Source organism: Cervus elaphus, chromosome 19 (assembly GCF_910594005.1).
Source record: "Cervus elaphus chromosome 19, mCerEla1.1, whole genome shotgun sequence".
NCBI lineage: Eukaryota > Metazoa > Chordata > Mammalia > Artiodactyla > Cervidae > Cervus > Cervus elaphus.
Window position 1 is genome coordinate 4,455,615 of NC_057833.1, and position 141,462 is coordinate 4,597,076.

At 39.9% G+C, this 141,462-nt stretch overlaps 3 protein-coding genes and 1 non-coding gene across 6 annotated transcripts; 3 read left to right on the plus strand and 1 right to left on the minus strand.

Moving 5' to 3' along the window:
- Nucleotides 1-31,198: 31,198 nt before the first annotated feature.
- Nucleotides 31,199-35,759, minus strand: SERP1 (stress associated endoplasmic reticulum protein 1). Its single transcript, XM_043873855.1, has 3 exons — nucleotides 35,283-35,759; nucleotides 34,931-35,006; nucleotides 31,199-33,740 (listed from the first exon to the last, which is right to left on the minus strand). The coding sequence occupies exons 1-3, from the start codon at nucleotides 35,364-35,366 to the stop codon at nucleotides 33,700-33,702; spliced, it is 201 nt and encodes a 66-aa protein (XP_043729790.1). The 5' UTR covers nucleotides 35,367-35,759; the 3' UTR covers nucleotides 31,199-33,699.
- Nucleotides 35,760-35,959: 200 nt separating this feature from the next.
- Nucleotides 35,960-73,272, plus strand: EIF2A (eukaryotic translation initiation factor 2A). 3 transcript variants are annotated; one of them, XM_043873852.1, is made up of 14 exons: nucleotides 35,960-36,098; nucleotides 46,169-46,238; nucleotides 49,085-49,159; nucleotides 51,693-51,811; nucleotides 52,860-52,959; nucleotides 53,204-53,286; nucleotides 56,398-56,471; nucleotides 56,614-56,758; nucleotides 56,962-57,078; nucleotides 59,873-60,444; nucleotides 64,405-64,518; nucleotides 69,885-70,013; nucleotides 70,707-70,772; nucleotides 72,867-73,272. In XM_043873852.1, the coding sequence occupies exons 1-14, from the start codon at nucleotides 36,071-36,073 to the stop codon at nucleotides 72,930-72,932; spliced, it is 1,758 nt and encodes a 585-aa protein (XP_043729787.1). In that variant the 5' UTR covers nucleotides 35,960-36,070; the 3' UTR covers nucleotides 72,933-73,272. The 3 variants fall into 3 exon arrangements, with proteins under 3 accessions (XP_043729787.1, XP_043729788.1, XP_043729789.1); XM_043873853.1 differs by lacking the exon at nucleotides 35,960-36,098 and adding an exon at nucleotides 36,217-36,801; XM_043873854.1 differs by lacking the exon at nucleotides 35,960-36,098 and having other exon boundaries at nucleotides 46,197-46,238; nucleotides 49,085-49,163.
- Nucleotides 42,900-43,027, plus strand: LOC122676260. Its single transcript, XR_006335530.1, has one exon. It is a non-coding gene; the product is annotated as a small nucleolar RNA SNORA42/SNORA80 family (small nucleolar RNA).
- Nucleotides 73,273-88,903: 15,631 nt separating the features above from the next.
- Nucleotides 88,904-118,200, plus strand: SELENOT (selenoprotein T). Its single transcript, XM_043874559.1, has 6 exons — nucleotides 88,904-89,152; nucleotides 109,403-109,513; nucleotides 110,149-110,275; nucleotides 112,981-113,068; nucleotides 115,151-115,304; nucleotides 115,858-118,200. The coding sequence occupies exons 1-5, from the start codon at nucleotides 89,016-89,018 to the stop codon at nucleotides 115,273-115,275; spliced, it is 588 nt and encodes a 195-aa protein (XP_043730494.1). The 5' UTR covers nucleotides 88,904-89,015; the 3' UTR covers nucleotides 115,276-115,304; nucleotides 115,858-118,200.
- The last annotated feature ends 23,262 nt before the right edge of the window (nucleotides 118,201-141,462 follow it).

Consider the following 141,462-nt stretch of genomic DNA (forward strand, 5'->3'; position numbering starts at 1 on the left):
AGTCCCTAGACCACAAGCACTGGCATCAGCTGAGAATATGTCAGAAATGCAAATTCTGAGCCCCACGCACACCTCCTCAATCCGGGGCGTGACTGGGAGTCATGCCCGCAATGGTTTGTTTCAACACGCCCTCCAGGTGACCTGACGCGGTCTGCAGTTTGCAGACACCCGCCCTTTGGAAACGGTGATCTAAAGTTAGGGCTCCTGACTCTTTAGCTATTATGAAAAGAGCCCCTGGGAGTACCAAGTTAATGTGCAATCTTGTGCAGACCCACTCTGAAGGCTTCTAACACTGTACTTGAATTGGAGCAAGCCATTGATTGAAGAGCAGGTCGTGGTAGGCATCAGACTACACAAAGAAGAGAAGCCAAATGAACAGGAAAGCAAAGTCCCAGACAAGATACCCAAAGCACAGCTAGAGGAACAGCTTGGATACAGGACATCTGCTGCAGTGAACAATCAGGAACGAGGAGGCAAAACAAGGCAAAGAGGAAACGGCCGGAGATGGCAGGGTGGCCAAGGTGCAAAACACCGCACTTCATCCGGGTACAGTGAGACCCTGGGAGCCACTGTGAATTCTGTTCAGTTGCTCTTTGGGGACAGGTGCCTTTAAAAACCTGGATCACTTAGACTTCCCTGGTGGGTGGTCCAGGGGTTGAGCACCTGCCTGCCAACGCAGGGAACGCAGGTTCCATCCCAGGTCCGGGAAGATTCCACACGCCGAGGGGCATCTCAGCCTCTGAGCCACAGCTACTGAGCCTGCGCTCTAGAGCCCCACGCTCCTGGACGAGAGAGACTGCCACAGTGCGAAGCCCACGTGCCGCAGCAGAGCGTGGACACACCTCCCTGCAGCTGGAGAAGGCCCACGCGCCGGAACAGAGCCTGGACGCACCTCCCCGCAGCTGGAGAAAGCCCACGCGCTGCGACAGAGCGTGGACACACCTCCCCGCAGCTGGAGAAGGCCCACATGCCGCGACAGAGCGTGGACATACCTCCCCGCATCTGGAGAGAGCCCAGGCGCCGCGACAGAGCGTGGACGCACCTCCCGCAGCTGGAGAAGGCCCACGCGCGGCGACAGAGAGCCAGCACAGCCAGAGAGAAAGTAAATCAATGAAGGAATTTAAAAGCTCTAGGTTACTGACCGTCAAGATATTGACAAGGCCTGTGGCTAACCACTAAGTCTGCTGTTTGTTACCTGACAGATTCCCCTCCTGGATATTTGGAGCTACTTTTCCTGGCCGTTTGACCAGGGATCCTTAGGCCTTGGCTGCTGCTATTCTTTTGATGCATCTGATTTTTATTTGCTTCTCTTACTGAACTTTAGACATAACGGAGGAGTAGACTTGCCAGTGAGGAGATGCAGTTTCAATCCCTGGGTTGGGAAGATCCCCTGGAGAAGAAAATAGCAACCCACTCCAATATTATTGCCTGGGAAATCTCATGGACAGAGGAGTCTGGAGGGCTGCAGTCCATGGGGTCACAAAAGTGTCACATACGATTTAGCGACTGAAAACAACAAGGAGTAGATTGGAAACTCAAAGTCACGTGTCCAAATACTGCTTTTTCATTTTTTGTAGTCTTAGAGAAAATTTTGCTTTGTAGCATGTCAGTTTCCACTAAAAGGAACTGAAAAGTTATATGCTGCACTTCTTGCTCAGGGCTTCCCAGGTGTTACTAGTGTTGAAAAAAAAAATCTGCCTGCCAGTGCAGGAGACACAAGACACAAGAATTTTGATCACTGGGAAGATCCCTTGGAGTAGGACATGGCAACCTGTTCCACTATTCTTGCCTGAAAAATTCCATGGACAGAAGAGCCTGGTGGACTATGGTCCATGGGGATGCAAAGAATTGGACACAACTAAGCAACTGAGTGCACTTCTTGCTTATTCTTAAGGATTTCCCTGTTACTACACAAGCTTTATTAAATTAATATTTAGGAACCACATAAAGCTGATTAAAATATGCCTAAATTCTTCAACCTAATAATCCCACTCCTCAAAATTTTATTTAATACAAATGACCAGAGCAAACTTAACAGGTTTTTTCCTTGTCAATTTTTTTCATTCCTCACTGCCTCACCTTTAAAATCATAGAATGCTTACACATTTTACTCTATCCCTTTAATCTCTCCTACATGAAACAGCAACTACTTCAGTCAAGTGCCTGAAGGACACTGTTGTTGCCTCACAAAGACATAAAATCAGTGTCAACAGAGCCAGCTGTTCCCCGTTGCTGGAGGAAGAGATGATCTTACCTGCCTTTTATCCTGATAGAAGCATGCCCCGGGACGGGCATGCATGGCTGTCCCCGGAGTGCCTCCAGTCCTCTGATAATACCTGGGCAAAATCTGCTAATCTTCCTTCCCAGAAACAAAAGTAAGAAGGTACAACCCTGAAACGTAAAGGAAAATCCTGAATGATCTTCATCTTTCAAACTCCTGTAGTGGTTTTAAAAATATGCTTCAGAGGGAGTGGTTAGGAGTGTAGATGGATGGAGAATGGATTTCCTGTCCCAGGAATTGAAAGCATTTACGCCCTGTGCATCTTTCAGAAATCAATGCCCTCTGCCCCACTAACCAATCACCTACTCTCCCATCAGATCAAACAAAGAATCTGACAGACTAAGATCCTGTGCAGGACTTGGACCAACTATGCATTTATGGTCCCTTATATTTTCTCAAAGCTTAAGGAGGAAATGGGAGAAATGATACTAAAGATTCCTTTTCTTTCTTTATTCCCTGCTCACACCCTCAAATTAGGCTCCATCAACTGAGCAAAAGATAGAAGAGAAAGCGATAGGTTTTTGACATTATGAAGATAAAGAAATTAGTAGATCAAATTGCCAACATCTGTTGAATCATCAAAAAAGCAAGAGAGTGCCAGAAAAACATTTACTTCTGTTTTATTGAGTATGCCAAAGCCTTTGACTGTGTGAACCACAACAAACTGTGGAAAATTCTTCAAGAGAAGGGAATACCAGACCACCTGACCTGCCTCTTGAGAAATCTGCATGCAGGTCAAGAAGCAACAGTTAAAACTGGACATGGAAAAACAGACTGACTCCAAATAAGGAAAGTAGTACATCAAGGCTGTATATTGTCACCCTGTTTATTTAACTTATATGCAGAGTACATCATGTGAAGTGCCAGGCTGGATGAAGCACAAGCTGGAATCAAGATTGCCAGGAGAAATATCAATAGCCTCAGATATGCAAATGGCATCACCCTTATGGCAGAAAGTGAAGAAGAACTAAAGAGCCTCTTGATGAAAGTGAAAGAGGAAAGTGAAAAAGTTGGCTTAAAACTCAACATTCAGAGAACTAAGATCATGGCATCCGGTCCTATCACTTCATGGCAAGTAGATGGGGAAACAATGGAAACAGTGACAGACTTTATTTTTTGGGCTCCAAAATCACTGCAGATGGTGACTACAGCCATGAAATTAAAAGACGCTTGCTCCTTGAAAGAAAAGTTATGACCAACCTAGACAGCATACTAAAAAGCAGAGACATTACTTTGCCAACAAAGGTCCATCTAGTCAAGGCTATGATTTTTCCAGTGGTCATGTATGGATGTGAGAGTTGGACTATAAAGAAAGCTGAGCATTGAAGAATTGATGCTTTTGAACTGTGGTGATGGAGAAGACTCTTGAGAGTCCCTTGGACTGCAAGGAGATCCAATCAGTCCATCCTAAAGGAGATCAGTCCTGGGTGTTCATTGGAAGGACTGATGCTGAAGCTGAAACTCCAATACTTTGGCCACCTGATGCAAAGAGCTGACTCATTGGAAAAGACCCTGATGCTGGGAAAGATTGAAGGTGGGAGGAGAAGGGGACGACAGAGGATGAGATGGTTGGATGGCATCACCGACTCAATGGACATGAGTTTGAGTAAACTCCAGGAGTTGGTGATGGACAGGGAGGCCTGGCGTGCTGCAGTCCATGGGGTTGCAATGCATCGGACATGACTGAGCGACTGAACTGAACTGATTAATGAGAGTAGTCCTCTTTGAAAAAATACTAAAAAATCTAAGGTTGTGGTTTTAACAAATTTTACACATGACGCTAGTGAAAGAATGGTAAAGCAGACTTCAAAGCTATATCTACATGTGTACGGATCTCTGCAATGGGGTTTTGCAGCAGGAGAGTGAGATAGGGTTCAACTTCAAATGCAATAAGGAAAAGTGGGAATTTGAAGCCAAGGAACAGGGTGGGGATCAGTGAATAGGAAATGACTAAGAGGGAACATCAGCAGCAAGGGGGACTCTGACTAAACTGCACTGGCCCGGTTCTTGCGGAAGGCAAGTCAGGGTGATCAGATATCATCTGGAGGCTGGTGGAGGAAAAGCAACCTGATCAGATACTGAGGATGGAGGAGTATGGCTAAAGTAACTTGGCAGGATTCCTGCTGAAATTCAACAATGAAATAGCAAACACAGAAGCCCAAAAGTCAGGGCAGTTGATAAGTTTGAGCTGCTACAACAATATAGACTAGGAACCTTAAACAAGACCTTTATTTCCCATGGTTCTAAAACATAACAAATCCAAGATCAAGGTGCTGACAGATTTGACATCTGGTGAGGGCCCACTCACCACATCTGGTGGGGGCCACTTGTAAGAAGCTCCAGCAAGATGGTAGGTGCTGGAGTGGCGGCTGTGTGGCGGTGGAGTGACTTTGAGAAGACTACCCGCATCCGAGGGCAAAGAAGAAGCCCCAACAAGATGGCAGGAGGGGCGAAATCACATTTAGAATCAAACCCCGTCGCCGCCAGAGACTTCAGAGGGCTCAAACAAACCTTGTGTGCACCAGGAACCAGAGACCGCGCAGAGACGGAGACAGAGCTGTGTGTGAGCGTCTCCTGTGGAGGTCTGGGTCAGCAGTGGGCTGCCGCAGGGCCAGGGGCTCTGCATGCAGCAGACCTGGGGGTGGCATAAGCCCTCTTGGAGGAGGTCACCATTAACCTCACCATAGAGCAGCCAGAACTCACACAAGACTGGGGAAACAGACTTCTGGAGGGCACAAACAAACTCATGTGTGCACCAGGACCCAGGAGAAAGGAGCAGTGACCCCACAAAAGACTGACCCCGACTTGCCCGTGTCTTCAGGAGTCTCCGGCAGAGGCTTGGGTTGGCAGTGGCCTGCTGCAGGGTCGGGGGCAGAGGGCAGCAGTGCATGCCTGGGACCTATTGAAGGAGGTCGCCATTATCTTCATTACCTTCACCAAAGTTTGGCCTCAGGTCAAATAACTGGGAGGGAACACAGTCCCACCCATCAACAGAAAATTGGATTAAAGATTTACTGAGCATAGCCCCATTCCAGTCCATCTTAGTTTGATGATTCCTAGAATGTCGACATTCACTCTTGCCATCTCCTGTTTGGCCACTTCCAATTTGCCTTGATTCATGGACCTAACATTCCAGGTTCCTATTCAATATTGCTCTTTACAGCATTGGACCTTGCTTCTATCACCAGTCACTTCCACAACTGGGTATTGTTTTTGCTTTGGCTCCATCCCTTCATTCTTTCTGGAGTTATTTCTCCACTGATCTCCAGTAGCATATTGGGCACCTACAGCCCTGGGGAGTTCATCTTTCAGTGTCCTACCATTTTGCCTTTTCATACTGTTCACGGGGTTCTCAAGGCAAGAATACTGAAGTGGTTTGCCATTCCCTTCTCCAGTGGACCACATTCTGTCAGACCTCTCCACCATGACCCATCTGTCTTGGGTGGCCTCACATGGCATAGCTTAGTTTCATTGAGTTAGACGAGGCTGTGGTCCATGTGATCAGATTGGCTGGAATGGGTGAATTTAACTCACATGGCCATTATATCTACTACTGTGGGCAGGAATCCCTTAGAAGAAATGGAGTAGCCATCATAGTCAACAAAAGACTCCAAAATGCAGTACTTGGGTGCAATCTCAAAAATGACTAATGATCTCTGTTCATTTCCAAGGCAAACCATTCAACATCACAGTAATCCAAGCCTATGCCTCAACCAGTAACACTGAAGAAGCTGAAGTTGACTGGTTCTATGAAGACCTACAAAACCTTTTAGAACTAACACCCAAAAAAGATGTCCTTTTCATTATAGGGGACTGGAATGCAAAAGTAGGAAGTCAAGAAATACCTGGAGTAACAGACACATTTGGCCTTGGAGTACGGAATGAAGCAGGGCAAAGGCTAATAGAGTTTTGCCAAGAGAATGCACTGGTCATAGCAAACACCCTCTTCCAACAACACAACATAAGACTCTACACATGGATATCACCAGATGGTCAACACCGAAATCAGACTAATTATATTCTTTGCAGCCAAAGATGGAGAAGCTCTATATAGTCAGCAAAAACAAGACTGGGAGCTGACTGTGGTTCAAATCATGAACTCCTTATTGCCAAATTCAGACTTAAATTGAAGAAAGTAGGGAAAACCACTAGACCATTCAGGTATGACCTAAATCAAATCCCTTATGACTATACAGTGGAAGTGACAAATAGATTTAAGGGACTAGATCTGAGAGACAGAGAGCCTGATGAACTATGGATGGAGGTTCATGACATTGTACAGGAGACAGGGATCAAGACCATCCACATGGAAAAGAAATGTAAAAAGGCAAAATGGTTGTCTGAGGAGGCCTTACAAATAGCTGTGAAAAGAAGAGAAGCAAAAAGCAAAGGAGAAAAGGAAAGATATTCCCATTTGAATGCAGAGTTCTAAAGAATAGCAAGGAGAGATATGAAAGCCTTCCTCAGTGATCAATGCAAAGAAATAGAGGAAAACACAGAATGGGAAAGACTAGAGATCTCTTTAAGAAAATTAGAGATACCAAGGGAACATTTCATGCAAAGAAGGGCTCAATTAAGAACAGAAACGGTATGGACCTAACAGAAGCAGAAGATATTAAGAGGTGTCAAGGATACACAGAATAACTATACAAAAAAGATCTTCATGTCCCAGATAATCACGATGGTGTGATCACTCACCTAGAGCCAGACATCCTGGAATGTGAAGTCAAGTGGGCCTTAGGAAGCATCACTACAAACAAAGCTAGTGGAGATGATGGAATTCCAGTTGAGCTATTTCAAATCCTCAAAGATGATGCTGTTAAAGTGCTGCACTTAATATGACAGGAAATTTGGAAAACTCAGCAGTGTCCACAGGACTGGAAAAGGTCAGTTTTCATTCCAATCCCAAAGAAAGGCAATGCCAAAGAATGCTCAAACTACTGCACAATTGCACTCATCTCACACGCTAGTAAAGTAATGCTCAAAATTCTCCAAGCCAGGCTTCAGCAATCCGTGAACCATGAACTTCCAGATATTCAAGCTGGATTTAGAAAAGGCAGAGGAACCAGAGATCAAGTTGCCAACATCCGCTGGATCATCAAAAAAGCAAGAGAGTTCCAGAAAAATCTCTATTTCTGCTTTATTGACTATGCCAAAGCCTTTGACTGTGTGGATCACAATAAACTGTGGAAAATTCTGAAAGAGATGGGAATACCAGACCACCTGACCTGCCTCTTAAGAAGCCCGTATGCAGGTCAAGAAACAACAGTTAGAACTGGACATGGAACAACAGACTGATTCCAAATAGGAAAAGGAGTACTAAGGGTATATATTGTCACCCTGCTTATTTAACTTATATGCAGAAAACATCATGAGACATGCTGGACTGATTCCACAAGCTGGAATCAAGATTGCCAAGAGAAATATCAATAACCTCAGATATGCATATGACACCACACTTAAGGCAGAAAGCAAAGAAGAGCTAAAGAGTCTCTTGATGAAAGCAAATGAGGAGAGTGAAAAAGTTGGCTTAAAGCTCAACATTCAGAAAACTAAGATCATGGCATCTGGTCCCATCACTTCATGGCAAATAGATGGGGAAACAGTGGAAACAATGGCTGACTTTATTTTTTTGGGCTCCAAAATCACTGCAGATAGTCACAGCAACCATGAAATTAAAAGACACTTGCTCCTTGGAATAAAAGTTATGACCATCCTCGATAGCATATTAAAAAGCAGAGACATTACTTTGCCAACAAAGGTCCATCTAGTCAAGGCTGTGGTTTTTCCAGTGGTCATGTATGGATGTGAGAGTTGGACTGTGAAGAAAGCTGAGCACTGAAGAATTGATGCTTTTGAACTGTGGTGATGGAGAAGACTCTTGAGAGTCCCTTGGACTGCAAGGAGATCCAACCAGTCCATCCTGAAGGAGATCAGTCTTGACTATTCATTGGAAGGACTGATGCTGAAGCTGAAACTCCAGTACTTTGGCCACCTCATGCGAAGAAGTGACTCATTGGAAAAGACCCTGATGCTTAGAAAGACTGAAGGTGGAAGGAGAAGGGGAGGACAGAGGATGAGATGGCTGGATTGCCATCCATCACTGCCATGTGATGCCATCCATCACTGACTCGATGGACATGAGTTTGAGTAAACTCCGGGTGTTGGTGATGGACAGGGAAGGCTGGCATGCTGCAGTCCATGGGGTTGCAAGGAGTCAGACACAACTGAGCGACTGAACTGAACCAAACTGAGGGCCCTCTTCTTCATTCATAGAAGACTATCTTCTCACTGTGTCCTCATGGTGGTGAAAGGTGAGGGAGCTCTCTGGGGCCTCTTTTAAAGGGCACTAATCCCATTTCCAAGAGTTCCACTCTCATGTCCTAATGACCTCCCAAAGACCCACACCTCCTAATACCATCATGTTGGGGATAAGAATCTCAACACAGAAATTTGGAGGAGACACAAACATCTAGTCCACAAGAGAGTTCAGAGGGGTCTCATTAAAGTTTGGTTAAAGAAAGACTCTTAATCAGTTGAAGCATATTTGGAAATAGGAAGAAATATTATTGGTGGAGTTCCATGATGGTCCAGTGGTTAAGAACCCACCTGCCAGTGCAAAGGACATGAGTTCAGTCTGTGGTCTAGGGAGATTCCACATGCCATGGGGCGACTGGGCCCACTCACTGCAGCTCCTGAGCCCATGCTCCCGAGAGCCCACGCTCCCTAGAGCCCGTGCCTGCAACGAGAGAATCTCCTGCAGTGAAAAGCTGGTACACCGCAACTCGAGAGTAGTCCCCACTTGCTGCAACTAGAGAAAGCCCATGTACACCAATGAAGACCCAGTGCAGCCAAAAATAAAATAAAGAAGATTATTGGGAGTCTCCAATGAAAAGCTGGCATATTTAGAGCCTACCTTTTCAGGTTACCTGATTCTAGCCATTCATTGCTTTTTTACCTATTTTACAACTCTGTCAATGATGGGTAAATGATAGAAATGCAAGGAAAGTCTTGTCTAGAGACATAAGTATATTCCGTTGATGGGTGTTTAGCTGACTTCTCCCCACAGAAAAGTCAGTTCCCCTATTCATGTAAATTCATTTCAACATTCCTTTATTCCATTTAAGTTTGTGTTTCTTGACTTCCTGTTTGAATTGGTTAGCATCTTACATGCCTCTTCATTAATAACAGATTAAATAAATCTTAAATTTATATTCTATCTAAATAAGAGTTATGATCTTAGACTTTTTTGAAAATTGTACTTTAACAATGTCAAACTTCCCAATTCCAATAAGAGTACTAGGAAAATCTAGCCTTCCATCAAAGAACTGCTAAGTAAAATATAACAATATTCTCCCTCAGCAAGTGGCTAAACTCGCAGATTATAACGGAGAATTCCTAAGCGCCAATATGAAGAAGGAATGGAAAACAAAGGTAGTAAACACAGGAAATAATTCTGTGGCTGTTCTAGGAGTGACAGAGGGACTACAGACAAACCTTTGTTTCTCGAGGACTAAGGGATGAATGTCCTAAATGAGTGGAGCCCTTTGAAGGTCTATGCCCTCAGTGACACGGTGGATCAGAATGAAATGTGTCCACCAAGTCAGCAAGATGTCAAGAAGGCTTGTCTGTCCCTGCTCTAGACTCTGGTTAAAAACACATGTGGGAAACTCCCTGGTGGTCCAGTGGTTAAGACGCAGAGCGTCCACTGCAAGGTGCGTGGGTTTGATCCCTGGTCAGGGAACTAAGACCCTGCCTAACATGCAGCACAGTCAAAAAAAGAGAAAAGATTTTTTTAAAAGTTTGGATTTTTATTTATTTTTGTTTGTTTGTTTGTATAGAATTTTAAAACCCTGGGCTTAATACCTCATTCAGTTTTGATGTAAGAATTTAATGATTCAAGAACTCAATGCCCAATGCCACCCCAACTGAAAAATTAATATAAAATACTGTGAGATTAATGATATCTCCCAGCTCTGTGAAACATCCAATGCTCTTCTCTGGAATAATGTTTTTATACCGCAGGCCACTATTTTCACAGAAAACACAACCCCCACTAAAGATGTGAAAGGGAAAGTCACTCAGTTGTGTCTGACTCTTTGTGACCCCATGGCCTCCATGGAATTCTCTAGGCCAGAACACTGGAGTGGGTAGCTCTTTCCTTCTCCAGGGGTTCGAACCCAGGTCTCCCAAATTGCAGGCAGATTCTTTACCAGCTGAGCCACAAGGGAAGCCGAAGAATACTGCTGTGGGTAGCCTATCACTTCTCCAGGGGATCTTCCTGACCCAGGAATTGAACTGGGGTCTCCTGCATTGCTGGCAGATTCTTCACCAGCTAAGCTATCTGACTCAGCTGGTAAAGAATCCGCCTGTAATTTAGGAGACCTGGATTTGATCCCTGGGTTGGGAAGATCCCCTAGAGAAGGAAATAGCTACCCACTCCAGTATTCAGGCCTAGAGAATTCCATGGAGTCCATGGGGTCACAAAGAGTCAGACAGGACTGAGTGACTTTCACTTTCAAGCTATCAGGGAAGCCCCCAATAAAGATGAGCTAAATCTAAAAACTTTGTTAAAGCATAAGGAAATATTCCACCATAAGTGATTCTGTGAATACAAGGACCAGAACTGGCTGTAATTAAAAAGATAAACTAGGGACTTCCCTGGTGGTCCAGTGGTTAAGAATCTGTCTTCCAATGCAGGGGACACGGGTTTGATCCCTAGTCAGGGAACTAAGATCCCACAGGCCGCAGGGCAACTGAGCCTGCGTGCCACAACTACGCAGCCTGTCCGAGAGTCCGAAACGACTGCCCCTCGAGCTGCCACGACTGGAGCCCTTGCATCCCAGAGCCCTGTGCTCCCCAACAAGAGAAGCCACTGCAAGGAGAAGCCCTCACACTGCAAGGAGGAGCCCTCACGCTGCAAGGAGGAGCCCTCACGCTGCAAGGAGGAGCCCTCACGCTGCAAGGAGGAGCCCTCACACTGCAAGGAGAAGCCCTCACGCTGCAACCAGAGGAAGCCCACGCACAGCAACAAAGGCCCAGCACAGCCATGAGTAAATAAGAAACATTTAAAAGTAAAATTATTTTTAAATACATTTTACGCCCTGTGATTATCACAGATTGTATATAAATCCCTAGTTTTGATTAGTCTGTGCACTGATCATTAGCTTTTTGTATGTTCCAGTTACTTTGATTCCCTCTCAAAGATTTTGATAAAATTCCAGAGAGGCAGAAATCTGCATTTTATCTCACAATGCATGGCTATTTTTTTCATATTTAATAGATTTGTTTTACTAATTTTGATCAGGTACATTATTTTTATAGTTTTATGGTACCAGCATAAAGAAATCAACAAAAAGCCATTTCCAAATACAGTTATGAACAGTTGGGTTTAAATTTGTAAGATTAGCAGTTGCAGAAATTGAACACTGGATGGCACCCAATCATCATCAACAATATAACTTTAGTCGCCTTTTTTTTATTTAATGTGTGGAAATTTTCACACACAAAGAAATTTTCTGTTCAATATTTTGCTGAACATAAAGTTTCATCATTTTTTCCTTTGGAAATAATTTCAAAGTTATAAAGTCTTGCAAATATAAAAATAGTGCTGAAACAGTCATGTCGTCTTTACAGACTTCCCTGGTGTGAACATTTTACATCATTCACTTGCGTCATTCTCTCTCTCTCACTCTAATAATTCTTTCTTGTTGTTCCTATTGTTAGTCACTAAGTCTTGCGATACCATGGACTGTAGCCCACCAGGCTCCTCTGTCCCTGGAATTCTCCAGGCACGAATACTGGAGTGAGTTGCCATTTCCTTCTCCAGGGGATCCTCCCAACCCAGGAATGGAACCCATGTCTATGCATTGCAAGAGGATTCTTTACCGCTAAGCCTCCTGGGAAGCCCTAATAATTTTTTCTATCTAACTATAATTATATTCCTAAACTATTTGCAGAAAAGTTACATACATAAGGAGTCTTTACCCTTGAATATTTTAGTGTGTATTTCCTGATAATAGGGATATTCAAAAGAGCTTCTCTTTTGATGGTATTTAGAAAAGTTTTTATAGTACAAAAGATTAAGGTAAAAATTTTTCCCAAAATCTTCACACATTGTAGGTTTTGTGTGCTTTATGTGTACTGAAATTATAGTTTAGAAATAAATATAATTTTATACTAACTTCTACAAAATAAGCCCTTCTCAAGTATATCCCTAAACTGGGAGGAAATGAAGAAACTAAACATAATGGAAAGATGGTCTCCAATTTCTGAAGAAAAAAATGACATAGGGAAAAATTATAGCAAAGAAAATGTCATGCTGCTGAGATTAATTTTATTCATAAAAAAGCCCAGAAATTCCAAATCCCAACAATCCATTAGAAGGCAGGAATAGAAGTTAAATATAAGCAAAATAAAGTAATTTTTAAGTGACTAAAGTTAAAATACATGGTAAAGAGAAAACAATAAATATGATAGTAGAGATAAATTGTAAAATGTCACCACTAATAATAATAAGTGTAAATCAACAAAACAGGTTTTTTAAAGAACTACATAAAAACATATTCAAATTTTAGGTACATGCTATTTAAAATAGATACTTAAAACAGAATAACATAGAAAGACTGAAAGAGAGAAATAGACCCCTCATAAACAGCACCTAAAAGGAAAGTGAATATATATGTGAATATATGTATTAAATATATATGTGCGTGCATGCATACCAAGTCACCTCACTCGTGTCTGACTCTCTGCGACACCTGGGGCTGCAGCCTGCCAGGCTCCTCTGTCCCCGGGGTTCCCCAGGCAAGAGTGCTGGAGTGGGGTGCTCTGCCCTTCCTCCAGGGCATCTTCCCAACCCAGCAATCCAACCAGTGTCTCTCACGCCTACTTGCATCAGCAGATGTGTTCTTTAGCGAGAGTGCCACCTGGGAAGACCCATTAAATACACATATATATGTACATATATGCATATATATAAATAACACACATATATATATCCCACATGAAATATAGTAAATTAAGCCAGAAAGCATGATTAGGGATTAGAAAAGACATTATATAGTGAAAAAAATTGTTATCGAAAAGGTGTAATCTGGGCACATCCCGGTGGTCCAGCCATTAAAACTGGGTCTCCACAGCAGGAGCAGTGGGTTTGATCCCTGGTTGGGGAAGTAAAATCCCACGTGCCACGCAGCGTTTTTTTACAAGAAAAAAAAAAAGTATACTTTGAATACACCTAACATAGTCTCCAAGCCAGGCTGCAGCAATACGTGAACCGTGAACTTCCAGATGTTCAAGCTGGTTTTAGAAAAGGCAGAGGAACCAGAGATCAAGTTGGCAACATCCGCTGGATCATCGAAAAAGCAAGAGAGTTCCAGGAAAACACCTATTTCTGCTTTATTGACTAGGCCAAAGCCTTTGACTGTGTGTATCACAATAAACTGTGGAAAATTCTGAAAGAGATGGGAATACCAGACCATCCGACTTGTTTCTTGAGAAACCTGTATGCAGGTCAGGAAGCAACAGTTAGAACTGGACATGGAACAATAGACTGGTTCCAAACAGGAAAAGGAGTACATCAGGTTGTATATTGTCACCCTGCATATTTAACTTATATGCAGAGTACATCATGAGAAACGCTGGGCTGGATGAAGCACAAGCTGGAATCAAGATTGCTGGGAGAAACATCAATAACCTCAGATATGCAGATGACACCACCCTTATGACAGAGAGTGAAGAGGAACTAAAAAGCCTCTTGATGAAAGTGAAGGAGGAGAGTGAAAAAGTTGGCTTAAAGCTCAACATTCAGAAAACTAAGATCATGGCATCTGGTCCCATCACTTCATGGCAAATAGATGGGGAAAGAGAGGAAACAGTGTCAGACTTTATTTTGGGGGGCTCCAAAATCACTGCAGATGGTGATTGCAGCCATGAAATTAAAAGACACTTACTCCTTGGAAGGAAAGTTATGACCAACCTAGATAGCATATTAAAGAGAAAAGACATTACTTTGCCAACAAAGGTCCATCTAGTCAAGGCTGTGGTTTTTCCAGTGGTCATGTGTGGATGTGAGAGTTGGCCTATAAAGAAAGCTGAACACTGAAGAATTGATGCTTTTGAACTGTGGTGTTGGAGAAGACTCTTGAGAGTCCCTTGGACTGCAAGAAGATCCAACCAGTCCATCCTAAAGGAGATCAGCCCTGGGTGTTCATTGGAAGGACTGATGTTGAAGCTGAAACTCCAGTACTTTGGCCACCTCATGTGAAGAGTTGACTCATTGGAAAAGACCCTAATGCTGGGAAGGATTGGGGGCAGGAGGAGGAAGGGACAACAGAGGATGAGATGGTTGGATGGCATCACCAACTCGATGGACATGGGTTTGGGTGGACTCTTGGAGTTGGTGATGGATAGGGAGGCCTGGGGTGCTGCGGTTCATGGGGTTGCAAAGAGTCGGACACGACTGAGCAACTGAACTGAACTGAACTGAACATAGTCTCAAAATATTTAAAGCAAAAATATGGAGAAATATTAGAAGAAACTTACAAACCCAAACATTTCTATCGAGAAGTTTACAAATTAATAAGAATCTAGATTTAAACAACATAATTAACAATCTGATCAAGGTTACAAATGCAGAACTGGCACCACAAACTAGATAATACACATTATGTAAAAATAACCACATAGGGATACTGGCTGGGAATATAAAGTAGAGATACCTCAAGGGAAAGGAATTTGAGAACACTGCATTTATCCTTTGACCCAGAAATCTCAGTTCCGAGAGTTTAACCGCAAAAACACGAGTGAAAGTATGAAAAGATAAGGAATTCCCTGGCAGGGGGAAGTGAGATCCTGCAAGCCCCATGGTGCAGTGAAAAAAGTTTTTCTAAATGTGAAAAGATATATACACAAGGCAATTTATTCCAGTTCGATTTGTAACAGTGAGAGACTGATAAACAACCCACACATCCATGAATAGGTTACTGGTTGAATAAACATGTGGCTCAGATCATGAACTCCTTATTGCAAAATTCAGACTTAAATTGAAGAAAGTAGGGAAAACCACTAGACAACTCAGGTATGACCTAAATCAAATCCCTTATGAATATACAGTGGAAGTGACAAATCAAGGGATTAGATCTGATAAGTAGAGGGCCTGAAGAACTATGGTTGGAGGTTTCGAACTTTTGTACAGAAGGCAGTGATCAAAACCATCACCAAGAAGAAATGCAAAAAGGAAAAGTGGTTTTCTGAGGAGTCCTTACAAATAGCTGAGAAAAGAAAAGAAGCTAAAGGCAAAGAAAAGGAAAGATATATCCATCTGAATGCAGAGTTCCAAAGAATAGCAAGGAGAGATAAGAAAGCCTTCCGGTGATCAATGTAAAGAAATAGAGGAAAACAATAGAATGGGATGACTAGAGATCTCTTCAAGAAAATCAGAGATACCAAGGGAACATTCACGCAAAGATGGGCTCAATTAAGAACAGAAACAGTACGGACCTAACAGAAGCAGAACATGTTAAGAAGAGCTGTCAAGGATACACAGAATAACTATACAAAAAAGATCTTCCTGACCCAGATAACCACGATGGTGTGGTCACTCACCTAGAGCCAGACATCCTGGAATGCAAAGTCAAGGGGGTCTTAGAAAGCATCACTACAAACAAAGCTAGTGGAGGTGATGGAATTCCAGTTGAGCTATTTCAAATCCTCAAAGATGATGCTGTGAAAGTGCTGCACTCAATATGCCAGCAAACTTGGAAAACTCAGCAGTGGCCACAGGACTGGAAAAGGTCAGTTTTCATTCCAATCCCAAAGAAAGGCAATGCCAAAGAATGCTCAAACTACCGCACAATTGCACTCATCTCACATGCTAGCAAAGTAATGCTCAAAATTCTCCAAGCCAGACTTCAACAGTACATGAACTGAGAACTTCCAGATGTTCAAGCTGGATTTAGAAAAGCCAGAGGAGCCAGAGATCAAACTGCCAGCATCCACTGGATCATAGAAGAAGCAAGTGAGTTCCAAAAAAAATCTACTTCTGCTTCATTGACTACACTAAAGCTCTTAATTGTGTGGATCACAACAAATTGTGGAAAATTCTTCAAGAGAAGAGAATACCAGACTACCTTACCTCCCTCCTGAGAAATCTGTATGCAGCTCAAGAAGGAATGGTTAGAACCCGACATGGAACAACAGACTGGTTCCAAATTTGTAAAGGAGTACATCAAGGCTATATATTGTAACCTTGGTTATTTAACTTCTATGCAGAGTACATCATGCAAAATGCCAGACTGGATGAAGTACAAGCTGGAATCGAGATTTCCAGGAGAAATATCAATAACTTCAGATATGCAGATGACACCACCCTTATGGCAGAAAGTGAAGAGGAACTAAAGAGCCTCTTGATGAAAGTGAAAGAAGAGAGTGAAAAAGCTGGCTTAAAGCTCAACATTCAGAAAATTAAGATAATGGCATCTGGCTCCATGACTTTATGGCAAATAGATGGGGAAACAATGGAAACCGTGATAGTCTTTATTTTCTTGGGCTCCAAAATCACTGCAGATGGTGACTGCAGCCATGAAATTAAAAGGCGCTTGCTTGTTGGAAAAAAAAACTATGACCATCCTACTCAGCCTATTAAAAAGCAGAGACATTACTTTGTAGACAAAGGTCTGTTTAGTCAAAGCTATGGTTTTTCCAGTAGTCATGTATGGATGTGAGAGTTGGAATATAAAGAAAACTGAGCACAGAAGAATTGATGCTTTTGAACTGTGGTGTTGGAGAAGACTCTTAAGAGTCCCTTGGATTGCAAGGAGATCAAACCAGTCAATCCTAAAGGAAATTGGTCCTGAATATTCACTGGAAGGACTGATGATAAAGCTGAAGCTCCATTACTTTGCCCACCTGATGCGAAGAACTGACTCACTGGAAAAGACCCTGATGCTGGGAAAGATCGAAGGCAGGAGGAGAAAGGGACGACAGACGACGAGATAGTTGGATGGCATCACCAATTTAATGGACATGAGTTTGAGCAAGCTCTGGGAGTTGGTGATGGACAGGACAGCCTGGCGTGCTGCAGTCCATGGGGTTGCAAAAAGTCGAATACAACTGAGTGACTGAACTGAACTGAATAAACATGGCACATCCTGATTATGCATAAAAAGAAGTGAGGAATATCTGCATACTGATATGGACTGATGCCCAGCATACAAAATTTTTATTTTGTTTTGCAGGGTACATTTTAAGGGGAAAAAAGCAAAAAGAAGAAAAAATATATGTGCAGTGTTACCATTTGGCTAAGAAAATGATGATATCTGCATAATATTAATATTCATATCTCTACTCTGTCTTGGAAGAACAAAACAAAAACTTTTTTAAAAAGGTTATCTATTATGTAACCCAGCAATTCCTCTTAGACATACCCCAAAGAAAAGAAAACACGTATGTTCACACAGAAACTTCAACATGAATATTCACGGCAGCACTATTCATAACAGTCAAAAAATTGAAACAACCCAAAACTCATTCATCAGATGAATGAGTAAGTGAATTGTTATATCCAAATAACAGAATATTATTCAGTTATAAAAGAATAACATATTGATTAATACAACAAATAAATGAGTCTTGAATACATTGTGCTAAGTCAAAGAAGACAGTCACAAAAGGCCACAGATTAAATTATGCCATCAATAAAAAAAGTCCCGAGTAGGCAAACCCAGAGAGAAAGAAAATAAATTAGTATTTTCCAGGGTTAGGGGGAAGGTGAATGGAGAATAGGGAGTGGCATTTTTTTTTTTTTTGAGAAGATAAAATATTCTTCTCAAAATTAGATAGTGATGATAGTCGTCAACTTTGTAAATATACTAAAAATGATAAATTATACATTTTAAAGGGTGAGTGTTATGGTATACTAATTATATTTAAATATTTTAAATGCTTTAACCTTATCAATAGGAAGAAGAAACAGAATAGAAAAGATAGGGAAAGAAACTGGATTTCTCTGAATATGTTTACATTGTTTAATAGATTCGACTTTAGAAACATGTAAATATGCCACATATAAATAAAATCAAATTGAAAAGCAGGAATTCCCAGCAGTCCGCTGGCTAAGACTCCACCTTCCAATGCAGGGGGCACAGTTGCAATCCCTGGTCAGGAAACCAAGACCACACAAGCCTGTGGTACAGCCAAAAAAATAAATAAATTCCTGAAATTCCTCTCTGGGATTATGCCACTAATTTGTTACACTGTTAGATCCATTTGTTCCATTTGATTTTTATTTTCAGGCTTTTCTTTCTTTCTTTTTTACTAACAGCTTTACTAATATATAATTCACATACCATATAAATCACTGATTTTATTAAAGTGAAAAATTAAGTGGATTTTAGGATATTCAGAGTCGTACAATCCATCATCACAGTCACATTTCTAGCACCTCAAAAAGAAACCGAGTACCCTTTAGCAATTACCACTCAATTATTGACCCACACTTCATAGCCTAAAGCAATCTCTAAGTTACATTCTCTTTCTATATATTTGCCTATTATGGATATTTCATATAAATGGAATCATTTGATATGTGGTATGTTGTGACTGGCTTTATCCATGCTGTAACCTGTATAAACACTTCATTCCTTTTTATGGCTGAATAATATTCTATTAAATAGATAGACCATATTTTGTGAATCCACTCATGAACTGATGGAGATTTGGGTTGTTTTTACTTTTGACTATTGTGAACGATGCAGCTATAAACACTTGTGTACACGTTTTTGTGTGAACATATGTTTCCATTCTCTAGCAGTAGAATTGCGTAAGTCCTTAACTGTTTTGAGGAGTGTGCCAGATTGTTCTCTGGAGCGGCTGCACCACTTCACACCCCACCAGTGTATGAGGGGTCCCGTTTCTCTACATCCTTGTCAATGTTTGTTATTATTGTCTTTTTGATTCCAGCCATCCTAGTGGGAGTGAAGTGGCATCTCATTGTGGTTTTAATTTGCATTTCCCTGATGGCAAATGATTTTCATATGCTTATTGGCTGGGTGTGTATCTTCTTTGGTGAGATACTTCTGCAAACCCTGTGCTTATTTATATTTTATTTTAGTAAGAACATTTTAAAATTGAGGTATAATTGACATAAAAAATTATATTAGTTTCAGGTGTGCAACATAATGATTCAATATTTGTATACATCAATATGTTGCAAGATGACCACCACAATAATTGAGACTTCCCTAACAGTCCAGTGATTAAGACTTCACCTAATGCAGGGGGGTGCAGGTTTGATTCCTGCTCTGGGAGTTAAGATCCCACATTTTGACATGGACCATTGTGGCCAAAAAAACAAAACATGAAACAGAGGCAATATGGTAACAAACTCAATAAAGACTTTAAAAATGGTCCACATAAAAAAATCATTAAGAAAAAAAAGCAAAACGATGTACTCTTAGCAGCTTTCAAATACTCAGTACAGTATTAGTAATTCCAGTCATCCTGCCCTACATTACATGCCATGACTAATTTATTTAAGTGGAAGTTTGTACCTTTTGACTCCTTTTCACCTACCCACCCCCAGCCCCTGACTCTGGTAACCATCAGTCAAAGAAAGAACGCTTATATGAGATCTCTTTTGCCCAATAAAAAAGTTGTTTATTTCTTAGTATTGATTTGTAAGAGATCTTGATATAATTCTAAACAGAAGTTCTTTATCGGATATATGATTTGCAAGTTTTTTCTTCCAGTTTATGGGTTGTCTTTTCAACTTTCTTGAAAATGTCTTTTGAAGCAAAAAAGCTTTAAATTTTGATGGAAGTCCAATTAATCTACTCTTTTTGTTGTTCGTGCTTTTAGTGTCATACTAAGGATTCACTGCCAAATCGAAGGTCATAAAGACTTATGCTCATATTTTCTTCTTGACTTTTCTTTTCTTTGGCTCTTACATTTAGGTCTTTATCAATTTTGAGTTCATTTTTATATATGATATAAAGCAAGGGTCCAATTTTATTCTTTTGCTTGTGGATATTGTTGTCCCAGCATCATTTGTTGAAAAGACTATTTTTTTCCTACTGAATTGTCTTGGCATCCTTGTTGAAAACTCCACTGACTAAATATATGAGTATATAAAACATATTGACTCTATCTTCCTCATGAAACACTGCCAAGGACAAAGAGAACAGCAAAGCAATTTGTTTTTCTTTTAAACACTTTTTTCTTAATTTTTTTTTTGCAAAGAAAAAATTTAAAATACTGTTTTTAGTAGTCATAAATGTTAATAAAATCATTACTGTATTTTGAAGCTACTGTACACTTAGTAGGATAAAAATAACTAAATAATTACATTAATGTTCTTGGGAGCTAAGGTTTTCAATTTAAGAAAAAAGGATATAAACACAAAATTCAAGAAATATGCGAAAGCCTATATAATCTTACATCTGAACTGGAATTGTCAATATAAAATCATGTAAATTCATTTATCTTTAAAGTACATATTGTGTATCTTTGTTCACCAAAAGTCTTAGCAGCAGCGAGAACATGGGGGGCAATGAACACCCATAGAATTCAGGGTGTGATTTCTAAATACCATATCTTCATACGAAGCACCAGGGGCTCTGAGAAAATGGCCGCATGCATATTTGGGTGGCAGAAATCTCAGGTGCCTCTGGGGTAACTCGTTATGCCAGTCTCTTCTGTCTGCTTCACACGTGTTGGGCTGCACCCGACAAAAGGCCTGTGCTTACCCAGCTTCAAGGCTGAAGAAAAAGTCCCCAGTCAGCCGCAGAGACGTCACTGGTTTAATGGATAGCGGGGAGCTGATGCGTCTGAAGCGAGGTCCTGGAGTGACCCCCCACCGCGTGCAGTGGGCAGGGCTGCGGGCAGTCTCCCCTCCTGGGGCGCAGCAGCGGGCCAATACCAGTTACAGGGGAACTGACCTCCGGTGGGCTCACCCGGGAAACCAGTAGAGGGCCATGCCGCTCTTTGATAAGCGATCGCTCAGAATTCCCTGGTGGTTCAGCGGTTAAAACTCTGATAAGCTGTCACTAGCTGGGGCCTGGGGCAAGCACTTAGGAAGATCAGTCTTGCGAGCAGGGTGTGCATGAAGCAGGCACTAGCTGGGCCCGGGAAGTAGAGAGGGCACGAGACAGCCATCTTGAGTGGCCTGGACTACGACATGCATCAGTTCATTTAATTTCATGTTATAATTGACAAAACTGAGACTTCAATAGATTGCCCAAGGTTACACAGAAACAAAGTGATACAAACCCAGGCTTCACCGCCAGCATTTGAAAACTTGGTCAACCTTGTTAAGAATCAGAGAAAAGCATTTTATTGATAAAATAACATTGAGACACTTTATTTTCTTATTAGAACTGCAAAAGTTAACGTTGAATAAAATGACATTTTAGTGAGCACTTGAGGATATAACAAATCTTACACATTGTTTAATCTTTCGAGCCTTTTTTGGCTAATGATTTCACCACTCTTAATACATTTGAAGAGGCACATACCTCACACTCAGAAGTTCCACTTCTAGACTAGGGAAATTCTACAATATTATATCTGTACAAGAAAGCAATGTATAAATATCCACATTTTTTACAGCCCCACAAGCTTTGAGAAAAAGAAAGCTGGTGACTTCCTGCCAAGTTAAATATGGAGCCTGCTTTCCTTTTTTGTTTTCAATGAGGAAGGCCCCTCACCCTATCAGAGATCTTTTCATTTTTGTGGTTCATGAAGTAGCGGAATGTTATTTGCATAGAGTATTTTTAACTTTTTGAAGTGCTTTTACCATCATTAGGTTTCATAACAGTTGCCTGTGACAGGAGAGTGTTTCCTTTTCCTTAGGCTAAGAAGCTTAAGGGATTTAAGGTCAAAGATCTAGAATTCAGTTCAGTTGCTCAGTCGTGTCCGGCTCTTTGCCACCCCATGGACTGCAGCACACCAGCTTCCCTGTCCATCAGCAACTCATGGAGCTTGCTCAAGCTCATGTCCATCGAGTCGGTGATACCATCCAACCATCTCACCCTCTGTTGTCCCCTTCTCCTGCCTTCAATCTTTCCCAGCATCAGGGTCTTCTCCAATGAGTCAGTTCTTTGCATTAGGTGGCCAAAGTATTGGAGTTTCAGCTTGAGAATCTGTCCTTCCAATGAATATTCAGGACTGATTTCCTTTAGAACATCTACTTCTAGAACTCAGAGCCCCCTTCAGAAAGTCTCAAAATTTAATTTGCGTACAAATCACCTGGGGATCCAGTGAGAATGCAAATTGTGCTTCAGTGGGCCTTGGGTGAGGCCTGAGATGCTGCATTGCTAACAGGCTTCCTGGTTATTGCTGGTCCCCAGGCCACACTCTGAGTGGTGGGAGGTTAGGCCTTTGACTCGGGCTAGGTATTAAACTTCACTGGTCTGCTTTCCCCGTGTGTACTTGGCACTGCAAATGCTGACAGCCAAATCAGGGGCTGTCACCTTGAAAAAATCCTGACCTTGTTCTTAAGCAAGCAGATATGACTTAAGCAAGCAGATACGATTTTGTGTTTTCATTCTCTGTGGCCGCCTTCCTTCTTTGTATGTGCAATTAACACATGGGCCGTGCATGGATAGCCAAGACTGGAGTCAGGAGGAAATATGCTTGGGTACGTCCAGTGTTTATGATTTGGGCTTTGTCAAAAATTAGTCTGTAGCAATGCTGGTTGCATGTGCACCTTACAATCTACAGTTGTTTATCAGCAGTGCATCTACTAAAACAAGCCCGCAGCGCCTTTGTGGTTCACCTGCTCCCCAGCACCTCTGGGTGACAGGAGCCTGCAGCAGGAGAAGGCCTCTGGCAGCCTCCTCTGCCTCAGGCATGAGCCCTGGTTTGGTAACCACACCACATCCCATTAATAGATGCTAACAATGGGCTGTGGCCTTGCTGTAGGGAATTCCTGTGAGGAGAAGCAGCTATTCTCCCAGGGACTGGACCTGGTTTGGGGGGTGGGGGTGGGCAGAAACAGAGCCATTCTGGGTTCCCAGTCTGGGGTGCAGAAGGACGCCCCAGTGTGGCATCCTTGCCCCTTCCTGCGCAGGTTGGGGCTGAGAGGGCAGCTGACAGTCCACAGGCACCTGTTCTAAACAGCAAGTGTGCTGGTTTGGCTCTTCCCTTATAACTGGACAGACTGGTATAGCGAGGTGTCAGCTTTCTTTGTGAAGCAGATTTTGGTCTTCTCAATTACAATTATGAACAGTTCTCAAATGTGACTGAAGGGCAAATACAGCTGCTGAAATATTTTCAAATATCAAGCCTATCTTGAGAGAAGCTATGTCTAACTAAGGTAGTCTGAATTCTAACACTGAGTCCAGCCATTAAGCAGAGGTGGCCAGGATTGGAAGTAGTTGGGACATGTGTTATTCTGGGGATAGATGATCTTACAAGACATGTTCTTACTTTAAACGTGATTCTGATATAATAGCTCTCACTGCTCTTTCACTTTATCATGCAACTGAAATGTCAACCTCCCCCTGTGAGTGCAAAGTTTCACACCAGCCTTTGTGGTGGTGAGAGTAAATGAAAAAAGATTGAAAACGAAAGATATGAGAAATAAATAACAAAAAAGAAAGATATGGCATTTGTTCTTAAATATTTTCATACACTAGCCGAGAAATTAAGAAACAAAATTATGAATCATGGTAACATAATAAGTGCTGATTGGTCCGGGTCATCAGTTCCAAAGAGAGTACTTCTGATTCCAATAGGAAGGGGAAACTTCTCAGAGGAGGTGAAATTTAAACTAGATTTTGAAGGCTATGTAGTATGATAATATAGGAAAATGAAGAAAAATAGTACAGGTTATCTAGAGAACAAACAGGTGGTTCCCAGAGGAGAGGAGTGGCAGGGGGAGAAGAGAGAAATAGGTGAGGGAGATTAGGAGGTACAAAATTTCACTTGCAAAATAAATGAGTCACAGAGACAAGATGTACATTGTAGGGAATACAGTCTATAGTTAGGTAATGTCTTTGTGTGGTGACAGATCATAACCAGACTTACCAGGATGATCATTCTGAAATGTATAGACATACTGAAGCACCATACTGGGTACCAGGAACTACCACAGTGATGGTGTCAAATACGTTTCAAAAACCAGCTAACTCATAGGAAAAAAGAGATCAGATTTGAGGCAGTGGTGGGGTTGGGGAAAGGGGGAATTGGATGAAGGCAATCAAAAGGTACAACTTCCAGTTATAAGATAAATACGAGGGATGACATGTGCAACATGATAAATATAATTAACACTACTGCATATTATATATGAAAGTTGTTAAGAGTAAATCCTGAGTCCTCATCCCAAGGGAAAAAAATTTCTTGTTTAATTTTGTACTGTATGAGATGGTGGATGTTCAGTAAACTTATTGTGGTAATCATTTCATGATGTATGTAGGTCAAATCACTATGCTCTACATCTTTTTTGGCTGTGCCATGCGGCTTATAGGATCTTAGTTCTCCAACCAGGGATCGAATCTGGGCCGTCGGCAGTGAAAGCACAGAGCCCCCGTCGCTGGGCTGCCAGGGAACTACCCAGGCTCTAGATCTGAAACTTGTTCAGTTCTCAGTCGTGTCCTCCTCTTTGCAATCTCATGGACTGCAGCCCACCGGACTTCTCTGTCCTTCACTGTCTTAGAGAGTTTGCTCAAACCCTTGTCCATTGAGTCTGTGATGCCGTGCAACCATCTCATCCTCTGTCACCCCCTTCTCCTCTGTCCTCAATCTCTCCCAGCATCAGGGTCTTTCCCAATGAGTCAGCTCTTCGCATCAGTTGGCCAAAGTATTGGAGCTTCAGCATCCTCCCTTCCAATGAATATTCAGGATTGATTTCCTTAAGGATTGACTGGTTTGATCTCCTTCCTATTCCAGAGTCTGCTTCAAGCACCAAAGTTCAAATGCATCGATTCTTTGGTGCTCAGCCTTCTTTATGGTCCAATTCTCACATCCATAAATGACTACCGGAAAGCCATAGCTTTGACTATATGGACCTTTGTTGGCAAAGTGATGCCTCTGCTTAATACGCTATCTAGGTTTGTCATAGCTTTCCTTCCAAGGAGTAAGCATCTTTTAATTTCATGGCTGCAGTCACCATCAGCAGTGATTCTGGAGCCCAAGAAAATAAAATCTGTCACTGTTTCCACGTCTTCCCTTCTATTTGCCATGAAGTGATGGGACTAGACACCATGTTCTTACTTTTTTGAATGCTGAGTGTTGAGTTTTAAGTCAGCTTTTTCTCTTTCCTCTTTCTCACCCTCATCAAGCAAGCTCTTTAGTTCCTCTTCCTTTTCTGCCATTACAGTGGTATCATCTGCATACCTAAGGTTGCCGATATTTCTCTTAGCAATCTTGATTCTAGCTTATGATTCATCCAGCCCAGCATTTCACATGATATACTCTGCATATAAGTTAAATAAGCAAGGTGACAATATACAGCCTTGACATACTCCTTTCCCAATTTGGAACCAGTTCATTGTTCCATGTCTGGTTCTAACTGTTGCTTCTTGGCCTGCATGCAGGTATCTCAGGATACAGGTAAGGTGGTCTGGTATTCCCATCTCTTTAAGAATTTTCCAAGGTTTTTTTTGTGATACACACAGTTTAAGGCTTTAGCATAGTCAATGAAACAGAAATAGATATTTTTCTGGAATTCTCTTGCTTTCTCTATGATCCAATGAATGTTGGCCATTTGATCTCTGGTTCCTCTGTCTTTTCTAAATCCAGCTTGTACTTCTGGAAGTTCTGGGTTCATGTACTGCTGAAGCCTAACCTGAGGAATTTTGAGCATTACCTTGCCAGCATGTGAAATGAGTGCAATTTTATGGTAGACTGACCATTCTTTGCCATTGCCTTTCTTAGGGACTGGAATGAAAACTGACCTTTTCCGGTCCTGTGGTCACTGCTGAGTTTTCCAAATTTGCTGACATATTGAATGCAGCACTTTAACAGCATCATCTTTAGGATTTTAAATAGCTCACCTGGAATCCCATCACCTACACTAGCTTAGTGTATAGTAATGTTTCCTAAGGCCCGCTTGACATCACACTCCAAGAGGTCTGGCTCTAGGTAACTGATCACACCATCATGGTAATGTGGGTCATTAAGAGCTTTTTTTGTGTGTAGTTCTTGCATGTGTTCTTGCCACCTCTTTTTAATCTATTCTGTTAGGTCCTTATCATTTCTGTCCTTTATTGTGCCCATCCTTGCATGAAATGTTCTCTCGATATCTCCAATTTTTCTTGAGATATCTCTAGTGTTTCCCATCCTATTGTTTTCCTCTACTTTTTTGTATTGTTCACTTAAGACGACTTTCTTATCTCTCCTTGCTATTCTCTGGAACTCTGCATTCAGTTGGGTGTACTTCCCTTTCTCCCTTGCTTTTGCTTCTCTTTTTTTTCTCAGCTAATTGTAAAGCATCCTCAGGCAACCACTTTGCTTTCTTGCACTTCTTTTTTTGGGATGGTTTTGGTTACTCCCTTCTGTACAAAGTTCCAAACCTCCGTCCATAGTTCTTCAGGCACTCTGTCTACCAGATCTAATCCCTCACATCTATTCATCACCTCCCCTGTATACTCATAAGGGATTTGATTTAGGTCATACCTAAATGGACTAGTGGTTTTCCCACCAGGTAAATTTTCCACTGCTGCTACTGCTAAGTCACTTCAGTCGTGTCCGACTCTGTGCGACTCCATAGACGGCAGCCCACCAGACTCCCCTGTTCCTGGGATTCTCCAGGCAAGAACACTGGAGTGGGTTGCCATTTCCTTCTCCAATGCATCAAAGTGAAAAATGAAAGTGAAGTCGTTCAGTCATGTCCTACTCTTAGCAACCCCATGGACTGCAGCCTACCAGGCTCCTCTGTCCATGGGATTTTCCAGGCAAGAGTACTGGAGTGGGGTGCCATTGCCTTCTCCCAATTTCCCACTAGGAAATTAAATTTTCAATTTAAGCCTGCATTTTGCAATAAGAAGCTCACGATCTGAACCATAGTGAGCTCCTGTTCTTGTTTTTGCTGACAGTATAGAGCTTCTCCATTTCAGCTGCAAAGAATAAAATCAATCCGATCTCTGTATTGATCATCTGGTGATGTCCATAGGTAGTCATCTCCTTTGTTGTTGGAAAAGGGTGCTTGCTATGACCAGTGTGTTCTCTTGACAAAACTGTTAGCCTTTGCCCTGCTTCACTTTGTACTTCAAAGTCAAAACTGCCTGTTACTTCAGGTCTCTCTTGACTTCCTACTTTTACAGTCCAACCTCCTATGATGAAAAGGATGTATTTGATGTTAGTTCTAGAAGGTCTTATAGGTCTTCATAGAACCAGTCATCTTCAGCTTCTTCAGCATTAGTGGTTGAGGCACAGACGGATTACTGTGATGTTGAATGGTTTGGTCTTGGAAATGAACCAAGGTCATTCCATTGTTTACGCAAGCCTCTTCACCATAACGAGGCTGTGATCCATGAAAGTGAGTGAAGTCACTCAGTCGTGTCCGACTCTTCCTGACCCCATGGACTGTAGCCTACAAGGCTCCTCTGTCCATGGGATTTTTCCAGGCAAGAGTACTGGAGTGGGTTGCCATTTCTTAAACCAAACTAACACAATGCTGTATGCCAATTATATTTTGATAAGACTGGAAGAAAAGTTATTTAGTAAAGTGAGCAAATGCTGTTGGAAAATGGTGCTTATAGTCAACACAGGTTGCTTCAACCTTTATTTAAAAATGCAGTATCTGGAGGAAGGACAATAGAGTAGAAAAAATATCTAGGCAGATAGTGCTTTTTTTAAAACTAATTGAGGGTTTGTTGACAACCCTGCATTGTCAGATGATAGCATTTTTCAGCAATATTTTTTAAATTAAGGTATATTCATTGTTTTTCAGACATAATACTACTTTACCCAATAGACTATCAGTTCAGTTCAGTTGCTCAGTCGTGTCCGACTCTGCGACCCCGTGAATGGCAGTACGCCAGGCCTCCCTGTCCATCACCAACTCCCGCAGTCTACCCAAACCCATGCCCACTGAGTTGGTGATAGTGTAGTATAAACATAACTTTTATATGCACTGGGAAATCAAAAAGTTCCTGTGACTTGCTTTATTGCAATATTCTTTATTGTGGTGGTCAGGAAGTGTACCACAGTATCTCTGAGGTATGTCTATATACAGGGATTAGTTTTCTCTCAGAGTTCATCCTTCTTTCTAGAAGAAAAGAATGATTTTAATCCAATTCCCCCAGTTGAAATAAAAGTCATACTCATGTATGTAGACTTTTACATACATACTTTTACATATACATACTCATATGTAGTCTACTTACATATGACATGTAAGTAGAACTCATGTACATTGAAACTGGATAATATAGTGAGCCTTACATGTACATACAATCTTCACAGGACTCCAGGGAGAAGACAGTACTCAAAATGATAAAAATTTTGAGCCAAAAACCAGGAGTTAAAGAATACTTTTTGTTTTTGCTTTTGTAACCTCCCTCAGGTCAGAGTGTATAGGCAAATGGCCATTGTATATCTGTATCTAACATCAATTCTGTTTATTCTTTTTCCACCCAAAGGAAAATAATTCATTGCCATGTCTGGAATGTTGAATCTGAAAAACTGTGGTATAAGAATCTTAATGAATTATACAAATAAAGGAAGGAAGCATTAAAAAAAAAATAGCACAAGATAGCTGAAAAATGAAAGTAGACTCCTGGGGCAAGAACAGGTCTCTGAAAGCAAAGTATGCAGCACAAGGCTGAAAAGGAAGGTTGGGTCATGTTATGAACTGGCCTAAAAATCATAGTTAGAAGAGTTAGTTCATTCCAATGGCAGTAGGAAGCCATTGAAGTTTAGTTAATCCTCAGATCTTACCTTTATCAAACACTCAAAGGGGTTCATGAAATTAATATACAATCTTCTAAGGTAAAAGGAGATTCCTAAAGAATGATAAATCCTTGGCATTCAGCATAACAAAGAGCCAGTGTGGTCGCCCCACGTCCACTTTTCTAATCCTCGCTCTGCTACTGGTTCGTTGATGATGGGAGAGATAACTTCTCTAGGTCATAATTTCCTCAAGTGTAAATAAAGGGGGATAATCAAGATCATTTGAAGAGTTCCTTTTAGCTCCAAAATAAATTATTCTCATTCTCCTGTTTGACTTTCTCCCTAAGTAAGAAAAAAAGAAAAACCTGTTACTAACCCATTTGAGGATACTGGAATCATAGCTTTAATTATTAAAATGTGCAGATTAGTTCTATCTTCACCCCAAAGTGGAAATTTGTACACAGGAAAGTCAGTCACACATGCATTATTCACTGAACCTTGTATCTGTGGAAAGCACATTATCTGTCTTTTTGACTACTGGGCTAACAAAAAATACTTTTCAACATCACAGGTTAAAAATTTTAAATGAAGTGTTAGCAAAACTACATTTAAAAAATGCACCCTTAAATATGTTATAGTGAATAACATTACTGATTTGATCTTTGTTAATTTCATGCTGTACAGGAAACACCAATAGTAAATTTGTCACAAATTCATTTTCAAAAGAAGTTGCATCCATAAAAGGACAAATTCTCTTTTTCTTTCAATTGGCAAGAGGGAAAAAAAAAAAATTTAGGGGCTTCCCAGATGACTCAGTGGTAAAGAATCTGCCTGCCCAGTGCAGGAGACACAGGTTCAATCCCTAATCTGGGAAGATCCTACACGCCATGGAGCAACTAAGGCCATGCACAACTAACTGAGCCTGCGCTCTGAGGCCAGGAGCTGCAACTACTGAAGCCCGGGTGCCCTACAGCCTGTGCTCCACAAGAGAAGCCACGGCAACGAGAAGCCCAACAGCAACTGCAGAGTAGCCTCTGCTTCCCACAGCTAGAAAAAAGCATGCATGGCAACGACGACCCAGCACAGCCAAAAAAAAAAAAAAAATTTGAGCTTTTCTAAAAGCAGAAGCAAAGAGTTCATGAAAACATGTTTCCTGTGTGGATGTATTGCAGTCAGTCCTACAGTTTCTAGATGGTTTAGTGAGCCAGGAAACCTTGGCTCTAGTTTCTATTCTACCTCAACTGGCCCCGTGAGGGCAAAGACTCCATTTATCTGGTTTTACTTTTCTTTTGAAATACCTATCACAATTACAGTTGTTTTCATTGCATTTTTTTTTTCCCTTACTACTGGCTTCCCTGGTGGCTGAGATAGTCAATCTACCTGCAATGCGAGCAACCCAGGTTCAATCCCTGAGTCAGGAAGATCCCCTGGAGAACGAAATGGCAACCCACTCCAATATTTTTGCCTGGAAAATCCCATGGACGGCTACAGTTTATGGGGTCACAACTGAGTGACTAACACACTTGACTGGAAGTGCTGGGACTCTGTATTCACAGCTCTATTTCCAGAGCTGGCACCTAAGTTACCTTTGAATAAATGAATTTTCTTATCTGTAAATTGAGGCAGTTGTGCTAAATTTCCTATGTCATTTCTATCTTTTAAGATTCTGTGATATACGTGAATTTACTTTGAATTATTTAAGTTCAGACAGTTGAATTTTTCCCCTCAAGTTAATTTCTAGCCTTTTATTGCTCATTAGAACTCTTTTCAAATTCAGACATTTTTGTTCTAACTCAACTTGAAGATATGGTACTGTTCAGACAGGAAAGGATTCTCTGAGGGAGTGTCGTAAAATTTGCTACTAACTGAACTCCTACCTCTTAAGGTTGTGGTTTGCATCTAAAATGACAAGTAAAAAACTAAAAAGGTGGGTAAAGTTATAGCAAACTTCAAGACAATTTCTAAGTGGAAAATTTAATGATATCCTAAATTTTAGAGATGTTAAAGCATAATAAAATTTTGTTGTGCAATCTCCCATGTGCCAAAACTCCAGGAACCTCAGTGAGAAGAGCCACGGCCTTGCAGTTGAATATATACACTTCTTTAATGTAAATCAAAGTCTATTACAATGCATCCTGTTACAATGAAAATCTTCACTTATTTTGGAAACCCGCTTAATTACTTTGAGCAACATTATATACAACCCAACAGATAAAATGAAGTCACTGACAACTCCTTGAAATGTTATAGCTAAATTACAAAAGAGTAATTGGATAATGTAGACCACCCCAATAAAGTATTTATTCTCTACATTGTACTCAACATTAGATGACATATAAAATTCAACTGGGAAAGGGAGATCAAAAAAACTGTGCTTTTTCCTTGTACCAGACTCAAATGAGATGAGGGTAAATTCCATATGAGAAAGTATTTAACTCATTGTGCTCTTATATATTTTTCTTAGTACCTATTCCCAGTTATAAACCTTAAAATTTGTGCCTCTGGGTACTATTTCTTCTAACTCAAGTACAACATACCAGGCGTTCCTTAAAATCATCTTCTATTAACTATAAAACATATACTCGGATTAAGAACTCTACAAAATCATTTCATTTTAGAAAACATCAACTATTCAGGGATCTTTATTTTTAAAGGGTAAATCAAATAAGACATAGCTTTCATTGACCCAAACATGCATAATCCATCCTTAATATAAAATGCACCCAATTGGTAATTACATATGAAATACAAAGGGAATGCAATTTTACGTATGTAAAACGACTGCTCACTATGGCAATTTAACAATCAAATTAATAGACATTGTTAAAAAAAAATTTCAATGTTTTAAAGCCAACTACCTACAGTAAACCAAGGGAAATTCTGATATGGAGAAAAGGAATAGTTTGACTCAAAAGCAAAGACTAAGGCACCTGCTATGAATTTAGAACAATAAATTTCATTTTTAAAGGTACAATGAAATAGAATTAGTTAACCAAAAGGGAAACAAACACAGGGGTTGATTTCCTGGGTGAGAAAGGCAGGTTAACAATGCAGATAAAAACGTGCTCGACCAAGGTCAACAGATTCCTTTCCTATTCCAGAGTAGTCAAGAACCATCCTAACCACTCCTCTCACTCACTCTCCCCCATACTTAGGGCTATCAGAAGCTTTGAGGTTCATACTGTATAGACTAGGTAGTAGATTTCCCTTCTGCTCCTCTTAAAACAGCTTATTTTAAAGAGAGATCCTGAGGCAATCAACAAAGCAAACAAGCAGCTTTCTCTGCAATTCATTAATACGCAGACACCTCTCAGGCTTTTTTCATCAACCTTATGGCTAAGTATTTAAATAGCCAATACTTGAAATTTTCAACAGTACCAGTAAACCTCAAACCTGCCTTATCACTCACCCTTACCATTAGTAAAAAGAAAGTCTGATCAATCATAACCTGTAAAATCATACAACAAAGGGAAGACTAGGGACTCATTCTTATCAGTAAATCCATTTAATTCCCCTGACACTTTAGTCTGATATATCTAGGATCCTAACAGAATTTTAACCATTTATCAAGAAAAGCATTTCCAAACTAAGTGTAACTTTTCAGTTGATGTGCCTTTTTGGTATTAAAAGTGCTATCAACATGCTAAGATGTCTTACGGCACACTGGACTCAATAGTGTGTCCTGGTGAGGCATCCATTCTTAGTAGTATTGTCCCCCTAAAATGTTGTTCACCATAACAGACCCCTTCGATATATTAAAGTAATTCTGGTGAAATCAATGGTGATATTAAAAATCCTTCCCTGACTTAACTCCACCATGGCTACTTTTAGTGAAACTGAAGTGACTAAGTTATAAAATGCTCAACCAAGTTGTTTTCTTATGGCATCCTTGGTTAGTATACTCACTCATGCACAATCCAAGGTAGTATAATAGAAATAATCATGTTAAAATAGACATTGTGGATGTAAGCATCTCCCTTTATATCGGGCATTTAGAAGCTTTTTAAAAAATTTTAGGTGCTAAAAGATTGTGGGAAAACTAGGCTAGCCGTGTAGTTGTTCCATTTATAAGTACCTTATTACAGGACAGTTACACGACCCTTTGTGGGAGTGTGCTTTCAATTCAAGAAACTGTAATAAAGTGCCTAGCTATATAAAAACTGTAGGATTCCAAATTTTAAGCTAACTGCATTTACACATTTGGGGTAACAAAATCTAGACCCTGTCTACATAGATTTAATCTAATTTCCTATTCTTTATCTTGTTCTAATAACCACATTTTAAAAAAAAAACCAAAAACTTACTCTTTACTGACTGAATAAGTAGGGTCCACTACTGTAGCTTAACAATCAAATTTTATTGCTTTATTCATGTGGTGCTTTTGCAAGGCACTGTGGTATGGACTAGAAAACTTGGAATGACTTGTGAAGAAACCTTGGAATGACACATGAAGGATGATATGAACAGTCATTCTGAGGCAGGATGCTTTACTGAATTGTTTTTAACCAGGATACCAAACATCAGGAATGAGTTCAAGTTAAAATTCACAGGAGAATGGAAACATCTTAAGGTCAGTCACTTCACATGCCCATCCTGATACTTTGAATAATCTGGAAAATTGCTGTAAAAAGAAAGAGCAAAAATTAAAACATGCTTTGAATAAAACAGGCCTGGCAACCAACAAGTATTAAAGTAGTTCAAGAATCCAAGAACACCCTGCAAGTATACTTGCAAATACTATGTAACTTCAAGTAGTATGAAGACAGGCCTACTGTGATAATGCAATTATTTTTCTATGCCTTAGCTTTCCTGAATTTTATGGCTAAATGTCTAAGAGTTATCAAATAAGGAGTGATTTTTAAGAAAGAAATTAAAGTACCAAAGTGAACAGGGTTTTCTAGCATACAAGTATTTTGGTTTAACCCTAAGTATCAGGTGTACTTGGCCTATAATATATGCGTATTTCCTCATTCTCAGGAAGCTGAAATTCAATTATCTTTAGGTTACATAAACTGCTTGGCTCTTGGCCATTTATCAGGAAAGCTACTCCAACATTCAGGAGACAGACACAAGGGAAATGGTTAAAAGAAACCTCCAGTGACTTTAAAACGTCAGGACAAGGAAAGCAGAAGCATGTTATTTCCATATTAACAGCTTGCATATTAAAATAATAAATGAAAAGAGGAAAGACATTCTGTAATTCATTCGCAGAGACAAGAGTCTACCTACCACTCGAACCGCAGTCTGCCTTGATAATTAATTCTTCCTACCATATGTCAAACATTTCTTTCATTAAACTAAAAACATTTGTCTCACACATTAAATTGCCAATCAGGTACAAATTCCTCTACAATGGATTAATTCCTTGCACTAGCTTTACAAAACATAACCACTTTTGACTTAAAGACATTAGATTTTGGAACACGTTAGATTAAGTTCGAATAATTCCATGAACGTGAAATTCATAAGCTTCTCTTTCGAAAAGGTTGCTAAACATTCTAAATTCTCATTCTGGAAGGTGTTTTTTTTTTGTTGTTTTGGTCTAATGTTTTTCAACTCGATGATTACTGAGGACCTGACCTCCTTTTCTGTTCTCCTGTGAGCGCAAATCAAACGGGGAGAAGTTTCTAGAGCACCACCCTCTGTACATATGTGGGACAAGTAATTTGGTTCGGAGGAAAGAAAATTAGAGGATCTCCCGGCAGGTGGGTTGAGAACTGCGCGGGTAGGACTCACCACTCATGGGTCACCACGTCATCCCCAAACCCGTCATCCAACACCCAACCCGACGGTCGACCCCAAAACACTTACCAGAACCACAAACAACAAAAATGAAGAGAGCCAATAACCAGGGTCCTACAGACGCCTTCTCTTCAGGAGCATTTCTCTGCAAAATGGAAAATCCGCGGTTTGCAATGTAAAAAACGCGCCCTCGCCCGGGCTCTCTCCGCCCGCACCCCGGGCCAGGCGGCCGGGTCCCCGCACGTCACAGGTCTCTCCCGCGTTCCCGAGTCGACCAGCTCCCGCACCCATCTGTTAAGCTCCCAGCTGAGGTCCAGCTCGCGGCCTCGGGCCCGAGTCTGGGGAAGAGAGCTCGACGCGGCCCTGGAGCCCGGGCCTCAGAGCCGGCTGCGGGGCGGAGAGGCGCCCGCTCTTCCCTTACCGAGGTCTTGGCGACGTTGCCGCGCTGCGTGATGTTTTTGCTGTGCTTCTCGTTGGCCATACGGATCCGCTGCTTGGCGACCATCTTCGCGGCGCCACCACCTGCCCCGGCCACCCCTCGATCTCGCTCGCTCGCTTCTTCTCGGGCCGCTGCGACCGACGCTCCGCTCCCGGTGGTCGCGCCGCCAGAGCGAGGAGGCTCTCAGGCGGGGCGCTAACTCCGACCGCTGGGCCTGGGCGAGGAGGGCTCCGGGGTCTGAACCCTAGCGGGGCGCGGGCCGACTGACGACGCCGGACTGTCCGGCCGAGCGAGGCGGGCGCGCCGGAGGTGGAGAGCAGGCCGCCAGGATAGTCTCGCGCTGCCGCTCTGGCCGCCGCCGGGAGCGTGGAGTGTAAGAGGAAGGAAACGAACACAACGCAACAAGGAGACAGTGCAGCCCGTCGCCTCAAACTGCTTCGGGATCGGCTGCCAACGTCAGCACTGGACTGGCCCCGCCCCGCGGAAGTGCAGGCTCCGCCTGCTGAGGAAGACTGAGAGGGAGGGTGAAGGCCGGCGCACCGACCCTAGCCCCGCCCCTCCACGCTCCGTAAAGCGCGGCCCCAAAGCTGCGCGTGCGCGCGTTCAAGGTCTTCTCAGTGTCTCGCTCCGACCGGAAGTGAATTGGCCCCGAGGCTCATGACCCAGGAAACACAAGTTCGCCGTCTCCACGCCGGAGGAGACGTGTTGGGGCCGGGTTCGGCCCTCGTGAACTCTGACCCAAGTGTCTGAGTTTCTCTTTCCGGGACAAGATGGCGCCGTCCACGCCACTTCTGACAGGTGAGTTCTGAACGAGCGAGCGACTGTTTCTTTAGAGCAGAGTTTTTTCTTTGACCTTGGGCACCACACGAGAAGCCTTGGGGTCAGATCCGCCTTTTTTTGTGGATTGCAATAGAGCCGGAGGGCCTTTTGGATTTCTTGATGTAGCGTGGCAATCGGAAGTTAGGCCCTAGCATCGGGGCTCCAGCATCCCGCCCCCGGCTTTTGCCCATCCATCATTCTTTCCTAACACTTCAAGTTCTGCGGGAATAGCGAAAGGGGCGTAAGAACAGAGTGCTACTGCCATTTGTTAACCTGGGTTTGCAATACCTGTGGTACTCTAACGCTTACCAGGTCACGGGCCTTGTTGACGGTGTGAAGTCATTTAGCTCTGTAAAAGGAAAGTCTATTGATACTAGGGTGACCACGCACATTAAATACACCGAAATTTAACTGATGACAAGTCCTATTTTCTTTGCTTTAATGCAGTTTGTGGGACTGAGTGGAGCTGTGCTAATGTAAGTTTTAAGTAGATGAGTGTGGTCTTAGGGTAGTAACAATGAGCGTTATAAAGTAGCAACGTTAGAACATTATGGGATTCCAGAGGTTTTGAAGCCGAGGCAGAGTTTATGATGTTGGAGAAGATCATCTAACTTACTCTTAGATAATATCGGCGATGACTCTGGATTGGAGTAGTCGCTGGAGTCTCATATATGAGCTTCAGGTAAGTGGAGGGGAATTGGGAGAGAAAAGAAGGCTTAAGTTACCAATAACTTTATAACAGGTAGAGGGAAAAAAACCATCGAGGAAAGGGGCAACTTACCCCTGAGACTTGAAAGGAACCTTAAAAAACTTTTGCACCTTTTGCCATTCTGCATTTGGAGATCTTTGTTGTCAGTGTTAAGCGCACCAGGCTCATTCATATGCAGTGTGGCTACCACAGTTCTTTCATCAAACATGTGTCAAATACTGACTGATTTGTTAGATACCTTGCCAGGCAGGTACTGCCTAAAAGCGTAATTACCTAACTAAGTGAATTTATTTTTCTAACTTCACAAAGGTAGCTTGTGTGTTACTTACAATTTAGGAATACTGAACTTTTAAAAATTGATTTAAATTTTTAAAAATTAATACATTTTTTAATGTAATCATTTTATCTTTTGCCCTTTAAAATCCTTACAGTAACTGCTTACAGGGTAAATTCTTTCCTGTTTAGCACAGCATGTGGAACCCTTTATAATCTTTTGAATTGCTCTTGTCATTCATTTTACACCTTGCAACCTCATCCTATTTTGTTCTTCATCAATATTGAACTTCTTTAAAACCCTTGAGCTACGTATTTCCTTAGTCTAACACTATGCTCTTTCTCTTGATTTGGCTGATGACTTTTTATCTTTTTAATTTTATTTTAGACATCATTACTTTATGAAGGCTTTCCTTAATCTTCCCAGATAGTCAGTCTTTCCTCAGGCTGTTTTTGTACCTCGTATATAGTTTTTTTTTCCTTCTCACTTATCACATAGGATAATTATCTACTTGTTTAGATGCTTTTCTCCCCTGGTAGACTGTGAACTTCTTAATGGCAGGGATAAAGTCTTGTTCATCCCTGTCTTCTCAATACCAAGTACAATGCCTTGTATACAAGAGACACTAAATATTTAATGGAAGAATAAATTAATGAAAGATAACCCCTTTATTTGTAGTCAGACTAACCAAGAATGACAGTTTTCTTACAATGCTTAAAATCAAGGACTTAAGTTGAAATCAGGAGCTTAAGAGATATCCAGTCAGTCTTCTCATTATATTCTCACATTTATAGCAGCTCAGAGGAATTAAGTAGTGAGATTCATATCACAATTTGGCGAAGTTAGGATTATATTCAATCATTCAACCCCAACCCCGTGTTTCATTTTTCTTTCACTGAAACTCTTTCACTGGAACACACTGATTAATCTTTTAAACATTCTGAGTATAGGTATTTCAGTCAACAATGGATCCTTTTACTTCTAAAGTGTTTTTTAAATTTATAGGATTTTGGTTGTTAATGATTTTAAGATTACCTAGTAAATTGTATTAGTTATTATTTTTCATTGGAAATGACAGAAAGCTAAAACAAGTGAAAGGGTTAAAAAAAAAAAAAGTCTCATGTACCTTAAAGCTTTTACTGTTACATTCAGGTATTCTCATGACTCCAAAAATCTGTTTTTCTTCATCCCTAAGCTCTTGCTTTCTTTCAGGTTAAATTTATTCTCAGGATAATGTTTTAATTGGGATCTCCAAGTTTACATTCAGCCAGCTCAGCAGCCCCTAAGGAAAGTGCACATCTGTGCCAGTGTTAAGGTTGGCTGTCTTTGAGTTGGCTTGGGTCCTGTTCACGATTTAATTAGTCAGATTTATTTATTTATTTAAGAGTCTTTTTCTTCTCCTATGTATTTATTTATTTTTGGATGCGCTGGGTCGTGGCTTTTCACAGGCTTTCTCTAGTTGTGGTGGCTTCTCTTGTTGCAGAAAGGCTCTAGGTGCCTGGGCTTCAGTAGTTGTGGCACACAGGCTTAGTTGCTCCAGGACATGTGGAATCTTCCCTGAACCAGGGATCGAACCCATGTCCCATGCATTGGTAGGTGGATTCTTTTTGTTGTTCTCCCAGTTTTATTGAGATATAATTTACATACAGCACTGTATAAGGTTAAGGTGTATAGCATAATGATATGACTTCTATCACAAAATGATTATCACAGTAAGTTTCTCATATACAATTTAAGGAAATGAAAATTTTCTTGTGATGAGAACTCTCAGGATTTACTTTTTTTTTTTTTTCTGTTTGGTCTTTTAATTAACTAATTTTTAATTGAAGGATGATTGCTTTATAATATTGTGTTGGTTTCTGCCATACGTCAGCATGAATCAGCCGTAGGTGTACACATGTCGCCTTCCTCCTGGCCTCCCTCCCGTCTCCCACCCCATCCCACCCGTCTGGTTTGTCACAGAGCCCTGGTTTGAGTTCCCTGAGTCACACTGCAAAGTCCCACCGGCTGTCTATTTTACATATGGTGCCTGTATGTTTCCATGCTACCCTCTCCATTGGTCCCACCCGACCCGCGCCCGTGACAACACATCTCTTCTCTGTCTCCATGGCTGCTGACAGCTGGATTCTTATTCACTGTGCCGCCAGGGAAGTCCTATATTAGTCAGTTTTTAATCAGATCACCAGAACCAAATTATTCTCACCCCTGGATATTTCCCAAAGGAAAACTAAGGTCTCCTGTAAAGGGGGTCCAGGATGCTTAGCCATAAAAGAACAATAACGCTTATGTGAAGCTCATGTTGTTTAATCAGCTTGCCTACTTGAGGCCATTGAGATAATCAAGATTGAGTCATTTTCATAAATTGATATATACTTCAGTGGGTGTAAGGATTGGAAATAGTATGATATAATCACTGTATCCCAGAGCTAGGGCCATTGTTTGTTAAAGCCTCATAGTTTTCTCATATTAACTCAGGCCTAGAGCAATGAGTGGTATCTATCTAGAAAGGCTAGTAAGTTTTAAAAATATACTATATAGGCACAGTATTTAATGTAATTATTGTTTTTAAACAGTAATTCTTTGTGGAACTTTGTTGTTTATTTGTTGCTTAAATGAAAAGAATCATTTGTATTCTTGATTTTTCTTTTTTTATAGAACATGTTGATCCTTTTTTGATTAAAGGGGAAAATCATTAAAAATAAGGAATCATGTCATGTCAATACACTACATTAAGCTATCCCCACATTTTACTCATTGCTTTACATTTAGTCACTTCCAATTAAAATGAATTCCTTATTAGAAAGTCATATGTAGAAAAAAATTGTTTCAGTTATTGAAAAGAGTTTGTTTTGAGTCCATATTTATTTTTGCTTTTGTTAATTTATAGTGCAGTTTATGTTCTGTCATGAACCTGATTTTGTGTTTCATCTGATAAACTTTGTATATCTGTGTATTCAAATTTGTGGAAGAAGTTGCTCAAACTGATAATACAGATAATACAGTAGGATATCTTAGTGGTTCCAAAATTTCTTACATCACTTTCTTATAGTTGTATTTCTGTGTAGAGAAATGTAAAATAAAATATTTGTTTCAAATAGTGGTTTACATGTATGAACAAAGCTATAATGACTCATCATGATTTTTATGATGAATATAATTGATACTTAGTTCCCCTATAATAGACATATCTACTGTAAAGCATCATGTATAAACAAGTTGTCTAATTTAATGGGAACCAACTGTGTCATCAGTGCATAAAGTAGCTTTAATACGTACTTTTATCTTGCAGAATATGTTTTTATCTTAGTACAGAAATTCTTGGTCAATGCGATTTTTAATTTAACACTTTTGTTCAGTATTCCCAAGCAAATCCATTCTTGTGAAATGTTGGCAGACCTTTGATTGGTTTCATTTCTTGGAATATTGTGAACAAAGTATTACTGAAAAATGATGGGCTTTTAAAAAGCCTTTTTATTTTGAAGTAAATTAAGACTTACAGGAAGTTGCAAAAAGAGTCAAGAGAGTTCCCGTGTATCCCTCACCTAACTTTCCTCAATGACAGTATCTTATATAACTATAGTATATTATCAGAACCAGGAAATTGACACTGGCACGGTAGTATTTACTAAACTACCGTCCTATCTGGATTTTACTCGTTTGTGCGTGCATGTATTTTGCCACATGTGCAGATTCATGTCACCACCGCTGTCAGAATATAGAACTGCTCCATCACCACAAAGGACTACTCTGTCACCCTTTTCTAAGTGGAGCCTCCATCCACCTGTAACCCTTGGCAACCAGTGGTCTGTCCTCTATCATACTTTGTCATTTCAAGAGTGTTGTATAAACGGGATCATAGACCATTTTGGATTTTTGTTTTTAAAGTGTTCTTTATTTAGAATGAGAGCATATGCATGTTGAAAAGGAGGTGATTAATTTGACTCAGATTTTGCTTCTCCAGAATCATATTAAAACCAGTAGTTGAAAATCACGAGAGTGAGTGCTGCTTGATCAAGAAAGACATGGCACTTTTCACACTGACTTTTCTATCAGTGTTGCTTTCTGAGATTTTGGGTTAATAATCTGCGTGAAAGAGTGTGGGTTAAGTGGGAGTTTTGCTCCCTGCCTTAGTCCATTCTGGCTCCTGTAACACAAATATCATAGTCTGGGTGGTACATGCGTGCTCAGTTCCCAGTTGTATCCAGGTCCTTGTGATCCCATGGACTGCAGCTGCCAGGCTCTTCTGTCCATGGAGTTATCCAGGCAAGAATACTGGAGTGGTTAACATTTCCTACTCCAAGACTGGGTGGTAGCCAACAGAAATTTTTTTCTTACGGTTCTGGAGGCTGACAAGTCCCAGATCAAGGCACCAGCAGACTTGGTGTCTGGTGAGCACCAGCTTTCTGGTTTATAGACAGCCATTCTACACCATGTCCTCACATGGCGAAAGAGACAGGGGGGTTCTGTGGGGCTTCTTTCATGAGGGCACTAATCCCATTCATAAAGGCTCTGCCTTCTTGACCTAATTACCTCCCCAAAGCCACTCCAAATACCATTAAGGATTAAGTTTCAGCCTGTGAATTTAGGGTCGGGGTACACAGTCAGTCGATAGCAACTCTTTTGGGATCTTCTACTTGTCTCAGTTTGGAATATAAGTATGACATAGGAATGTTGTAAGAGGAAGATCTTGTACCTGTGCTGGTTGCCCTGAGTACCCTGAAAGTCCCCACTGCTGTGGCAGAGGCTTCTTGGGCTCTGAGGCACAGCTGCCACTTGAGTGTAACATACAAAACCTTTGAGTTTTCATCAAGTCAACACTGGGTTGCTAATAACAGCAGAATCAACAGACACAGAGGACCGAGGTCACTAGGTACAAATGCCATGAGAACATAAGAAGTTGAGACGAGCCGGGATGGCTCTTTTCTTCTTTGCCGGTCATTTTGGGTAGAACGTGGTTTGATTGCATTCATCATATGGCACATTTTAAGAAGTATTTGTGGCTTCACTGGGTCTGCGCTGACAATGTACCATTTTGTTTTCCTGGATGAGTGTGAGAATTCTGAAAGAGTGCTTAGTGAGTTAAAATGTCACCACAGTTTGTGGTACGGGCCTCATTAGGCTGACGGGATATTATGTAACCTAGCGATAACATGTAATCTGGTAACTGTATATGTCCTAGTTTGGGAAATCCATTTTTTATTAATCCTTCAAAAAACCATAATTGTAGTGTGAAGAATGGTGTCTTTTCTTCTAACTCAGTGTATCATACATTGTATTACAGCAGGTGATTGACTTGGTGACAGGAAAGAGCGCAACTTTGCCTGTGTAGTGAGAGCATTTTGACGGAATACTTGATTTTAGTCAAAGGCCAAGAACGGGACTTCTCTGGCTGTCCAGTGGTTAAGACTCTGCCTTCCAGTGCAGCAGGGTGCAGATTTTATCCATCCTTTGTCAGGGAGCTAAGAACCCACATGTCTCATGGTCAAAAAACCAAGACATAAAACAGAAGCAATATTGTAACAAGTTCAATAAAGATTTTTAAAATGGTCCCTGTCCAAAAATCTTAGGAAAAAAACCAAGAAACAGTTGAGAATTTCTGATGTTAAGCATTAAACTTCATAGTTTTCAAGTCATCTAAGATAACACTTTTTGGCAGAAAGTGTTTACTAAATCCTAGAGGTTTTTAGGACAGGTGTTCACCAGCGCTTCACTCACGGTGCAGCAGTGGGGCTGAGCGCGCTGGGAACCGCTGTCCTGAGTGCGGTGATGGACTCATTTCTGAGGTCCCTAGGGCAGTGCCCGGGTTAGGGACTGGCAGGCCCGTCCCCCTGGGTCTCACAGTGTCCCATGCCAGAGAAAACTGGCCCCGGACTGTTGCCCAGTCTCTGCCCGTCGGCTGCAGGCACTGAAGTGGGTTAAACTGGCCCCGGACCATTGCCCGGCCTCTGCCCGTAGGCTGCAGGCACTGAAGTGGGTTAAACTGGCCCCAGACCATTGCCCGGCCTCTGCCCATGGGCTGCAGGCACTGAAGTGGGTTGCACAGTGGGAAAAAAAAATCCCTGATGCGTAGCATGTGAAGCTGTGCAGGGACCAGATAGAGAGCCTTGTAGGCGGTCCTGTGAGGAGTTTAGGTGTTGATGTATGTAGAACACTTTGCTAGACTCCATTCTGTTCAAGGGCAGATTACCCACCACAGTTTGGCAATTCAGTTTAGTATATGAGGAAACATGGTATCCAGTTGTATACTTGTGAATGTAGACAAGAAACTTATCGTTCAGTTATGTGTTTACTCAACTTATTTCTCATCTTTCCACTAGAATGAAAGCTCCGTTGAGTACATAGATTTTTATCTTGTTTGTCACTGTTTCTTTTACTTTCTTTCTAACTTTAAAATATTTACTTTGAAAAGTAGCAATTTTCAATATCTGAAAACTGAGGTAGTTAATCTATAGGCAGAAAATCAATGTTATGAGAACTGTCCCTTGGCAAGGGAAAGGAAACAGGGATGAGTTGGAGCCCCGAGTGGGGCTCCCCAAGGGCCTTGGGTACCAGCTTTGCTGCTGAAGAGTAGAGATTTGGAAATAGCTGGTAGAAAAGGAAGCAGGTGCACTTCAGTAAAACCTTTTCTTCAGGTCTGTCCTGTTGCTGCTAGCACAAATTCTAGCTGATAGAATAGTAACTCATCACCAAGTTCTGTCAGTTTTCTCTCTTGAATATTGAACGCTGATTCTCCTCTTGCCATTTCCACTGCTTGGCCCTAGTCCAAGGTTTCTGTCTGGTTTTTGCCGTGCCGCACAGCTTGCAGGGTCATAGTTCCCTGACCAAGGATCAAACCCGGGCCCTTAGCAGTAGAAACAGGAGTCCTTAACCACTGGGCCACTGGGGAGTTGCCCAGGTCTCTGTTAGCTCTCCTCTGGGACTCCTGCAGACCACCTTGAGCAGTCTCTTCACACCCTCTCACTGCCTTCTGGTTCTCTCTCTACACTGTGTCAGGTGGACCTTTTCAAATTGCAAATCTGGTTTTAAAAATCTGCCTAAAACTTCTTTGAATTTTCCCGTGGTTCTTCGGCTCCAGTCCAGTGCTGCGTAACTCAGGCCCCAAGACCCTGTCTGGTCTGAGCCCTGTTTTCTTCTCTAGCTCTCCCTCCAGCCACACAGGCCTTCCTCCCACTCCTGCGACGCTGTCGCCTCCCTGCCCTGGGTTTTCTGTTCGTTCTGCTGCCCCGCGCGTTAACTGCTATTTTATCTTTCACATCAGCACACGAGCCACTAGTCAAGGATGCTTCTCCTGTCCTTCAGTTTTTAGATTGAAACTCCGATTGTTCACTCTAGTAGCCTCTTCTGTCTTTCCTTTGTAGCACCAAATGCAGTTATAGATTTCCATCTATTTGACTAATTATTTGATCAGTGAGGTCAGGGACAAGAGTGATTTTCCTCCCTATTGTATCTGTAGTACTCAACAGGAGAGGTAGTTTTCTTTTTTCCCCTGTAAACATTTGTTGAATGAATGGATCATTTTATTTGGTTTGGCTTTATAAGCTTCTAATTCAGCCATTTAAAACAAAGTAGAAAAGAAAAAAGGTAGAATCTATAGATGTTTTTGCTTATTTAATCTTGAACTTTGTTCCCACCTAATTTTTTAGGACATTAGTATCATTGGGGATGTCGGTGTCTCATCCTACTTATTCTCTTAGTTTAAGAAATTGTGACTATATTAACAGTGCCTTGTTGTTGTTGTTGTTTTTTTTAAAGAACTTTGCACGAATTTATACTGTATTTTCATGTTATTATTTTACATAAAGCACACAGTGTTCTAAAGTTTTCATTTTGCTGATTAGGGCACAGACTTCGAGGTAGTAATGTATCTAGGTTTCCACAGCCAGGTGGGAACTGAGGTCTGCCTTTGAGTTCATGTCCTCTGTTCCAGTACAACTACTTTTCACTGGTGACAGTACAATTTTGAGCTTTTATTTATAAAACTTACTTGAAACAGTAAGCTGATACAAAGATTTAACTTAGACTCAGCTTCTAATTCTGTTTCCAACAGCCATACATTTTGAAAATGAGGTTACAAAGTAATGTGAAAACATTATATTAGGATCACTTTTTTTCCATTTGACTGAAAGCATATAAGTATGAATGTTATATTTCAATGCACATGCATAGATTTCTTGTAAGATAGATAAGAGTGGGTTTATTGACGTTATCTCCTTAGAGACTAAATGAGTATGCTCTGCGGAAAAAAATAGAGAAGAATATTGACTGTCTTAGTCAGTTTGCATGCGTGCCCACCGAGTTGCTTCATTTGTGTCCAACTCTGTGCAGCACTATGGACTGCAGCCTGCAGGCTCCTCTGTCCATGGGATTCTCCAGGACAGGATACTAGAGGGGGTTGCCATGCCCTCCTCTAGGGGATCTTCCTGATCCAGGGGTTGAACCTGCATGTCTTATGTCTCCTGCATTGGCAGGCGGGTTCTTTACCACTAGTGCCAACTGGGAAGCCCCTTAGTCAGTTTAGGCTGTTAGAACAAAGTGCCACGCACTAGGTAACTTGTAAACAACGGAAGATAGAGTTCTAGAGGCTGGAAGTCTGAGCCCAGGGTGCCAGCGTGGTCAGGTTCTGGTAAGAACCCTCTTCTGGTTTGTTGTCTGCCAGTGTATTATAGCCTCACACATCCTCTGTGTTTTTCTTATGAGGGTACTAATCCCACTCATGAGGAATCCACTTTTGTGATCTAATAACCCTCTGAAATGCTCCTCCAAGTACCATCACATTGGAGTTAGGGTTTCAACATGAGCCTTTTGTGGAGAAACAGACACTCAAGCCTTTGCATTACCTATTTATTTCCCAGCAGTTACATGATTTTATGCAGAAGAGGAAGAAAAATGTACCCATTTAATGCTGATGTTCAATAGTTCCATGAAATGTTTGGTGATTTTATTAGTATTTTGATTGGAAGCTTTTCACTTTTTTATTTTTTTTTGCTTTTCACTTTTTTAAACATTTGTGATGACTGAGTATTTATTAACGAAGTAATGGTAATTCTTTCCCTTTTCTTCCTTTAGTCCGAGGATCAGAAGGGCTGTACATGGTAAATGGACCACCACATTTTACAGAAAGCACAGTGTTCCCAAGGTATGGTTTTATTTTGTTGAGTGATGTTATAGAGAACAAAAAAAGAAAGAACAGATAAGCTAGTTTCTTGGGACGTATCATATAATATTAACAGAAGATGGGAAGAATGCATATCCTCTATCCAAAAAAATGACCTTTAGATTTGAAAACAACAGCCTGAGTGCACTTACAGGTCCAGACACAGCACTGCGGCTTAGTTTATGCTGAGGCCTAGCGGGGTGAGGAGAGCTCGTGAGCGCGGCAGTCACACCACGCCCGTCACCCTCATTGAATTTCAGCCCAAGGGGACTCTGGTAAACCACGATAGGAGTCAGCCTGGAAGAGTTCATGCCAACCTTAGGGAGAACAATTTGAGGATTAAGGAGAATAATGACCAAAAGTTAAGGCATGTCAAGTATATAAATATTCCCTCCAAAATCTTTCTCCTTCCAAATATTATTGGTCAGTATTAGACATCGATGGGATCCTGTTCATTACTTTGAAAACTGATAAAGAAAAAAGTCAGGCATTTATGTTACCTTTCCTATACAAACTTTTTCAGAGAAACCAAACTATTGGTGATGAAAACTTATCTATAAAGCAGTAGTAAACCCAGAAGGAAAGTTGGGCTTAGATAATCACCGTTTCTTTATCCCGTGGTTCTCAGGCTTTCACATGCCTCAGAATCATCGGAAGAGCTTGTTAAAAACACAAACACACAGAGGATACTGTTGCCTCTTCAGGTTTTCTGATTCAGTAGATCTGGGTCAGGCCTCAAAGAATAAGAATTTTTAAGTTCCCAGTTAATGCTGATGCTTCAAGTGTAGAGACCACACTTTGAGAACAACTGATCTAGGCAAATGATCATCGAAAGATGCTGAAACTGTTAGATGAACTGTTGATAGGGAGCTTTATAATCAGACGGCCATCGGCTGACTCTATTGATGATTTTTTTATTAGATCCAGTTCTCTAGAACCTTGTTACAGAAAATATGGGCCCAAGGTCAACTATATGAGCAACACCTCGAGTCAGTGCAGAAATATAACATCTCAGGCCCTACTCAGTTTACTGAATCAAAATCTGTAGTTTAACCAGGTCCTCAGTGATTTGTATGCACATTAATATTTGAAAAGTACCACTTTAGAAAATGAGTCTGTATTAAAGCTGTTGTGCTGCGCTTCATTGGGGTGTGCAGTCCCAAGGCAGCAGAATTGAGGGAGAGAGGGAAATGAGAAAAGGAGGTGAAAGGAACACACAATAGGGTGCACTGAGCTTCCTCCGTCCACAAAACCCAGCCGCGCTGCTTGGTCATGCAGAATCTCTCCAGTGAGGTTGTGTAAAACCACTGTGCCTTAGAACAGCCTATGATTAAGAGGGTGGGTACAGAACTGATTGCAGCCAGAGTCTCTTTTGATCTCTTTGGGCTGAATCTGAGTGCCAGTGCCCCTCTTCCTGCTGCTGCAGTAGGTGTAATGGAAGCCGTGCTGAAATGTGGCCCTCATTCCTGAAGAGTCTGAGACAACCAGTGGTGGTGAGGAGATGAGGTGGCCACATCTCTTCCTTGAATGGCTGGCGCCTGGGAGCAGGAAGGATTCGCTGGATCTGAGGAGGTGCATAATGAGTCCAGTACAATCTCAGCGTCGCTAAGAGTAGAACAAGGAGACATTACGTGTCTCTTGGTGAGTTGCAATAGGAACAGTGTAGTATTTACCTTCTATGAAGATTTTTAAAAACCTGCCTCTGATCAGGCTTTTAGATCTGGGCATTATTGTGTGATTGCAGAAACACAGATGTCATCTTCAGATGAGTTAATGCAAAGATAGTGCCCTGTTTAGAAGGAGTGTACTGGTGAGTTCTCAGTGTGTTGTTATCTGGCAGTTCAAATATTTATTAGCTACAAAATTCTGATCTGATGTTGTGACTACATGTATGGACATTACTGAACACACACACACACATTTCTTTATGGGTCTTCATTATCTCTGGGAGTTGTACTCACAGTGGCCATCTCCATTTGAGAGATACAGTGCTTAAAGTTTTGATCATTTGATAGAAGATTGCCAAGAAGTCCAAGTTCCACAGGTTAGTTTTTGTACACAATACTGCATCCATATTTATTTAATGTGAATATCCTCTTCTGGTTGTTAATACTTTCTGTGTCTGCACAGGAGAAATTGATGGAAGATCTTTGTCTTTCAAATCCAGGGGCACTTGTTGGCTACTTGAGGATATTGTATCCACCATTGTTTTGTTACTCTGGTAGTTTGGGAAATTCTTTACAAAGCTGTGTTGAAATCCTTCAGCTGTCTCAGGAAAAGAACTGACAGCTGGTAACTTCCACGTTGTTGTTTGTTTTTAGTTGCTAAATCCTGTCGGACTCTTTTGTGACTCCATGGTAATAGCCCCACCAGGCTCCTCTGTCCATGGGATTTCCCAGGCAAGGATACTGGAGTGGGTTGCCATTTCCTTCTCCAGGGGATCTTCCTGACCCAGGGGTCAGACCTAGGTTTCCTGCATTGCAGACAGATTCTTTACCACTGAACCACCTGGGAACTCCTAGTTTCCACATACACCTACTTTTTTGAGTTTTCAGACAAACTAGTTATTCACCCCAAAGGGCTCCATTACTTACTTAAGATTGATCTGTTGGTATAAAAATCGATTTCCAGCTTACTTTACAGTGGTAGTCAATGCTACATTTAAGAGAGAAAGTATTTTGGACAAACTAAAGCATGTTGGAATTATTTTCTAAAACTTATGTAAGTTCTCAGTCACTAAATTAGTAAGATTGTGGATTTTTGATTAGGTTTTTTTTAAAGTATTAATGTTTATTAATTTAAGCTTTTTTTTTCTTGTCATTTTTCAGAGAATCTGGGAAAAATTGCAAAGCCTATACCTTTAGTAAAGATGGGACCTTGTTTGCCTGGGGCAATGGAGAAAAGTTAGTGTTTATTTATATAACTTTTTTTTTTAATATGTCATGAATATAAAACATAATTGTTTTATTTGAATAACATGTATTTGGATGTCATTTATAAAGTCCATCTTTATAGTCTTGGTGCAATTAGGTACTATCTCCAGTATAACTTCCACAGAACATCTCCAGAGTTGTTAGTTTCTATTTATGTGTCACACTTGTTTGAGTTCTCTAGTTTCTTAGAATTAAAAAGGAACATATGAAAAGGGGCTATTAATTTAACGCCAAGAGTTTGTTTTAAGCAGTGCTCTAAATTACTGGTTAGGGTTTCTTGAGTTCTGCATTAATAGTTAGAGAATAATTCTCTTTGCTCCTTTGTCTTAGATACTTTATATTTTTGCTGTTAAATTACTTAACAGCTGTATTTATTGTTATTAATTTTGTTGTAGATAACAGCATGTCATTAAGTATAAGTTATTCAGAAGTATGTTTGGTATAGTCTGTATTACATAAAATAATCAGATTATAAAATTGGTCTTACAGAAAAATAAGTATTTAGATTTCAGTGTCATAATTTCACTCAGAAAACGAATCCTGTTCCATTTTTCGTAGTCACTGTATTTTAATTAACAGAACCAGGAAAAATGCCTGAATATTTGTTGCTTGATTTAAAGTTATTTTAGTGTTGTTGTGTTTAGCCAGATACAACAGCTTAGATTTTTAAAGGGAAAGATGATTACATGAGTTTCAAAAGTGCATTTTAAATGTTTCTTACACCATGGTAATATATTCTCAGGTCTTTCGACTATCATGTCAAGTTGGATTAAACACATGATTTTTAAAAGTGCTAGAAAGATTGTTGAGTTAGTTGATTCACTTCTACAACTATAAGTAGCTGGCAGGATTCACTTTTATAATAAAAATGTTCATTAGTATTTTTTTTAAGTTACTAAGCATAATCAACAAGCTACTACTCTCAAATTATTAAGAATGTAATTATATTGGGTCTTACTCACAATGTTAACAGTCTTAGTCTCAAAAGAAAGGATGTACTTTCAACTTATTTCTTTAGGTATAACCTGTTGGGTTGTATTGTTTTTAAATCCATATTTCAGTTTGTACTATTTGGGTAATAAGTTGATAGAAATTTACTATCTGATAGGATATACCATACATCTTTTCATTGCCTATTATCTTTTTGATATATCCTTTATTCTGATAACTTAGAGTTTATTGAGTAAGTTTATTTTCACTTTGGCAATTATCATTAATTATTTTATATGTCCTATCTCTACTTTGCTTTCTGTTGAATTCAACTCAATCCTTTTACTATGTCCCCATATGTTGTGTCCATTCATCTTTTTAAATAGATTTTTTTATACCTTGCTCTAGTATTTATTTCCTTAAGGTGCTGCAGCCACAACAATACATATTGTTCCTGGGGCAAGAGAAACAGATGTAGTGTATTGATTGTAGTCTTTGCTGAGTCCATGGTTCATTAAGTCAGAAGCTATAGCTGATTTTTCCTTAAATATATGCATATTTAAAATATACACCCTTCATTAAACTAAGAATAACTTCAAAGCTAACAACAACAAAAAAAACCTTCATGTAATTCTAAAATATGTAATTTATAGTAAATTGTAAAGAATCTACAGTTGTAAGCATGTGTATCTGTGTGTTTAAGTAGTTTTTGCTTATCCTAACCTAGTGTTCTCAAACTTGAGTTGAACAAAATAAGGAATTTCTTCAGTGAGAAGGAATATCTTTTTTTTTTTTTTTAATCCCAAGGACTACTCAAGAGCAAGTCAGGCCAAACAGGTTTCAAAGCCTTGCTCTGGCAGTTATTAGTAGTATGATCTTGGGCAAATCATCAAATCATGTCACTTTTTTCTTTAACCTTCAGTTTCACCATTTGTAAAATGGAGATGTTAATGTCTATTTTATGAGATTGTTGTGAGGATTAAATTAGAAAATGTACATAAAGTGGTTAAAACAGAACATAGTACATAGAAAATGTTCCAAAAAATGGAAACTGCTTTTTTTATATACAGTTACTGTCATTTTTGTCTTTATTGTATCATGATAATTCTTATAGTAGTGTCTTTTGGAGAATGCTTCTGAGATTTTAATAGACATCAAAGCTCTCCTTGATGATTTCCCCAGCTGCTGCAGTTTCCATTTACTCAAATTAAAAAATATACTTTTTGTTTTCTCTTGAATTTGATATTCCTTTGCTTGTCTGTGGGTTCGTACTGTGTTCACTCAAAGGCCTGTTATTTCCTTTTTGGCTAAGGGTGGTATCATCTATTATGTCTTCCTGAAAATTCTATTTTAATTCCCAACACCAGCCTTAAATAGGGGCCTTTTGGTAAAACATACACTTTTTTATGTTAGAGTATTTATTGGATATTTTCTAGAACTAACTGAAAATTGATCTTTGTGAAAAATGAACACTTCAGAGTGACCTGCATTTAAAAAGAAGCGTGACTGCTTTGTAAGTGCTGACTGTTGTGAAACGGTATTTCATTGCTGAAGTCATTTCTTTTGAAACCAGAATAAATGTCATCAGTGTCACTACCAAGGGCCTGCTGCACTCCTTCAACCTTCCAAAGGCAGTTTGCCTTGAGTTCTCGCCAAAAAACACTGTCCTGGCAACATGGCAGCCTTATACTAGTAAGTATATTCCAGTTGGAAAGGATTCTGATAGGACCAGTGCAGTTCAGTGGGGGGACAAAGAGAGGTGTATAACCTTATGGGAAGGCAATTAATCTTTATAATACTAAGCAGTGTTGAAGAATGTTTTTAATCAACAATGAATCTTGCATTCCCCAAATACAGTGTACTTTAAATGATTTCAAGTTAGAAGATTTGTCATGAGATAGAGGAAAAGAAAAAGCTCAAGGGAAAATTTTATAAATTTTATAAATTATATAAGTTTTATACAATTTTATAAATAATCACTGGATACAGAAGATCTCAAAAATTAAGAATAACAATGAACTTTAAAATAAAAAAATGTTTTATATAAGCATAAATGAAAGAGGAAGTATAGTAGACACATCATCTAAGAAATGTGGATGGTATGACAGGAAATGGTGTGCCATTTTCTGGCACAATTAAAGATCTAATATGCTTTATATGAGCATTTTATGTAACTGCTTTGTAGATGTGTAATAAAATATTGGGCACTAGTATAGAGCTTATTTTAAAAAATCATTTTGTAATAATGTGGATATTGTTGAATAAATATATGTTAGTAGTTCATTATTGATTTATAAACCTTCTGAGTTTGTTCTTCCAAGAGGCATGGACTGTAATGAATCTTAGTTTTCCAAGTAAGTAAAAGAGAATTGGAGAATCAGTTGAGAGCTATGAGTGGTTTTATGTAATTTTTCTTCATGTGTGTGACTTACAGGCACAGCTTTCATAATAAGACAGTTTAATCTGTTTAGCAGCAAACCACATCAGACTGAACAACGAGAGATCTAAGTATTTTAAAACCTGTAGTAACTGACTCATTTCAGAAACACTGAACTTCTCAAACAACTGTCATAGCGTCATGGCTTTAGGAATGAATGATTAAATCTATGATTTAAGTTAGAGGGGGAAGTTGATTTAAAGCACCTCTTACCTAATCTTGTTGAAATTTTTTCTAAGAATGAAATCTTTTTACTGGTGTTAGGAGACAGTTACTGCAAAAAAAATTTTATTTTTATGGCAGCTTCTAAAGATGATACAGCTGGGATACCCAACCTGCAACTTTATGATGTGAAAACTGGAACATGTTTGAAGTCCTTCATTCAGAAAAAGATGCAAAATTGGTAAATAAGTGCTTTAAAATATTAGTTATTTTTAAATATTTTGAATATCGTTGGATATTGTTTGTTTCTCTGATATAATTTAGAATATAACTTGTCAGATCAAAGTCTAGATCTTTAAGGATTTTGCATGTGGAAATGTGATAGAGTAAGATCTTTATCTTTCTTTATGAGTATTCTCCCTTAAATGGTAAACAGTATCATAAATGTCAACATGTTACAGTTATATTCTCGCTCTTCATTGTAGGTGTCCTTCCTGGTCAGAAGATGAAATGCTCTGTGCCCGAAATGTTAACAACGAAGTTCACTTTTTTGAAAACAACAACTTTAGTATGGAAAGATTTATGAAATAATTTTATTATTTACTATAAATATGTACAGTTTTTATTGCCTTATATGGCATCATATGGTTCTCCTAAATACTGTTTTTTTATTAACAGTTGCTGTTGTAGGAATTCATTTGAGTAACTCAAGTCTAAATGCTAGTAAAATGTTATAACACAAAGATGCTATTTTATAATAAAATTTTACTGTCTAATTACTGCTAAATTAATATATTTGAATAGCTCTTACTGAGTTTAGTTGCCATTAAAATTCTGTGATACAAATTTTTAAAATATTATGTAGAATTTCAAACACAAAAGTAGACACCTAGTCCCAGTAATCATCACCCTGTTGCCAGTCCTTATTCATCCAGGCATCTGTTCACCTACCATCCCTTTTACTCTGCTTAAGCAAATCATAAACATCATATAATTTTACCTGTAAATATTTCAGTAAGGTAGTCATAATACTGTTATCACAGATTATAAAATATCTGGTCAGTTTCAAATTTCTAATAATTGCAAATGTAAGTTTTTTAAAACTCAAGATCTAGATAAGGTCTTTCATATTACAGTTGATATATATATATATATATATAAGTTTCTTTAAATATAGATTTCCTCTCTATTCTTTTTTTTCCCCTTGCAGTTTATTATTTTAGAAACAAAGTTACCTGTATTATATATCTTCCCATAGTCTAAGTTTTGCTCTTGTATCCTATTCTGTAATTTACCATATTCATCTATTTCCTGTAAATAGCTATTTGAATCTAGAGCTGGTCAGTTTCAAGTTCTTTTTGGGAGAGATGAGGGCAAGACTGCATCGTCATAAGGCAGTATTTTTTTGCTAAGAAGTGCCTGAAGTCTCCTTGTCTTTTATTTTGTTTAGTTAATTGGCGTTAATATTCAGTGCCTTGATCCATTATTTCATGAGGGTTAGAAATCGCTGATACTAAAGTTTCCCTCCTTCTCATCTCATTTGTTAATTTATACTACCACTATAAAGAGAATTCCCCTTTCTACTATTTGGTTACCTAGTGGTACTTTTTATATTGGAAAGGCAAGATAAATATTCTTTTCCTTTATCACTTTTAACGAAATGAATTCTTTCATTAGCAACTAGATCCCTTAGACAAGTTAGCCTCCCCCCAACCTAATGAACATATATGATTAATCTATTTTAAAAGTTCTTCTTATTAATGCTTAAATTGTCCTGTAATTGGTCTTTAATGACTTCTTTGCTGTATGGTGGGACAAGTCATTCTAGGGTTATCTTGTTTATTTCTTGCTGTGTACCTGTAATCAGCCAATTCTCTAGTACACTCTGCTTTCTTTTGGTGGAAAATGGTATTTAGAGACTACAGTCTGGGTGTAGAGGATTCTCTTTGCTACTGTGTTGATTGATCATTGCTTCTACTCCTTTTTTTCTTTTTTCATATCTTTCATCTGTATTGTTTTTTGCTAACGCTGAGAATTTGGTTCTCTGGGCTACCAGGGGTGATAGTTTGAGAATAGCACATGCACATTGTTATTCATTTGCTTTGTTCTACTCGACCACATAATGTTCTTAGCATAGCAGTACCAGCAATATAACACCAGTAACATGATGACTGAAAAATACTTTAAAGAAGAAATTTTGCAGCTCCTTTTGTCCTTAGAGCATTCTGTTGGTGACTGAACATTTTCAGTACAGACAGTCCCCGACTTGAAATAGTTTGACTTATCTTTTTTGACTTTATAATAAAATGGAAGTGAAATATATTCAGTAGAAATTGTACTTTGAGTGTTGATCTTTCCCTGGGCTAGAAATATGTGGTATGATACATGGTGTTGGGTAGCAGCAGTGAGCCACAGCGCCCAGTCAGCCACGTGATCACAAGGGTCGACAACTGATAAACTTACAGCTACTCGGGACTCTTACAGCCGTTAGGTTTTTCATTTTTAGTTCAGTATTCAATGGATTACATGAGATACCCAACATTTTATTATAAAATCAGCATTGTGTTTAATGATTTTGCTCAACTATAGACTAACATTAAGTGTCTGAGCACATTAGGGTAGTCTAACTTCAGCGATGATGTTCAGTACCTCAGGTGTATTAAATGCATTTTCAACTTACGATATTTTCAACTCACAGTGGGTTTATCAGGACATAACCATGTTTTAGGTTGAGGAAGTAGAATGGGAATTAGAAAGTGTTCACATCTACCAGAGATGGTGTGCAGGCCGGTTTTGATAACGTCCACACAGTCATTTAGCTGTACCCTTCAGTTTCCTGCTTGTGAGACTTAACCTGCCCCGCTGGTTTGGGGTTAGCCTGCTTACTCACCTCGCTCGCCACGTCATGACCTCACTCGCCACGTCATGACCTCACTCCCCACGTCATGACCTCACTCGCCACGTCATGACCTCACTCGCCACGTCATGACCTCACTCGCCACGTCATGACCTCGCTCCCCACGTCATGACCTCACTCGCCACGTCATGAGCATGCTGAGAGGAGGGGCTGCCAGTTTAACAGCCGGCTGTGCTGCTTTTGAACAGCTGCTGACCTCTGTATTTGAACAAAGGGAGAGGGATAGCTCTTGACCCCAGTGACTGTGAGAGCAGCAGTGTTGGTAACGAGGTTTCTTACTGCCTCACAGAGGAGTCATCCAACACATATCCAGCCACTGTTACTGTTGCTATTGTTGTGATTATCATTGTTAGGGATCTGTGTGTCATGTTAGTTACGGGATTTTCACATCCACGTTCTACAGTAGCAAGCTAGAGTCATCTTTCCCATCAGATGGGCTCTAAGACGACGTTAGTTGAGGTTTAAGGGAAGAGAACTGATACCTCTTTAATACCTACTTTGTGCCTGGCACTGTGTACTAGGAATTAAGTATGCGATTCTCTTACTTGGCAAAGGTCACACAGTTAGTAGTGACTGGGTAGGAATTCAAGCATAGGTCTATCTCACTCTCACCCCATGCTTTTTCTACATGTAGCTCTGCCTTGCCTACATGAGACTACATTTTGTGTTTAGTTACGTTAACCTTTTATAATGTATTCAGAATTTGATACATATCTGTTAGCTTTCGCTCATGAACCTAACACCATTTACTTTTTTTTTTAGACACAATTGCAAATAAATTGCATTTGAAAAAAATTAATGATTTTGTGTTATCACCTGGACCCCAACCATACAAGGTAATTGCTAATGTGTTTGTTTGTTCATGTGGAATGGTATGAGATTAAACCTTTTCCTAGTTTTCGGTGACTTTAAAGACATGTCCATCTTAGTTTATATGCTTCAAAAAATTAAGTATTTATTTATGTCTGTGTATCTTAGGTGGCTGTCTATGTTCCAGGAAGTAAGGGTGCACCTTCATTTGTTAGACTATATCAGTATCCCAACTTTGATGAACCTCATGCAGCTTTAGCCAATAAAAGTTTCTTTAAGGCTGATAAGGTCACAATGCTATGGAATAAAAAAGGTATGATAAATATCTTTTTATCTCCCATTTTGTTTATCAAGCATTAATTTAGACTTATATTCCTGTGTGTATATAAAAAGGAAAAATTACCAGTACTTATTTATTGAAAATTTACATATGGTCTGTTACACTTTTTAATGTTTTTCTTATCAACGTTAGGTTAATTTATGTTTTAAACCTAATTAAAGTTTTTATGCTTCTAGCTACCGCTGTGTTGGTAATAGCTAGCACAGATGTTGACAAGACGGGCGCTTCGTACTACGGGGAGCAGACGCTGCACTACATCGGGACAAACGGAGAGAGCGCCGTGGTGCAGTTACGTGAGTGTCAGGCCGAGTCGATGATGGGCAGAAATACCGCGCCACAAAAATGTTCTCATCCAAGTCCTTTTCTTCCCCCAGTTGTATCAGGTCCTAGCTGCGGCACAGACTCTGATGGTGGCTCGCAGGCTCAGTAGTTGGGCACACCGGCTTAGTTGCTCCACAGCGTGTGTGATCTTAGTTCCTTGACCAGGGATTGAACCCACTTTCCCTGCATTGCAAGGCAGATTCTTAACCACCGGACCACCGGGGAAGTCCACATCTAAGTTCTTGATCAAGTGATAGAACTCACATGTCTTAACAACCTTTAAGATAAAATTTATTTTCATTAAGGGATTTAACTCATCCCCAAACACACTGTATTTTGACAGAATCCAATTAGTTGATTTAGTTTTGCTGCAAGTTGAGTAGGGAACTTGCTGAGTGAGGTAATTCCGCTGTATTAGCTCTTTGGGAGCTTATTTAACTAACTATGACAACAAGTTGATCTCCTGGGTTTAGCAGCATCTTCAGAACTGAAGAGTGTTAGCCACCTTGTACCTTGTTTCAAGGAGTTAAGATAACTTAATAGTTTTAAAATTCCTGCAACTCGGTGATCTTTTTTATTTTGAATTGAACATGTAAGGGTAAGGTAAACTTCTTTTAAAAAAGTATATATTCCCATTGAAGTCAGGAACAAAACAAGGATGACTCCCCCCCACATACTTTCTACTATTATTTAACATTCTGAAAGACCTAGTCAATGTTCCTGATCAAAAGAATAAGGATACAGTTTTGAAAGGTGAAAAGCAAATCACCTCAGCTCATGTAGACTGTCAAAGTATAAACAGCATCCTCTTATAAAACATAATGGAAGGAAAGATTCCATATATGGCAACAAAAAAACAAGAAATATATAGGACTGAAGGGAAGAAAACTAAAACTAATGAAGGGCAAACTAACCTTTTGTAAGAATTTTACAAAGATGTCATTTCTCTCCAAACTGATCTAAAAATTAAATTAGAATGCCAGTAGATTTTCTTTTTTTACAAGTAGATAAGCTCGTTCCAAAGTCGATATCAAAAAGTAAACATGCAAGAGTGGTTTGAAAACTTTCTAAAAAAAGAGTAAGGAGAAAGGGATTCAGATACTATTAAGATGTCAGGCAATTGTAGTGAAGACAGTTTGGTTCTGTGTTATGGATAGGCAGTTAAATCAGTGGAAAACAACAGGATTCAGAAATAGATCCACACTTCTGTAGCTATTGACTTATAATAAAGTCAGCATTTGAATCATGGGGGAAAATACTGCTCTTTTAATATATGGTTTGGGGACAGTTGGCTATTTGTAACAAAAAGTTTTTGCTACTACTTGTTTACCAAAATAAGTTCTGGCTGGGCCAAAAAATTATGTCTAAAACTACAGAATTAGAAGAAAATGCGGGAGAATTTTCTTCTAATCTTAAAGTAGACTAAGATTTTCTAAACACGACAGAAGTCATATGGGGAAAGTGATAAGTTTGAGCATATGAAATTATAGATTTCTACATTAGGGGAAGAAAAGAGTCCATAAATTAAGCAAAACAAACAGTAAATTAGGGAAGAATATTTTTAGAAAAGGGATGAGTATGAGAAAAGATGAATTTTGATAGTATATTAAGTATAACAAAGACCAATGATAGGAAAGAAAAATAGGTATAGGACAGTAAAAAATAGTCCACAGGACTATTTAGGACACTAAAAAAAGAAATAAGATTATGCATAAGTTATTAAAAGGTGCTTAGCTTATAATAAAGGAAAACAAGGTACAGTTTTTCACTTAATAGGTTGGCAAAGATAAAAATATGAAACAGTGAGGGGAAAGTCTTTGCTATCAGAAATTATTGGTAGTGTAAATTGGTGCAACTTCTTTAAAGGGCATTTCAGTGTACATTATCAAGTAAACGTATGTGTCCTTTGGCCAGGCAGTTTCTGTCCTGCAGGTGTTACATGTGTATATTTACACAAATGGGAAGTAAATAGCAGGGTTTGTAATGGAACACAGTGCAACTGAATGAGGCAAAGCTCAATGTGCTTTGATGGAAAAATTTCCAAGATAGGAGTATTAAATGAAACAAGAAAGGTTTAAAACATTTGTGTGTATGTGTGCATTTATGTATTTAAGAGAGAGACGCTTAATTTCAACAAAAGTATCCTGAAATAATATGCAGGAAATATGATAGATGATTGGTTGTCTGTGTCATGGTTGTTTAGTCTCTAAGGCGTGTCTGACTCTTTGCAACCCCACGGACTGTAGCACGCTAGGCTTCTCTGTCAGTGGGACTTCCTAGGCAAGTGTACTGGAGTGGGTTGCCGTTTCCGTCTCCAGGGGCTCTTCCTGACCCAGGGATGGAACCCACACCTCCTGAATTGGCAGGCGAGTTCTTTACCACTGAACCACCAGAGGGGCTTATTTTTGTGGCTTGTCTTTTTGTATAGTCTGTGTTTTTATTGCTATATACATATATTGCCTCTGGCAAGGAAGACTATCAATAGTTTAATAATAATAATAATAGCTGATGCTTCTATGAGTCCACCTTGCCAAAATGTTTAAAAGAAATTGAGATTTATTAGGGGTTCTTAATTAAATTTATAGTTATATATTAATTTCCATTGTATGTCATGTAAAAAATCTTAATTTTGTCATACTGTGAAAGTTTTGGATTTTTCTTATTTGACTTGTTTATGAGCATTGTATGATTATAACTTGTGCTACTAAATATTACATTCCTGTATATAATTCTTTGTCACTAACAGATTTTATCTTCTTGTTCTAGCGAAAAACGGCCCCATTTATGATGTGGTTTGGAATTCTAGCTCCACTGAGTTTTGTGCCGTGTACGGTTTCATGCCGGCCAAAGCGACGGTCTTCAACCTGAAGTGTGATCCCGTGTTTGATTTTGGAACTGGCCCTCGTAACGCGGCCTACTACAGCCCTCACGGACACATACTGGTCCTGGCTGGATTCGGGAACCTGAGGGGGCAAATGGAAGTGTGGGATGTTAGAAAGTACAGGCTCATCGCTAAGCCGCTGGCCCCCGACTCTACGCATTTTGCCTGGTGCCCGGACGGCGAGCACATCGTCACAGCCACGTGTGCCCCACGGCTGCGCGTGAACAACGGGTACAAGGTTTGGCACTACACGGGCTCTGTCCTGCACAAGCGTGATGTGCCGTCAAATGCAGAATTATGGCAGGTTTCTTGGCAGCCATTCTTAGACGGAATATTTCCAGAAAAAGCAATAACTTACCAAGTAGTTCCAAGTGATGTGCCTAGTGAAGAACCTAAAGCTGCAACAGCTTATAGACCCCCAGCTTTAAGAAATAAACCAGTCACCAATTCCAAACTGGTAAGTAGAGTTTTACTGCTTTGTTAGGAAAAGGGTTTTCAATGTAGAGTTCCCTAGGTCTTTCTTTTTTTAAATGTATTTATTAATTTTTATCGGAGTGTAATTACTTTACAATGTTGCATTAGTCTCCACTGTATAGCCATTGAATCGGCTATATGTGTGTGTATATCGCCTCTTCAGGCTTCCTTCCCATCTAGGTCACCCAGAGCACTGGGGAGACTTCCCTGTTTCGTACATCAGGTTCTCATTGTTACCTGTTTAACACACAGTGTCAGTAGTGTATATATGTCAAACCCAATCTCCCGATTCATCCCTCCCCTCCTCCCCCGCCCCTGGTATCCATACATCCATTCTTTATGCCCTAGATCTTTTTCTCATGCGTGTTCTTGTGTTACTTGGTATCTGATTAGAAGATATAAATTTCTAGGGTAGAAATTGTGGAGGACCTGCTGCTGAAGATAGTGAAAGGTTGTTAACTTGGCAAAGTAATTAATGTAAAATCTTGGGAAAGATGAGTGGGTGTGACTTCACTGGCTGTAGAGTGTGGGCTCAAATTCAAATGCCTGGCAAGCTAGGCTGGTACTGTGAGGCAATGGTGAGTGGTGGGGAAGGGTGAAAGAGAGAACATTCCCTCTTTAAAGGCCATAGCAACTGCACAACAGTAGCCATTTGTTTCCACAGGACATTTTTAGGCCCAGTTTGCCAAAATGTTTTGATTTTTCAAGACAAAACAAGTCTGGATACTTGTATGAAATGCCTCAATTTTTTTAAGACACTGCTGATCAAACAAAAGACACTTGTCCTTGGACCATTAGATCCTTACCTCTGATGCAAAACTGTGGTTCGAGTATTGGTCAGATGCTGATCTACTATAAAATGTTTCAGAGCTCAGAAGAGAGCATTTATTAATGAGATGAGTTTCTGTGGTGATGTTGAGGAATAAAGTTACTCTAAGAATAAAGAACAAAATTACTGGTATTCATAGAAAGATACTTCCTAGGTGGCTCAGTGGTAAGGAATCTGCCTGCCAACGCAGGAGACTCAGGAGACACAGGTTCGATCTCTGAGTCGGGAAGATCCCCTGGAGGAAGAAGTGGCAACCTACAGCAGTATTCTTGCCTGGGAAATCCCATGGACAGAGGAGCCTGGCAGGTTGCAGTCTGTAGGGTCACAAAAGAGTTGGGCATGACTTAGCGACTGAGCTCACGCACAAGACCACACATGAGGTGTATATTAGGACTGTTCCAAGTAAATGGAAATGTATAGTCGCTAAATGATTAAGCCCTCAGGGGAGTAGGTACTCTCTCAAAGGGTAAATGTTTCTGTGCTTCCCATATGCCTCTTATGTGCTGCGCTGTGCTCAGTTGCCCAGTCGTGTCTGACTCTGCTGCCCTGTGGACTGAAGTCCGCCAAGCTCCTTTGTGCCACTTACCGCCTTCTCAAAAACAAAAACAACAATTCTTCTTCCTCCTCCACAAAATGCAGCATTTTGACTTCATTGAAATATTCTGTTTAAACATTTTTGTTGCATTGTTATTTAGTAAAAATATATAAAAACATATGACAAATTAAGCCCTATTTACTATTTTTGTCTTTAGATTTTTTTAAAAAGGCTATATTAGTCTTAAAATTTGTTCTCTCTCAATTGAAATTTTTCTTACACAAGATTAAAAAAGTGACCTCAACCCATCCTGCTTTCTAAATCTGTGCAAGTTAGCACAAGAGAAAGAAATTCTGAATTATTAATAGTGTATATTTTTGTTCTCTGACTCATAAAGCTAATTTGGTCAGTGGAGGGAGAAAAATTAAAATAGAAAGAATATACTTTGAAAATAGTGGGAAAAAACTATGTAAGAGCTTCTTAAAACCAAACTTTTTTGACAGTTAAGATTTCCACTAAATTTTTGCTTTTGTATATAACCTGGGGATTATGTTACCCTGTCACATCATTTTAGTTGAAGGAGCTACATGCCTATGAATGAGAAATTTTTGTATGTATTTAATTCCAGAGGAGAGCTAAATGACAAAGAAAATATTGTCAAGAAATTACTAGAAACAAAGTTAGCCTAGTTGATAATTTCACAAAGAAAGAAGATTACATAGAAGAAGGAGGAAAAAATGTTGTTGGATTCTTTCCCCTGAAGAAAAAAGATTACTTTTTTTATAAGTAAAAATATCTATATTAATTAAGGAAGTATTTCTTGGCTTTCAGAGAAGCTTCACTTTTATAACATGTTCATCAAAACGATGTTAGAGTTAATGTTACTGAAGAAACAAGTTTTATTAGTAAGAATGAAATTTCTGAGTATGGATAGTTTAAAGACAGCATTCAGATTATAGCAAAGATGAGTAGACACATACTAAAGCCAGAAAAGCTTGTGATCCATAATAACCGTGTGGATTTTTTTCATCCAAGATGAAAGTCTGTCAATGGCTACATGATGCTCATAGAGTGGAAGGGACTTCATCCTTTCTTATTGCATCTTTCTTAATTGCTTTGTCTTTTTTTGAAGTTCTCATGAGTGGAAACTTTTCAACTAAAGCAAGATACTATATAGAAGAGCTCCCAATTGAAAGAGTTTTGATGTATAACACAAATGTTGAGTAAATATTCGTATATCTTAACTATCATTACAAGCAGTGGATATAAAAAAAGTGAAAGGCTTCCTGTGCACATTTGTCTCTTGTACAACTGTGGATTTTCATATATTCAGTTGCTTCAAAGTAGGGTATGTTCACACACAGAACTTTGATGCCTTCTATAGTTAGTGAAGCTGCTAAGATAAAATCACCTTATGGCTTTTTGCTGTTACTCTATATCTTAAATGTTTGATCCCTGCCCATTTGATTATGGCACTTGTAAGTATAATACAGCTCTGAGATCTAGTACTCAAAAAACTTCTTGGAGATCTGGTCCTTTTGATGTGCTGAGTATGGATAGTTTAAGAGACAGCATTCAGCTTATAGCAAAGTTGAGAGAAATCAATAAGCAGATGAATCTCATAAGAAGTTGAGTACTGTTATTTATACTACATGTTGCCCGCAACTACTCTGGTGTTACTTTTTTTTTTCCCCCCAGCTTCATTGGAACATAATTTATCTATAAAATTGTAAGATATTTAAAGGGTACATTATAGTAATTTGATAAACATTGAAAATGTTTCCTCTCACCTGGGGATTAACACATCCATCACCTTATTTATTTATTTTTTGAGAACATTTGAATTCTACTCTCAAGGAATTTGAGCTGTACAGTTAGTTATGCAATAGTGTTATCAAGTATAGTCATCATATTTTACATTAAATCCTTCTTGATCCTACATGTAATTCACCCTCTTATTGAATGTAGTTAATGATTATATCTGATGATGAAAATGATTGTTTTCATTGTATAGTCTGACAAGTTGCTTAGTTTTTTAAAGACTTCTTCATTATGTTAGCTGGATTTATAATTATGTAATTTATTTACCCCTTCCTGTTCGATTTGTTTTCTTACTGTCAGTGTTTTTTTTCCATTTATCTTCTAATCTCTGATTTTGCAAATAAAGATCTATCAATTGACTATTTGTGCAAAGAAAATAATTGAGGCAACTGGATTTCTTTTGGCAGTAGTCAGATCCAAAAGGACCACAGAAGCTATTGTTAGTATCTAATTTTATAAAAATCATGTGTCAATGGTAGTACTAAGAAAAATGCCATTGTTTAAACAAAAATAAAGTGAATTTTGCTGGCTCTTATATAATTGAAAGATACCATATATCAACTAATAGGAAGATCCTTATTAAATCCATCCTGACCATCAAAGTATACCTGCCACAAGAGTTTTGAAATATTGTCAGTGAACTTAAGATAAATTTGATAAAATAAATTTGTCGTGTACTAGCAAAATTGTATAATTTGTTGTATATGTTTTTAAAAACATGGACTCCATTTCAAAATCATTTATTGTATTTTCCATAGCATGAAGAAGAACCACCTCAGAATATGAAACCACAACCAGGAAATGAGAAGCCATTATCAAAAACAGCCCTTAAAAATCAAAGGAAGCATGAGGCTAAGAAAGCTGCAAAGCAGGTACTTGGGATACTTATCTTTTCAAAACCAAAACAGACAAAACCAGTTAAATTAGCCCTATGCCTTAAAGTTTAAAGAATTGTAGTCCTAAAAACTTGACTGTCAGGTTATAAACTGTAGTTGTAGACCAGAAATTGCATGATTATGAAGCCATTTTGTCACTCGGTAGATTACTACAGGAAATTATTTAACTAGAAATCTAAATACCAGAAGTGTCCAAACAGTGGAATTGTTTTAAAATAATTTTTTATATACTTCGTAGTTGGAAAACCACACCAGCATGACAATTGGCGAGTAAATGGTGAAGGCTTGTGGTTTACGGTGGTGGTGAGGCCAGCAGGACTGGAAGCGCGGCTGGTAAAGCCGTGGTAATCACAGTTGTGAGGTTCAGACGACTTGGTCTTGCCTATTAATGCTTAGATTTTGACAGTTCTGGGTTACGTGGGTGTTTTGGTAGGCAGTTACTATTTTAAGGTACAGAATTTCTTTCATCTTCAGTCACTCAGTCGTGTCCGACTCTGTGACCCCAGGGACTGTAGCCTGCCAGGCTCCTCTGTCCTTGGGCTTCTCCAGGCAAAAATACTGGAGTGGGTTGCCATTTCCTTCTCCAGTAGAATTTCATTGTGCAACCATATTCTGCTAAAATCTGGGCTTAAGATATTGGTGTGTTCTTTTGTAGTTGATATATTTTTATCTCCAGAAATATCTTTAAATAACCCAGGCTTTGGTGATTCTAAGTAAAATGAACTAGTCCACGTATTAGACTTGTGTAAAAGCAGGACTTCGCCTCTCATCAGAGTGGGTAGGGACCTCTGCTGGTCCCGAATGTTACAGACTAGTAGCTAAGATTCCTTTTTTGTTGTTGTTGGTTTTCCAGCTAATGATTACAGGTGTAATTGACAAATAAGAATCTTAAAGTGTCCAACATGATGATATGATATAGGTATACATTGTAATAGGATTCCTGCAGTCAGGTTAATTAACACATATATCACCTTACGTATTTACTTCTGAGGAACGGAGCATTTAAATTCTGCTTTCTTAGCAAATTTCAATCACTGTGTTCAGTATAATACAGTATTATCAACTATAGTCACCATATTATACATGATATCCTCAAACCTTATTCATGCTGTAACTGAAAGTTTGTACCCTTTTACCAGCCCCTTCCCATTTCTCCCATCCCCCATTCCCTCTAGCTCCTGACAGCCACCATTTCTACTCTCCATTTATGTGATTTTGACGTCTCTCTTTTTTAGATTCCATTTATAAGTGATGCCATGCAGTATTTATCTGTTTATCTTTCTCTTTCTGGCTTTTTGCACTTAGCATAATGCCCTACAGGTTCATACATGTTGTTGCAAATGGTAGGATTTCCTTTTTTTTTTTTTTAATTTTTTTATTAGTTGGAGGCTAATTACTTCACAACATTTCAGTGGGTTTTGTCATACATTGATATGAATCAGCCATAGATTTACACTTATTCCCCATCCCGATCCCCCCTCCCACCTCCCTCTCCACCCGATTCCTCTGGGTCTTCCCAGTGTACCAGGCCCGAGCACTTGTCTCATGCATCCCACCTGGGCTGGTGATCTGTTTCACCATAGATAGTATACATGCTGTTCTTTTGAAACATCCCACCCTCACCTTCTCCCACAGAGTTCAAAAGTCTGTTCTGTATTTCTGTGTCTCTTTTTCTGTTTTGCATATAGGGTTATCGTTACCATCTTTCTAAATTCCATATATATGTGTTAGTATGCTGTAATGTTCTTTATCTTTCTGGCTTACTTCACTCTGTATAAGGGGCTCCAGTTTCATCCATCTCATTAGGACTGGTTCAAATGAATTCTTTTTGACGGCTGAGTAATATTCCATGGTGTATATGTACCACAGCTTCCTTATCCATTCATCTGCTGATGGGCATAAACAAATGGGACCTAATGAAACTTAAAAGCTTTTGCACTACAAAGGAAACTATAAGTAAGGTGAAAAGACAGCCGTCAGATTGGGAGAAAATAATAGCAAATGAAGAAACAGACAAAGGATTAATCTCAAAAATATACAAGCAACTCCTGCAGCTCAATTCCAGAAAAATAAATGACCCAATCAAAAAATGGGCCAGAGAACTAAACAGACATTTCTCCAAAGAAGACATACAGATGGCTAACAAACACATGAAAAGGTGCTCAACATCACTCATTATTAGAGAAATGCAAATCAAAACCACAATGAGGTACCATTACACACCAGTCAGGATGGCTGCTATCCAAAAGTCTACAAGCAATAAATGCTGGAGAGGGTGTGGAGAAAAGGGAACCCTCTTACACTGTTGGTGGGAATGCAAACTAGTACAGCCACTATGGAAAACAGTGTGGAGATTTCTTAAAAAACTGGAAATAGAACTGCCATATGACCCAGCAATCCCACTTCTGGGCATACACACCGAGGAAACCAGATCTGAAAGAGACACGTGCACCCCAGTGTTCATCGCAGCACTGTTTATAATAGCCAGGACATGGAAGGATTTCCTTTTTATTTTATTTTTTTTAATGGCTGGATACTATTCTACTCTATATATGTTTAATGTTTATATATTACATTTTCTATATTCATTCTTTTGTTGACAGACACTTAGCTTGTTTCCATACCCTGGCTATTATAAATAATATTGCGACAAACTTGGGAGTACAGATACCTCTTTGGGATAATGATTTTGTTTCCTTTGGATATATATTCCCAGAAGAGAGATTGCTGGATCATATGGTAGCTCTGTGTTTAATTTCTTGAGGAACTGCCATCCTGTTTTTTATAATGACTGTATAAGATTCCTTGTAATTGAGATTTAAGGGTCTTCAGAAATCCTTTCAACATAGAATCCTATTTTTTATAAGTGATATTTCTTCCTCTTTATCAGAAGATATTTTTACTATGACCATTGCTGGTACTGAGCTAAGTAAAATCCCTTTGTAATAAAATATTAGTTGTTTATTTTGTGTGTTTTTCTAATACTTGAGTACATAAAATTTTGGGAAGAGGGTCATAGACTCAGTTTTCTAATTTAGAAAAGCTAATATTAAAATAGAGACTATCTTAATGATAGCCCTGTGGCTCTTTTGAAAAAACAATGAGTGCTTTTACTGTAAAACGTAATAATTACAGAAACACTCTCCCACACCCCACTTCATACAGCCATATAATCACTGACACATGTTATTTACTAAAGATGATACTACTAACCCATCATTGTGGAGTTGCTCTTTGCATGTTTTCTCAGTGAGAGTAAAATGTTTTCTACTCTCAAGATAATTCTGTCAGTATGCAAAGAATTATTATTTTTTTTGAGACAACTGGATGAAGTTAGGAAAAGTTATGACTGTGTGGTAGAATGAAGGTAAACCATCTATGATTGGACCTCACCTTAACCAGACCTTCTTTCTTTTGCCTGACCTTGAATTAAGGAACCAAAGAGAAGGAGTCAGATGTATATAATCTAACCAAGTACTTTTATAAATTGCTGGTGATTCTATGAACTTATTGTCTTTATAAAAAATAATTGAAACAGAATTTAATCTTACCATACGCATAGCCTTTCCAGAGAATGACCAGAATTTAAATACAGTAACATAGACATTTTGACTTACTCTTTGTTTTTTAAAATATGGAGAAATTGTGTCATATTTCACTTAACTTTAATAGTTTTTTATATGACATTAATCTTCCTAGAAAATTAGTATTCTCAGTTGATTACAAACAACTACATTTTTATTTTTTTGGACATGCCACCCAGCTTACAGGCTCATAGTTCTCCCACCAAGGATGGAGCCCAGGCCCTCAGCTGTGAAAGTGGACTGCCAGGATAGTCCCACAAACAACTAAAGTGAAAAAATTGGGGGGGACTTTCTTGGTGATCCAGTGGCTAAGACTCTGCGTTTCCAGCGCAAAGGACCCGAGTTCGATCGCTGGTCAGGGGACTAGATCCCACATGCCACAACTAAAGGATTCTGCATGCTGCAGTAAAGAGCGGACCCAGTACTATTTGACCCAGTACGGCCCCAAAATAAATAAAAATAAATAATTTTTAAAAGTTTTTTTTATCAGATTTCAAAAGTGAATTTTGGTAGGCAAAGTATGTCTCTTCTCCTTTTATCCACTCTTCTCCTTTAATTTTATATTATTATGAAAAATACCAAACTACACCATATTATCAGTACTTACAGGCTCCTTAAGAATCGAAACTAAATAATTTCTTTCTGAATACTCTTAAATGCTTGGTAATTTTTCACGTAGAAGGTTAGGAATTAGCATTTGTGGATTGTAGTGTACAAATTACAACCAACATGACTCTAAAAAAGAAAAAAAATGGTCCAATTCTGCACTGTCTAAAAACTCTCCAGCAGACATTTTTAGATTTGGAGATCTAGAAGTGATACCCAGTCCCATGTTCCCCTGGGATGCTTTGGGAGTTTGGAGTATTCCAAACTTTGTTTGGAAAAGTATTCCAATACTTTGGAGTATTCCAGAACTCTAAGAGGTTCTAGAGTCTTGCAGAGTCTGTGTATTCCACTGGGAACTCTGTAAGGAAGAAGTAGAAGCCCTACTTAAAAAGTTCTCCATGGCACAGTGTTGCTGAGCTGAATTGATCTGATTGTAAATAAATCTCTATGGGATTTACCCTGTAGCATCATCTGTTTTATGTACTTGAGTTTACATACTCATAGTTTTGGAGGATATCCCAAGAGTGAAATTTCACACACCTTAGTTAGATAAGCCCTCTCGCATTTCCAAATCATCCATATAACAGCACATCTCAAAATAACCAAAAATCTAGAATGCTTATTGGCTGGAACAGTAATCTCTTTCACCAAGGTCATTTCATTTCTTTCCATTTGTCATTATAATACTAATTATATTTTACATTACTAACATAATATTTTTATTACATTTTGCTAATATTAATAAAATCCTTTTTTTTTTTTTGGCTGCATCACGTGGCTTGAGGGGTCTTTAGTTATTGGACCAGGGGTTGAACCTGTGTGCCCTGCAGTAGAAGCTCAGGGTCCTAAAACCACTAGGCCACCAGGGAATTCCCCAAGATGCTGTTGTTTTTTATTTTATTATTATGTTACTTTAAATTACAGATCTAGCCTTTTGGATATCTTTCAGCATTGTACTGAAATATTTCTTTAAGCTTTATTATAGCTATTATGGGACGGTGTAACATACTTGGGGCCAGCAATTCAGTTGCTTTCTTTATATAAAGTGTGTAAAAGATAAAATCATATTTTGTTTTCTAAAAGGCTGTGTTTGTTGAAATACTTCAATGATTTCATTTTTGAAAACTGAATTCTTGAAAATATTTCCTGCAGGAAGCAAGAAGTGACAAGAGTCCAGATAAGGCACCTGCTCCTGCCCCGCAAAGCACTCCACGAAATACTGTTTCTCAGGCAACTTCCGGGGACCCTGAGACAGACAAAAAAATCAAGAACCTAAAGAAGGTGGGAGACTTCAGTGCAAAGCACATGTGTGTATTGAAAGAACATGTGAGAATTATATAAAGGAAATAGTGTTTAGAGGCCTAAAGACAGGCATCTGAGAGGTTTGTAGCAATCCTTGTTGCTTTCTCACCATGAAATATACTGTCGCTTAGGAATGGTACTGATTTTAGTTTTATTCACAGATGTCTAAGGGGTATTAGTCCTTTATTATTGATTTTTAGAGTAACAAGAAATAATGTACATTTGAACATTTTGATACTCACTACTTCATTAGACGCTTGTGAGACAGGTAGGACAGATATTCATCCCATTTTTAAAGATGAAGAACGAGGTACAGAAGGAAGTTTATTGACTTGTCATTATTGCAGCCACTGTGTGATGGTGGCCTTGGAGGTAAAATCAGGTTTCTAGAGTGCTTCCCAGGTTATATTACAGAGTTTCTCTTAAAGGTAAAGACATGGTCCGGGTACCGTGAGGTACTGAAATAAATGGTGAAATTAGACATATATTTACATACATATACATGTACATATATATATATACATAGATGTACATATATAGTAATATTAATATTTTGAAAAATACCAAATTTCATGTTCTTAATGTACACAATTTTATGTTTAATTTTGAAAGTTTGTGCATTCTGAAATTATTTATTCTTTCTTCCTTTTGACTCCTGTTTGGTGTTTACAGAAACTGAAAGCAATTGAACAGCTGAAAGAACAAGCAGCAGCTGGAAAACAGCTAGAAAAAAATCAGGTCTTTTCTGCATTTTTCATTCGGGCTCATAGTTACTACCACCCTTCCCCTTTTTATTACAAGCAACTATTTAATCAGATTAAAGAGTATATAAATTTTAAAACTTCTTTTGAAATAGCAAGGATAAAAAAAAAAAAGAAATACGCAAGGATGGGGAAAACGTGGATCATGGTGAATGAGGGAGTCCCTATTTCCTGTGAGACACTAATGCTGTAGCTGCTGGCTTATTATGTTAGACAAACAGAAGATTCTCTTCTTTTCTATATCTCAGGTCACACTGTCCTGTTGCCCGTTTTCCTTCCTCCTGTCCTCCACACTCTGAAGCCCAACTGTAGAATGGAAGATTTATTAGACGTAGAGGATGCAGTAAGACAGCTCTGTTTTTTGTCTCCTTGATTCATCAATTCAGTCGCTCAGTCGTGTCCGACTCTTTATGACCCCATGGACCGCAGCACACCAGGCTTCTCTGTCCATCACCAACTCCTGGAGCTTGCTCAAACTCATGTCCATTGAGTCAGTGATGCCATCCAACCATCTCATCCTCGTCTCCTTCTGCTGCCTTCAGTCTTTCCCAGCATCAGGGTCTTTCACATGAGTCAGTTCTTTACATCAGATGGCCAAAGTATTGGGGCTTCAAGTTCAGCATCAGTCCTTCCAGTCAATATTCAGGACTGATTTCGTTTAGGATTGACTGGTTTGATCTCCTTGCAGTCCAAGGGACTCTCAGTGTCTTCTCCAACACCACAGTTAGAAAGTATCAATTCTTTGGTGCTCAGTTTTCTTGATAGTTCAACTCTCACATCCATACGAGACTACTGGAAAAACCATAGCTTTGACTAGGACCTTTGTTGGCAATATCTCTGCTTTTTAATATGCTAAGTTGGTCATAGCTTTGCTTCCAAGGAGCAAGCATCTTTTAATTTCATGGCTGCAGTCACCATCTGCAGTGATTTTGGAGCCCAAGAAAATAAAGTCTCTCACTGTTTCCATTATTTCCCTATCTATTTGCCATGAAGTGATGGGACTGGATGCCATGATCTTCATTTTTTTGAATGTTGAGCTTTAAGCCAGCTTTTTCACTCTCCTCATTCACTTTTATCAAGAGGCTCTTTAGTATCTCTTCACTTTCTGCCATAAGGGTGGTGTCATCTGCTTATCTGAGGTTATTGTTATTTCTCCTGGTACTCCTAATTGCATTTTGTGCTTCATCCAGTCTGGCATTTCTCATGATGTTACTCTGCGTAGAAGTTAAATAAGCAGGGTGACAGTATACAGCCTTGGTGTACTCCTTTCCAAATTTGGAACCAGTCCGTTGTTCCATGTTGGGTTCTAACTGTTGCTTCTTGACCTGCATACAGATTTCTCAGGAGGCAGGTCAGGTGGTCTGGTATTCCCATCTTTTTCAGAATTTTCCACAGTTTGTTGTGATCTACCCAGTCAAAAGCTTTAGCGTAGTCAATGAAGCAGCAGTATATGTTTTTCTGGAGTTCTCCTGCTTTTTCTATGATCCAGTGGATGCGGGAAGTTTGATCTCTGGTTCCTGTGCCTTTTCTAAATCCAGCCTGAACATCTGGAAGTTCACAGTACACAAACTGTTGAAGCCTGGCTTGGAGAATTTTGAGCATTATTTTACTAGCATGTGAGATGAATGCAATTGTGCATTAGTTTGAGCATTCTTTGGCATTGCCTTTCTTTGAGATTGGAGTGAAGACTGACCTTTTCCAGTCCTGTGGCCACTGCTTTTTGGTGTTAGTTCTAGAATGTCTTATAGGTCATCATAGAAACCGTTCCAGCTTCTTGGCATTAATGGTTGGAGCATAGACTTGGGTTACGGTGATATTGAATGGTTTGCTTTGGAAATGAACAGAGATCATTCTGTCATTTTTGAGATTGCACCCAAGTACTTGATTCGTATCAAACAACAAATTAGACCTTGTTTCTAATCTGTATTTTTTAAATCTGTGGTTACCAAAAAATCTGGTAAAGTCTCAGGTATATTCTTTCTCTAAATTTTTTCTCTTTTGCTATGTGACTATTGAGCTAATAATTATTTCATTTCCTGTTTAATAACTTTATTGTTTTAAACTTTTCTAGTTGGAGAAAATTCAGAAAGAGAAAGCCCTTCTCCAAGAGCTGGAAGATTTGGAACTGGGTATTTAAAGATTCAGAGAAAGCAAGCTGGTTACCAGAAATCACTGCAAACGTATTTTCTGTTAAACCCATCAGTGTACATAGAAAAATCCATGTGCCCACATTTAACATTCGTTCACTTGTAATTTTGACCATTTATCTACGATTCTACATATCTGTACAATTACTTAATAAGTCTGTTAAATTGATTTTTACATCCTGCACCCTGTATCATGTCAACATACGATATAGAAAAGAGACATATGATTTTCAGTTTAGCTAAGCTTGACAGATTGAAAGACTAATGTCATTGTTTTTTAGTAGGGGACAGTGTTTACCATATCAATTAATAAAGAGATTTTAATTTTAATCATTGTTGACTCTGTTATAAGTTCTTTGATTAGCAAGTTCTTTATTAATTTACAAAAACAAGTTTGGGAAATTTTTTCTTTGAATATATAACATACCTATCTTGATCCTAAAAGATTATATGGTCGAACATTAAAGAAAAGCCTTAAAATCAGGTTGTACTAAATATATTAAATTGTTTATATTATTGGTAGTATTTGAAGTAAAGCTTTTCTGACTAGTTTTAAAGTCTGAACTTTAAAAGTAGAAAATAATAAAACATTTTGATATTTCAGATAATAAACCTGACCATTTAATGACAAGGTAATATTTTCTAAAAGTGAACTATGATTATTTAGCTGTAGTTGTCTTGATTGTTTTGGTTGTTCACTTATATGATGAATAAAAGATGTACTGGTAACCCAAGACGTTCAGCTATCAAAACTGATTTATATTTGGTTTTGGAGTCTGTTACAGCTACTTTTTTTTGTCTGATTTACATTCGAAGTTATTTTTGTTGCATTTACATTGATACAGGTTTTAATTATCCAGAGCTAATATTTAAGCTAAGTAAAAGAAAAGAATCTAGGAATACTTTGAGAGAGATACACAGGTAACTGAGCTTCCTGATGTCCCAAAGCTACAAATAAGATTTGGTACAGACCTAACGAATTAAAGTTGAAGTGTTTTGGTTTGGTTTTTTTTTTTGCAGTGAAAGCAGAGTCTTAACCACTGGACCACTGTCAAAGTCCCTTGAGTGGTATTTTAAACGTTTTGTGTGTAGAGTGAATGTGGACACATACACACTCGTGTACATGTAATTTCTTTCAACATTAATTCATTTTTGATAATAGAAATATAAGCTTCTTTAAAGTAATATATTGTAAAAACAATGTATTTTTCTAATAAAATGTTAAGTAATTCACCTTAAGCCAGTGTAATGTTTTTTGGCCAAGCAGCCTAACAGTTTTCTTAATTTAAAATTTTTTAATTACCAATTTACACAGTTTACAGCAAATATATTAATCATTTAAAAAATGTCCATCTTAAGGGAATTCCCTGGTGTTCCAGTGATTAGGCTTGGTGTTCTCACTGCTGAGGGCCTGAGTTCAATCGTTGGTTGGCGGACCAAGATCCCACACACTCTGTGGCATGACAGTGAATAAATGAGTAATCAATAAATCTTATCAATCAATCTATGGGAATTTCCTGGTGATTCAGTGGTCAGGACTCCGCACTTGCACTGTAGGGGGCACGTATTCAATCTCTGGTCAGGGAACTAAGATCCTGCATGCCATGTGGCTCCCCCCATTTTTTTTTAATGAAATGTTTATCTTAGAAGTATCATCATTGAACCTTTTGTTTCAGTCAGATGCTTTTTAATTGCTCCAAGGTGACTGTTTCTATTAAAATTAGATTACTTGGACTCAGTGTTTAGATTGTCTTTATTTCTGTAATCAATCTATTTAAATTTTTCCAAAGAAATGTTTTATTTTTGTGTGCCAAGTTGCTTCAGTCATGTCCGACTCTTTGCAACCCTATGGACAGTAGCTCGTTAGGCTCCTCTATCCCTGCAATTCTCTAGGCAATATACTGGAGTAGTTGCTTTGCCCTCCTCCAGGGGATCTTCCCAACCCAGGGATCAAACCCGCATCTCTCATGTCTCCTGCATTGGCAGGTGGGTTCTTTTACCACTAGCATCATGTTTATTTCTGAGCACGTCAATGTAAAAATCACTGAGATGTTCTTGGACTACATATTTTATTTTTATTTTAAATATATGGTTATTGAAAAGTGTGTAAAGTGATGAAAGTGTGCTTGAAATTTTAAATACACTGTTGTGTATTCATTATAAAGGAAAAAATGTAATTCCTGGATTCTCATAAAAATCTCTTTTCATTAATCCTCTCAGAAATGTATTTGGAGGATTTCCCTGGCAATCTAGTAGTTAAAAACTGCGCTTCCAATGCAGGGGGCATGGGTCCATTCCCTGGTAGGGTAACTGAGATCCCACATGCCGCACAGCATGTCTGGGGAAGAAAAAGAAAGAAACGTGTTCGGCATTTACCATAAGCATCCGTGAAGAATATTATAAGCTTGAGGGGAGGTCCTTCAGTAGCACAAAGGCTCTTTGATTAGTTAGTTACACAAGCTTCCCAGAGAGGGAGGAGAAAAAGGAGCAAAACCCAACTTTCATAGCCATAAAAAGGAATTCTCTTAGAAAAGAAATAGAGGTACAATATCAAGACATACTTAGATATGTTGCCAAATAAAATAACAACAAAGTTTTTCAGAACAATACACTTTTTGATGGTTACATTTAAGTATGTAAACTTACAGAAAAAGGTTTGTTAAGGGTATGCAGTCAATTGATGACATTGACTACTAGAGTGGAGGGCAGTCAGAAGGAACTTTAGATATATCTGTAATGTTTAATTTTTTATACATAAAAATATAATTTTGTACAATTTTAAAATCATAACCGAGACTAGGCTTCAAACTAGGAAATTGTCTTCCAGTTCAGTTTTATGACTTCTATACACCAGTAATATCTAAGGTAAGGACTCGTTGTTACGGGTATTATGTGCAATTCATTTGCTCTTTGGAATATGTCACCTAATAACAGAGCATGAGAGTAAGGTAAATGTTTGCAAAAATGCTTCTCTTTTTTTTTTTTTCCTAGGAAATTTTGGCAAGTAAATATGGAAAATCTGCTGTATTCTCTTACAAACGCCTATTAAGTTTGGGATTCCATCTTTATCCTGGTCTGTTATCTAATATTTAAAAAATGAGTTTGACTCCTTCACGTACTGATTCACATATAATTCTTTTTATTATTAACGGGTACCTACATGATCTTTCTGCAACATATATGACCCTAAGGCTATAGAATTGAGAAATTTGCCAATATCACCAAGCTAGGATGTGGGATTTAAACCCAGCAGTCTGATGACAGTCCTTGTGCTGTAGGTCACTATGATAATATTGCTTCTGTATCCTGGGGTAATATATCCTTATGCACTTGATTTAGTGTAATTGTAGATTGTGTAAGCAAGACTGCTGGCCTGTGCACGTTTCAGTTTTTATGGATACTGCCAAATTGCCTTCTTTCAAAGTTTAACTTTTACCAATGAAAGTTTCCCATATTCTTATCAGATCTATAAGGCGCTTGAATTTTTACCAAATCAAGAGGGGGGAAATGATACTTTTTTGTTTTGTTACTTCTTTTTACTAGTAATGGGTTATGTATTTTTCCACATTTGATGGTGATTTATATTTTTTTAGTGAATTGCTTTTCCTTTTCATTGGCCCATTTCCCTATTTGGGTATTTAGCTTTCTCTTACTGATTTATAAGCATATCCTATATAGTAACACGTAAAATACTCTTAAAATTTTAAGTAGGAAGAGCATGCACAGGATTTTTTTTTTTTAATTCAAGCAGAACAAAGGCCATACAATGAAAGGTACCTCTGTTCTAGATGCAGTGATTACCAGTTCCTTAGGTATCTTTCTAAAGATACATTGCCTATTTATATTCAAGTGTAACGTACACTTCCTTTAAAAAAAAATATATATATATATATATATATATATATACACACACACAAAGTTCTGTATTTTTTTCCCTTAACATATTTTAGAAGTCATTTCATATCAGGACATTGGCCTTTTAAAATTTATACATACACCTTTATAATGACCACATTCTTCGGAGGTAAGACAGTTTAACCAGCCCACACCAATGTACATTTAGGTTATAAAATGTCAGTTAAATACACATATACACATGCTTTAAAATAACAAAGTATAGATGTTTATTCTGGGATTAACAGGTGTCTTTTTTTTTTTTTTTTCTTTAAATAGGTTTGCTATACTGGGTCTTCGTTGCTGTGCACAAAGGCTTTTTCTAGTTACGAGCAGGGGCTACTCCAGTTGCAGCGCCCAGGCTTGTTGCAGTGGCTTCTCTGGTTGCAGAGCATGGGCTCCAGGCACGCGGGCTTCAGTGGTTGCAGCACATGGGCTTGGTTGCCCCTTGGCATGTGGGATCTTCTCAGACCAGGAATCGAACCAGTGTACCCTTCATTGCAAGGCAAGTTCTTAACCACCGGACCACCAGGGATGCCCCAAGTTGAGTGTCTCAAAAAATTAAGTTAGGTCTTTGGATACTCAGTTTAACTGGTGATCAGTTTTGCAGTGTATTTCTTTGAGTTAGTGAAATACGAGAAAAGATAACTAGGAATATTAAAAATTTTTTTTTATTAAAGTGAGGTTTCAAAGCAGTTCTTGAGTTCATCCACTTCTGTAAGTATTAATACATTAATGTCCAGAGCAGGGAAATAGTATGAATTTATAAGTAGTAAAGTGACCAATTACTGTGACTGCCTTGCTGTTCCAATCTTGCCAAAGTCAAGTGTTTTTTTTTGCTTTTTGTTTTACATTTCTGAAAGGCAGGAGGAATAATAGAATAAGCAAACTCTAAGTGCCCACCTCTCTGGGTCATCTTTGTCTCCAAAGGTAATAGAATCAAATCAGATTTAGAAGGAATAACTTTCATGCCTTTTTTTTGTTTTAAGCTACACAGATCAGTTGTTTACAGTGTAAAATGCAGGTTACAAAGGAAATACAGTATATTTAGAAGTTTTAAGATTGACATTGAATTGAAGTAAAAACGAAGATTCCTGCCAAAAGATGTGGCCAGTGTCTTAATCCATCAGGGCTACTGTAACAAAATACCATAGGCTGGGTTGCTTATAAAAGAAATTTCTTTCTGACAAATCTGGAAGCGGGTGAGAGTCTGCTTCCTGGTTCTGTCTTCTTACTGTGTCCTCACACGGTGGAAGGTGTCAGGGAGCTCTAGGGGCTTTTTATAAGGGTGCTAGACCCCTTTAGGAGGGCTTTGCCCAGAGTCCTCACTTCTAAACACCATGATGCTGGGAAATAGGTTCAGTGTGTGAATTTTGAAGGGACACAAACATTCAGTCTATATCAGTTCAGTTCAGTTCAGTTGCTCAGTTGTGTCCGACTCTTTGTGACCCCAAGGACTGCAGCACGCCAGGCCTCCCTGTCCATCACCAACCCCCAGAGTTTACTCCAACTCATGTCCATTGAGTCAGTGATGCCATCCAACCATCTCATCCTCTGTCATCCCCTTCTCCTGCTTCAATCTTTCCCAGCATCAGGGTCTTTTCAAATGAGGCAATTTTTCGCATAAGGTGACCAAAGTATTGGAGTTTTCAGCTTCAGCATTAGTCCTTCCAATGAATATTCAGGACTCATTTCTTTTAGGATGGACTGGTTGGATCTCCTTGCAGTCCAAGGAACTCTCAAGAGTCTTCTCCAACACCATAGTTCAAAAGCATCAATTCTTTGGAGTTCAGCTTTCTTTATAGTCCAACTCTCACATGCATATGTGACTACTGGAAAAACCATAGCTTTGACTAGATGGATGTTTGTTGGCAATGTCTCTGCTTTTCAGTATGCTGTCTAGGTTGGTCATAACTTTTCTTCCAAGGAATAAGCATCTTTTAATTTCATGGCTGCAGTAACCATCTGCAGTGATTTTGGAGCCCAAAAAATTAGTCTGTCACTGTTTCCATTGTTTCCCCATCTATTTGTCATGAAGTGATGGGACTGGATGCCATGATCTTTGTTTTTTTAATGTTGGGTTTTAAGCCAAGTTTTTCACTGTCCTCTTTCACATTCATTAAGAGGCTTTTTAGTTCTTCTTTGCTTTCTGCTATAAGGGCGGTATCATCTGCATATGTGAGGTTATTGATATTTCTCCCGGCAGTCTTGATTCCAGCTTGTGCTTCATCCAGTCCAGCGTTTTCCATGATGTACTCTGCATATAAGTTAAATAAGCAGGGTGACAATATACAGCCTTGACGTACTCCTTTCCCTATTTGGAACCAGTCTGTTGTTCCATGTCCACTTCTAACTGTTGCTTCCTGACTTGCATACAGATTTCTCATGAGGTGGGTAAGGTGGTCTGGTATTCCCATCTCTTTCAGAATTTTCCACAGTTTATTATAATCCATACAGTGAAAGGATTTGACATAGTCAATAAGGCAGAAGTAGATGTTTTTCTGGAACTCACTAGCTTTTTTGATATCCAATGGATGTTGGCAATTTGATCTCTGGTTCCTCTGCCTTTTCTAAATCCAGCCTGAACATCTGGAAGTTCACGGTTCACGTACTGTTGAAGCTTGGCTTGGAGAATTTTAAGCATTACTTTACTAGCGTGTGAGATGAGTGCAATTGTGCAGTAGTTTGAGCATTCTTTGGCATTGCCTTTCTTTGAGATTGGAATGAAAACTGACCATTTCCAGTCCTGTGGTCACTGCTGAGTTTTCCAAATTTGCTGGCATATTGAGTGCAGCACTTTCACAGCATCATGTTTTTGGATTTGAAATAGCTCAATTTGAATTTCCTCACCTCCACTAGCTTTGTTCATAGTGACGCTTCCTAAGGCCCACTTGACTTCACATTCCAGGATGTCTGGCTCTAGGTGAGTGATCACACCATCGTGATTATCTGGGTCAAAGAGATATTTTTTGTATAGTTTTTCTGTGTATTCTTGCCACCTGTTCTTAATATCTTCTGCTTCTGTTAGGTCCACACCGTTTCTGTCCTTTATTGAGCCCATCTTTGCATGAATGTTCCCTTGGTATCTCTAATTTTCTTGAAGAGATCTCTAATCTTTCCCATTCTATTGTTTTCCTCTCTTTCTTTGCACTGATCACTGAGAAAGACTTTCTTATCTCTCCTTTCTATTCTTTGGAACTCTGCACTCAAATGGGTATATCTTTCCTTTTCTCCTTTGCCTTTAGCGTCTCTTCTTTTCACAGCTGTTTGTAAGGCCTCCTCAGACAGCCATTTTGCTTTTTGCATTTCTTTTTCTTGGGGATGGTCTTGACTTCTTCCTTCTGTACAGTGTCACAAACCTCCGTCCATAGTTCTTCAGGCATTCTGTCTATCAGATCTAATCCCTTGAATCTATTTCTCACTTTAGCACATAGGGAAGAAAAGTCATAAAACAAGGAACGTACGTTGATGCTGGTTTGCCCCAAAACGCAATTCCTGTTATGGCCACTAGAGCGTTTCAAAGATCAGAATATTGGGAAATTAAGGAATTTGATGGAGAAGGCAATGGCACCCCACTTCAGTATTCTTACTTGGAGAATCCCAGGGACGGCGGAGCCTGGTAGGCTGCCGTCTGTGGGGTGGCACAGAGTCGGACATGACTAAAGCAACTTATCAGTAGCAAGGAATTAGAAATTGTAGAACATGCCTGGAAAATATGTTCACTCACTTAAAAGTTGCAAATATCGGGACTTCCCTGGTGGTCCAGTGGTTAAGAATCCGCCTTCCAGTGTAGGAGACATGGGTTTGATTCCTTGTTTGTGGGACTGAGATACCACATGCCACAGGGTAAATAATAAGCTTCCACCCTGCAACTAGTTGCAAATATAATCGCCTAATCGCCTATATTGCTGCTCTTTGTTTTTATATTGCCAGACTCCTTGAATTAACCCTTGTTAGGTCCTTGCCATCAGACTTATTCCTACCTTACCCCTGAGTTCTGTCAGGAACTCTTGGCTGCAAATGAATCATGTCTCAAGAGTTTGTTTATAGGTCAAATATTTACAAATGAAATTTTGCATGTTTTCCCACAGAGAGATAATAAGTGGTTATTGGTGCTGAGATTATCCCATGAAAACCTGACATGGAAGAACTGAGTATATATTCATTAAAACAAAAATACTATTTACGAGTTAATTTGTTAAAATTAATGCCAATATAAGAAAACAGAGTGAGAATTCTTTTTGAAAGTTTGAATGCTAACTTTTTTTTTTTTTAAGCAGACTTAAATGATGGAAAAAGAAGAAAATAATTTTAAGGAGATTTCTAAATGCTTTCAGTTATTTTTCTGCACTTTAGATACTCGTTCTGTGCTCCATACACATAAACTTGTCTTCTCTTCCTCAATTAAATTAACACTATTCTCAAATTCTACCACAGTTGAGGTCACTGAGTTTTTATCAATGAAACAGAGAAGGAAAGAAAGATTTTTCCTAAGATCACAAAGCACAAACTGGATGCATGAGGGAATGAGAAAAAGACCATTTCAGAGAAAAAGGTGTACATGAGATGGACAGAGAAAGAGAGAAAAGGGGAAGTAAAGCAAAGAGACCGTGGAACTGGATCGGAGCCATCACAGCCAGGGCGCCATCTCGGGTTTGTTTGTTTGTTTTGTCTGGGGAGGGATGGGACCCTTGGAAAAGGAAATCAGTGTGTAGTCCAGAAATAGTTGCAAATTAGGCACTATGTGACTTGGGAATGCCTCCCCAATTCTCTTAGGAATTAAGTTCCCTTTAGAAGAAAATCCAGCTGCATTTTTGAAGTCTTAGAAGACCTGGCAAAACAGAGCTGTTTGCATTCACATTTTCAGGCAAAATTACTTCTGGGCAGTTTTGTTTATTTGTTTATGTTCAGTAGAAACTAAACAGGTCAAATCCTAAAATTGTGGTATCACCAGAGAGACACTTTTATTGTGCCCAGTTGGCTTTGCTTTTCTTCTTCCCAGCAGGGGTGAATGGTACCCTCTTAAGGAGTTTAGAATCCCAGGCTTGTCCCTCCTCTTCCAAGCCCGCAGTCATATCATGGAGACAATTCAGGCATACTTATTGATTGAAAAGAATACCTTTGGACAGCAAAACTCAAGCATGCGTTTGCATTTAAACACTGGCAATGAAAGACTTGAGAATTTAGTGTCTGATAATATTGACCAGAGCAGAGAAGTGATCAGCCTTAGACATAGAAGTGGGTGTGGGGGTGGGGTGGGGTGGGGGGGGAGAGTGCAAAATGAAAATAGGGAGTTCTTGTTCAAAAAATAAGAATGTCGAAGAGGTGATAGCAAAGCGTCAAACCAAGTGCTCGGCGTCTTCACATCCTGGGCCCTGCACACCCGCCCAGGTGGTGCAGCCGTGATGCCAACCCTGCAGAGACGCTGTGAGAAACCAAATTCCCTCTGACCTGAAAGAAGTGTCTACTTTGGTTCTGGACATCACCCTGTGCCCTGGAGAAAGGGGTGGTGGCTGACTCTAACAAGGCTGCTGCAGAGGAAGGGAAGATTTTTTTTTAGATGAGTTTTGGGTTCACAGCAAAATTGAGGTGATCCCCCACCACAGTAGTACATTTGTTACAATTGGTAAATGCCTTGACACATAATTGCTCAAAGTCCATAATTTACATTGTTTCACGCTTGGTGTTGAATATCCTATGGGTTTGGTCACAGGGGCAATGACATGTATCCACCATTATAGAATCATACAGAATAGTTTCTCTGATGGGAAAATCCTCTGTTCTCCACCTGTTCATCTCCCCACTCTCTCCCTGGCAGCCACTGATCTTACTGTCTCCATAGTTTTGCCCTTTCCAGAATGTCATATAATTGGAATCATACTGTAGGCCACCTTTTCAGATTGGCTTCTTGCACTTAGTAATAATGCATTTAAGGTTTCTCCTTTTCCTTATGCCTGCCACGCCCACCCCACTTCAGGTATGTCTAGGAGGCTTCAGGGGATGTCTGATGTATGGTCAGCAAATGAATTCACTCTTGCCAAGTGTTGCCACTGCCTCCACTTGCCCCATAAGTCTTCTGATGAGTGCGACCTTTGCTGAAGACCCCACCGCCTGCTGGCACCTGAGACTGCTCCACCAGGCTTGAGGTTGCTTTCAGCATTTGTGCGTATTTAGCATATCAATCCTGAGATGCTAGAGCTTCATCATACCATACGTAGTAACCCTGGGTGAGATAGAGAATCTCTCTCCTTTTTGCATTATATTCTTTTGGGAGAGAGCTGTTAAAAACTCTCTGAGCCACCAGTGCTTCTGGGGGTCCAATGTCGTGCTGCATTCTTAGAGTTTTAGACCTATTAACTTATTTTGAACCGAGCTGGGCTGGCTTGGGGATGCAATCTGAGTGACAGTTCTTATGCTTGAGTTGGAATCATCTTTCCCCCAGAGATCTGTGCTTTGTTGCTGCCTGGGCTCTATGTCGTTTGGCTCGTTCTCTTTTTTTTTTTTAATTTTTAATTTATTTATCTTTGGCTGTACTGGGTCTTCCTTCCTGCACTGGTTTTTCTCTAGTTGCAGAGAGCGGGAGCTAATCTCTAGTTGTGCTTCGGCTTCTCGTTGCAGCACCATCTCTTGTGGCTCCCGAGCTCTAGAGCAGAGGCTCAGTAGTTGTGGCACGTGGGCATATGTGGGGATCTTTCTGGATCAGGGATCAAACCTGTGTCTTCTGCACTGGCAGGCAGGTTCTTCCACTGAGCCACTAGGGAAGCTCTGGTGCATTCCCTTGAAATGCGTTATTTCCCAGAAGGATTCACCCCATGGCTCCCCCACCCCCACCTACAATCCACATGTGTTTACTTGCCAACCACACCCCACATGTCTGAGCCCCAGCAGTGAAAAATGAGATTTTCCATTAGCCTACTTTTGCACATCTCCTTGTTTCCACTTGAAATATTTTCTTATCCTATAGCGATCCTCTTTTAAGAAGTCTTTCCTCAAGAACCCACAAGTCTAGTTATTCCTTGTGCCCTGTTCTTTAAAAAAAAAATATTTTATCTATTTGGCTGTATTGGGTCTTAGTTGCTGCACGTGCGATCTTCTGCTGAAGCGCTTGGACTTAGCTGCCCTGTGGCACACGGGATCTTCGTTCTCTGACCAGGAATCGAGTCTGTGTCTCCTACATTGCAAGGATGAAGATGAGATGGTTGGATAGCATCAGTGATTCCATGGACATAAACTTGGGCAAACTCTGGGAGACCATGAGAGACAGGAAGGCCTGGCATGCTGCAGTCCATGGGGTCACAAAGAGTTGGACATGACTTAACAACATTGCAAGGGGGATTCTCAACCATTGGACCACCAGGGAAGTCCCCTTTGCACCGTTTCTATGCTGTGTCAAAGTGGTTTATAATGATTGTCTGCATCTTCATGTTGTATGTGACCTCCTACCTTTAGACACTTCTTTCTTCAGTCATGCTCACGGTTACTACATCAGGCTTCCTTAGTGCTTTGATAATGCTGCCAATCTTCAATAGCTCCCATTTTTTTATAGGAAAAAAATTTAAACTGCTTAGCCTGGCATTCAAGAACTTGCACAGTCTGCGCCACCTACATTTCCATTCTGGTTTCCCATTCATCCCCTAACGAAACCCTCTCCAGCACGGTAGTCATGTAACCACCCCTCTTCTGGCCTTTATTTACATTCTCTTTTCTTCTTCACTATTTAAAATTGTTACCATCTATGACATGCACACATTTAAACATTATTTGCTGTGTTAGTAATGAAATAAATAAAAAATAATGAAGGTAAAGCCCCAGGCACTCAATAGATAGTAGTCGATATTATTTGTTCTCATCTTATTCTCACTATTTCAAGAAGTCCACAGTTACCTGGACTACAAGGACTAATGACAGTTCTTGCCCCTGCCAATCTCGGCTAAAAACAGAAGAGTCTGACGTAGTAATAACTGATTACAGTGATGCATAATGACTAGCTAGGAGGTCAGAGCTGAGTGCCTCGGGGTATAGTGCAGGAAGGGTTAAGGGTAAACTTCACTGAACAGTGAATTGGCCTTGAAGAGTAAATAGAAACTTTTTTCTTTTTCTTTGTAAAAGTTTTACACATTTCATTTTAGATTTATTCTAGGAAGTATTTGTAAAAGATAGCTTTTTAAAAACTTTGTTGCTGTTGAGTCGCTAAGTTGGGACCCTTTTGCGACCCCATGGACGGTAGCCCACCAGTATCTATGTGATTTCCCAGGGAAGAGTGCTGGAGTGTGTTGCTATTTCCTTCTCCAAGGGGTCTTCTTGACCCAAGATTGAATTCACATCTCCTGCATTGGCAGGTGGATCCTTACCACTGAGCCACCAGGGAAGTTTTTTTTTTTTTTTAATTACATTTTAAAATTGTTGATGAAAGAGTGTGCCCTGCCCTCCTCCTTGTCTCACTAAGATATTTGACTTGTTTTAGTCAGAGTGAGCTGAAATAACTATTCAGAAATGTTTTCAGACTTTCACTACATTCTTAAATTGGGAAACAAATTTTGATCATGGGTTTCATTCAAACTGTTGGATATGAGAAACTGTTGTTGTTCAGTCACTAAGTCATGTCTGACTGTTTGCAACCCCTGAACTGAGGCACACCAGGCTTCCTTGTCCTTCACTATCTCCCAGAGTTTGTTCAAACTCGTGTCCACTGAGTCGGTGATGCCATCCAACCATCTCATCCTCTGTGACTCCTTCTCCTTTTGCCCTCAATCTTTCCCAGCATCAGGGTCTTTTCTTATGAGTTGGCTCTTCGCATCAGGTGGCCAAGGTACTGAAGCTTCAACTTCAGCATCAGTTTTTCCAATGAATATTCAGGACGGATTTCCTTTAGTGTTGACTGGTTTGATCTCCTTGCAGTCCAAGAGACTCCCAAGAGTCTTCTCCAACACCACAGTTCAAAAGCCTCAGTTCTTCAGCACTCAGCCTTCTTTATGGTCCAACTCTCACATCCATACATGACTGCTGGCAAACCATAGCTTGGACTATATGGACCTTTTTAGGCAAAGTGATGTCTCTGCTTTTTAATACGTTGTCTAGGTTTGTCATAGCTTTCCTTCGAAGGAGGAGGAGTCTTTTAATTTCATGACTGCAGTCACCATCCATGGTGATTTTGGAGCCCAAGAAAATAAAATCACTGTTTCCACTTTTCCCCCATCTATTTGCCATGAAGTGATGGGACCAGATGCCATGATCTTAGTTTTCTGAATATTGCACTTTAAGCCAACTTTTTCACTCTCACCATTATCAAGAGGTTCTTTAGATTCCTCTTTGCTTTCTGCCATTAAAGTGGTATAATTTGCATATCTGAGATTGTTGATTGGCAATCTTGATTCCAGCCTGTGAGTCATCCAGCCCAGCATTTTGCATGATGCACCCTGCATAGAAGTCAAAGAAGCAGGGTGACAATATACAGCCTTGACATACTCCTTTCCCGATTTTGAATCGGCCTGTTGTTCCATGTCTGGTTCTAACTGTTGCTTCCTTTCCTGCATACTGGCTTCTTGGGAGACAGGTAAGGTGGTCTGGTATTCCCATCTTTTTAAGAATTTTCCATAGTCTATTGTGATCCACACAGTCAAAGGCTTAGCATAGTTAATGAAGCAGAAGTAGACTTTTTTTGGAATTCCATTGCTTTTTCTACAGTCCAACAGATGTTGGCAATTTGATCTCTGGTTCCTCTGCCTTTTCTAAATCCAGCTTGGACATCTGACTCATGGGCATACACATTTATTGAGAACTAGAACTCATACCTGATGCATTTCATTAATTATGATATCTGGGCTAAATGATCCCAAATGACTAAAATGTATTAATTCTGAGGCTTTATTTTTCAAAAATATGGCCAAATTTTCCATTGGCATTCCCAATACTCTTCCCCAAATCCTCTGAAGCCCAGGTACTACAACAATTTTCCTAAAACCCTCTTACTGAGACCCTCCTTGATTTCCTGTGGTGTGTGCTGCACTGGATAACAAACGGAACTTTAAAAGTTCCTGGTGTAATCTTGACCTTAAGGTTTTCTCTGACGGAACCTAAAACAGATATCAACCAATGGCAATGGATTCCTTTTTACTTTGGTTCTGATTTTAGTCCTTTTTGTGTCCCCAATTTCTTGGTTGCAGAAAATAGGCTTCATTTAGCCTCTTTGACATTCTCTGAGTTCCAAAGGGCAGACTCAAAAGGTTGCTAACAGGGAAGTTAGAGATGCAGAAACCAGAAAAGTGCAGTTCAGAAACGGCGCAGGGTGATGGCCCAGTGGTTAAGATTCCACCCTGCAACGCAGAGAACTGTGATCCCACATGCCTTAGGGCAACTATACTGGAACGCCACAACTGCTGAGCCGTCCTGTGACAACCGGAGAGTCCTTGAGCTGCACTGAAAGGTCCTACACGACGCAGTGAAGATCCCAAGTGCCAACACTAAGACCCGATGCAGCCAAGAGAAAAAAAACAATTGCGCAGTCACAACAGTGTGGTCTTGGGAAATAGGCAGAGACTACAAGGCCCCTACTCAGGTGGAGGATGGTAATTTAAGGCTGAGCCCAAGATTCCTGGTACACCACCGTTACCTCACCACCAGCCAATCAAAAGAAAGCCACCCACCCTGAGGCCTCACCCCAAATTTTGTCTGTAAAACTATCCCCCTAACCATCGAAGATTTCAGGCTTTTAGGCACAGGCACTCACCCCTGTGTATTGGCGCGTTTATAGTAAATGCCACGTTTTCCTTCCCTGCCGCCCAATGTCAGTAGCTTGGAGTGAGCAGACCCATTTGGTTCAGTAACAATCTGAAAAATTAACAATAAAAATAAGTACTAAGACAGGATAAATTTGAACTCTGGATATTTTGGTACTAAGCAATATTTCATTTTTTACGTTGGGATGATGCTATTGTGATCAGTTCCTGCTCCTCTCCCCCCAACTCGTTATTTTTTAGATCTACACCCTTAAAAATCTATAGATGACGTTACTTGTCTCCTACTCTCTTCCCTTTGGGAAAAGCAGTTAGAGCTGTACTACAGGCAATTAAGATGGTCAAAATGCCAGTAACTGTCAAGGGCTGTTAATGAGTAAGGTAATTATTCTGTTCTATATGATTTGGGGAATTCCCTGGTAGCTCACTTGCTGAAGAATCTGCCTGTACTGTAGGAGGCCAGGGTTCAGTCTCTGGGTCGGGAAGATCCCCTGGAGAAGGAAATGACAACCCACTCCAGTATTCTTGCCTGGGAAATCCCACGGACAGAGGAGCCTGGCGGGCTACAGTCCGTGGGGTCGCAAGAGTGGGAAACGACTTAGCGACTAAAACCACAATATGATTTAAGTTTTCCAAAGGGTTTTGTTTGTTTTTTTTTTTAAGATTCCTTTAGGAGAGATCAATATTGCAAGGAAATTAAAACAAAAGGCCATAGCGCGCGGCCAGAAAGAGTGAAGCATTCCTGTTCGGAAGGCAGCTGCTGCTGCTGCTAAGTCGCCTCAGTCGTGTCCGACTCTGTGCGACCCCACAGACGGCAGCCCACCAGGCTCCTCCGTCCCTGGGATTCTCCAGGAAAGAACACTGGAGTGGGCTGCCTTTCCTTCTCCAACGCATGCATGCATGCTTAGGCGCTTCAGTCGAGCCCGACTCTGGGCGACCCCATGGACGGCAGCCCACCAGGCTCCCACGTGCACAGGATTCTCCAGACAAGAGTACTGGAGTGGGCTGCCTTTTCCTTCTCCGCTCGGCAGGCAGGGGCTTTCTCTCTTAGCGCCCACACCTGAATCAAGACTGTTAAACACGTGTTCTTAAACGTCTCGGGGAGGTCAATGTCTGCATTAAACTGTATGCAGACCCCGGCTGTGTCGCGAGCTTCCGTTAGCAGGCTCCTCTGGCGTCGCCCCGGCAGCAGGTCCCTCCCTGCCCCTCTCCCCGGCCCGGAGCCGCCCGCGCCCACCAGCCTGGTGGGGCCGGACAGTGAGACGGGTCGCGCTCGCTCCGTCGCACGGCCTGCGCCGCGCCGGGGAGCGCATGCGCACTGCGGCTCCCCCGCTCGACCTTGGCGGATCGCGTTTGCGCGGTGGCGATCAGTTCCCAGCACCCGCTCGGCTCTGGGCTGGCCGAGGTCTCAGCGTGAGGGCGGCCGAGCTGGCTGGCTGCTTTAAGATGAGGCTTCTGCTGCTTCTGCTGGTGGCGGCGTCGGCGGTGGTCCGCAGCGATGCCTCGGCCAACTTGGGCGGCGTGCCTGGCAAGAGGCTGAAGATGCAGTACGCCACGGGGCCGCTGCTCAAGTTCCAGATTTGGTGAGTAGGTGCGCCGGCTCCCGGCCGCGCCTCTGCTCGGCTCCTCCGACTACGCGAGGCCCCGGATCCGCGGCCTAGAAGGCTGACCCTTCCCCAGCCCGGAAGAACGGCGCCAGCCGCCTTCCGCCGCCTGCCTCCTCCGGGTCTCTTCCCGGGGATGGCCTGGCCGCCCTCCTTGCCTCCAAGCGCAGCCGCTCACTTTGGTTTTTGTGTTTTTTTGGTTCCTCGAATGAATGGAATGGAGATTGGGGGCAGGGGGATGGTCAATACTGAAAGGCGAAGGCGTGGGGACACTTGTCCGTACGGAGACCCGGTCGGCGGCGTCACGCCACGGCCGTCCGGCTGCCTTGCGGAGGCGGGTTATGTATGAGTCGGCGCGGTGTCAGCGCCGGAGCTCCAGCGTTTATCGCTGGGTTCGTTTGCCTCTCGCCTTCCGCGGGTTGCGCCTGGCGGCCTCGCTGCCCGGCTAGACGAAGGTTAACTTGGGTCATTGGAGGGATCCCTCGAGGGACAGACGTCTTTTTCTCCAGGATCCGCCGAACTGACTGTTGGATGAGGGAGTAGGGATTCTGATAGCTGATGGGCTTGGATGGAGAAGCTGATTCTCCGTTTGCAATTTCCAAACTGTTTTTGAAAAGGAACACGTTGCTCTTCTGACAAACGTTCACTCCCAGACAACTGCATCTTCTCCAATCCCCATACTCCCGGGAGTTCCTTGCCCTGGCATCTCTCTCCACCTTTCAGATCTCTTGGGCCTTAAGAGAAACAGCAAAAGCAATCCCTCATCCCCCCAAACCCGGCAGTTTTTGACAATTTTCTGTAAGTTTGTTGTTACCTAGTTAAGTATTGGAAGCAGAATAGCAATGCATGCGATAAGGTAGGTGGTGTTGGGGAACGTTTGAAAGGCTCCGATGAAAAACAAAAACCAAAATTGTAACATTGTAGAAATTAGAATCCTGTATCTCAAAAGATCCCCCCCCCCCTCTCAGAAGAGGGTAGTCAGATTAGTAAATCTGAAGAATCCTGTTATTTTTGAATATTGGTGTTGGCCTTAATGCATTTAAGATCAGTTTTTTCAAGCTTCATGTGTTAATATAAGTGTACTAAAATTTAGATTTTCTGCTTATCCAATTAGCTTTTTGCTCAATCTTAAAGACTAAGCAAATCTTCAAAATTAAATCAGTTTAAGTGACATTTAAAGAAAGTCAGAAAATAAGATTTTTGAAGTGAAAACTAAAACCTTGCTGCTTCTTTCTGATTGGAAAAAAGCTTCCTGTAGTGTTTACTGTGTGTCTGGCGTATATCGTTGTATATCATCTTTCATGTGATACTGTAAATGGGAATTTTGGCTTGACCGTTCTGGCTCCCCCCTCCCCATCCTTTTTTTTTTTTTTGAAAGTGGCAGTCTTCTTACTAACTTATAAATATTATTAAGGATTAAGTGTGATACTTTTGGATTTAAGTAGTTAAAAAAAGACTGCATTTTCCAAGTTATGTAATTTTTTCTATTTCTTATCTCTGGGTTTCATTTGTGCTTTTCAAAAATATTCTTTTAAAGTTGCTTATATTGGTTTACTTGTCACAATAATTTAACAAATGTACCTTCCTCTTAGGTACACAGCAAAGTTTTGAAAATGTATAAATAAATGTAGGGGAAGGCATTCGGTTCTTAAAATTAAACTTCAAAAAAGTCATAAGTACTTCAGTTGAACTTCTTTTTAAAAAATTATTTAGTTATATTTGGCTGTGCTGGGTCTTAATGGCTGCACGGGCTTTTCCTTGGTTGTGATGAGCAGTGGCTGCCGTCCGGTTGCGGCGTGCGGGTGTCTCTTGCGGCGGCTTGTCTTGTTGCAGAGCCCGCGAGAAGGGCCGGCGCTTCAGTCGCTGCGGCTCCCGGCTCTGGAGCACAGGCTCGGTGGTTGTGGCGGGCTTAGTTGTTCTTTGCCCCGTGGCATCTTCCTGGGTCGGGGATGGAACCGGTGTCTCCTGATTGGGGAAGCGGATTGTTTCCCACTAGGCCTCCAGGAACGCCCTCAGTTAAACTTCTGTTACTTAGTTTTTGTTTCCTTTTATTCTTTAAGCAGAGAAGTACAGACTTGTCCTAATAAATTCTTTTGCAGTCCTCCTAAGCATGTTACATATAAAATGCTTTCTTTGCTCTAAAAAAACAAAGATCTGTATAGGGCAAAAAAAAAAAACACCTGTTAATATGCCCTGTGCCCTTTTGTGACCCAGCAGTCCCACTTCTGGGCATACACACGAGGAAACCAGAATTGAGAGAGACACACGTACCCCAATGTTCATTTCAGCACTGTTTACAATAGCCAGGACGTGGAAGCGATCTAGATGTCCATTGGCAGAGAATGGATAAGGAAGCTGTGGTAAACATATACACAATGGACTTACTCAGCTATAAAAGAAAAGAACGCATTTGAGTCAGTTCTAATGAGGTGGATGAAACTGGAGCCTGTTATACAGAGTGAAGTCAGTCAGAAAGAGAAGCACCGATAGTATATTAATGCATATATGTGGAATTTAGAAAGACGGTAATGACGACCCTGTGTGCAGGACAGCAGAAGATGCACAGATGTAAAGAGCAGACTTTTGGACTCTGTGGGAGAAGGGGAGGGCGGGATGATTTGAGAGAATAGCATTGAAATGTGTGTGTTACCACATGTAAATTAGAGGACCAGAGCAAGTTCAGTGCACGAAGGGGGCACTCAGGCCGGAGCCCTGGGACAACCCAGAGGGACCCCGGGGTGGGGAGGGAGGGGGAGGGGACGGAGGGGGAGGGGGGCGGTTCAGGATGGGGGCACATGCACTCCTGGCTGATTCATGTCGATGTGTGGCAAAAACCACCACGATATTGTAAAGTGATTATCTGCCAATTAAATAAATAAATTAAAAAAAATACGCCCTATGCCCTACCAAATGCAGGTAAATTTAGCCTGTTTGTTACTTTTCCCCCCTGAGACTCATCTGTATATAGTAAAGTTAATATTCAGTTTCTGATTTTGGTAGAATCTCTTGGGCATTTATTTGCAGGTTTGTTTGGGAAAGGAAGGAGGCTAAGACGAGGATAAATCTGTGAAAATTCTTTTAATTCCATTTAAAATCGAAGTACTATAAAGTGCAACTTTTCATTGATTACCAGTGTTAACAGAGAACTCTTTTTTCCCAAACTTTAAACTTGTGTTTTTCCAAACTTTAACCCTTTTGTTTTGTGTTGGTGTGTAGCCGATGAACAGTGTCCTGGTGGTTTCAGGTGAGCAGCGAGGGACTCAGCCGTATGTACACATGTATCCGTTCTCCCCCAAGCCCCCCAGGCTGGCAGGTGACATTGAGCAGAGTTCCATGGCTATACAGCAGGTCCTTGTGTTATCCATTTTAAATACAGCAGTGTGTACATGAGCTATTTTCCCTTCCTTTCCATTTCTTTTGCCTTTTATCATTTTATATTTATTATGAGTACTCTTTCTTTAACTCAGTATATCATCTGTTAATTGTCGCACTTTTGTAATTGCTAACAGAACAAAATAATGCAGAATGGAATTGAAGGGAGAGAGACCAAGCATGCAGAGTAGCTTCAACAGACTTCCTGTCCTGTTTTCATGTACTTCTTCAGTAAATCCTCATTCAAGACCCGCTTGTGCCAAAGGCTAAACACAACTTGGTGAACAGGGCAGAGGTGGCTCCTCTCAAAGCCTCCTGAGAAGCACAATATAACTGAATGTTTGGTTTATTACATCAGTCGATCAAGTCATTGAATTAGATGCCTTTAAGGATGTTGCATATTTGGAGGAAAATTTATACTGTTTACTTGGATGTTTAGGCATTAAGCATAAAAAAAGAAGTTTTCTGATCAGAACTTAAAATTCCTTTATCACATTTTTTTCCTGTGATTTTTGTATAAATGTATTCTGACAGGTACTGTTTGGAGTGTTTGTATGCATGCTTTTTTCCTCCCATATATGTGAATTAACATGTAATCATACAACATAGTATCAGTTGTTGCAGGTTTTTTTTTTTTACAGTTGTTGCAGTTTAAAGAGATTACTATCTGCATCTCTTCATGGTTAATACTTAGTCAACATTTGACAATTGATTTACTCAGAATAGTAGATTAAAGTTAAGATTTCAAAACGTAAGCAGAATGCATCAGAATTTTCCAATTTTTGTTAACGAACCTGCTGCTATAATTTTAGGACAACCAATTTCTAAATGGAGTTTTAAGAGATAAATGAAACAATTACTAGAAGACATTTTAATTTAAATTTATGCCAATTTAACCTTGCTTTCATAGTATGGAGGTAAGAAAATAAAGACCAAAGACTGATTTGGATGTTAATATCGATCAAGATTAGTAAAATGCTGAATGGAGGAAATCTGAGAAATTGTGAGTTACAGTTTTTTAGACAAATATTTTATGTTTAACAAATAGTTGAGCCCCAAGTCTATGCTTTGTTTGGTGCTGGGAGTTCAGTTCAGTGCTCTCATAGATGTTAAAGGCAAGACTAGAAGGCAGTCATTAATCCATGGCAACACATAAAATTCCCGTTGTGTTAATTGCAATAGGAAAGTAATATAGTATGAGAGATACCTAGTCACAGGATCAGGGAAGGTTTCTGTGAGAAAATGAACTTTGAACAGATTTGAAGGTTACAATATATTTAGGGAGCATTTTTGAGCAATGGAAATAACACGTTCGGTGGCCTTATAGTAGGAGAGAACATAATTTCTTGAGGTCAAGGCTCCTGACCTCAAAGACCAGGCAGAAGGTGGCGCAGACCCTGGGAGGTCTGAAGGGCCCCGTTAAGGGGAAATCAGCAGGTATCAGCGTGGGAAAGACACTGTGTGTGTGTCAGTCGCTCCGTCGTGTCCGACGCTGCGACCCCATGGACTGTAGCCCACCAGGCTGCTCTGTCCAGGGATTCTCCAGGCAAGAGTACTGGAGTGGGTTTCCATGTCCTCCTCCAGGGGATCTTCCTGACACGGGGATCGAACCTGGGTCTCCTGCAAGCATCCTGCAGGCGGACGCTTTACCGTCTGAGCCGCTAGGGAAGCCCCTTACAGGGGACAGCAGATAGCTACGGGGAGACGGTTTAGGGGACTCCTGAAGTTGCCCAGGCAGGAGACAGTGGTGCTCGGAACAGAGGGTGCTGGTAGAAGTACAGGTGCAGTCTGAGGTCTTTCTGAGAGTCAGTTAGTTCCCAGGGATGACATGTTTGAGGCCCGGAGGTGGCCTGGAATGAGAGGTGTCAGAGGTGGCTTCTCGGTTCTGGAGCGATGTCTAATGATAAATGGTTAAAGGAGAGAATAGTTTTTTACAGATTTGTGTGTGTGTAGTGGGGGGAATGAAAGGGGAGGAATCCTGAATCTTTTCTTTTCTTTTTTTTTTTTTTTTTACTAAAGTGTAGGTTATGATGTTGTGTTTAAAATGTAAAGTGATGTATATATTATATATATTTTCTTTTTCAGATTCTTCCCCATGATAGGTTGTTATAACATGCTGAGTGTAGTTTCCTGTGCTCTGCGGAAGGTCCCTGTTGATCTGTTTTACATTCAGTAGTACATATGTGTTAATCCCAAACTCTTAATTGACCACCTCCCCATCCCCTTTGGTAACCATAAGTTTCTTTTGTTTGTTCAGTTTTAAAACTAAAAACAGAGCAGCCAGGGCAAAATCCTACAGAGAAATTTTCATCTCTCCCAAATAGTCAATAGTAACTGAAACTAAAAACTTAAATTGCAGGGATTATATTTCTCCAAACCTAAGATATGATAGATTGTAAGATAACAGGTATTATATTTCTCAAAACCTAAGATACGATCGATTGTAAGATACACCATTATTTTATGTGGCACTCAGAAGGGGAAAAATATGGCCATTTAAAACTGTGACACACGAATGATGATGAGATAAATTTTGGTTTTTAGAGAGATGCTGAAAGGGAAGAATGTACTGCTTGGGAACAGTGAAATAAAGGAGTAATAGGAAGTTGATCCAAATAGCAGGGTAGTGGTAGAGCGCTATAGAGAGAAGTAAAACGGGAGCTGTCGCACCTGCCACTGTGGTGTATGTTTAAAGATACATAGAATTTAGTCATCATTTTGTTTTGACCATTTTGAAAATAAACAGCAGGAGCTAACTGACTGCTGGGCATATAATAGTTGTTTCTTCTTAATAATGAATGAAGTACTTCAGTTCAGAGCATTTAGATATAAGTAAAATATGAATGGTTTTAAGGTTTTATCTCCTCTTACAGAAAATTGGAACATTGTTTCCTTACAGTTTGCCATTAAGGTAAGTGGTAGCCAAAATCAAATTTAATATATCATTTAGAAACCTCATACATTTTGAATGGTGTAGTTACTGGGAAACTGAGCATTTACTGGACCAGCAGTTTGGAGGTCTAAAAAGGTCTGCCTTTTTATCTTCTGAATGACTTAGGGGAAAATTATATATCTCTTTAGCTCTCAACTTGTTCTTCTGCACAATAAGGATGTTGGTTGTATTCCAGTTACTTCTTTTTTATTTATTTTTATTTTTAAAAATTAATTTATTTTAATTGAAGGCTAATTACTTTACAATATTGTAGTGGTTTTCGCCACATTGACATGAATCAGCCACGGGTGTACATGCGTCCCCCATCCTGAACCCCTCTTCCACCTCCCTCCCCATCCCACCCCTCTGGGTCATCCCAGTGCACTGGCCCTGAGCATCCGTCTCATGCATGGAACCTGGACTGGCGATCTGTTTTACATATGATAATATACATGTTTCAATGCTATTCTCTCAAATCATCCCACCCTCGCCTTCTCCCACAGAGTCCAAGAGTCTGTTCTTTACATCTGTGCCTCTTTTACTGTCTCGCATACAGGGTCATCATTGCCATCTTTCTAAATTCCATATATATGCATTAATATACTGTATTGGTGTTTTTCTTTCTGCCTTACTTCACTCTGTATAACAGGTTACAGTTTCATCCACCTCATTAGAATGGACTCAAGTGCATTCTTTTTAATGGCTGAGTAATATTCCATGGTGTATATGTACCACAGCTTTCTTATCCATTCATCTGCCAGTGGACATCTAGGTTGCTTCCATGTCCTGGCTATTGTAAACAGTGCTGCGATGAACTTTGGGGTGCACGTGTCTCTTTCAGTTCTGGTTTCCTCGGTGTGTATGCCCAGCAGTGGGATTGCTGGGTTGTATGGCAGGTCTGTTTCCAGTTTTTTAAGGGATCTCTACAACTGCTACTTCTAATATTCTATTAAGTACTGTTGAGAAACTTAAAGGAAAAAGGTGAAAGCATGTATGTGTGTCTCATGTACATCTTTGTCACTTAAGAGTGTAGTTGGAGCCCTCCGGTTCATCTGATTGATATTTCCTGTTTTCTGGAAGCTTGTTGCTGAACCACGAAAAGATGCCGGGATTCTTTGCCTCCCGAGGAGAATTCTTCAGTCCGGGGCCAGAGACAAGGCTTGATGGCTGAGAGCTTTTGTGTAATAGAATTTTATTAAAGTATAAAGGAGATAGAGAAAGCTTCTGACATAGACATCAGAAGGGGCAGAAAGAGTACCCAGTACCCGCTTGCTAGTGTTAGCAATGGAGTTATATACTCTCCAATGAATCCAAAGAATGTCTGGAGGTTGTAAAGACCTCACCAGACCTACTCCCATAATTTACCTTTCAAGATAACAGGATTAGCCAGAAGGTTTAATCCAGAGACTGTCCTCAGGCAGGATTCATTATTTTTATATAATCCTAAGGAATGTAGAAAGAAAAAAAAAATTGACCTTTCTTCCTCCTTGAGAATTCCAGACCCCTCTCTCCTTGGGGACCCCTAGACTTCTTATCAACCGCCTAGGAAATGACTCTCATTTCCAAAAAGGAAAATCATGTTTTCAAATACTTTATCTTGATTGAGATGCAGCCTGAAATTGATCAGAAATCGTGGCCACATAGATTTTAGCAAGAACTGATCATCAAGCCCTTAGTTTTTTTTTTCTTTGTTTTTTGATTGAAGGACAATTGCTTCACAGAATTTTGTTTTCTGTCAAACCTCAACAAAGCCCTTGGTTTTTAATGCCCCCTTTTTCATACCACTTTTTTCCCTTTCTGTTCAATTTTTAGGAAGATTTTTTTTTTTTTTTAACTGTAACGTTTAAAAACCAGTTGTCTGGTAGGAGAGACAGACATGTAAACAATGTTACAGTAAAACATTGTGTTCTGCGTGTTCTAAAATAAGTCTTAAAAACCCAGAGGGAGGAAAGATTACCTGTTCAGGAGGCTGGAAGGCTTTGCAGAGAAGGAAATGAAATCTTGAAGGGTATGGGGAGCTCCTTCAGGAGATACAGAGGATGAGCTTTCCTAGCTGAAGGAAGGACGCATGCAAATGAAGCCTGACTCAGCAGAGAGGCAGAGCAGAGAGGAAGCAGGGAGAGCTGGACTCAGATAATCTGTTACAGACGCCGCAGTGTATCTGCTACTGCGTTTAGTAATTTATTGTTTATTGTCTTTAATGTTACAATGGTAACTTCAGTAAATAAACCTTTGAAAGCTTTACTTACTGGCTTTCAGCTTGAAAAAATTAAGATTATTGACTTGATGCTGAAAGGGTGGAGAAGGCAATGGCACCCCACTCCAGTCCGCTTGCCTGGAAAATCCCGTGTATGGAGGAGCCTGGTGGGCTGCAGTCCATGGGGTCGAGAAGAGTCGGACACAACTGAGTGGCTTCACTTTCACTTTTCACTTTCATGCATTGGAGAAGGAAATGGCAACCCACTGCAGTGTTCTTGCCTGGAGAGTCCCAGGGACGGGGGAGCCTGGTGGGCTGCCGTCTATGGGGTTGCACAGAGTCAGAAACGACTGAAGCGACTTAGCAGCAGCAGCAGCAGATGCTGAAAGCTTAGCTTCTTTGTACACTGGTGCTGAATTGAATCTCAAAGACAGCGTTTTGGGTGAAGTAGAAAAGGATCTGCCTTCCCTGGGTCAGGAAGACCTCCCGGAGAAGGAAGTGGCAACCCTCTCCAGTATTCTTGCCTGGGAAATCCCATGGAAGAGGAGCCTGATGGGCTAGAGTCCATGGAGTCGAAAAGGAGTCAGACACAGCTTGGCAACTGAACACATCAGCAGAAAAGAATAGTCTTACCGGCTTGCCGGGCAAAGGAAGACGGAGCAGACTCCTGCTTTGTGTCCCAACCCAGGGGGATTTGCTGAGTTTCATACAGTAGTTCAGGATGGGGTTGCTGACAGGATTAGGGTGGGTGCAGGGCCCCAGGTGGTCTTGTGGAGCTTCTCTGGTCTCTTAAACCTCACCTCAGTGAGGTTTCTTGGATGCTCCTTTCCTTATAAGCAACTGTTCCATCTGCCCTTTGAAACTCAGGGAATGTCCTGGAGGTTAGAGTCTTGGCTATGAGAAACAGAGGACAAAAAGGCTTCTGTGCCCAGGAGCCCCACAAGTTCCCTCTCGGTTTCACTCTGAAAGTAACTTGTTTGTTGTAAAAATAATAAAAAGAGGAAGTATATAGAAGAAAATGAAAAACCCTTGTAGCTCTTTGATAACATTTTGAAGAATCATCCTTCAAGCTGACTCTTCACACAGGCACATGCTATATTTTATATTAATGAGTTCATAGTTCATAGTTGTATGGTTTATGAAATTTGCCTTCCCCTCCATCACTTACCCATTCATATCACTAAATACTGTTCTGTATCAACAGGCATCATATTCCATAAGATAGGTATTCTTTTTGTGTTAGTCACTTAGTCATGTCCGACTCTTTGTGACCCACTGGACTGTCCCCCGCCAGGCCCCTCCGTCCATGGGATTCTCCAGGCAAGAGTACTGGAGTGGGTTGCCATTTCCTTCTCCAGGGGATCTTCCTGACCCAGGGATGAAACCTGGATCTCCTGCATCGCAGGCAGATTCTTTACCATCTGAGCTATAGGGAAGTCGGCTACTCAGTCTTTTGTTTAAGGTTCATGTTTGCCCTGATTGTCCTTTTTTTAGAATGTGTTTATTTTTGGCTATACCGGCGTCTTCCTTGCTGCGCACAGGCTTTCTCTGGTCTCTGTGCACAGGCTTCTGGCTGCAGGGGCTTCTCTCGCTGCAGAGCATGGGCTCTGGGGCACGTGGGCTTCAGCAGTTGTGCTGCCTGGCCTTACGGAATCTTCTCAGACCAGGAATTGAACCTGTATCCCCTGCATTGGCAAGTGGATTCTTAACCACTGGCCCACCAGAGAAGTCCTACGTTGGTCCTCATTTTCCATACAGTTACTTTGTTTAGGTGACTGTCAGTTATCTAGTGTACTTGTCCAATTATTTCCATAAACTAAATCCGTAGAAGTAAAATATTATGATTACATTAATGGGTATCACATTTAAAATTTTGACATAGTTAAACTAGGTAATACTCTTACTAGAAGATCTTAAAGTGAGTTGGGTTTTTTAGAATTCACTAGTTTATTGCTCTGTAATTAGAGAACGTGACATTTGCTGTTATATTTTATTCCACGGACATACTGAGGACTGAGACCTGGGAGACAGCCTCTCATCAACAAGGGACTATTACCAAGAGGTAGGGGAGGAACCAGGAGTTTTTGCAGAAAAAAAAAAAAAACAAAACAAATGGTTATCAGAGCATCAGAAGATTACTGTTAATGAAAGAAGAACCTCTCAAGTTAATGAATTTAGTGCTCTTCTACATATTGGAGGTTGCATGAGTTTGGGCTTACTGAAATTTCTTTGATATGTACTTTAACTGTCTATGTCCTATATCCTATTTTTCTCCATCCTGAATCCCCTCAGGGTGCGAAGCTGGGGGCGTCTGCAGTGGCTGATGGCTTAATGGTTGCAGCATCCTTTGCTTACTGAGATAGCTGATGACATTCTTCATCCACATACTTATTGGGCTTTCTTTGTGACCAATTGTGATCAATTGTTGTAAATATTCTGTGGTCTCTCAGGGTGTTTTCTATAGGAAAAAAACCTGGTTTATCAACAAACTCCCTCTATTGATGATACTACTCAGATCTGTAATTTTTATGTATTATTCACCTGTTACTGATTCAGTTTTCCACCCATCAATTTTCTTCTTTTAGGGCCTCAAAATATATATATTTTTTTAATTCTGCTTTTTGGTTTCTTACAGTCCTCCCTTATCTCTTTTATCATTCTTTTTTTCTTCTTGCAGAATATTTTTGGATGTAGGCTTTTATTTTGAATCTTTTTTTTTTTTTTTTTGCTGTTTCTACTCTTTGAATTTGTGACAGTTTTTGCATAGTCCCTCAGGTGTTTCACTTTTTTCATTCCTGTTTCTCAAGCAAGACAAGGAAAACAGCTTCAGATATTATCAATGGATGAATTGTATCCTCTCCATTAGACTGTTACCAACTTACTCTTTTCTTCATTAGAATGTTGCCGGCATCGCAGCAGCATAGATCTTTGTTTTGCTTTGTTGCTGAATATCTAGAACCTGAAACCATGACCTGCCATCAAGCAGTATTTATCGAAACAACGAATACAGTCCCGTGCTAGTCCACTCGCGCCATGACATGACCTGTCTTCTCCCACTCACCCCCACTTGAAAGTTTCTAAGTGGAGTGTTGAACGGCGCTTTCTCATATTGTTCCTTTCAGGTGGGCTTTTCCCTGGTCCACCTCTACTTCAATTTGGTGGCTTTCAGGCGCAGAATGTGATGCATGTGAAACGTCAGTTTTGAATGTACTCCACACTCAGTAACCTTTTTTACCTGGCTGCCGTCTTTACTGGCGGGGCTCACCTTCCAGAATTCATCGTGCTATCGTCCGTCATCTTCCTGCTGCTCTTGTTTCTGAGATACCCCTACTACTTCTCCTGTTGGTGGTTTTCTTTCTAGGGTTCCTCTTTGTGGTTTTCTTTCTAAGGTTCCTGGTCTTTTTATTGAGTTTATTCTAATTACCTGAAGTCAGTCTACAACATGCTGCTGAAAGCGTGAGAGAGGCAGCAAAGCAGCTTGGAGACACCTCTAGTTTGGTCAGTGAATTAGCATAGAACACTATGTTGTTGTTGTTGTTTTCCTAATCATTCTGATAACTTATAAAAATGCACTGAGGATGAACTTTATGGATGTGAATTACACCTCAATTTAAAACAATGTATTGAAAAGAATAAAAGCGTGGAATTATGTGAAATATTTTAAGTTGAGACAAAAATTCTTGCATAATGCAGGTGAGTTGCCATTTATTGAATGCTTTCATCAAATCACTTTTACTGAGTGGCTTCATACCTTATAAATCTGTTGATGAGAAATGCTTTCCAGATTAAAGAGAGAAAATCCCTTCCCCACAAAGAGCTGAGGAACTTATACAGTTTATTAGTTCTTTATGGACTGCTGCTGCTAAGTCGCTTCAGTCGTGTCTGACTCTGTGCGACCCCATAGACGGCAGCCCACCAGGCTCCCCCATCCCTGGGATTCTCCAAGCAAGAACCCTGGAGTGGGTTGCCATTTCCTTCTCCAATGCATGAAAGTGAAAAATGAAAGTGAAGTCGCTCAGTTGTGTCCGACTCTTATCGACCCCATGGACTGCAGCCTACCAGGCTTCTCTGTCCATGGGATTTTCCAGGCAAGAGTACTGGAGTGGGGTGCCATTGCCTTCTCCATCTTTATGGACTAGTCTGCAGCAAAAGATTTCCTGAAATGTTATGCCAAAGATACAGGGAAACTAGAAACTAGTGACCTCAAGAAAAAGACAAAAAATAAAGAGAATAAAAACAGATCACTTACCGAATTTTAGGTTTGTGAAAGCTTTGGAATAAACTCAAGAAACCTGGAATCTTAGAAGCTTTTGTTAGCTGTTGTATTTTGTAATCCCAGGTGTTTTTACCATGGTGGCCACTGCAGTGTTCCGAGAGTTAGGCAAGTGGAAGAGACATAATTTGATTTCATATTTAATATCGTTCTTAAACCTGGTAAGCTCATACCTGTTTAAAAGTTTTGCAGCTTTTAAAAATCCTGAGTGAATTCTGGTCTCCATTTTGATCTTCAGTCAGAGTGTGTATGCACTCTTTTTTTTTTAAATTGAAATATAGTGCAGTTGATTTACAGTATTTTGGGTGTACAGCATAGTGGTTCAATTATTTTTTTAGATTTTTTTTCCATTAGAGGTATTACAGCATAATGAATATAGTTCCCTGTACTATACAGTAAGTCCTTGTTGTTTATCTGTTTTATATATAGTAGTGTTTATCTGTTAATTGCAAGTTGCTGATTTATCTCTCTCCTACGTTTTGCCTTTGGTAATCGTAGGTTTGTTTTCTCTGTCTGTGAGTCTTATTTTTGTTTTTTGCATAAATTCATTGGCATTGTCTGACTTAACTTCACTTAGTATGATAATTACCGGGTCCGTTCATATTGCTGCAAATGGCATTGTTTTATTCTTTTTCCTGGTTGAGTAATATTCCGTTGTATATAGGTACTAAATTTTCTTTATACATCCATCTGTCAGTGGACATTTAGGTTGCTTTCATGTCTTTGCTATTATAAATAGTGCCGTTATGAACACTGTGTAAGCATTCTTGTTTGTAGTTTTTCTTAGAAAGCATTTATCAGGTTTGTCTATTCACCCCAAATATCTTGTTTCTTATATGGTTTATAGAAGCCCTTGTTCAGATTTCATTGCTTAAAGCAGTTAGCGTAGCAGGAGATGCACTAGACAAATGCCTGTTACTAGTTTGTCTACTGAACAGAACAAGGAGAAATAAAGATTACGTCTAAAAATGCAGTTTTCAATGATCACTGAACTATTGGATTGTTGATAGTTAGAAGACATGCTATTTACCAAATACCTTTCTGATCTTCTGGGTTCAGCACAGGGTAAATATTAGTTGGAATTCTTAGAATGCAAGTAGAGAAACCCAATTTAAACCGGTTTAAACAACATATTTGGAAATCCGTTTAAAATTGCTAAAAGAATAGTACAGAATCCAAAGACAGGAATGCACCTGTGCCTGAGGATGGGCTGACATGTGAGACTGAACCGTCTGAGAGGACTCTGTTCACTCTGCCCCTGGCTCACACGCATACTTTTCTCAGTAAAAAATTTAATTGTTTTCTCTTTGAAGATTGATTTATCTCCTCTCCCTAGTCGTTTTAAAAGATTACCCCTCTCTACCCACAATGCTGCTGCTGCTGCTAAGTCACTTCAGTCGTGTCCGACTCTGTGCGACCCCATAGACGGCAGCCCACCAGGCTCCCCCGTCCCTGGGATTCTCCAGGCAAGAACACTGGAGTGGGTTGCCATTTCCTTCTCCAATGCTTGAAAGTGAAGAGTGAAAGTGAAGTCGCTCAGTTGTGTCCGACTCTTAGCGACCCCATGGACTGCAGCCCACCAGGCTCCTCCGTCCATGGGATCTTCCAGACAAGAGTGCTGGAGTGGGGTGCCATTGCCTTCTCCGCTGCCCACAGTAGCTCTGATTAAATGTTCACCTGTCTGGAGAGAGTTACCTTTTAAACAAATACTTATTTATTTATTTGACCTTGCCAGGTCTTCAGTCTTTATCGCTGCATGTTCGCTCCTAAGTTATTGGCCTTTAGTTCCCTGAGCAGGGGTCAAACCTGGGCCCCCTGCATTGGGAGCACAGATTCTCAGCCACTGAACCACTAGGGAAATCGTGATAGTTACTTTTTAAAATCCTGGTTCTTCCTTTTTAGACAAGGCACTCAGGTCTTCCTGTGGCAGGTTTGCATTTCTAGAACATCAGGTACTGGCAGGAAGTTGAGTTTTATTGTATAAACAGGAGCCAATCCTATGTGTTGGATGATTGGAGGGGAGATTATTCTAAATAAAAGGGGGTGGGGTGGTAAGTTCAAGAAATGCAAGAAATAGAAAGAACTCACAAGGTTTTATCTCATAACAATAAATAGCTGAGATTTTGCCCTGTTTTCCTTTAGTAAGGAAATAGGAGAGGTGGGATTTGATGTAAGCAGGCATTTGACTACAGTTATGGGCAGATGTTGGTGTAGAAAAGGAAAACTGGGATGGTTGGTACCATGAATTAGACTGAAACATGATGGACTGAAATAAGCACAGAATGTATTTGAAACAACATGGCCATTCCTAAGTTTCCTTTCTATTCATCACAGAAGGATCATCTAGTTTGTATGCAGGTTCTGTCTTTTAGAAAATTGATCTTTGAAAAGTACTATGTGAAATATTTTAAATTTAGCCATTGCAAAAGTTGCTTCTTATTGTAAGGTATTTTTGTATTACAAGGAAGAGATTTGCAAAGTGATTATATGTTTAGTTGCTAAGTCGTGTCCGACTCTTTTGCGACCCCATGGACTATAGCCTGCCAGGCTGCTCTCCATGGGATTTCCCAGGCAAGAATACTGGAGTGGGTTGTCATTTCCTTCTGCAGGGGAGCTTCCCGACCCGGGGACTGAACCCGGGTCTCCTGTGCTTCCCGCACTGCAGGGGGACTAATATTCCCACGGTTTACCTTACTTCTTAGGGACTTTGGTTCAGGGGCGGAAGGAAGAGGCAGCAGCTACAACATGTTTTTAATATGTTCACATACTTATTTTGTTGAAGGTATTCTATGAGTTACATAGTTTTACTCACTGACCCAGAAAGAGTGCAAAAGTTGAAAGAGCTGGGTGTGGTGGTAGATGGGAAGTAATTACTGACTCCTTACCACGTGTGCCTTTAATTTGACATCTCTCGTACCTCGATAAACACTGGATATGTTTTATTTTGGGAAACATCTGTCAGCAATAATGATTACTATTTCAAAACAATTTGAACATTTGGGGGAAGTCATTATATAGGAAAAAAGTTACTTGTGTTTTCTTCACAGATCTGAAGGCAAATATAGGGAGGAGTGTTTATTTATGTATGAGTAAACTTGTCTAAGAATATGTTGTCAGTCTTGTAAATTGCTTCATTTTTCAGAAATAAATGTACAGTGTTTTATTTTGAGATATAACAGTTTTAGGTGTATAGTGTATTGACTTGATATTCGCATATATTGCAAAATAATCACACAATAAGTCCAGTCAACATCTGTCATTATAGACATAGTTACATTGTTGGGGTTTTTTTTTCTGTGCTGAAAACTTGATTTCAAGAGCTGCTCTCCCAGCTACATTCATATATGAAATACAGTATTATTAGTTTATAGTCACCATGTTGTACATTATACATCCCCATGACTTACCCATTTTATAACTGGAAATTTGAAGAAAGTTACAGATTTAAAGTCCTTTTTAGATGTCAAGACTATGGGTTGATTGAAGATTATAGTGTGGAGTTCGATACAAAGATCTGAGACTTTACTGAGGAGTTGGGACCAGGAGAACCAAGGATAGACAGGTTGTACAGAAAGCTAACAGTAGCCAGAAAACTGGGTGACTGGGAGGAGTCTAACCTGTGTGTTGCCTGTACTTAGACATTCCTCTCTAGCTGGGCCTCTTGGGGCTTCCCTTGAAGAAGGGTTGGAACTCCTAGAGCAAACATGAGGATTGTTGGGGCCCACAGGCTTAGTTCTCCCAGAGGAAGAATCTGTATCTTCATCAGAAGAACCTCAAGAGACCTCTGCTACTTTATGGGTCCTTGATTGTAGCCTTGAAGTAGCAGAGATTTGTGGACACAGAGAAAGTTAGCTCTTACACCATCTAACTGTTTCGTTGAGGTTTAATGGAAAGGGCCTAGGATCTGAAATCACAAAGTCTGTGTTCCAGTCTCAGCCCTGACTAAGGGGGACTATACCTGAAGTCACTTGATCTCTCTGGGATTCAGTTTTTTCCTCTTCATCTATAAAAAAGGAAATTTCAACTCAAATAGGTCTCCAGCTCTCAAATACTGCATTAAAAGTTAGATGTCATCATTTCAGATCTTCAACTCCATTGTAAATACTGATGCAAACTTAGGCATTGAAATCACGTGGCATTTCTTGGTTTCAAGGCAGTTAGGTGTGTAAGTTGTTGCTATTCAGTCGCTCAGTCTGTCTGATTCTTTGTGATCAGGCTTCTCTGTCCTTCACTATTTCCTGAGTTTGCTCGAATTCATGTCCATTGAGTTGGTGATGCTCTCTAACCATCTCATCTTCTGCTGCCCTCTTCGCCTTTTTCCTTCAGTCTTTCCCAGCATCAGGGTCTTTTCCAATGAGTTGGCTCTTTGCATCAGGAGGCCAAAGTGTTGGAGTTTCAGCTTCAGCATCAGTCCTTCCGATGAATACTCAGGGTTGATTTCCGTTAGGATTGTCTGGTTTGATTCCCCCATTGACTGGTTTGAACTACATGCACAGTGTAAGAAGGTACATAAGTGCTTTACATTATTTTTGTAATATCTTGAAAACAAAAGCAGCATTAAAATTCTCTTATATAGAAAGCAATTGTGGCAAAAAGACCAATACTTGATGAATCTAACAATAGTAATAATAAAATGTTGGATAAAATAAATGTTTATTTAAAGATTATTATTAAAGATAAAGTTATCAGATAATTAAAATTATTATCAATAATATAAAATTATTATAAAGATAATATTAAAGATAAAATGCCTGGAGATTCTTAAGTTCTTTTGTTTAGTTAATAAAGACTTGTCTCCTTTTGCAAAAATTTCATACTTATCTTCTGTGAGATTTTCATTCTCGGTGTGGAAGTATACTTGTAAAGAAAGAGTGGTGAATTTCTTTTTTTTAAATGAGTTTTCTTACATTGCGATCTACTAATATTTGGACGCATTCTCCCCGTCAGATGTAAATTTGATGCTGTTAGTTTGGGCTGGTGGTGGTGGTGCTTGCTGTTTTTTTCCTGGATGACTGCATGATTGACAGGCTGGCACCTCGGGTTTCGCCCTGCGGTCAGTGACTGACCCTGGCTCCTCCCACTGCGGTACCTTCATTGCTTTATGTTGTGTTTTTTGGTGATAGACATCCTAACAGGTATGAGGTGATAACTCATTGTGGTTTTGATTTGCATTTCCCTGTTGATTAATGATGTTGAGCATTTTTTCAAGTGTTTGTGGGCCATATTTACGTCTCTTTTGTAAAAATGTCTATTCAGGTTCCTTTGCCCATGTTTTCTTCTTTGTTTTGGCCACACTGCAGCTCGCAGTGTCTTAGTTCCTGGACCAGGGATTGAACCCAGTCTCCCACAGTGAAAGTGCTGAGTTCTAACCACTGGACTGCTAGAGAATTCCCCTGGTGCCCATTTTTGAAGTAGATTATTGATTTTTTTTGGCTATTGAATTCTATGAATTTCTTATATATTTTGGATATTAACTCCTTATTGGAAGTTATATATGCAAGTATTTTGTCCCATTCTGTAGATTGCCCTTTTTGTTTGTGGGTGGTTTGTTGATGGTGCAAAAGCTTTTTAGTTTGTTGTAGCTCCACTTACTGATTTTTGCTTTTGATGTCAAGTTCAAAAAATTCATTTGTGAGGAACAATGCCAAGGAGCTTAGCCCTGTGTTTTCTTCTAGGAGTTTTAATGGTTTCAGATCTTCTGTTCAACTCCCATTTTGAGTTGATTTCTGTGTATGATGTAAGACAGTGATCTCATTTCATTCTTTGCATGTCCACTTTTCCCAACACCATTTATTAAAGAGACTATCCTTTTCCCATTGTATATTCTTGGCTCCTCTGTGATAAATTACTTGAGCATATATGTGTCGGTTTCATTTCTGGATTCTGTCTTGTTGATCTATGCCTTGACATACCTGCCATACATACTGTAGCTTAGTAACATTGGAGTAAGGAAGCATGGTGCCTCCAGCTTTATTCTTTCTAAAGATTTCTTTGGCTACTTGGTGTCTTTTCTGGTTTTATACAAATACTAGAACTGTTTGTTCTATTTCTGTGAAAAATGTCATTGCAGTTTTGTTAGGCATTGCGTTAAGTCTGTAAATTGCTTTGGAGAAAATATGGACATTTTAACAATGTAAATTTTTCTGATCCATGGACATGAAATGTTTTCATTTATTCGTGTCTTCAGTTTCTTTAATCAGTGTCTTACTAGTAAGTTTTCAATGTACTTTTTTCCCCCTGTATATACATTCTGGTGGCATATCTTCCTTTTCTTCCTGGAGCAACATATAGATCCACAGTTTAGTTATTCAGAGATTTTAATGGAGATGATTGGATGCTGTTGACTTAATTTCTGGAGTAATGACATGGATTACTGTCTTTGCTAAAAAGTATCTTCTCAGTCTGTTTTTATTTGTAAAGTAGAGAGTCAGGATCTAAGAAATTTTAAAGTCTCTTTTATTGTGATTGAGCAGGCATGTTTGCCCAGTTAAGGATAGAATGGGAATAAGAAACAATATGTCGTGTCTAATGCCTTAGTATTTTTTTAAGATTCCTGTGCCCAGATTTTTTTTTTAATTATATTTATTTATTATTGGCTTCACTGGGTCTTCATTTCTATGCACATGCTTTCTCTAGTTACGGCAAGGGAGGACTACTTTTCTTTGCTGTTGATGGGCTTCTCGTTTTGGTAGCTTCTCTTGTTGCAGGGCCTGGGCCCTAGAGCGTTCCATGGTTGTGGCACAGGGATTTATTTGCTCTGTGGTCCGTGGAATCTTCCTGGACTCAGGATGCCCCACGTCCCCTGCACTGGCAGGCGGATTCTTAACCACTGGACCACCAGGAAAGTCCCCTATGTCCAGATTTTGAATGTCTCTAATTCAGATAAATGAGTTGTTTTCATTTCATTGTTTATACAGTTGTTGATAAACAAAAAAACGGTATTTGAAAGTTGAGAATATGGTGACTTCTGTAAATAGGCATTTGCTTCTTCCAGTAATAACCCACATCTATAAAGTTTAATGTTCTAATAGGAGGACTTACTTGAAGGTAAGATAACTCATTTGTGAGAAAAGTCCATTTATACACCATCACTCATTACTAATATATGACTGTTTTGAGAAAGATTTTTAATCTTGGTAATAATTTTTAGGTTTTGTGTAACTATAAACTGTTGTTTAGTCGGTAAGTCATATCTGACTCTTTTGCGATCCCATGGACTATATAGCCTGCCAGGCTCCTCTGTCCATGGGATTTTCCAGGCAAAAATACTGGAGTGGGTTGCCGTTTCCTTCTACAGGGGATCTTCCTGACGCAGGGATCGAATCTATCTCTCCTGCATTGGCAGGCAGATTTTTTTTTTTCTTACCACTGAGTCACCAAGGAAGTCCCATAACTACAAAATAAATCTAGCCATATTCTAAACCACTTAACGAAAACACTTTTATTTTTCTGCAGTGTTTCCTGAGGTTACAGGCGGGTGTTTGAGGAGTACATGCGGGTTATTAGCCAGCGGTACCCTGACATCCGCATAGAAGGAGAGAATTACCTCCCTCAACCAATATATAGGTAAGTAAATGTTGGCTTATTAGGGAGTTTTTAAGTGAATTTTTTCTCATTTGTCAATCAACTTTTGTGAATTGGTTGAATTTTAACTTTCCTTGGTTATTATAATTTCTTAGTTGGTTATACTTTACAGAGAACAGTTTTGTAAATAGCAAGTTTATTTGAGCCAAATACCAAAGAATTTTTCTGTAAGAAGGAAAGGAGGAAAATCATTTCAGAGATGGCAACCCTTCTAAAGATGTGTTTTCTAAATTTATATTGTGGCAATAAATCAAGTCAATGGTACAAAATTGTGTTCTGTTAAAATAATAGTATCTTTAGAGACTAGTGCTATATATAGTTTTAGAAATTAATTTTTGATTGATTCAAAGATCTTAAACTTTTTTGTTTTATGCTGCACAATAAAATTTAGTTACGTGTGTTTCAGATGGACAGGTATACATTACTATATTTAAAATGGATAAACAACAAGGACTTACTGAAGAGAAGAAATTAGTTACTAGCTTTTTCCTGGTATATTTAGCAGTTTTTAGATTTAGTGTTTAAAAAATGTCTGTACACATGGACTTGAGTTATGAAATTTTGAAATAGATGAGAAATTGCAGCTTCTGATTAATTTATTTCTTTTCTTTTTATAGACACATAGCATCTTTCCTGTCAGTCTTCAAGCTCGTATTAATAGGCTTAATAATTGTTGGCAAGGATCCTTTTGCTTTCTTTGGCATGCAAGCTCCTAGCATCTGGCAGTGGGGCCAAGAAAATAAGGTATGTAATATAATGGGTTTGATATCTGTAGGTTTTTAGGTTGTCAGTGAAATAGTCTAGTGAGTTTTTCTTTTTTTAAGTACTTTTTGCCATTTACATGTGCTATTTCAACTTAAAGCAGTTTTTTTTTTTTTCTTTTTTTCCCTCTTGGCAAAGCACTTAACTTCCTTTGGCCTTAGTCTCCATATTTATATATTAAGAATGATTAGGTCTTGTGTTTTATTGTTTGAAAGATAGAGAAGGGTTACTTTAGTAGAAGCTGGGCACAGAATAATTTCATACCTGATTTTGATTGTATAACTTGGGCCAAGGCATACAGCAGAACAATGGATACATAATGTAAGCCTTTTATACAAAGTATTGAGTATTCATAGGTTTATTCACATTAAAAATGAGATTTCCACCGATTTACTCTTATCCAACTCTCTGTTTTTATTATTTGTTCTTTGACATTTCTGTCCATGAGGTATCTAAAGCAAATTAACTGGAAAAAATCAGTATAAATATACGTAAGGATCTTTTGCTATTTTTTTCTTTGTAGGGTCTTGGTGGAGCATACTGTTTTCTGGAGCTCTCATCTATTTTACTTAAAATCATTTTTTCTGCAGGGTCTACCTTTCTTCTATGAGAAATAAGACTAATTTTTCTTTCTCTCTTGAATGATATTGCTTAGATTTCCTTCTAAGCATTACTGTCTTTTGGAGTCCTCTGTCTTATCTGTTAGTTCTATGCTGAGACAGCCTTTAGCCAGCTCATAACAAAGCTGTTCTTTTTCTTACGGAATCAGTTAATTTCCAGTAGCAGGCAAGACTTCTTAACATAAACATCCTCAGGTGCTACTTCTAATTGAGATGTGTATCTACTCTTATTAACAAAATGTTGATTTACATAGGATTACATAGTACTTGTGACAATGTTTTGTGCTATATTTGTTAATTCTGTTGATTCCACATTATCTTTAGTGCAGTTTACTTGCATAGACTTAACACATCGTTGATCTGCTGTGGAAGAGGATACCTGAAAGTTGTAGCTCTCGTGACCCTTCCCTGGGTATTGTTCTCCTGAAAGCAGACTGTCCCTAAGTGCTCGGATGACGTCTAGGAAATCAGAGCCCACCTGTCTCAAGTGGGACTAGGGGAAAGTGTCGTCTCATCTGCCGCAGGCATTTTATTTTATTTATTTATTTTGCCGTAGGCATTTTAATTTATTTTTCTGAAGCAGCTGGCTGTGAATTGACATCCTTACTACATCCTGCTTTCAGTTGGGTGGTTTTGTTAAAATTAAAACCTCTCTGTCCAGCAGGAGCTTTTAATTTCTTGGGAGGGTATGGATTTGCCTTCAGAAAGTGAATGAATGTAACTTAATATGCCAGTGCTTTCTAACCTACTTTTTTCCAGTTTGGCTTCACATGACTTGTTTGGAACATGGACAGGTTGTATTGAATACATGGGATTGCTGATGATTGCATCACTAGTCCCCTGGGAATTCATACATTTAGATCATAAAAATGCTAAAATGAATCCACCTTAAGCTGGTATTCTTTTGGTTTTGTTTTTTTCATTTATTTTTATTAGTTGGAGGCTAATTACTTTACAATTGCAGTGGGTTTTGTCATACATTGACATGAATCAGCCATGGATTTACATGTGTTCCCCATCCCGATCCCCCCTCCCACCTCCCTCTCCATCCCATCCCTCTGGGTCTTCCCAGTGCACCAGCCCCGAGCACTTGTCTCATGCATCCAACCTGGGCTGCTGATCTGTTTCACCCTTGATAATATACATATTTCAATGCTATTCTCTCAGATCATCCCACTCTCACCTTCTCCCACAGAGTCCAAAAGTCTGTTCTGTACATCTGTGTCTCTTTTTCTGTCCTGCATATAGGGTTATCATTACCATCTTTTTAAATTCCATATATATGTGTTAGTATACTGTATTGGTGTTTATCTTTCTGGCTTACTTCACTCTGTATAATGGGCTCCAGTTTCATCCATCTCATTAGAACTGATTCAAATGAATTCTTTTTAATGGCTGAGTAATATTCCATGTTGTATATGTACCACAGCTTCCTTATCCATTCATCTGCTGATGGACATCTAGGTTGCTTCCATGTCCTGGCTATTATAAACAGTGCTGCGATGAACATTGGGGTGCACGTGTCTCTTTCAGATCTGGTTTCCTTGGTGTGTATGCCCAGGAGTGGGATTGCTGGGTCATATGGCAGTTCTATTTCCAGTTTTTTAAGGAATCTCCACACTGTTCTCCATAGTGGCTGTACTGTCTTTTGTTTAACTTACTAAGGCTTTATGAGATTTTTAGAAATTTTATCTTTTTTTTTTTTCCAATTTTTTGGCCACATGTGGAATCTTAGTTCCCCAACCAGGGATCAAACCTATGCCCCCTGAAGTGGGAGTGTGGAGTCTTAACCACTGGACCACCAAGGAAGTCCCTCGAAATTTTATCTTTACATTATGAATAACATATATAAATTCTTCAGAATGTATAGAGCTGCGAATTAGTGTTGCAGTTTTCTGTGTACATTATCTAAATATATGGAAAGGGAGTAATTGTATATAATCTTCAGGTAGATTTAAAAAGAACAGTTACCAAATAAAAATGAGACTATATTTAAAAGATTACTTGTCATGTTGTTTTGATTTGAGACTGACTTAACCTGTTGTATTTTACTGTATTTTCTTTTAGGTCTATGCATGTATGATGGTATTCTTCTTGAGCAACATGATTGAGAACCAGTGTATGTCAACAGGTGCATTTGAGATAACTTTGAATGGTAGGTTCTGAATAGTTTGCATTTTGTAGTAAATTTTAAATGATTTATGCTGAGCATCAGGCTTTTCTGTTTTTCATAATATGCTAAATTATATCCTTGTGTGGTCCTCAGCTACTCCCATGGTTTTAGAATAACATCTGTGTGATGACCCTTGAATGTATAGTCTGGAGAGTCCTAGACCTCTCTTCTGTGTTCTGTGTGTAGCCCAGAACCCTACGCATTGCCTGCTCCCAGACGGTTGGTTACCTCTGCTTCCTGCAGTTCTGTGACACTCCGTCTGCTTCTTTCCTGGCATTTCTCACTTATTTAATGGCGCCATTATCATTCTACCCAGGTGCTCACGTCAGAAACCTAGGATAACATCACTTACTCTCCATATCTAATGGATTACCAATTTTTCTCAATTGTACTTTTTACAATTTTCAAAGATCAGCTTCTGTTTATCTTCATTGCTAACCACCCTAATCCAAGCCACAATTATCTTGTTACCCTTTAACATATTGTCTGAACCAGAGGTTGGCAAGTATAGTATGGCCTATGAGCTAACAATGGCTTTGACAGTTTTAAAATTTATTTACTTATTTATTTTTATTAAAAAATTTTTTAATTGACATTGATTTACAGTGTCACGTAGTTTTCAAATATACAGCACAGTGATTCCTATATATATACTTTTTTGGATTATTTTCCCTTCTGAGTTATTGAGTACATTTTCCTGTGCTATACAGTAGGTCCTTATTTTTTTACTTTATGGGAAGCAACATATATATGTTAATCCCAGCCTCCTAGATCATCCTTCTCCCTAACCCCTTTCCTCTTCGGTGGCCGTAAGTTTGTTTTCCGTGTCTGTGAGTCTTTCTGTTTTGTGAATAAGCTCCCTGTGTCTTTTTCTTTAAGATCGCACATATCAGTGATGCCATATGGTACTTGTCTTTCTCTGTCTGGCCTGCTTCGCTGAGTGTGATAATCTCTGGGCCCATCCACTCTTGCTAGGTGGCACTTAGGTTTTGTTGGTTTTTTTTTTTTTTTGGCTGCGCTGTGTGATTTGCAGGGTCTTAGTTCCCCAACCTGGGATTGAACCCAGGTCCTTGCAGTGAAAATGCAAGTCCTAACCACTGTACCCCTAGAGAATTCCTTTTTACATTTTTTCATGGATAAACAATCAAAAGAATATTTTGTGACGTGGACATTATATGAAATTCAAATTTTAGTGCTCATACATAGGGTTTTGTGTTTCATCAATGAAAAATTTGTGTAAGTGCCTATATAATATCCTTGATTTTGCCTCTTGGTTTGTAAAGTCCAAAATATTTACTGTCTGGCTTTATACAGAAAAAATTTGCTGACACCTGCTCCAAACAGTTACTTAAAAGATTTTTTTAAATGCACCTTTCATCTTGTTGCTTCACTGCCTCAAATTTATTAAATGGCTTTATTTTGTTCTCAAGATAAAGACCAGAACATTTAACCTGGACAAAAGGCCCTGCATGATGTAGTATAGGCATGGACAAACCATGGCCCTGTGTACCATATCTTCTGCTTCCTGCTTTGTAAATAAAAGTTTTATTAGAATACAGCCATGCCCATTCCTTTATCTGTTGCCTGTTACTGCTATTGGACTATAATGGATCTTAAGTAGCTGGGACAGACTGTATATCTTCTTGAACTAAACATGCTTGTTCTCTGACCCATTATAGTTTTTTGATCCCTGATCTAATCCCTGCTTACCTCTTCAGCCTCCTTCGTACCACTCTTCTGTAATTTAGCTTTTATGTTTAATAATAATATCTCTCAATTTTAATAATATCTGTTTTAATAATAGTAAGTACAAAGGCTCCTCCCCAGCCTCATATGTCCCTCTCGTAGCATATTCTCGTTTTAATTTTTAGTGTACAAGGGTGATTTTGTAGCTGTTGTATAGTTCTTTTTCTGCTTCCTCTACTAGAATGTAAACTCCATAAAAGCAGAAAGCTTAATTCTGTGTCCAGCTGTGTGCATACAGTACAGTACATATTTGTAGAATGGATGTTTATTATAGAATCATCTTTAATTTGAAGAGGGCGGTACTATTTATTTTTGTAGATGTACCTGTGTGGTCTAAGTTGGAATCTGGTCACCTTCCATCCATGCAACAGCTTGTTCAAATTCTTGACAATGAAATGAAGCTCAATGTGCATATGGATTCAATCCCACACCATCGATCATAGCCCCAACTATCGGCACTGAAAACTCTTTTGTAAGTAGTTTAAAAATGCAGTAACTATAGGTATCAGTTAATTCTCATGAATCAGTAAGATATTACATATATTTTATATTAGTATACTAGATATACATATATAATAACAGGTGTTGCATTTATTGTCAGTTGAGTTTCCAACTTAAGATTTAACAAATGAGTGTCTTTTTCATTAAAATTTATAAGTGTCCAAGAGAGTTTGGACCATAAAGTAAGGTTGTGCTATTAGTTTTATGTTTAAGGCTTAATAATTGGGCCTGTAGTAGCATTTTTTTGACTACGAACTCCTGATGACTAGAATTCATATACTATACCTGTATTGTACATATAAACCCTCTCTTTACCCTTCAAATGACTAGTTCATAAAACTATGCAATTTCTTTTCACATGCTCATGATAGAAAATTTATAAGCAAATGTGCATGAACATGGAGGGGTGAAAGTTAATTTTGTTTAGCAGAGGTTTTCTCAGTTATTTTCTGATCAGCAAGTTAATTTTATAAGAGTGAATTTTTAAAATAAAATGCTTTTTTTTTTTTCTTTGTCTCTTTCAGACATTAAGGGATTTTTGCAAGAGCAGCGTGACTGGCATTATGAAGGCCTGTACTGAAGACAGCAAGCTGTTAGTGCAGGCCAGATGCTTTCCTGGCAGGCTCGCTGTACCTCTTGGAAAACCTCAATGCAAGGCAGTTCTTCAGTGCTGGCACATTTTGGAATTCTGCACATTCGTGGAGTGCAATAATACTGTATAGCTTTTTTTCTTCCCCAGATCCAGTCAGTTAATAGTTTTAAAAAAAAGCAGACATGCTCCTTGTACTTTTTTTTTCTTGTTCATATTTTCAAAAGTAGAAAATTGAGTTATAATTTTATTTTTTTTTCAAAGATGTCTGTTAAATCTGTTGTGATTTTATATGAATTTTCCTTTTTTATAGTTTAAAATTCATCTTTTGGAGACTAGAGCTGAAGTTCCCAAATACTTTATAAGAGTTTATCAGACATCTCTAATTTGGTTGTGTCCAATTTATATAGTTTTCAAAATACCGCAGATTGTGAACAGCATATTATATGAGATTATGGGGGGGAAATCCTATATCCAGAGTACTCTGCCAGTTGTGTATGTGTATGTGTGTGTGCGCGTGTGTGATTACCAGAGAACTACTAAAAGACCAACCTCTTTTTAAATCCTGTTATGTAGTTCAAGTGTCCTGCCTTGACCAATTTAATGAGTTGATTAACTGGGCCTTTATACTTAACTCAATAAAAAACTAAACAGATATAAGTTAAATAAAAAGTTCAAGTTTATTGCCCAGCGTACCTATTAACATTATATGTAACAGTTGTCTACCTAAATTTTTGTTCTTTGACTCACTGACAGTTTCCTAGGGGACACACTTTAGATTCACACATAAGTAATAGGTCACTCACCATTTTAAGGATAATTGAAACTTGCTTCACTTCTAAGAAAGTTTACTTAAACCTCTTCACAACATTAATGTTAGGTACATGGAGATCACTTGTCTAATAATTTAACCTGTTTGACATCATATATCAGAATTTTATTATATTTGAGGAACAAAATTAAAGTTTTTTATTTGGTGAATTTAATGTCTTTCCAGAGTTCTAAAAAGGTAGTTTTTTTTTTTCTAATTTAAAATGATAAAGACTATAATTTAGCAGAAATAGGACCATAAAGTAGAAAAGTAGTCATATAGCAACAGTCATAACATACTTCAGCTTCCGTGTAGGAATAGAAGTGATAGGTCCAATTTTGTTAGTGGAAGAAAAGGGATTTATGGAAAAGTTATGAGATGTTTCAATATTGAGTCCACCAAACACTTTGCACAACGTTATACTTCATTTGTCAGTGAATATTTGTTGAAATGCATGTCTGGTTATCATCATGACTGTGACATCTTCAAGGTAGAACGCACTGTAGTCCCTAGCTGAACGGAAGTTAGCCTGATACTTCATGACAGAAAATTGATTAAATGCCTTATCCTTCTAATTAAGGCTGCAGAACTGTTAACCTGAGATCACACTGTGGCAACAGTCAATACAGTTTAAGCCGGAGGTTACTTGGAGGTTATCACTCAGGTGTAATAACACTTCGCTGTCTTTGACTAGGGTTTAAAGCCCTGTTAACTTGATTTGTACCAGCCCAGACCTCTTCCCTCTTACAAGTTGAACACACTGTTGAGTGTGTGTAGGGTCTTTCTTCAGCATCAGACATTCCACTAGTGGTGGTTAGCCTTTGGACATTTAGAACTTCCAAACTTGAATCTATCTAGTCCCATGTGTCTGACAGGCCAGCCATGAAGAATTTAAGATTTAATTTTAACTTTTTCCATGTTTGCCTTGGGTGAAAGACTTGTCTTTTGGAGAGTAGCTTTAAGTGACTTGGTCACTAATAAAACTCAACTATTTTGTTGACACCCATTTTAATATTTATGTTTGGCCATATTTAAATTTAAAATTTAGTAGAGTCTAGTGAAAAAATTAGTGGAATGTGTGAATATAAAAAAATACAAAAAAAGAGAAAGCTATTTAAAATGTGGCTTTATTATATTCCTAACATTTCAAAATTTATTACATAGTTGCTTATAAATTGCTGTGGCTGTATAGTTTATAAATGTTTATGTACTGTGTTAATTAGAAGACCATAGAACGTGACACCAGTTTGGTTAATGTTATTCCGTAGTTGCTGTTGTGGAAGAGATTATATATTAGATTAATAAAAAAAAAATGTTGGTAAAACCTGGCTTTATACCTCAGCAAGAAAATGTACCAAAAAACATAGGCTTTTGGGATATATGTGCATTATTAACTCATGGCACTCAGATTAATGATAACCGTTGATCAAACATGACTATCAAAATATAACAGGATCCTAATGATGATTCTTATTTTGAATTTTATTAGTTTGAGACTTTGATTGGTTAGCATTTTATCATTGTCATAATTTTAATTAATTTTTATTTTCAAAAATAGAACCTTAAAGCATGATTTGATATTTAATACTAAGACTTAAAATCTCTTTTGAGAGAAACATGAGGAATTGTAAAGTTCGGAGGCTTACCTCTATAGCACTGTGAGAATAAACATTTATTAAGCTGATGTGAAAGGAATCCCTCCTTTCTGAAGCTGAATCTGTGCTAGAACACTTGATAACTGTATTTAGGAAATTTTACGTTGTAAAAGTTGTTATCAGGTAATGTTTTCTAATGGCTTCCTTACCCAACCAGTGCTAACACGCCCCGTTCCCCACCCAGCACCCCCAGCCCCAGCTTGGCACTCCAGTCTTAACTACTCTTGGGCCTTAACCTGCTTCCTGAACCTTATGGTCCAGCTGTGTGTACCTCAGTGTTCCTTTTATCAGCTCTGTGGCATGTTCTCTGCTGGGGTGGGGCAAAAAGGAGCAGTTTAGATTATTGTCCTTCACCCCTAACCTCCAAAACCCCGGTGAAAGTCATGCTAACACCCCCAATCTGGAGAGAAATAAAATGAGAGTTTCTCTCTTGACTGATAACAGACCATTTAACAATCTGAGAAGAGAAAGCAAAGTTGTTATTTTCCTTAAATCCAGCTGAGCTGTTTCCTTCAAAGTCCCTGGCTCCTTTCCTCTAGGTTTAAAAACCAATAGAAGCAGACCCAGATCTGAACTGAAGAAAAATAGAAATTGGTCTCAGGACCAGTGGGAAGAGTGTTAAATCACCCATCCTCTGTCAAGGCTTGTAGACTGTCCTCTGTTGCCTTTGTTAAGCAGGAACAGAATAAAAGGAAACATGATACCCAGGCAAGCGTGCAACAGCAGCGGTTTTAAACCTTGAGAGAATAATTAAGGCAAATTCCTGGACCCTGTCCCTAGAGATGCTGACTGATTTGCTCTGAGAGGGGTTCCAGTAATTTGTGCTGTAGCAGCTTCCAGATAGTGCGGACGCTGTCAGCCTGAGGTCCACACCGAGGAACACAGGACCAGAGGGCCCAGGGTCAGCAGGCAGAGAGCTCAGGACAGATGCAGCTTGTGGAACAGAAGAAGGTTTTCCACAGTCACTTCACATGTGTAGAATGACTTACTAAGAACAAGACAGTCAGTAAAATGAGAACCTCAAAGAAGAAACAGAATGAGATGAGACTGTTTTAAATAAATTGAGGGTTTAATTGTCCCAATTAATCTGTTTTATCAATGCAGTGTATTTGTTATCCTTTGGGTTAATATATTAAGACTTTTGGGGGTGGGTATTTTAAAAGGAAATGTTAAATCTTTGAGTATAAAATAACTCTTTTGAAATGCCAGATTTTCTCAAGGCAGAGTATTTAAATTTTTACCATTCTGAGTAAGCAAAATGTATACTTTTAGTTTTATTGTAGTAACCACAGTAGAATTCTTAAATCACTAGGGAAACCCACTCTAAACTTAAGCCCCCCCAAAAGGAAAAGATTAACTTTCATGTGATAGAAAAATCCAGTGTAAAGTTGGTCTCATTTTCTATGAGCCTCCACCGTAATTGGGGAGAAGATTTTGTGGGGGCCTGGGGAGAATGGGAGAGGAATAAGAAATGTTGATAAAGTCTCAAATCACTTTGTTGAAACTTGAGTTACATTCTTTGGATTCTGTTTCTCAATTAATACCCACTCTAATAATTCTGACATGTTAAGTCTACTTTTCTTTAATTTTTGACTTTATTCCCTGCCACAACCTCCTTCCTATTCAGGATCGTTAACAGTGTAAGACAGGTTTATGGCTTTGTGGTTATAAGCTGCTGAGATCAAGTGCTTAGGTACCTGGGAATTATCTGGAATGGATGGAGCCAGTGTTTGGTCACTTGGCTTGGCTAGTAAAGTGTTAGAACCCGGCTGGCAGGTTGCTGCCAGTATTCCCTGGGGCCACTGGCTATACTCAATTTACTTTGTGTACTAGCAACTCTTACTAGAGAAAAAAACAATTACCGCTCTTGTTTATCCCTACTCTTGAGTTGCTAAGAACAGGTCTGTTTGCAGGGAAGTATGCTGATGACATTTCCCCCTAAATACTTTTTTAATGTATTAGAAGATGCTACTGCATTTCATCTCTTAATAGTCCAGATGATCTAGAGATGAGACACTGCTTTTAAGGTATTAAAACATGTCGTGTATTTAAATAATATGTAAACCATGAACTTCGAGATGTTCAAGCTGGTTTTAGAAAAGGCAGAGGAACCAGAGATCAAATTGCCAACATCTGCTGGATCATTGAAAAAGCAAGAGAGTTCCAGAAAAACATCTATTTCTGCTTTATAGACTATGCTAAAGCCTTTGACTGTGTGGATCACAATAAACTGTGGAAAATTCTGAAAGAGATTGGAATACCAGACCACCTGACCTGCCTCTTGAGAAACCTGTATGCAGGTCAGGAAGCAACAGTTAGAACTGGACATGGAATAACAGACCGGTTCCAAATAGGAAAAGGAGTATGTCAAGGCTGTATATTGTCACCCTGCTTATTTAACTTACATGCAAAGTACATCATGAGAAACGCTGGGCTGGAGGAAGCACAAGCTGTAATCAAGATTGCCGGGAGAAATATCAATAACCTCAGATATGCAGATGACACCACCCTTATGGCAGAAAGTGAAGAACTAAAGAGCCTCTTGATAAAAGTGAAAGAGGAGAGTGAAAAAGTTGGCTTAAAACTCTACATTCAGGAAACTAAGATCATGGCATCCGGTCTCATCACTTCATGGCAAATAGATGGGGAAACAGTGTCAGACTTTATTTTTCTGGGCTCCAAAATCACTGCAGATGGTGATTGCAGCCATGAAATTAAAAGATGCTTACTCCTTGGCAGGAAAGTTATGACCAATCTAGACAGCATATTAAAAAGCAGAGACATTACTTTGTCAACAAAGGTCTGTCTAGTCAAGGCTATGGTATTTCCAGTGGTCTTGTATGGATGTGAGAGTTGGACTGTAAGGAAGGCTGAGTGCCGAACAATTGATGCTTTTGAACTGTGATGTTGGAGAAGACTTGAGATTCCCTTGGACTGCAAGGAGAGCCAACCAGTCTATCCTAAAGGAAATCAGTCCTGGGTATTTATTGGAAGGACTGATGTTGAAGCTGAAACTCAAATATTTTGGCCACCTGAAGCGAAGAGCTGACTCATTGGAAAAGACCCTAATGTTGGGAAAGATTGAAGGCAGGAGGCGAAGGGGATGACAGAGGATGAGATGGCTGGATGGCATCACCAATTCAATGGACATGAGTTTGGGTAAACTCCGGGAGTTGGTGATGGACAGGGAGGCCTGGCGTGCTGCGGTTCATGGGGTTGCAAAGAGTTGGACACGACTGAGCGACTGAACTGAACTAATAGGTTGGTTATCAGTGTGATTCTGGCAATAAAATTTATAACATACATACATACGGAAATTTGGTGATATGAAAGATTTTGAGATTTGCTTCAGAATTCTAGAGAAAAGACTAAGAGTTAAGTATCTTGCCCTGATGGTTTAGCTTGTGGGAATGCTAAGCCGAAAGGAAAACAAAGCCATATACGGTTGGTGAGGCTTGAGGAAGGAGGAGAAAAGTAAAGAGAGCTTCACCAGAAATTACCACTGGTGGGAAGAGAAGAGACCACTAGCAAAGCTAACGTAGACATTTAATCTCAGTTTCACTTGACAACTGTTTATTTGCTTTAGCTATGATGTGGAATTTTTTACTTCAACTAAATTGAAAATAAAAGGCAGGATATGCCAGAAGAGAAGGCAAATTTACATGGCAGTTTTCTTGTCCTTACATAACTGAAGTCTGGCTACAGATGGACTCAGACCTGGGAGGACCCTTCCCCCAGAAGGGATTTAGGAATCACAGTTTTCCTGACCCCTTTCCCTCCTTACTTTAAATGATGAGAACTGCCAAAGAAGGAGGGTACCAGTCCTAGGGAAAGCAAAGCTCATCTGTAAGATGGGTTTGAAAATACTGCACCTGTCTCTGAGTTGGAGTTTGGAGTTCTTGTACTTTTAATTCAAAGAAGGTGCTCCAACCCATTACATTACAGTAGGGCCTGTCAACCTTTGTGCTGAAGCACAGGTCTGCCTGGGATTGGCTTGATGTGACTTTGCAAAACACAGTTTTGCCAAAGACCTATTTCAAAATCCATGCAAGAAATGCACTCCAAATTGTTCATGTTGCTTTTGAAAATAACTTTTTTATTGTTCTTAATAACTCCCTAAGTCTTAAAATTTGCATTCTAGGGCTTGTTTTTCTTGGCGGGGGGGTGGGGGGGTGCGCCTGTTTGTACCCATTATCTGAGGAAACATGGAGTCGTTTGCTTTAAAATGTACATAATGTACACAATATAGTCACTTGCTTTAAACGTACATGAAGTTTGTACATAATCTGCACTACAGCATTATACTTAAGGTTTATTACAGTAACTGAAGAGGATGTGTTCCAGGACATTTGCATCCAGAAGAGGCATGTGGAAGATAATGTGAGAAGCGTAGCTGTGAGTTTTAAAATGTTAAAGAGAGGTACAGTGCCAAGAAACCAATTAAATCCTGTCCAGAGTGAAGTAATGACGAACATGCTGGAAATCTCAGCCTCTGAAAGTCTGGAGGAAGGCTAAAATGCTGGTTTTATAAATGCTGCCTGTGAATGAATGGCCAGAGAGAGGAATGGGTTTGGTTAAGGCAGCGGTTCTCAGCTGGGTGTTTTCTCCAGGAGACACTGGTGATGAGACCTCTTTGATTGTCACTCCTGGGAGGGTGCGGTGTGTAATTCCTGGGGTATAGCTGGTCGAGCCAGAAATATTATGAAACATCTTACAGCGGCCAAGACCCATTCCCACAACAAAGACCAATCTTGGGTCAAAATGTTAGTAGGGCGGCTGTTAGGAGTGTGGGAGGAGGGTGCTGGGAACGGAGAAGAAGATTGGGAGACAGAGACAGTGGACCAGCATGTGCTTACTTAGAGAGGATACTGGAATGGATCCTGGGAGCCACAGCCTTTAGCGGGGACCCGGGGTTGGCGGTGGGGTGGAGTGGGGAGGCGGAAGTTCTCTTCTAGACGAGGCTGAAAGGATTTCCTATCAAGGAGGCCTGGTATAGTTTCAAGGGTCTCCTTTGCTTCCCTGAGTAGTTTTAACATGTTTAAGTTTAAAATTGCTTCGACAGAGGAAGACTTTGATTCCAAAAATAAGGAGCTAAATTGAAGGTGACAGACATTTCTGTGGGCAAAGACTTGTCAAGCCAACAAAGAGATGGCTGTTAGTAAATAATTCCTGGTTTTGATTAGGGACAGAAGAGAAGGACTTTGAGGGCTTGAAGTTGGTAGTGGGCCACTGCAGAGCACAGAACGGGGTGCAGAAAGGCTTCCCATGGTTTCCTGGGGAAGTCCTGACTTCCTTGGAACTTGGGTGGGCAAGTGAACCATGACCAGAAGCAGCTTTGAGGTACATAAGTTTAAAAAGCCTAGCATTTGTGTAGGAATATTTTTTTCCCCTGGAGAGATTTGTAGTTATGAGCTGGGTGGTAAAAGATGATTAATATTTCAGACGAATAGAGTCCAGAAACGTCTTCTAACAATTAAAATAACCTGGGTTTAAATCCTCCGGGCTTCCACCTTCTCTTAGGCTGACTGAGAGGGTGGTGGGGAATAGCTTTGGAGTCTGTAGGAAGGACAAGCGAATCCACACTTGAAAGGCAACTGTGTTCTTTTAATATTCCAACTTGAGAATGATGCTTGTTTAGCTTCTTAAAGCATGTTTTGAGGTTTCTTCGTGCCAGGAAACGCGGAGGCTAACAGTTGGGAAGATGTATAATGCAGTTGCCGCATTCAGGGAGTTTACAGTTCCAGTCAAACACAGCACAAAATAGTAAGTCCTGGTAAAAGACGCCTAACAGAGGGGACTACAGAAGTAGAGGGTGGGGCATTGGCTCTAAACCCTTGAATACAGAATTTTTGGTAAATGGGGGAGGCATGTTGGGAAGACGAGAGGAACAAGGATTTTGGAGATGGGAAAGTGCAGAGGCACAGAATCTCTGATAATTCCTGCAGGGAAGGATCATTGAGGGGAGGTGTCTGGGAGGGGGCGGGAGGAAGAGGGGCGAGTGACGTGATGGGAAATGGGCTGGAACACGAGGTTGGGGGGGAGAGGGTAGAGGCCGTCGAGAGCTGAGGAATCGGGCTGCATCCTATGGATAATAGCCAAGGAGGGGCTTTGTTCAGGTGAGCGGTAGGATCAGATCTGGGTTTTGAGGTGATTTGGCTCTAGCGAGGTTGACGGGGGCTGAAGCAGAGGGGAGGCGGAGGCTCTAACAAGCATATTCTGGTATCCTCATAGCATCTCTTCAGGTATCTTTGACGTCAGAGACAAACACACAGTGATGTATGCAGTTACAACTCTGTCAGTTTCTGTGGTCATAGTCCCTTTATATTCTGGAGTTTTCTTTTACTTCGGGGTTTAGATTCATGCTAAAATTTACATTCCCTTAGAATTACCCTCCTTAAGTAGAAAGTCTCATGTTTACAACATAACTTTTAACCCTTTGGTATCATTTAAGTTTCTTTTTGTATCTATTTTCTGCTCATTGGCTGAGGAGCCTGCCTTGCCCAGAGTGCATGAAATTTATTGTAATTAAAAGTGTCTGGAGTTTTAGTGTAATTATTCTTGTGGGGTTTTTTGGCTGCACCATGCAGCTTGCTAGATCTTAGTTCCCCAATCAGGGATCAAACCCATTCCCTTTGCAGTGGAATGGTGGAATCCCAACCACTGGACTGCCAGGGAAGTAAGTCCCTCTTGTTTTTTGTTTTTGAGAATCCATCCTTGCCCTTTTGACCCAGTTCAGGACACAATAGTGACTTTAGTCTCTGGGGACAATACTCTGTGTCCTGTGAATATTCATTTCAGGAATGATACAGCTAGATACTTGTGTAGGGAATTAATTTTTCTTACTCGAAGGAAAATCATATGATGGATATTAAACTGATTACTCTCTTGGACTGAATGAGAACTCAGTACAGGTATGAGTAGGACCTAAAAGCCTTGTCCTCCTAAAATCTGGAATCTTGATTAGCCTATACTGAGCTGCCAGATATATTGATGTATAGATTCCCCTCTCCCATAGCAGTCAAGATGGCATAATACACGTGCTTTTCTCAGGAGAATAATGGGCGGTGACTAAAGGCTTCTCAATGGTCCCTCACAATGGGGTTGTACCTCTCCATCTCTTACTATCCCAGAAATTTCTGAAGATCATTTGGTTAGAAGACCAAAAAAAAAAAAAAACATGTTACAAGGGAATTCATGCTTCTGGCCATGATAGAGTAAAAGACCTAACTAAACTTCCTGAATAGATAATTAAAAGTAGATGAAATCTGTGAAACAACTACTTTGAGAACCTGGACAGCAGGCAGTAGAGGACTGTAGCGATGAACCGGCACGTTCAGGCTGTCTCCTGGGACTGTGTCTTAGCAGCTCAGGCTGCCCTGACAAACCCTCAGACTGGGTGGCTTGAGCAACAGGAATTTAGGTTCTCACAGTTCTGGAGACTATAAAGTAGTCAAGGTGCTCTCAGGGTTGGTTTCTGGTGAGGCCTTTCTTCCTGGCATGTAGACGACTGTCTTCTCACTGTGTCCTCACATGCCATTTCCTCTGTGCCCACGTGGAGAGAGAGAGATTTTTGGTGTCTCTTCTTAAAAGGACACCAACCTTAGAGGATTAGAGCTGTACCATTATGACCTTATTTAACTTTATCTCCATAAAGGCCCTGTCTCTGATATATAGTCACATAGAGGGTTAGGGCTTCAACATATGAATTTGTGGGAGCACAGTTCATAATGGGCACTTTCCGAGCTAAAATGCAGAGAAGGGGAATCCCAGTCAAGGCACTGTCCTGTTACTAGGTTGCAGTGGGAGTTCGCACAGGGGGCTAGAATTTGTAGGGCAGAAAACTGAGGAAAGAGTTACACAAAGGAACAGTCACAAAAGTCTCCACAGATGTTTCCTTGCGTGTACTGCTGAAACCTCCTAAGGCTGGGCAAAGAACGGGGAGTTGCAAGCTGAACAGTTACCAGAGTGCAAAAGGGCTGGGAAACATTCGTGTTCTGAGCTGCCAGAATGGAGAGAGAAATTTAGGGCATTCAGCAGACACCTCAGAAGGGTCGCATCTTGGCAGTAGACCTAAACTAGCCCGGAGTAAAGATTACCTTAAACTCCCACCTGTAAGCTTAATAACAAGCCTTGAAAGGAGCAGCGTGATCCAGAAGTAACCCGTCACACTGAACTATCTTACACCCTGAAGGAACTGACAAAATTAAACCATTCACAGTGTAGAGTTTGCAATGTCAATCCATTAAAAAAGTTACTACTCATGGAAGGAATTAGGAAAATATGAATCATAGTCAGCAGAAACACTGATAAATAGCAATCAGAAATGACTGACAATGGGATTAGCAAAGATTTTTAAATAGTTTTTATCCATCTACTCAAATTCTTAAGGAAAAACATGGATATGGTGATGAGAGGATTTGGAGATATAATAAAAGAACCAAATGGAAATTGTAGCAGTGAAACTATACAACATCACTGGAGGGACCTAAAAGGTTGGACACAGATTAAAAGGTCTATGAACTTACAGACATTGCAGAAGAAACTAACGAAAGAAAAGTTCAAAGTGGCTACACCGTTTTGCGTTCTCAACAACATTGCTCCGGCTTGTCAGCGTCTTCACCAACACTTACTATTTGACTTTTTGATTCTAGCCGTCCTGGTGGTTTGTGACGTGGTATTTCATGGTGGTTTTATCTGAAATTTTGACAGCTGACGGCATTGAGCATATCGTCATGTGCTTGTTTGCCATGTGTATCTTCCTTGAGGAAATGTCTGTAAGTTATGAGGGTTCTTCATATATTCTGCATATTAAACTTTATGTCTCAGTTTGTGGGTTATCTTTTTGCATTCTTAATTTTTTTTTCTTTTTTTGGGCAACTTAACATTTGATTGGCGTGTAGTTGATTTACAATGTTGTGCTTCAAGTGAATTATTTATATGTCACATTTCAGGTGCAGAGCCAAGTGAGTCATGCATACGTTACATATGTCCACTCTTTTTTAGATTCTTTTCCCGTATAGGCCATTACAGGTATTGAGGAGAGTTCCCTGTGCTACACTGTAGGTCCTTATTAGCTTTCTGTTTTGTATACAGTAACATGTATATGTCAATCTCAATCTCCGAATTTGTCCACCCCTGCTTCTCCTTTAGTAAACATACATTTGTTTTCTATGTCTGTGAGTCTGTTTCTGTCTTGTAAGTACGTTTATTGTGCTAGGTTTTAGATTCCATGTATAAGTGATATCATGATATTTATCTTTCTCTGCTGCTGCTGCTAAGTCGCTTCAGTCGTGTCCGACTCTGTGCGACCCCTTAGGCGGCAGCCCACCAGGCTCCCCCGTCCCTGGGACTCTCCAGGCAAGAACACTGGAGTGGGCTGCCGTTTCCTTCTCCAGTGCATGAAAGTGAAACGTGAAAGTGAAGTCGCTCAGTCGTGTCCGACTCCTCACGACCCCATGGACTGCAGCCTACCAGGCTCCTCCGTCCATGGGATTTTCCAGGCAAGAGTGCTGGAGTGGGGTGCCATAGCCTTCTCCGTCATCTTTCTCTGACTTATTTCACTCAGCATGACAGTCTCTAGGTCCATCCATGTTGCTGCGAATGGCATTACTTCGTTCTCATTACAGCTGAGTAATATTCCAGTGTACACATGCACCACATCCTCTTTACCCATTTCTCCGTCAGCGGACATTTAGATTGCTCCCATGTCCTGACTGTTATAAATAGCAGTACAATGAACACTGGGGTGCATATAGCGTTTCAAATTACACTTTTTTCTGGATATATTCCTAGGAGTAGAAGTGCTGTATCATATTGTAACTCTACGTTTAGTTTTTTGTTTTTGTTTTGTTTTTTCATTCATTTTTATTAGTTGGAGGCTAATTACTTTACAATATTGTAGTGGGTTTTGTCATACATTGACATGAATCAGCCATGGAGTTACATGTATTCCCCATCCCGATCCCGCCTCCCACCTCCCTCTCCACCCGATGCCTCTGGGTCTTCCCAGTGCACCAGGCCCGAGCACTTGTCTCACGCATCCCACCTTCAGCAGACGAATGGATAAAGAAGCTGTGGTACATATGTTTAGTTTTTTAAGGAACCTCCATACTGTTCTCCATAGTGGCTGTACCAATTCACATTCCCACCAGCAAGTGGGGAGGCCTCCCTTTTCTCCACACCCTCTCCAGCACTTATTGCTTGTAGATTTTTCGTTGTTGTTGGCTGCACTAGGCAGCTTGTGGGATCGTAATTCCCTGACCATGGATCAAACCTGAACCTCAGCATTTAAAGCGTAGAGTCCTAACCACTGACTGCCGGAGAACTCCTTGTTTGTAGGTTTTCTTGATGGTGGCCATTCTGACCAGTGTGAGGTGATAACCTCATTGTACTTTTGGTTTGCAGTTCCCTCATAAATCAGTGATGCTGATCATCTTTTCATGTGCTTTTTGATCATCTGTATGTCTTTAGAGAAATGTCTATTCATTTTAAATTGGGTTGTTTATTTTCATATTGAGCTAAATGAGCAGTTTGTTTATTTTGGAGAATCCCTTGTTGGCCACTTCATTTGCAAAAATTTCCTCCCATTCTTTGGGGTTGTCTTTTTGTTGTCTTTATGGTTTCTTTTGCTGTGCATAATCTTTTAAGTTTAATTAGGTTCCACTTGTTTATTTTGTTTTTATTTTCATTACTCTAGGGGGCGGATCAAAAAAGATTGTGCTGTAAATTACATCAGAGAGTGTTCTGCCTATGTTTTCCTCCAGGACTTTTATAGTATCTGGCCTTAAATTTAGATCTTTAATCCATTTTGAGTTTGTTTTCATGTGTAGTGTGAGGAAGTGTTCTTGCAAGTGTTCATGTAAAAGTGTTCTTTTCCATGTAGCTGTCCAGTTTCCCAGCACCACTTATTGAAGAGATGGTATTTTCTCCATTTTACATTCTTGCCTCCTTTGACATAGATTAGGTGTCATAGATGGGCACTTAGGTTTATCTCTGGACTTTGTATCCAGTTTCATCGATCTATACTTGTTTCTGTGTCAGTACCATACTGTTTTGATTACTGAACCTTTGTAGGATAGACTGTAGTCAGGGACCCTGATTCCTCCACCTTCATTTTTTTCCCTCAAGGTTGCTTTGGCTCTTAATGATGTCCTTCAAAGCAGAAATTTTTCTTTTTTTTTACTATTGGTGAAATCCAGTTTTTCTTTTTTGTTGTTGTTACTTTTCCTATTCACATCATATCTGAAAAGCCATTGCCTAATTCAAGGTCATCAAGATTTATGCCTATGTTTTCTTATAAGAGTTTTATAGTTCTTACAATTGGGTCTTTGATCCATTTTGCATTAATTTTTGTAAATGGCTTAAGGAGGCTTCCAAGTTCGTTTTTTGCATGTGGAGTTCAGTTGTCTCAACACTGTTTGTTAAAAAGACTGTTTCTCCTCACTCAATTGTGTTGTCACCTTGTCAAAGGTTGACGATGAGTGTGAGGGTTTATATCTGTATTCTCATGTTTGTTTTTTCTGCCATGTCACACGGCTTGTGGCATCTTAGTTCCCTAACCACACACATATGCTCCAGCAGAGCACGCGCCGAGTGCTAACCACCGGACAGCTCGAGAATTCCCTGGATTTTCAATTCTGTTCTATTCCAGCCTTATGCCAGCTTACCCTCGAATTCTATTGCTGATGATTGCTTTGCTTATATTTTCCATTTCTTCGTATGTCAATTTCAGTATTTTGTGTTTGCCTGGAAATCTGTCCATTTATCTGTTTTGTTAGCATACAGTTGTTTATAGTATTCCCTTACAATCCTTTTCATTTCTCTAGAGGATGAGATGGCTGGATGGCATCACCAACTCGATGGACATGAGTTTGAGTAAACTCCAGTAGTTGGTGATGGACAGGGAGGCCTGGCGTGCTGTGATTCATGGGGTCGCAAAGAGTCGGATATGACTGAGCAACTGAACAGAACTGAACTAAACTGAAGTTTTGTAAATGTCTCCTCTTTTGCTTCTGTTTTAGATAATTTGAGTCTCTTTTCTTTTTCTTGGCCTGTCTGGCTAAAGACTTGCCAATTTTGTTGATTTTCTCAAGGAAACAACTTTCGGTTTATTGATTTTTTTTTTCCTCTTGTTTTTCTATCTACTGAAAACCAGTAATAAAGAGAAGAATCTTATAAAGCAGCCATAGGAAAACAAAACTTGCTTGCTTTCAGCGGAAGACTTGCTTGCTTATAGAGGAAGAAGAACAACTACTAATATAGAACCTAAGGATACTACACTTAAAATAGCTGCATTGAATTTCTTTTAAAAATTTTGTTTAAAAAAAAAGGCATGTTTCCTTTGAGTCTAAATACTATCAGTTTGACCTTTGCTTGAGACAGTACACTTTCCCTGTCCCCAAATCCTCAGATAATACCATGTCCCAGAGTTCACGGTAGAGGTGCTGGTTTTTCCTTCCAGCACAAAAGGAAAAAATGAAGCAAAGCATAGTATGCTGTGGTCCCAGCGTAAGCAGGAGTCTGCACTGATTATGGTGCTTTTATGGAATTTTTTCCTCCTTCCTTTTAGCCTTAATCCAGTCATCATCAACCTCAACTGTGCTTTAGAATCAGCTGGGGAGTTTTTAAAAAACCACCGAAGCCCATTTCTATCCTGCTTCTGTTGCTCTTTTGTCGCCAAGTCGTGTCCGACCCTTTGTGACCCCGTGGACTGTAGCCCACCAGGCTCCTCTGTCCATGGGATTCTCCAGGCAAGAGTACTGGAATGGGTTGCCATTTCCTTCTTCAGGGATCTTCCCAACCCAGGGATCAAACCCGCATCTCCTGCTTGGCTGTGTGTGTGTGTGTGTGTGTGTGTGTGTGTAAATACATATGTATGTGTGTATGCATAGATATATAGATATAAATGTAAACTATCTATGTGTATTGTATATGTATGTATATATGCATGTTGTGTTTTTTTCACTATTATGTGAAAATTTAAAAACATTCTGAAGTGGTGAGAACAGTGATCTTTAAACTGGGTGTATGAAGACCGCTGGGGGTGGAAGACTTCTCCAGGGAACCAGCTTTAGCTGAATATCCAGGGTAGAGTTGACATCCCACGTATACTTTGTCCAGTTTCCCCATCATACGAGGTGCAAAATTGAGGTGGTTCTTGGTCATGAAACAGATACTGTCACACACACACAAACACACACACATATAAACACTGTTGGGAGAAAAAAGTTTCCCCTGTTACCTTACGTCCTAGTGGTTGGGGCCTGGGTGTTAATTGACAACTACCAGATTGAAGATCATGTCAAGGGGTTTGCAGTTCTTTGCTGTCAATAGAATTTTGAAAGGGTAAGTCATAAATGTCCGCTAAAATGTTACTTTCAATTGTCAGTTTGTCATTTTAATCAGCTATGTGCCACTAGTAGTGGTAATGTTAACTCAGTCAAAGTGTTGTTTTGAACACTCAGAGCCTCAAGGTCATAGGAAGTTAAGTTTAAACATTCTTAAAGTAAATATATACTTTGGTAGTCAAGAAATATGAGGAGATCATCAGTAATAGATCTTTAAGCATAAAAATGGACCACAGTCCAATAAACATCTTTGAAAGTAGTAGGGCTGAAAGTGTAAGCTCAAGGTGGGAGGTGGGAGGGAGGCTGAAGAGGGAGGGGACATATGTATACTTATGGTCGATTCATGTGGATGTGTGGCAGAAGTCAATACAGTGTAAAGCAATTACCCTCTAATCAAGTTTTTTAAAAAGAGTGTAACTTCGAAAAAGAAAAAAAGAATGTTGTTAGTAAGAGTGAGTTCATATATTTTTTAATGGAAAATGACAGGTCATATTGCTGTGGCCTTTAGGTTCCATTGGATTCATTTCAGAAAGTAATGTTTTACTTCAAAATATCAAGATTTACAAGTATATTGGAAATTAGGTCCTTCACAACTGCTTAAACTTATGATGAATCATTATAGATGTCAACTGAAAAGTGTAGAAGGAAGAACGTGCATTAAAAAAAAATTTTTTTAAGGGTTCGAGAAGGGAAAAGTGAAGATCACTGGTTTAGATTGCTTTGTTTCCTTCTGGAGGGCCAAGGACCATTCACTACAAGGTATTTTTATTTTAAACTTTGTCTTCACAGTTAATGAAGCAGAAATTGATTCATACTTTACAACTTCACCTGTTTTAGGACTGATAACTAATAAATGCTGCAAAAAAAAAAAAGTATGTTTAGGGAAATTGTGTGGCTATGTTTTGTATATGCACTTCCTATCCATTCCGTGTCCTTGAAGGAGAAACAAATATGTCTGTGTAGTACAAAGTTACTTTTGCTGTTGTTAATACCTATCAATACAGTTTATTTCATAGTAATAATGAAATCATTCCATTCTGACGTCAGCCTTCACTTCCTGTCAATTTTTAGTCTAATTTACCTAACCTAACTTTATAATCTATTACTAATTCTATGAATTCTCAGAAGACAGGTGGGTTCATTCTTTGGTTTGGTCAGGGGGACTGTGGGAATGTGGGGCTCTGCGCAAGCTTTGCAAGGTCCCTGTAACAGATGAGGGTTCCCATCACTGAGCACAACTTCCTCCAGGCTATGCATTATACGCTTGTTCACTTTAATGGCCACCACAGCCATGGCAAGTTGATTCTGTCTTTTTCAGTTTACATCTGAGAGAACTGAGGCTGATGGAGGTAAGTAGCCCAAAGGCACACAGCTAGGTGGTGGGGAGCCAGGATGTATTCCTGGGGTGGTCTATCGGATGACTTCCACTTCAGCATACTGCCCTCTGGGCTCTAAGAGCAAAGAAGAGCACTCAGATGAGGAACAGAGGGAAGAACATTGGATGGAACCTGAAGAAGACCTGGGCTCAACTTCCTGGCTAGTTGTGACATCATAAGAAGCCACCATCTTCCTGTCTTAGTGTCATGGGAACTTTGCAGGATTATATGAGATTTAAACTGCAAGCAATACAGGAGTGCTTAGAAGCCCTCTTTCATACTGTCTCCTAGCTCGCTCTTTGTTGTAGAATTAATGGGAAACCATCAGATCGCCTTTTGGTCACACAGTGTTCATAAAACATCATTCAGTTTTGTGGGATTGGGGACTCGGTTATGTTTTTCTGCCTCTGTTAAATCCTACAGTGATTGCATTGTCAAAGCTTGGAAGTGTGTAGAAGTGTGGAGTGTTCCTCCCTGATTTTGGCATGGGGAAAAGAACCCAGGTAGTGGATATTAGGAAAATATTTGCACATCTTTTTAGATAAATATTACCTCTGTGCATTCTAGATGTTGATCTAAAATAAATAGACTGCCAGATATTTCTCCAACGAAAATGGGTGTATTTGGGATCAGCAAAGAATTAGAAATTAGAGTCTGCAACCATGTTGGGGCATGTCCAGGTCTCCACCCAATCCAAGGTAAAGAGAACTGTTTTACAGATGGGAAAGGATGCTGGGAGGGTATAGGAAATAAAAGAGAGCATGGCTTTCCAGTGGGTCTTTGCCAGGAAACAAGTCTTCTAGTTGGGCTCCGCTACCTTGTAGGATGTGAGAGCTTCCGCTTCTGGTCTCCCAGTTTTATTCCACTGAGGTTTCTGTTTAACGTTTTGTACAGATGAGCCATGAGTTGAATGAACTCGGGTAGAGAACATCTAAGTTGTTCATGTTGAGCTCTGAATCTGGTGTCTAGAATTATGTAAGGGCGGCTTCCCCGGTGACTCACAGGTTAAAGCGTCTGCCTCCAATTCGGGAGGCCCGGGTTCTATCCCTGGGTTCAATCCCTGGGTTGGGAAGAGCGCCTGGAGAAGGAAATGGCAACCCACTCCAGTATTCTTGCCTGGAGAATCCTATGGACGGAGGAGCCTGGTAGGCTACAGTCCACGGGGTCGCAAAGAGTCGGACACGATTGAGTGACTTCACTTTCACTTTCAGAGTTACAAAACAAGAATACAGTGTGTATTAAAGGAATATCACTTGTTCCTTAAGGAGAAAAGAAATTTCTAAGTTCCAGCCTGGTTTCCGACTCTGCTTTCAAGAATCCAGTTAAAGCTTTTGCTGACTCATAGAATTGTTGTTTCTCCCCAGTAACTGCTTCAACTGTCTTTTCTATGTTTGTTTGCCTGCTTCTGGCTAGTCTTTTTTTTTAAGAACAATTTCAGATATTAAAAACATAAAGAATAATTAATGAGGGCCCATAAACTTACCACCTTGCTTAAGCAATAGTCAAAGGCCCTGCAGTCCCCTCCCCACACATACAGCTCCAGTGGCGAGCACCCGCCTGAAATTTGACATCTGTAATTCCCATGCCTTTCTGTATACTTTACCTGCATGGATATGTCTAACTAAATGATATAAATGGTTGTTTTTGCGTGCTTTAAAACTCTATATAAACAGAATAATACTAAGCATATCCATCTGCCCTCTTGATCTTTTCATTCAAAGTGGAGAGTTTTTGAGGGTTGTTCATATTGATTTAGGTAGGTCTAGTTCATTTCACTGCTGTATGGAATTCCATTATATGGAATGTGTCCGTTCAGGTTGCTTAACTAAGTGCCACAGACTGGATAGCTTACAAACACAATTTTATTTCTCACAGCTCTGGAGACTGGAACTGTGAGATCAGGATTCCTGCGTGGTCACATTTTGATACAAGCCCTTTTCCAGCTTACAGACTAATTTTCTCTTTGGATTGAAGCCCCTCTACCTTCAATGCCTGGAGTAAAACCTGTGACCCTCCACCCCTCTCTTTGCATGTTTCCGGAAATTACTGTGGCTTCTATAAGTCCTTGGTCAAGGGTAGGGTTTGCTTGAGTCATCTCTGGCCGTCTCCTGCCAACCTGATGGGCTGGAAAATTCCTCAAAGGCCACTGAGCACATTTCACTTGCTCATCATCTGGACACAGTGACTCTATGGGCATCCTTTGAATTACCTGTGATTTCTGCAGTCACCCTACTGAAGGATTCCTAGTTGCCTTAGGCGGGGGAAATTCTGTGATTATTCTGAGACTGCTCAGCTGACTCGCTCACCTTTGTGAGCCTACATGAACTAAATTAGTTCCTGGGCTGGGACAGGTGATCTGTTTGTGGTGCTCCCTATAATTCTCCCTCTGCACTTACCTCATTGTTTTGTCGCCGCCTCTTTCGCCCTGAGGATAGAGATGTGTGATTTTTAGCTTTGTATTACTGGCCTGGCACAAAGTCGGCATGTAATGAATGCTTATTAAACATGAGCAAATGATCGCGTGGTATGACCTCTAGATCCGGAATGAACACCTGGTTTATTAGCATATTCAGTCTGAAGAGGGACAGAGTGTGTGCCAGGTGTTTCTGATAGAAATTTGTGATCAGTAGCTTTTCACTCTTGAGAAAACCAGATTTTCCACAGGCTTGTAGATTGAACTACACTTGAGCCAGAGTCAATTTTAGTGTATCCTCAAGCTCCACCATTCAGCACAAATAGAGCATGTGAAGAGACACCCAGAATTTTGCTCACTGGCCATGTCTATCCCAGGTAGAGACTTTATTTATTCAGCATTCGTCAGGTGCAAATATGTTTCCACATAAACAAGAGAGAAAAAGGCTGATTTTTTTCCCCTAGTGTGTTGTCACTTTGCTTACTAGTTTCCCCACAAAAAGCCTGTGTTATCTGGAAAATGACTCAATGGGGCATCATCTCCGAGGAGCCTGCATGGATGTTACACAGTCTTTTTCATTTCCCAAGACAGGTATGTAAGGAGTGGATGCAGATAGTAGAGTCGTCCCCCTGCCCCCCACAGGACTGACTCCTCTATGCAGTGGTCAATGCTGGGTCACTGCGGGTGTGATGGAGAAATGCATGCGATTCTCTTCCTGACTGCGGACATGTGTAAGTCTTTTTATCACCTGAATTTGATTTCCAAGTTTGGCTCAAATCAAGGCTTTCCTAATTCTTGGATTTTACTATGTGTCATGGGGGAAACACTGACCCAGACGCTCCCTCCAAGGAAACATATAATTTGAGGAGTTTCCACTAGCTCATTGGCTATCTTTTCATTATAGGTTGTCTTGGGCCAACTTTAACAAAGTCTTGGGCCAGCCTTTAACTTAGGCTTTGTCAAAGAGATGCATTTAAAATAGACTATTATGTATTTCTATATTTGGCTGTCCTGTGTCTTAGCTGCAGCATATGAGATCTAGTTCCCTGACTGGGGATTGGACCTGGGCCCCCTGCATTGGGAGCACAGAGTCTTAGCCATTGGACCACCAAGGATGTCCCAAAGGGATGCATTTTGGAAATAATTTTACTCCTCATACTATTTTCTTATTACCTGAATTATATTCACCTATTTAAAAATTATTTTTCTATATTGACTATATTCCGAAAATATTTCTTATATTGTTTCTGGAATAAGGTAGAGTATAAACAAAATATACATACAAGATCTTTGTTGTCTCACAGGAAAATGAAACAATAGAATGATCATGATAAATTACTTGGATTAAGTAAAATCTTAATTACCCTTTGGGTATTTTCTAACATAGCTTTAAAAAAGGACTGTGCAGTTTCTATGTTTATAAAAAATTATCATTAAAGTATAATATTTGCTTCTTCAAAATATAACATTGGCATCCAAAATATTGCCCATTTTATTTAGATATATCTGTTGAAACTTAGACTCTGGAAGCTTTTGCTTTATTCATTCACTCATTTTTCATAAAGTGGTAGTTACATTTACCAGTGAAAATGGAAATACTAATAGTTTCACGAGATATTTATTTCCAGTTCACTAAGAAATAGTGTGCATTTAATTTTTTTTACTTATTTTGTGGCTCTCTATTTAATAGAGTTTAACTTTCTACAGCTTTTCTTGGGGAGTAGAAATCCAGTTTTCTTCCTCTTTCAAAATTCTTATTGGCAATGACTAAATTCCCTTGTTTGAGAGGCTTCTGTTTTTGTTTTCCAAAAACACACCCATACACAAATACAAGAAAAGGACGGGAAGGAAAGCACAACATTAGAGATGGTTATCTCCATCTAGTGAGACTGCTTTCAAAATCTTTAAAATAAAAATCTTTAAAATCTTTAAAATATCAAAATCTTTAAAATCAAAAGCTTTACTGGTGATGACTTTGTAATGTATAGAACCATCCAATCACTACGCTATGCACCCGGAACTAACACAGTATTGCAGGGCAAATATATGTCAGTAAAACACATAAAATCTTTATACAGTGGACCCTTGAACAACAGGTGTTCAAACAACTCAGGTCCACCTGTGCGGGGAATTTTTTCAGCAGTACCACGACAAACGCCTCTGTTCCCAGGTGTGTCAAATCCACAGATGCAGAACTGCCGATCTAGAGGAACTGCAGCTCCTGAGGCACGCTGGATGCAGAGAAACTGAAGGTAGGGAGGGGTGACTAAAGATAATACTCTCTCTCTCTCCTTTTTTCTTAGTATGTGGAGGGTTGGTGCCCTTACTCCACGATACGACTTTTTGCTTTTTCGCCCGCGCCTTGTGGCTTATGGAATCTTAGGTTTTCTAATCATGCACGGAACCCACACTCTCCACAGTGAAGGTGCAGAGTCCCAACCACTGGACTGCTACGAAATTCCCTGGTATGACTTTCGGTGGCAGGAAAACCTAGCAAGGAAATGCACTCTGGAATATGCTGCTTACTACTATTAGAGCTGCATGGAGGCCAATACACTGGACGTGTCTCTTATGTTTCAATCCCCTAGGGCTTTGCTGACGCTGCTGCCGGCTTTACCTGAAGCAAAAAGTTTTCATTTCTTCTTTTTTTAAAAAAATGATTTCTGTTTATTTTATTATTTATATTTGGCTGGGCTGGGTCTTCGCTGTTGCCGGCGGGCTTTCTCTAGTTGCTGCAAGCAGGAGTTGTGTACATCCGCTTCTCACAGTGGTGGCTCCTGGTCGCAGAGCTCAGGTTCTAGCACGCTGGGGCCTCAGTAGCTGTGGCACATGGGTTAGTTACTGCTGGGCATGTGGGATCGAACTCATGTCCCCTGCATTGGCAGACAGATTCTCATCCACTGCACCACCAGGGACGTCCGAAAGTTTTCATTTCTTTACTCATCTGTTACACTGATGTGCATATATGTATCTTCTCAAAGATGATAATTTTATCTGTTCAAAATTGTACACATAAAATGTAAAATACGTATCAGTTCAGTTCAGTTCAGTCGCTCAGTCGTGTACGACTCTTTGCGACCCCATGAATGGCAGCACGTCAGGCCTCCCTGTCCATCACCAACTCCCGGAGTTTACTCAAACTCATGTCCGTCGAGTCGGTGATGCCATCCAGCCATCTCATCCTCTGTCGTCCCCTTCTCCTACTGCCCCCAATCCCTCCCAGCATCAGGGTCTTTTCCAATGAGTCAACTCTTCGCATGAGTTGGTCAAAGTATTGGAGTTTCAGCTTCAGCATCAGTCCTTCCAATGAACACCCAGGACTTATCTCCTTCAGGATGGACTGGTTGGATCTCCTTGCAGTCCAGGGGACTCTCAAGAGTCTTCTCCAACACCACAGTTCAAAAGCATCAATTTTTCAGCGCTCAGCTTTCTTCACAGTCCAACTCTCACATATGAGCAAAATAAAATGATAATCCTGAGATCAGGAATAAAAGAATACAAGGATTTGCAGTACTACTGTAAGCTTTAAGTATATCAATAAATCCTTTGAAATTTACAAATGGGCAGACCTACACATTTAGAGTGTTTTCTTCTCCCTCAATTTATGCATTACTATATGACAACTTTATGGCTAGAAGAGTTTAATTTTTTTCTTATGTCCAACTATAATTGATTTATAATATTATTTTCAGATGCAAAGTGATTTGGCTATATATAATCTATACGTTTATGTATATTCTTTTTAAAAATTATTTCCCATTATAGGCTATTACAAGATATTGACTATAGTTCTTTGTGAAAGTGAAAGAAAGTGAAAGAAAGGAAGCTCAGTCGTGTCCGACTCTTTGCAACCCATGGACTGTAGCCTACCACACTCCTCTGTCCATGGGATTTTCCAGGCAAGAGTACTGGAGTGGGTTGCCATTCCCTTCTCCAGAGGATCTTCCCAACCCAGGGATCAAAGCTGGGTCCCCCGAATTGCAGGCAGACGCTTTACCATCAGGGCCACCAGCAAAGTCAGTAAATCCTTGTTGTTTAGCTATTTTATATATGGCAGTGTGTATCTGTTAATCCCATGCTCCTGATTTTCCCCTCCTTCCCCTTCTCCTTTGGTAATCGTAAACTTGTTTATGTCTGTGAGTTTGTTTCTGGTTTGTAAATAAGTTGATTTGTACCATTTTTTTAGATTCCACATATAAGTGATATCACATGATATGTGTCTTTCTCTGATTTGCTTCACTTAGTATGATAATCTCCAGGTCCATCCATGTTGCTTGCTGCAAATGGCATTTATTTCATTCCTTTTTATGGCTGAGTAATATTCCATTGTCTATATGTACCATATCTTCTAGGTTGCTTCCTTGTCTTGGCTATTGCAAAAAGTGCTGCTGTGAACATTGAGGTATATGAACTTTTTGGATTAGAGTTTTCATCTTTTCTAGATATATGCCAGGAGTGGGACTGCTAGATCATATGGTACCTCTGTTTTTTAGTTTTGTGTTTATTTTTTTAAAGAATCTCCATGCTGTTCTTCAGCATGAAGTGGCTGCACCAATTTATATTCCCACCAACAGTATAAGAGGGTTCCCTTCTCTCCACACTCTCTCCAGCATTTATTATTTGTGACTGGAGTGGGGTGACACCTCATTGTAGTCTCAATTTGCATTTCTCTAATAATTAGTGATGTTGAGAATCTTTTCATGTGTTTGTTGGCCATCTGTATATCTTCTTTGACAAAATGTCTATTTAGGTTTTCCGCCCATTTTTTTTGATTGGGTTGTTTTTGATATAGAGTTATGAGCTGTTTATATATTTTGGAAATTAAGCTCTTGTTAGTTGCATTGTTAGCAAATATGTTCTCCCATTTAGTAGATTGTTATTTTGTTTATGGTTTTCTAGAAAAGTTTAATTTTTTGAAGGGGTTTTTGTTGTGAAAAATGAGAAAAAAATACCCTATGAATTAATAGAGTAGATTATTTAAAAAAAAAAAACAAAAACAAGCTTACTTTAAACAGCCATGTGAAAAAACAGGCATTGATAAATAAAATCTATGGCATATCCCAATATACTTTGGGATGCAGATATCCAAAGCAAAATTTATCACTGTTGTTTTTAACCACTGAAATCCTTAAATAACAACTGCCTTTAAAAAATTTTTTATAGAAGTTAATTTACAATGTTGTGTTAGTTAATGGTGTATAGTAAAGTGATTTGGTTATACACATATGTTTTCCTTTTCATATTCTTTTCCATTATGGTTTATTACAGGATATTGAATAGTTGTCTATACTATACAGTGAGACCTTCTTGTTCACCTATTTTATATATAATACTTTGTATCTGCTAATCCCAAACTCCTAATTCATCCCTCCCCCACCCCCTTCACCCTTTGGTAAGGTAAGTTTGTTAAAGGCAGCTTTTAAAAGAAAAGGTGGTGAATGGATTGATACCAAGGCCAGCCCTCAGTCTCCCAGTAGCTCGCCCACTTCCTGCGGCCCAGCACTCAGCCCTCCCGGGACACCTCACCCTTCCAGTCCTCCTATGCCCTTCAGCGCTTCCTCGGCAGCCTCTTAGTAGGAAAACAATATGGTTTAGTCCTCACACTCACCGATGAATAACTAGCGGCTAGATTTACTTCCTCCTGCTACACACACTTAACACCCAATCTGTTATTCCCTGCAAGGAACGGCCCCTCCAAACGAGATTCCTCCCTCTCCCAAGAACAGAGACCTGAGGAGCCAGGGAAGTTCCGCAGAGGGCCGGGCTGGGCGCTCCAGTCTCTAGGGTTCTCCGCCTGAAGACTCTCCCCTCTGCTCTCTGCTCGTGAGTCATTTTATCACGGAGCAGAGGCCGCCGTGCTGAGCTGGGCCCCGCTATCCCTGCGGATCCAGCAGCATCCCTCCTCCCTCCCCTCAGACGGGGGAGGACACGTGGTCCGG

What these genes read in the sequence shown, in the direction of transcription:
- EIF2A (XM_043873852.1), top strand. Translation starts at nt 36,071, where the DNA reads ATGGCGCCGTCCACGCCACTTCTGACAG. An exon ending in AATGCTATGGAATAAAAAAG is followed by an intron (nt 56,759 to 56,961) that starts GTATGATAAATA and finishes TTATGCTTCTAG; the next exon opens with CTACCGCTGTGTTGGTAATA. An exon ending in CTAAGAAAGCTGCAAAGCAG is followed by an intron (nt 64,519 to 69,884) that starts GTACTTGGGATA and finishes TATTTCCTGCAG; the next exon opens with GAAGCAAGAAGTGACAAGAG.
- SERP1 (XM_043873855.1), bottom strand. Translation starts at nt 35,366, where the DNA reads ATGGTCGCCAAGCAGCGGATCCGTATGGCCAACGAGAAGCACAGCAAA. An exon ending in GCAACGTCGCCAAGACCTCG is followed by an intron (nt 35,007 to 35,282) that starts GTAAGGGAAGAG and finishes TCCATTTTGCAG; the next exon opens with AGAAATGCTCCTGAAGAGAA. An exon ending in TTTTGTTGTTTGTGGTTCTG is followed by an intron (nt 33,741 to 34,930) that starts GTAAGTGTTTTG and finishes TTCTTTTTACAG; the next exon opens with CAATTTTCCAGATTATTCAA.